This window comes from Bombyx mori, chromosome 5 (genome assembly GCF_030269925.1).
Source record: "Bombyx mori chromosome 5, ASM3026992v2".
Classification (NCBI taxonomy): domain Eukaryota; kingdom Metazoa; phylum Arthropoda; class Insecta; order Lepidoptera; family Bombycidae; genus Bombyx; species Bombyx mori.
Genome location: NC_085111.1, coordinates 10,886,979 through 11,000,181, shown reverse-complemented (window position 1 = coordinate 11,000,181; position 113,203 = coordinate 10,886,979). Strand labels below are relative to the sequence as shown.

Here is a 113,203-nt window from a genome sequence, read left to right as displayed (position 1 = left end):
ATCTGATGGTAAGCGGTTACCGTCGCTCATGGACCTCAGCAATGTCAAGGGCAGAGCCAGCTGCTTACCATTTAATTCTGCGAAGCACCTTTCTGTGAATAGATAAGACTAGTCCACAATACAAAGGGCCCATAGAGGCACGATGCAATGCGATTGTAGACTTGTTCAAAAAAGCTAAATGATCCCAAGGCTTGGTAATGATTGAATTAATCCACCGTGACTTCAGAAAACTACAGGACCTATGATAAAAGAGGCACTATGAAACAAGCAAAGGCTATTAGATTTTAAGATTCATTAGAGGCAGTGTGAATCTCAGTTGTACAAATGGTATGTTCATAAGTACTCTATCGCGTTTAGCATTTGTTTTTGCTTAGATAGGCAAATGGGAAGTTACTTATGCAGGCTCCCCGCGGCCACTGGAGCATATAAATGTAATAACGTGAAAGCCAACGCTCACATTGACACACGAGGTCAAAATAATCTTATTACATGACTATCCTTCCAATAAAAATAGATAGGATATTGAGATTTTCACGTAGCATACCCCGTACCCACCGTAAATTTATCTACTACCAATTTGGCAACTTTGATAAGGGTGACAGAGTATACAGTTGTCATGGCATACCTTATTTCCAACGTACCATGACTTCTTAAAATACGATATATTCACTATTTAATAATCTAGATAGATAATTAATAAATCGGGCTTAACTTGAGAGAAGGTAGAAAATATAACAAGAACGAAGGCACTGTCATCGAACAAAACGCGTATATCACCCAAGTTTCAGTACTTACTCGTGAAGTTTCAGGGACGTGTGTTTAACGACCACGATGCGTACCGGATGTCTTTAAATATTAATATGGTAAGGCTTATATTACATATAGGTACTAAGCTGCTTGAGTTTGTCGTTACCATGCTTACTCGACTTTGTCAAAGATATGATTATATTTATATTATATTTTATATATTTTGCTGGTGGTAGGACCTCTCGTGAGTCCGCACGGGTAATTTCCACCACCCTGCCTATTTCTGCCGTGAAGCAGTAATGTGTTTCGGTTTGAAGTGGGGCAGCCGTTGTAACTATACTGAGACTTTAGAACTTGTATCTCAAGGTGGGTGGCGCGTCTACGTTGTAGATGTCTATGGGCTCCAGTAACCACTTAACACCAGGTGGGCTGTGAGCTCGTCCACCCACTTAAGGAATAAAAAATAAAAAAGGCACACGGTATTTGTCTTTGATGTTAATTATTTCAGTGTCTATAGTCTTCATTACTTTACAATTAGTCATATTGTGTGGAAACTCTACATTTAAATGGGCTATAGACTTCAGAGCAAAACAATCAACCTCTTCACCATCATCATCATAATCATTCTCCCGCCCTTCTGCTAGTCACCTGGGCGCAAAAAGTTTTCTCCTTCCATACTCCTCTATCATATACCACTCAAACTTACAACAATCAACCTCTTCACCCAAAAATTAAATATGTCTTTTTATTTTTTTATTAGTGTTTGAAACACAGCTAGAGTTCTCTATAATAAATATGTATTAGATTATAATAATATACATTAAAGTCTTATGAGGATTCATAAGTTTTGAGAAAATGTACGAGGGATCGTTAAATTATATATTATAATATTTCTTTTAGATATACTCTATGTGTATATTGTTAATTATCAAGAAAATACAAGTCCACTTAAGACCCATATCATATAACTAGCTGTACCCGTCCGCTTCGCTGGGCATTTAAAATTAACATAATTATTTCTCACCCCCACAAAGATTCTCATCATTAACGCCCCCGCAAATGGTGTAGGGAGTCCAACACTCATATACCTTAAATATTAGCCTAACCATTAAGTACATGTATTTTCTACATGGATACTAAGTTTCAAATCAATCGGTTCAGTAGTTATAACGGAACATCCGTAAAAACCACTGTAGATTTATATATTAGTATAGATTCATAAATTCAAACTTCCCCCCTTATTTCCTCATTTCCCAGAGTAGTATTGATGAGACAGTACGATGAGTATTCTAGAGCTGGGTAGAAAGTGATGAATAGATGCTTTTAGCTCTATTACTTAGCTCGGGCGGTTAAGTAAACGCATGTTATGACAATATTAATGTCTACTGTCTAAGTGAGCGCTCATATGGTTCGCCTCAATCTTAATGAAAGGATGTTCTATGTTCGCGAGTCGCGCCTTCGAATTTTATCACTGAACTTCCAAGTTTTATGAGGCAGAGTCGCTTCGGGTTAGATTAAGTAAAGAGTACAGCGTGCGGCATACTTTACACCCTTCATAGTAAAATTTACGTAGCAAAACGATCTACATAGATAAAACGATTCATTTCTTTTGATGATTTTCTGGTTGTTTTTTTTTCTTCATAAAATCTTTTTGCTGAATTTTTGTTGATTTTAAATGAAATTTTATACACAAATGGTATAAATCATAAACAAACATAATACCCTGGACATTCTCTTCCAATCTATCATAGAGTGGTACAAATAGAAAGTATGGTAATTTCATTAGCAAAATACCGAATTCCATAAAGAAATAAAGGTGATTTTGAAGATTTTACTTTTCAATTGTTTATTAATGGACAAAGTTACTATTTACAAGTCCATCGTCGATAAGAAAGAGCTTATAAAACTTTTTACGACGTTCCTTCATTTGTTCGTCAAACAGAATAATGGCTTTAAATTTTAAAGAGCCCCGCTTTTATGAAGCAGACAGAGATAAGCGGGATTATAAAGGGAAAGTGGGGTGAAATTCTGATAAGAAATAATGGATCACAATGAAAATTCAAAAAACCTGTTAGATAATAATGTAATTGTTTATTATAGCGAAAGCATAAGGACGTTTCCAAATAAATGATCAAACACGGCTCGTACTAATGAAATAGGCTCGAAAGTAGGTACAATGTTTTCGGTGAAATTAAGTGAAGCTGGTAATATGTAACTGACGTTCCTGCTTTTAGTATAATCATATACCCCGTGACTAAAGATATGAATATTATCTTCGGTTTTCGCGGGTCGGGAAAATATTTAAAACTCTTTTTAAGGTTCAAGTGTTTTTTTTAATTGTCAGTAGAATAACTCCGACGCGTCAAATACTTTTCAGTTTTCGTGGTCACGAAAGACTGAGGTGTTATTCGTTGAAATATAAATATTGTGGTAACTGGCCAAATTAAGCCGTAAATCATCAAAAGACTGATGTCTGCCTGAAAAACGTTTCCTAAATCACTCTATGCAACTCATTGAGTTTATCCCATCATCTCCATTTTATTATCACACCACACGACACAACAGACTTCATGGCTACTACCTACAACCGATACGTTCACGTACCTTTTTTTCCTTTATTTTTCCTACCTATGCTTGAGTGGCCATTTAATCTTCACCCTAACGTGTAGGTGAGCTGACGGGGCTCAAACCGGGAGAGTTGCTAACACTGGCCCTAACAAGAACAGTGCTTCGCAGAATCTACCACCGGATCGGAAACGCGACCCACTGAAAAGATTCGGCGAGAAAGTCAGTGGGCTGTGTCTATGTGTTAATTCGCTCGTCGAGCCCTTCGTCGTAAGCGACGTGTTCGACGAGGACGGTGACCGGGTCAGGTCCCATCTACATGAACTTCCCATCATGGTACACCTAGTATTAATATGGTCACTAAGCGACAGCAATCAAATACACTATTTAGCCTACGAAGGCTAGTTCTACGATTAATCTATACATATAAATAAAATTGTAGTGTCTGTTTGTAATATTGAAATAGCCTCTTTTTACTACATGCATATGAATATATATACGGTACATATACCAAATCTAATATTTTTTACAAATTTTGTCTGTCTGTCTGCCTTCCTGTCTGTCTGTCTGTTTGTTCCGGCTAATCTCTGGAACGGCTGGACCGATTTTGACGGGACTTTCACTGATAGGTAGCTGATGATATAAGGAGTAACTTAGGCTTTACTTATATTAGACTAACTTCGCCCCACGGGTGCACCCGCGGTACGACAACAACCGCGGGAAACATCGCGGGACTCAGCTATCATAATTAATAAAATTTTATGTTTCCGAAGCGAAGCGAGGGCGGGTCGCTAGTGTATAATAGAAAGACTATATAGGCTCTTATGATATGGATCATGTCCTTCTTGACATAGCGCTACTTAATACTTCGTTATTATTATTATTATTATTTTGTTTAGCTGGGTGGACGAGCTCACAGCCCACCTAGTGTTAAATGGTTACTGGAGCCCATAGACATCTACAACGTAAATACTGCCACCCACCTTGAAATATGAGTTCTAAGATCTCAGTATAGTTACAAAGGCTGCCCTATCCTTCAAACCACAATGCATTACTGCTTCACGGCGGAAATAGGCATGGCGGTGTTACCTACCCGTGCGGACTCACAAGAGGTCCCACCAACAGTAATTACGCAAATTATAATTTTGTGGGTTTGATTTTTATTACACATGTTATGCCTTCACCGTGGAAGTCAATCAATGATGATGATGATTCAAACGTCGTAATCATGAATTCGACCTCTATTAGTCTACGTGGGTAGCTTTGGGAACCGTAGATCACGAGCTCCATCTGCTATTCTATGTGAATAATAACAAGGGAAAGGTGACTACAACTATACCAACTAACAAATAGGAACATACGAGTGCTTGGAGGCAGAAATAGGCAAGACGCTGGTAAGTGCACCAGTAAATATAACATTTACTAACAGCATTTGTCCTTCAATATTAAAGTAGACAGTCTTTTATAAAAATTATGCTAAAGTATTGAGAATGTATGTTTTACATGAAAAACAATAAATAAAATTATAAGTTTTCAGTAACAGATTTAATATAAGAAGATATTTCCAAGATACAAAAGACATAGATATGTTAACATTACGATAGAAGATTTGAAACAGTAGTTCAGTTTATTATCACATATTAAGTATACTTTTAGTTAACAGCTTTCTGCATAAAGATACAGTTTAAATTTTGTTTCAACAAGGCACTAATCTCAATTCTGACACACGAAATTGACAGTGTTGAAGTTTCCAAATCGAGTGATTTTTTTATGCCGGGGATCAAATTCAACAGGAGGTATTAATTTTTCTAATAAACTAAATAGCCAATACCTTCACGAACGAATTCTATTTTGAAGAATAAAATTATGTAACTATCAAATGCTTATTATTTTCCTATTTTACCTTGTGTCAGAAGTGAGCTTATTCGCCATTCGTAGTCTTATTATAAGAAGAGAAACAATGTATAGATTTTAATTTCAATTATTATTCCTTTGGCATTATATCTTATAATATTACTTACCAGACTTATGTCATACAAGGATTGGAAGATCTTTAAAATTGCAATTAAATCTCGAAATTCTAAATATTCTACGAGAATACCTTTTAGTGTTCAAATAATGAGATCATCTTCTAAATTATATTTTATTAACACTTAATCTCATCAATTTTCTTAATTATTCGTAAAATAAAATAGTGTCGAACTTATTCAATACTTAATGCTTTGGTTATCCAAAGCATTAAGTAATTATTCTCTTTTTACCTGAGCAATAATAAAGAAGTGTCGAATTGACTGTTCTTAGAGCAAGCGCGAATATCTGACCACTGCCGCAAGAGGTCAAAAACGTATTACATCAGTGTAACAAATGAGTGTAATGACCAAATCAGACCAAGATGACATTTATACCAAAGAAAACGGAAAAGGGCAAGTTATTTTAAGGCGCTGCAAATAAATGGGTTAGTACAAACTATACAATTGGAATCAACAGTTCACATGGAATAGGCACAATAAATTCAACATGCTTGTACTTTTCATTTATTTTATATAAATGTTGAAAGAATTCATTTTAATCTCCATGATTTTTTGTAACTCTTTTGTATTACTATGTTGTGTTTTAACTAGATGCTGTTGTCTCAGCTGAACGATATCTCCTTCATCAAAAGATTCAAACTGAGGCCTCAGCGGTGGGTCTTGTCTCTGATATTTCTCTTGTCCGTTGAATTACTGTCGTAGTCTGTTGAGTGGTGAGTGGTTACTATTTTCTTCTCGTGGTTATTCGTTATTCTCACCACTCAATAGACTACGTCAGTAGTGGTTACTATTTTCTTAGATGGCGACTAAGAAGATCCTACAATAGAGTTGGTTTGAAATACAGTAAATATCTGTGCAACCACAAATGATGTAATTATCCAATCGGGCTTTTCACACCTAGAATAGCTACAGACAAACCAAGAAGAGAGAGTTTATTTGATTTTTTTTTGCAAATGTAACTACAGCTCTAATCTGCTATAATATCTTATGTTCCACATAAAATACCTCAAGTTAAAGTACACCTAATATAGCTTTAATACGAATGATTAGAATATTCTCATTATATGTTTATGTAATATTTGGCCGAGGAAATTTCTAGTATTCCGCCTAGTGCCAGGTATGATGATATTAGGGGCAAACTAATCTTGCTAAATGATACGGAGTGCAGGGTTTGACTCCGTGTGTATTGAGTACTAGACCACGCGCGGGCGGTATCAAGTCAAGCCCGCTGATGTGTAGGCGATGAATGCATCCAACAAATCCTACCGTCGATAATCCCGTAAGCCTGCCGATTTAATTATTTACTTTAGTTTTTTGTATGATTTATTTCAAAAGGCTGATGTACATTTTTAAGACATTCAATGCTTTAAGGTTTTAGATACCAATTCACCCGATATACAAGATCAAAATACTCACTTAGTCACATTTTCAGGCGAGTAGCCAATATAGACGAACGGGTCAGTGTTTAGCGAGCTCATGCGGCCCTTAGCCGTGCCACTAGCTGACACTAAGCCCACCTTCAGTTCAGCATCTCTTTTATATCTTCTCGCCGATATGGTAGATCTTCCGTCCAATTTTAATCGTCCAGCATGTAAATCCAAATGTCCGCTGCCAACGTCAAAACGCAAAACTCCTTTCTTTCGGATATAACCCAGCCACAAATGGTCCCTTGTTCCGGAAGCACTCAGTAAGGCTCCCGTGTCACAAACAGCGGTCACCTCTGCCCATATATCGAAGTGATTTGCGGGCAATCGTATTCGAGCCGTCATTCTGGCGTTACCATCAAAAAGAGGCAATTCAAAAGACTCTTCAACCCTCCTATCAACGTATTCCTCATCATAAGTGTCATCTTCGATCTCGTTCGTTTCCGATTCGAAATCCACAAATGGAGCCCTCGATGATTTAACGCAGCAACTATGTGAAGTGTTTTTCGAATTAAATGAAACAGTGTAGATATTGTCTGCGAATGAAATTCCTTAAAGTTAAGAGTAAATTTTCAAAAACGATCTACTTCACACATATGTATAGCACTACTAGCGGTATCCGACTGGGGGAAGTATGTCGACACACGTCAATTCTGGTTCGGGGCTGTCAGGTTTGCCGCTATCACTCGTGTCTACGGAAGCGTCTGTGAGCTGCTGGGAAGTGCGCTTTACGTGCTCATACTCTAGCCTATCCTCAGGCTGTGAGGGAAATACTTTTATGAGCGTCGATCTACCGGAGCGGCTACCTCGCCTCACGTGAGGTGATTCGTCGCTGCAAGGTCCGAACGCTTGCACAACCACATCGGATTGTGTTCTACAAGCATGCGTCCGGAGATGGCAAGCCGAGAGGTACGTGCGATCGTCGCTGCCGCACACTGGGGGCTCTTCGGTAGCAGGACACTCTGCTGCACTGCAATCGCAAATCGCAAGCCCACTTCGCATCAAACAATGTGCACCAAAATAGCATGTCATGTGCTCGCAATTCGTAGCAGGTAATTGGGTTGATTCCGCTGTGAAAAATAAAACGTTGTTAATCTATTAGTGAAGATCTTTCTCCCAAATATAAAGGCTATAAAGATCAAACTCACGATCGAAGCAACCGTTCGGTCCTAAAGTGTGTTCGTGGTTGGAGCACACGGTACACTTCTGACCCTGTATGCCAGGTTTACAGACACACCGTCCCGTCATCTGCTCACAATCTTCACGAACCGATCCGAATGCAGAGCACCCACAGGCTGTAGCCAAATATCTATATATTAATACGTGAAGAAAAAGCTTTGTGCCCCTTTTTACGAAAATTGCGGGGACAGAGGCGTATTAAATCTCCCACACTTATCACTACATAGTATAAAACAAAGTCGCTTTCTCTGTCCCTATATCTGTCTGTCCCTATGTATGCTTAAATCTTTAAAACTACGCAGCGGATTTTGATGCGGTTTTTTTTAATAGATATAGTGATTGAAGAGGAAAGTTTATATGCATAATAAATTACAGTTTCCGAAGCGAAGCGAGGGCGAATCGCTAGTAGAGAATATAGAAGAGTGCAGAATGCTTAAAATTTATTTGAAATTTTACACAAAAAATACATTAAATCAATAAAAAAAAACATTATATACACTCCCATGTATTTGACACACACACGCATATTATTTTGTTTATTGTTTTAAAGTCTGTGGTCAAATTCAGAATAGAAAGATGTTGTTTGCATTTAATATTATTTATCTATAATGTAGCCTTGGCGAAATTTGTTATTATAGAGGACTATGATAGTTTTCGACAGTACACCCTTTATAATGTTCAAACTTATTCTTATAATAACTTATAATTTAAATTAATTATAATCGAATTTCGAGTACCGACCGACTACTAGTACGTATTAAACTATATAATATATATATATTTTTTTTTTTTTTTGCATAGATGGGTGGACGAGCTCACAGCCCACCTGGTGTTGAGTGGTTACTGGAGTCCATAGACACTTAAAACGTAAATGCGCCACTCACCTTGAGATATAAGTTCTAAGGTCTCAGTATAGTTAGTTACAACGGCTGCCACACCCTTCGAACCGAAACTGCTTCACGGCAGAAACAGGCGGAGTGGTGGTATCTACCCGAGCGGACTCACAAGAGGTCCTAACACCATTTTTGGTTTATTAAATAATCAATAAACTCACGTATACAACCGGCATGTCCCGTTCCGATCCTGGGCAGACCCCAGTACCCGGGCTCGCAGCGGTCGCACTTGAGTCCGCCCACGCCCGCCCGGCACGAGCACTGACCGCTCTCGTCGCACTGCTCCCTAACTGACCCAAGTCTATGACACCCACATTGCGAAGGACAGCCGGCCCCGCCGGGACCCCTTGCGGCAGTGACACCATCAGCGCAGCACCCGTGCCACGTGTCCTGGCAACCTTTCTTCTCGGTCACCCCTTTGTCTATCAAATGGATTTAAAATAAATTCACTTTAATTTGTAATACTCTGTCCCCTTTTTGTGACTTTAAATTAGAACAAAAGCGGGCTCACACTGCTTGTGTTGGTCTTAATCCACAATCACGCGGTCCGGTTATTGCAGCCATTATTTAATCAATCAAATCGGGTGCTAGACCAACGCAGATGTTTATTTCCAGATAGTGAGATACAACTGTATGTATATCAACTGTGTGTGCATGTGAAAAGTAATTAAAAATTAGAACAAATGTAAACTGTCCTAATTTTTAAAGAAGCATTACATGGCTAATTTATAATAAATACTGTGTAGATATATATTCGTTTCTACAATTTTCAACCACCATTCAGCAAATCATACATAACCTATAAAATGAACTAATATTGAGAATATTTATTAGTGTTTTTCCATGCCTGATACTGTGTACCGAATGATAAACAGCCGACGTCCCTCTAAGCACGTCATTTCGGATCCTTCCGATCCATAAACGATGCTTTTAGGTACCTCAAGCACCGGTCACGGTCCTCGTCGAACCCGTCGCTTGCGACGAAGGGCTCGACGAGTTAATTAACCCATAGACACAGCCCACTGAGCTTCTCGCTGGATCTTCTCAGTGGGTCAAGATTCCGGTCCGGTGGTAGATTCTGTGAAGCACTGCTCTTGCTAGGGCCAGTGTTAGCAATACTCCCGGTTTGAACCCCGTGAGCTCGCCTACACGCTAAGACGAAGCTGAAATAGCCTCTCAAGGCTATCAGCATAGGTAGGAAAAAAGGGAAAACCTAATAATCGTTTTTTTTTTGTTTTTAAATAATACTTACCTTTCCTACAACATCTAGCGGCTTTGGCAGTGTGGTGACAATAGCTGCCCATCGGACAATCTTTACGGTGTGGACCGCCACCGCAGTCGTAAGGACGACCTTCTTTGTCAGTGAGCGGTTCGTCATCCCCGCACGGTCTAAACTGAAAAGAACAAATAAACAACGTGAAGTCATCGTTGCCTAAAGGATAAGACGTCCGGTGCATTCGTATTGAGCGATGCACCGGTGTTCGAATCTCAGGCGGGTGCCAATTTTTCTAGTGAAATACGTACCTACTCAACAAAATGTTCACGATTGACTTCCACGGTAAAGGAATAACATCGTGTAATAAAAATCAACCCGCAAAATTATAATTTGCGTAATTACTGGTGGTAGGAACCCTTGTGAGTCCGCGCGGGTAGGTACCACCACCCTGCCTATTTAAGCAGTAATGCGTTTCGGTTGGAAGGGGGGGCAGCCGTTTTAACTATACTTGAGACCTAAGAACTTATATTTCAAAGTGGGTGGCGCATTTACGTCGTGGATGTCTATGGGCTCCAGTAACCACTTCACACCAGGTGCGCTGTTAGCTCGTCCACCCATCTAAGCAATAAAAAACAACACATTTTTAAGATACAAACTACAATATGGCCAAAGAAACTGTTAACGAAACAATTGTTATTCAACATGTTCTATTTATGATGAAAACAACACAGCCTTATGATTGGCCGTATGATTGGCAACCTCAGCAAGATATATTTAGTTTTATTTACATCAGCCTTTCCCAAAGTAGGCGATAACGCCTCTTTGTGGGCGCTGCAGGCCTAAAGGAGGGCGGTAAGACACCCAGAAAAAAAAAAAGGGGCGTTGTGTAGAGGCTTGGGAGGCGATTTGTGATTTCATCTAGGACTCTTAGACGCCGAATGAGCTATAGTGGTTTTTAAGTAGGTTAAAAAAGGGGGCGCTAAAAAATAATTTATTCTCAAAGTGAGCAGTAGACAAAATAAGTTTGGGAGCCCCTGATTTACATGAATATCATTAACAAATGATTGAACATTTTTAAACATACTTCTAGCCCTCGACAAAGTGCCAGGGGGCGTAATCTCAAGTCTTCTTGTCGCCGACACGCCTCAAGCTTCATGTGACACAAAGTGGGATACAATCTGAGATCGGAAGCGCACACCGGACTCGACGTGGAAGCCGCAGCAGCCGCCGCGCAATCGAAGAGACAAGCGCATCTAAATCACCAAACATAGAAATTAAACATGTGTACCTGGTTTCCAAATAGGAGAATAGATGCTGGCGTTTCTAGTCACGATAAATTGCATTCTATCTTATATGTAATTAGCAATAATCAGTAAAACGCGGCCGTTTTTCAATTGTATGTAAATTTATTGTAGTCACATACAAATTACAATTAGATTATAGATGTTATATTCAACTCATATAAGTTTTAATATGGGACGCAATCAACTTCTTATTTAACATATAACGGTCCAAGGACATTCGGTTTTAATTTTTTTTCATGAAATGTTTTTATTCGTGTCATAATGTGGAGAAATTTCGGCAGAGGTATTTTAATTTCGGAACTAAACAACAACTGATATTTGTTGACTTTTTTTCTACCTATGCTGATAACCTTGAGAGGCTATTTCAGCTTCACCCTAAGATGTAGGTGAGCTCACAGGGCTCAAGCCGGTAGTGTTGCTAACACTGGCCCTAGCAATTACCACCGGATCGGAAACCCGACCCACTGAGAAGATCAGGCGAGAAACTCAGTGGGCGTTGACTATTGGTTAGAGTACCCAATATATGTATTTACATCATAATATCTAAGTAATACCTAGGTTGGCCGTTGGAGTCGACGGCGCAAGTAGCTTCATAGGCACACTGTACTCGAGCGCATACAGCGTTACTCCCTCCTTCGTTGGCATTTTCCGTCGTATCTTCTGATCTGATCTCATTCGTTAACTCTGATAATGCCCCTGTTTTATTTAAACCTAAAACATATTATTTTAATACAGTATTTCCTAAACTCAAGATTTCATTAATAAAAAAAATGAACGTTTTTTTTCTTCATATAAAATCGCTAAAATAATTGTTGCGAAATAATACCATACTATTGACGAATATAAAAGAAGCAGTACGGTAGGTATCACCGCCGTGACTGTATCTGTTGTGACGTAGTCAGAAATTCTAGTTTGAAGAGCGGGCCAATTAAGTTTTCGATCTCACGTCTCGTGTTGTGATGCTCTAGTACCTTTACTGGTGGTAGGACCTCCTGAAAGGCCGCGCGGGTAGGTACCACCTCCCCGCCGCATTTCTGCCGTGATGCAGTAATGCGTTTCGGTTTTGACGGGTGGGGCAGCCGTGGTAACTATACTGAGACCTTAGAACTTATATCTCAAGGTGGGTAGCGCATTTACGTCAAAGATGTCTATGGGCTCCATTAACCACTTAACACCAGGTGGGCTGTGAGCTCGTCTACCCATCTAAGTAATAAAAAATAATAAATAAACTTACCAGCCGTAGTATTGTCGACTGAATCCGTGCACTCGCCGTAGTAAGCGACCCGGAGCTGGGGCTCGGCTCTCATTCTCGCTTCGCAGGCGGCCTTGAGGAGCGCACACTCGTGCGGGTAGGTACGTCCCGCGCTCGAGCACACCGGCTCGCGCGCCGAACCCGCGCACGGCGCCGCGCACGAGCACGCCCCGCGCCCGCACCACGTGCCAGACGGACACTGCACGCCCGTGCACGACTCTATCGCAACACGACGATATTATATTATTATACTAGGCTGCACTTAAAGTATCGGGAATGGAATATTTCCACTGTTCGTGTCATATTAAAATCTTTTTAATTGAAAACTCCTTGGTTTTAAAAATCGAATACCATTTATTTATTTAAAAAAGATTCTGGGTCTTGTCACGAGGTTTTGTCAAACTTGTTTAGTCGTTGAGAAAATGGAATTGACTCGAGAAAATTCATGAGCGATGATTTATTATGACTTTCGAAGTGGTTTAACACAAAAACAGTTTGTTGACCGGATGATTTCTGCATTTGGTGATGAAGCCCCATCCAAAACCACCATTTATCGCTGGTTTGCTGAGTTTCAACGTGGACGTGTCAAGCTCAGTGATGATCCCCGTCAAGGTCGTCCAAAAACTGCAGTCACCCAAGAAAACGTTGATGCTGTGCGTAAGCTGATTGAGGAAGATCGACATGTGACATACCGCGAAATTCAGGCAGCTTTAGACATTGGCATGAGTCAAATACAAATAATCTTGCATGAACAATTAGGTGTAAAAAAGTTGTTTTCCCGATGGATACCGCATTCGCTCTGTGAAGAGCAAAAAGCGGCTCGCGTTACTTGGTGCGTCAGAACTCTCGAAAGATTCCACGCAGGATCCTCAAATGCTGTATACAACATTGTATCAGGTGACGAATCCTGGATATACGCGTACGAACCCGAAACAAAAAACCAGTCACGAGTTTGGGTGTTCGAAAATGAGTTAAAGCCAACAAAAATTGTTCGTCCACGGAGTGTTGCAAAAAAAATGGTGGCCACGTTTGTCTCCAAACCGGCCATGTTACGACTATTCCTCTTGAGGGACAAAGAACGGTTAATGCAGAATGGTATGCTAGCATTTGTTTGCCACAGGTCGTTTCTGAACTCCGTAAAGAGAACTGCAACCGCCGCATCATCCTCCATCACGACAATGCGAGTTGTCAAACCGCGCACAGGACAAAAGAGTTTTTAGAGCAAGAAAACATAGAATTATTAGACCATCCGCCGTACAGCCCCGACCTAAGCCCTAATGATTTCCATACTTTCCCTAAAATAAAGAATAAATTGCGTGGACAGAGATTTTCATCACCTGAAGAAGCTGTGGACGCCTACAAAGCGGCCATTTTGGAGACCCCAACTTCCGAATGGAATGGTTGCTTCAATGATTGGTTCCATCCTATGGAAAAATGTGTCAAATTTCGCGGAGAATACTTCGAAAAGCAATAAATACATTTTTAAATAGTAATGTTGTGTCACTTCGTTAATTCCCGAAATTTTCAGTGCCGCCCTCGTACTATACTAATACACAAACACATGTTAATTTTCAAGTCTAGTTCATAACTGATTTAGTATATTATCAACAACACTCGAAGAGAATAAAGTTAATATTTTTATTTATTTTTTATTTATTTATTGCTTAGATGGGTGGACGAGCTCACTGCCCACCTGGTGTCAAGTGGTTACTGGAGCCCATAGACATTTACAACGTAAATGCGCCACCCACTTTGAGATATAAGTTCTAAGATCTCAGTATAGTTACAACGGCTGCCCTACCCTTCAAACCGAAACGCACTACTGCTTCACGGCAGAAATAGGCAGGGCGATGGTACTTACCCGTGCGGACTCACAAGAGGTCCTACCACCAGTAAAATAATCACATTATAGACATTTAACTAAAAAAATTTGGAATAATATTCCATTAAGGGTATAAAAATCATTAATCTTATTTTAATATTCATAAGAAATAAGTTAAATAATAAATTCAAGCACACATAATTGAAATAAATAGAACTATAGGCGCCGCCGTATTGGCCTTGGCTGCTCTGACGAGCGCCTTTCACTTTATCCCTACTCCGCGGCCGACCGTCAGCGACATGCAACACAGACGAAAAAGTTTGAGACAATGTAATAAAAGTTTCACTTTAAATGTAGTATAATATAATTACTGTTAGGTTTGCGTTTTATATCCTATAGATTTCTTTACGGGGATAAGTACGACGTAATGGTACAGTCGAAATAGATGAATATATTTTGGCTGTATGGTGGCGACTTAAAATAGCATCCCCCGATCTTTTCCCGAGGTTGTCGCAAATGCAACTAAAGGATTCACCGAAAAATAAAGAGCAACATTTTCCGAGAAGTATACCAGCGTACTGCGATTGCCATTCAATATCGTGTCTCAGTTTTTGCTTAGTCTTATAAACTCACATTACATCACGATGATGTAAGTTTAACTCTCATTTCAAGTACATTCAGATTAATTTATCAAATTTCAATAGGGTGTTACGATAGCATGATAATGTAGGATTTCCTTAAGAAAATTTTAAGGAAACTGTCATAATTTCGGTATTACAAAAAACCCTCAAACTCACCACACGAGCCCATGTGTTTAATGTGCAGTCTCCCCTTCTCTTTGCAAGCTATGTCCCGTAGAGCGCATACGCTGCTATAAGTTTTGTTATCGTTACCACAAATCTCTTCGGTCTCCTAAAAAAACAAAAATAGGGTAGGTAAGTCAAGCGATAAGCAGTATCTTGAAAATCAAGTTCAGGCGTTTAGGACCCAATAATTTATTTACTTCAGCCCACTTTTACATAATTTCATGCTTTCCAATTATTTTAAAAGTCATCGAAAACAAAAGAGCCCTTGGTCAACTTGATCATAAATAATGCTATTCGTGTTAATGCTACCTGTCAGGACACGATGGAGGATACCTAAATTTATAACTCTATTAAGCCAATTTCAGAGTCAAACACTATACGTTTATAAAAACAGAAATATTGTACTCACTGTTCCCTCTTCACAGTGTTTTGGACAAACGCAACTCGCTTCAGAGATGCCGTCGCTTTCACAGACCGCGTAATATTCACACTTCTTATTCTCGCAGCCGTCTGTAAAACAAAAAATCATTTATTAATACACTAATTGCTATTATAAAGAGAGTGAGCATGATGGTATCCCCTTAAATCGTACAACAACAAAAAATGCATAAGTAAAACTTCAATTTCTATTTTATTTTTGTGTTTTCCTATTTTTTTATTTGTAGATCTCGTCTTATTTCCTCCTAACATCAATTGCCCAGTCAATACAAAGACCATAACAAGCCAGGGTAATCTTATATCATCAGGTTGACGTCACTAGTTGTTAAAGGCCTACCATCAATGTACCTTGAAGAAGTATTTCAGGTGCCAATTCTCATCCAAAAGTAAATCATCACAAATTTCTTTAGATGGCTAATGCTCGAGGTACGGGATGAATATTTTAAATAAATACCACAAGATTTGGCACACTGTATCGACACCGCTAGTTCTAGGTAGGTAAAAGTAGGTATTCAACTATCATAGCATATCGCCGTCCACATTTCGAACCTGCATCCAAGTGATAAAAATATACATCTTAGGTATACAAGCTCATAGACAATACAAGGCTTCCTCAATAAAATTAAGTGTAGAACCTTCTAATCCTAATACGTAGGTACATTGTTATTATATTATTTGACAAATGTTGTAATACTCATAAGTGATTACATCAAAGAGGCAAAGTTAATATTTACATACATATATTACATAATATATTTAATATACTGGTGGTAGGACTTTTGTGAGTCCGCACGGTAGGCAGGTACCACCAACCGACCGATTACTGCCGTGAAGCAGTAATGCGTTTCGGTTTGAAGGGTGGGGCAGCCGTGGTAACTATACTTAGAACTTATATCTCAAAGTAGGTGGCGCATGTACGTTGTAGATGTCTATGGGCTCCAGTAACCACTTAACAACAGGTGGGCTGTGAGCTCGTCCACCCATCTAAGCAATAAAAAAATACGTACTGATAGGTATAATCCAAAGAATTCATTTTAAACTCACTGCAAGGTCCGTCGTACAAGACGTGCACGTCGCGTCTATGGCGACAAGCCTCTAGCTGCAGCTTGCACCGATTCCCGTAGGAGATGCCGTCAGAGCCGCAAACCGGTGCGAACTCGTTGGAGCAGCGTGGACACTGACACACGCCGCGCCCGCCCGACGCCACGCACTCGCCACCGTGGGGACACACGCGATCGGCACACACACCGTTAGAACCTAACACGAAATATAGATGAAAAGGAATCAACAAAAAAAACACTATAGACGTACCTAGCATGATATTTAAAAAAACATCCAATTAATTTCATTTCAATAAACATTTCCTTTCTAGAACTGTTCACTGATAAAGCTTTCTAGATGTACCTCAGCTCAAATTTGATACTTTACGAAGTCGTCGTGGCCTAAAGGATAAGACGTCCGGTGCATCAGTGTGAAGCGATGTACCGGTGTTCGAATCACAGGCGGGTACCACTTTTTCTAATGAAATACGTACTTAACACATGTTCACGATTGACTTCCACGGTGAAAGAATAACATCGTGTAATAAAAATCAAAGCCGAAAAAATTATAATTTGCGTAAATACTGGTGGTAGGACCTCTTGTGAGTCCGCACGTGTAGGTACCATCGCCCTGCCTATTTCTGCCGTTGTAACTCTACTGAGACCTTAGAACTCATATTTCAAGGTGAGTGGCAGCGTTTACGTTGTAAATGTCTATGGGTTCCGGTAATCCAGCCCACCTAGGGCTGTGAGCTCGTCCACTCATCTATGCAATTAAAATTTATAATAAAAACTTTACCACAAGCTCCGGCGTGCAGGACCCTCAGTTCTCTGCCAAGAAGACATGCAGCCCGTCGGAGTTCGCACTCACTGTCGTGGGTTCTAGAGTCAGAGCCGCATACAGGGCGCAGAACTGGTTCACAGGACGGCGGACACGCACACACCGCTCCTCCGCCTTCTACGCGGCACTCTGCACCGTGACGACACTCCACTTCGGCACACGGATTCACTCCTAAAATAAAAGAAGACTGAAAGCGTAAGCTAGAGATCTTATCGAGAATTTAAGTAATTCCCATCTAAATAAATCGACGTGTTATTAGCTCAAACTTATACCTCCATCACGTCTTACTAAGCTTATGGCCTTGAGAGGCCATTTCAGCATAACCCTAACAAGTAGGTGAGCTCACGGGGCTCAAACCTGACGACGTTGCTAACACTAAGCCTAGCGAAAGTAGTGCTTCGCAGAATCTACCACCGGATCGGAAACGCGACCCACCGAGAAGATCCGGCGAGAAACTCTGTGTGCAAGTGTGCTGTTTCTGTGGGTTAATTTACTCGCCGTGCTCTTCGTCGCAAGCGACGGGTTCGACGAGAACGATGACCGGGTCATGTCCAGTAGCCAAACCGTTATGACAATGGAACTGTTCCTATTTACTGAGTTTTCTTTCTTTTTTATTGCCTAAATGGGTGGACGAGCGCACGGCCTACCTGTATTAAGCGGTTATTGGAGCCCATAGTCGTCGACAACGTAAATGTCGCCACCCACCTTAAGATATGAGTTCCAAATCTCAGCTTTATAATACAACTGAGTACAGCAGCTTCCCTACCTTTCAAACAGAAACGCGTTACTACTTCTCAGTACACATCGCAACAAACTGAGAATTTCGGTAATTTTAAATTCGAATATTGTTGTTAACTGTACTAAGTTAAAGCTTTGACAATTTGTGGTTCCTAAAGTCGTTCCAACATGCATACTTAGGCACATCTCATACATTTAACGCTACTATCGTTCTCCTTACCGGAACTGCACTGTCCCTTGAATATAATTTTTAGCTGTTTCCTAGCACGACAACTTTCACGGTGCATTTGGCATTCGTTGGAGTAGGTTTTCCCGTCCGATGCACAGACCGGTGAAAATTCTAGGGGGCAGGGCTCTGCGCACCGGCACGAAGGAGCCCTACGCTCATCTAGCTGGCACACCTCTGGGTCAGGGCAAGTTACTCCGGCACAAGGATCTAAAACATGTTAAAATTGATCGCGGAACCTAATAATATCCGGGTGATATTCGAAACATTCCCACGTGTAGATACTAAAACATCATTAGCAATGCCAGAGGCACACAAAACTGCTGCCTAATCTATAGTAATATTATAAAGCTGAAGAGTTTGTTTGTGTGAACGCGCTAACCTCAGGAACTACTAGTCCGATTTGAAAAATTATTTCAGTGTTATGTAGTCCATTTATCGAAGGCTATATAACATCACGCTAAGACCAATACAAGCGGAGCACCAATAAAGAATGTTTCAAATTCGAGGCTATTTTTACTTTTTGAGAACTTCCGCTGCGTGCGCTGCAGAAACGATTAAAGTTTCGCTAAAATAATGTATGACAGAATTGTTCCCTTTAAAAGATCTAAATAAAGTCCGCGACAGCATATGTCTATATGTTAAGGTTGGCTCACTATAACGTTTTTTATGCTAACCAAATTTGTTCTAAAATAAAGCATTATTTGTGAAGTATTCCACGCGGAAGAAGTCGCAGGCAAAAGCTAGTAAATACTATATAGTAATTACATTACTCACCACACTTTCCGTAATATTTGAAAGTGATGTTTGTATTGGATTCGCAAGCAGCTCTGCGCATCTCACATTCACCGGAGTAGTCTCGAGCGTCACTTGCGCAGAGCGAACGTGATCCTTCGTGATCGCCGTAGCTTGGACAAGTTGTCGGACACTCGCAATCGTAAGAACGACCATCCGCTGTGGGTCGGCATAACGCTCCCGGCCCGCAAGCTACTCCAAGACACGGATTAGGCACGTCTAAAAGAATGACATCTAATTAAATTTTGTCACTGCCAAATAAACATACTAACACACTACGAATAAATAGACTTATTATTTATTCGTAGCTAACACTACAATCACATTAAAAGGAATTAAAACACAAACTTTTACTGGTCGCATCGCTAGTATAACGTACTGTAAGCTTGCACGAGTAGGTTCTACCAAGCTGTCTATTTAGTCCGCCAAACAGTCATGAGTTGTATAAGTTGAGTGAGTTATGAGTTATATAAATATGATAGCTATCCCATTCTTCGAACCAACGATGGGACAGCTGTCATGCAATACATTTGAAACTTAATGTCTCGAAGTGGATGGCCGCATTCACATGGTTATATCTATATGTATACATTTATATTACTAATATTTAAGCAAAATAAAAGACTTTTGATGTATATTCGAACAGAATTTTACTATTGTTATCAACCTCATTTCCTGTGCTGAGTAAGGCCTGCTTACGTACAAATGAAGAGCTGTAAAGGGGCAACTGTCCTTAATGTCCCTACAACAGGCAATTCGACACTAGCTACAGAGTTCAGGATCGGAGCAGAGCGGACGTGACAATGTAGTCTACCGCCCATCCTGAGACAATATTGAAATAACGGTATCGTACCGAAATGCGTAACCGCATCACATACGCAAATTGGCAATGGCATATATTATCATTGCTGTCAAACCAAAATTTGCTATGTGCAAAAACTCTATTTTGAATTAACGAGTAAAAACATTTCCGTATAAAATTTTATATGAAGGTGAATTTTTAAGAACTATATCAAATGAAAGCTATAGATAAATATGAAAGCTATAGACACATTGCAGTTTTTTTTATACGGTAGATAGGGCTGTGAACTATACGAAAAGGTCAAAAAGTAAAAATCTCAAAAAGTGAACATAGCAGATTTTGGTTTGACAACGACGATAATGCCATTCATTCTATTGGACTGAAAATATGTAGGTATCACGATGAACTCACCACTTGGAAAAAGATAGCAGGTACGAGCAGCTCCAATCAACGTGAGAAACAAAAGGATGTGGCAAGTAAACATCATCCAGCCAGCGAGCTGCATTCGCGCTCCTCTTCTTCCACCATCACACATCCTATTTACTTGTTACACCATTGCGTACCGAGAATGTGTATAAAAATTAATATTGGAAAGTTAACTGTTGCGACCTATGTTAAATCTCTGGGAAAAATATTAAATAACGACCCAAACCCTTAAAAAGGATTATGGGCAAAAACGGATAAAAAATGGATTTTACCAACTGTATTATAATCAATCAAATTTGTCTAAAAATGTGTATGTGTGTTTATGTTATGTTTTAATATATTATATTTATTAACAAAAAAAAAGTGTATTCCGTATATTTGCAATACCTAACATAGCTTATAAATATACTAGAATTTGAAATTTCACATTACTCAAAACTAACGTTAACATGACTTGATTACAATAGAAGAATACAATGTCCCAGAATAAAATACAGATCAATACTTAACAACTTTGAAACGTTCGAATTATTTACTTTTAATCATAAACGTGACACGTTAGGCGCTTTAAAACTTACCATCTTCCCTTATTATTTTAGTAATTAAACAACCAACCGAAGACTACGCTTGAAAATTCATTGGTACTCAACGATTCAATAAAAACATTATTTAGCTCTAATAAACTTTAATAAAACCCAATGTAGCACCCCCGAGAACCGAGGAGGCTGGGGAGCAACTGAGTAATGGAAAATTGAATGAACTCCTTTGGACATGCGCGAGGCGATCCAAGTATGTAATAAAAAGCAGGTACGATCCGGATTAGGAACATAATTGCGTCAGCTGCGCAGGTTCTTAAATTTTATTTGGAAGACAAATAAAGCGATTTCGTTCAATGAATGAATTTTAATTCAATGAATTTTACAATACAATCTTAAGATACAATCTTTAATAATACAATCTTAAGATTTCCTAAATTTTAATTTTCACTTGGCATTTTTCATTTAGGTTACGACCTACCTGGTGTTAAGTGGTTACTGGAGCCCATTTACATCACCTTCAGACAATAGATCGAAGTTTTAATTGTATTGTATAATGGCTGCCTCGCTTTTCTAGTCGGAATGTATGACTGTAGACATGAAATAGGCAGGATGGTAGTATCTTACCCATGCTGGCTCTCTTAGACAGCCTACCAATAGTTAATATTCTAATTATTCTCAATCTCTAAATATTCTCGAAACTATCCCTTAAATTATATTAAGTAACTTTTTATGTTTTAAAATTACTTAATAGATGCTCAGGCCTCTAAAACGCAGACATAATATACGAACAGGGCCGGTTGTCTTAAAAGACCAACTGGGCACATCCAAATAAATGTTTCTATATTTCTGTTTTTATTCAAAGACTTAAGTTATTTACAAAAAGAAACTAGGGTTACGACTCTTGTTTCACGTTTATAATCGGTAGTTATCTATGTTCATTTTATTTGTTCGCATTCCAAATTACAATGCATTTAATGAAGGTTGAAAGAAGATAGCCCACTGAGTTTCTCGCCGGATCTTCTCAGTGGGTCGCTTTTCCGATCCGGTGGTAGATTCTGCGAAGCACTGCTCTTGCTAGGGTCAGTGTTAGCAACACTCCGGTTTGAGTCTCGTGAGCTCACCTACACGTCAGGGTGAAACTGAAATAGCCTCTCAAAGCTATCAGCATAGGTAGGAAAAAAGAAAGAAAGAAGGTAATAACGCATAGGTTACAACCACTTTTTGATTTCTATAAAAGTCTACTTTGAAATTGAGACCACAACCAAAGCAGGGGTAGTTACAGCCAGTCGATACAACCTTAACAACATTAATTACAAGGATTCCGATAATGTCCCCACGATTAACTTTATACAATTGTTCCTCTTTGGATCGAGAGTATTAAATTTCATAGTGAATAAACTTCCCGCCCGCAGCTTCGCCCTTATTTACTAGTCTATACCACGTTCGAAGTCGTCGTGGCCTAAAGGATAAGACGTCCGGTGCATTAGTCTTGAAGCGATGCAACGGTGTTCGAATCCCGCAGGCGGGTACCAATTTTTCTAATGAAATACGTACTCGACAAATGTTCACGATTCACTTCCACGGTGAAGGAGCAACATCGTGTAATAAAAATCAAACCCGCATAATTATAATTTGCGTAATTACTGGTGGTAAGACCACTTGTGAGTCCGCGCGGATAGGTACCACCGCCCTGCCTATTTCTGCCGTGAAGCAGTAATGCGTTTCGATTTGAAGGGTGGGGCAGCCGTTGTAACTACTGAGACTTTAGAACTTGTATCTCAAGGTGGGTGGCGCGTCTACGTTGTAGATGTCTATGGGCTCCAGTAACCACTTAACACCAGGTGGGCTGTGAGCTCGTCCACCCATCTAAGCAATAAAAAAAAAAAAAAAGTGAGTAGATTCTAAGCAGTGGGATGTAAGGCAATCCACATTCTTTCCTGAGGCTTATTATACTAATACCATACCAAATTTCTTCAAAATCGGTCAATACGAAATTTGTGTTCTACCGCAATCAACAGGTTTCAAAAATGGTCTATTATTTATGATGACGGAGAGTATTCTGCGATTCCTCTTTACAAGCTTGAAACTGATCTCCAATGATGGAAAAATACTTTTTTAATCGCCAAACTCAATCTGAGTATTAGCACCCAAAAGGGGATTGCCCACTCTCCATAGTGTGCTAGGCCCAAGATGGACATCAAATATTACTATAAAAATGTACTGATTCAAATTCTTAAATGTATTGGATATCTAAAAAATATATTGAAATTGACGCCACTATTATAAAAAATATAATAAAAATAAAAACTCGTTTTGAGGTTAATTTTCTATATAAATAAGTGTCGGATTGTGAGATACTTCAAGAACTTTTCTTTTCTTAATGTTTAAGATGTTCCTAATGTATTTTTATCCAATAGGGTATAAAAACACACTTAATTCTTTAAATATCTATATTTTCTTCATCTTGATACACAATTAGTATCATCTAAAAATAGCAAAGGAGAGCATATACACGGTTTTAAATCTCGGTCAGGGTAAAACCACAATTCACACAATGTTTTTTAGTCGTAGTATGAAACGTTATTGATAAAAGTAAAATAAATCGAAGAAAAATCAAAACACATCCATTTTGTACGCAAGCACAACACCACAAGCAGCAAGTAGGGATGTAAACCGGTTCGAAGAAAACCGGAGAAAAACCGGTTTTTATACATACCGATAAATACCGGTTTTTATTTAAGAATACCGGTTTTTTACACTTTACATTCACAGTTCACACCAGTGCTACCAGATCAAATAGACAAGCTACAAATATAAAAAAACCGTGTTTCAGAATCAAATTACCGTGCATTACTTTTAAAAACTACAGTGCAATAACCACAATATGGTTGGTATACTTTTAGCGTACGAAATGAGGACCGTGACCCAAATATCCACATATCTGCACCCAACACTCAGAAATGGCTTTCGCCAACCAGAGCACATGTTGTCTGCAAAAGAGATGGTGTATCGTGAACTGGGGAATCTTCTTGAAGAATTTTCAACTCTCGCTTTATCATCGGAACAGCCAGAAAAAACCACAAACAATTTTAAAAATCCTGGTATTCTGGATTTTTTGCATTCGCGAAAACGGGGTATTCCGAACACTACGGCGGCCGCAGTGAATATAGTGCGAATGTATATTGAGACTGAAGCCGCCACGGTAAACCACACCGAAATTGCTGGCACGTGCTAACATCCAGAAGGCTTTTGAATGACGCAGTAGACCAACTATGCCTCTTGCATCAAAATTTTGATTTAATACAATAGTATTAAATCAAAAATAAAAAACTTTTTATTATTGGATAATATATATGATCATTAAAAGCCCTAATAAAATATGCTCACCCAATTAATTGTATGAAGAAAACTCTTCGTTTGTACGTAAATTTGTTTTATTTAGAGATTATTTAGCCTTTATGGAAAAAACCTAAAAATACCTAAAAAACCGGTTTTTTGAGAAAAAAACCGGTAATAAGCCGGAGCCAGAAATTGTAATCGGTTCACATCGCTAATATATATGATCATTAAAAGCCTATATAAAATATGCTCACCCAATTAATTGTATGAAGAAACCTCTTCGTTTGTACGTAAATTTGTTTTATTTAGTGATTATTTAGCCTTATTGGAAAAAACCTAAAAATACCTAAAAAAACCGGTTTTTTGAGAAAAAAACCGGTAATAAACCGGAGCCAGAAATTGTAATCGGTTCACATCGCTAGCAGCAAGCGAAGTATCAGTCAGTCAGATTAAATTCAGTGTTGTCAGTATAAAGAAAAATAATTACATGAAATTCATATATCGATTATTTTTTTAAATAACCGATAATTGATTTATATCTTAATCTTTTTTTTACGAGTACACATTATTTTTTATGTTTTTGTTTTAGTTGTACATGTTTAAATAACAATACTAGTAAAGTTTTTTTTATTGCTTAGATGGGTGGGCGAGCTCACAGCCACCCTGGTGTTGCTAAGTGGTTACTCGAGCCCACATACATCTACAACGTAAATGCGCCACCCACCTTGAGATATAAGTTCTAAGGTCTCAAGTATAGTTACAAGTTAAAGTCCAATGGGTATGTCTTCGATGTTATTTTATGTGCATAAAATCCATTAAAATCGTTTGATTAATGATAATACTTAGAATGATTTATTTATATACTCAAAATATTTACTTCATACGTAAAAGGTTTTGAAGCTGGCAATATTTTTCCCGCAAAAATAAAAATCCTTGTTTTTTCAATAGAGTTACTTTTTTTAAACTACTTATTGTAAACTATAGTGGCGCTTATTTGCAAGAAAGTAAATGCATATTTATTTATGACAAAATTAATGCACTAAGTATTTTTTCTATAATCTATTGTCCGCTTTGGGCCTAAAATGGGCCATCCCCTTTGGTTTCTTGTCGATGAAAACAACTTCAGCTTGATTTTAAATGACCTTTACTATGCAGTCTAAACTATACACACAGGTAGCATAACCCATAAAAACCGAGTCACGTGTAACGTGCAATCGATATGAAAGCTAAAATTAAAAATGACGCGACACCTGCCTTCTATAGATTCCTTGTATTTCAACGGGAAATCCCTTTAAACAGGTAACCAAGATTTAAGAACTAGGTACGTAGGTTACGCAGAAAATCAAGTCATAAGACTGCAATTATTCGGCCCTATGAAAATAACTTGTACCTAGGATTGTCATGTCTCCACAAACGATTCCCTCCCTGGACGAAATATTAACATAATGAATTATTGTTGTGCTTGGTGTTGCGCTAACGATCGATAACATTTTAATTTCCAAAGAATTGTGCGCCATGAATTGACGCGTTTGCGTTAACAAGTAGCCAGTATATCAACGCAATTGAATCTCCATTGTCCCAATTGAGTCTGAAATTCTCGCAATGGCATGCATGGTGGGCGGTGGCCACTAAGCTCATCTCATCTGCTTTATCACCTCAGTTACCAAAATAAAAAAGAACATTTCACAAACCATTGGCCAAAGTTCCACTATTTTTAATGTTTCGGTTAATCATTTCATAAAACAAAATAACTATGTATATGCCAAAAACTATAATCGTTAAATACACAAATAAGACATCCTGACATACTCACATTGTGGGACAAGATAGAATCGATATATTTGCATACATACCCAGGCATTTTAAATTGATTTTCTTAAGGACTAGGAAGAGGTTAGGATAGGTTTTACGAAATATAGTTTCAACTTTAATAATTTCTTTATTTGCTTATCAATTATGGTTTTATACCATTCAATACACTTTCACTCCATTCCATTTATTTATCCGAGAATAACTTTACATAATATAAAAATAGGACTGTTCGAATCCATAGCAGGACTCAGAAATGCAAATATAATGAGAAATTAGTTTACAAATACGTACACTTCTGTACATTGCCAGAAATGCAATGAAAAAAGATTATGTGCCTCTTTGTTTAAGCTATACACATTATTGATTGCACATGATTGTATTACATGCATTCCTAGAAACAATTACTAACTTTGTACATTTTATTATCAACTATGCATATCACCTGTCTGTCAAATCAATTACTCAATTATAATGATAACACAGTATTGAATAAATAAAAAACAGACCACACAAAATACTTAAACCGTAAAATTGGCGACACATTAGAAATTAATTTAAAATTATTGGTAATTGTCTAAAATATGTACAAAAACAATCGACTGATACGACAATAAATAAATTTACTGTACAGTCTCACATAAACACTATTTATTTATTTATTAATCAGTTCTGAACCAGCGCTTCGCTTATCACATAGATAAAAAACACAGCACATGTCACTTACACTTTAAGCAACGGCTAAACCGATGTCCAAAGAAATAACTACGGACTATTTACATATATTATTTACAAATTATCGGCAAATAACGCACTATCCTCATGTTGGTGGTGCGCGTCTATCGTAATCTCTTCTATAAACTTCACGCTCGTACTCCCGATCATCGTAGCCATATTCAGGCTGTGAATATCCTCTCCAGTCGTCTGCGTAAGGCCTCACAGGCGGAAAACCCATACCACTAGCCATGGTTGTTGTGCTATCATAATAGCCACCGTATGGACCTGCCATGCCACTGAATCCATACCTACTGAAAATTTACGTTTTTTAATATGGAGAAGTTATATTAGAACTACATGTTATATGACAACAACTACTACTTTATAAATACTATTTATTTATATAATAAGTTCTTGTAATGTTTTTTCTAATTTAATGAGTTCCCAATATTTCAGGACGATCATAGGCGCTTGCGTGTTAAAATATATGAGAATTAACTAAAATTAAAAATTGTGGTAATTTTCTGTTTAATAGCACTATAATATAGAAAACTATGTAAGTTTGAAACAGTTTTTCCTTTACACAACATCTATCGGTGTTTAGTTTTAGTAACATCAATGGGCTCATCAACACACAATAGAAATTATAGGCCTGGTATTATAGGTTGGGATATGGTTTGGTGGGAGAGTTAAGTGTTAAATAAAGTACAGATATTACTACTACAAAGAGGAAGTAATGCATAGTTGTAGCAGATTTCGCAGCAAAAAGAGTATTATTTACCTTCTTTTATCGTGTTGTCTCTGATTGCGGTCTCCGCGGTACTGTCGGGGCCCGGGATAGGGCGGCGGGGTCCAGGCGGGGTGTGCAGGGTGCGAGGGGTGCTCGACGTGCGCGTGCTGTGCCACATAAGGCCGAGCCCGCGGCCCCCCCGCGCCGCCGCTGTCCCGCCGTGTCCGCGAACGGTCTCGGTCCCTTTCGCGATCTCGATCGCGTTCTCGGTCACGATCCCTGTCCCTTTCTCGATCACGATCCCTCTCTCGTTCCGACCGACTCCGTTCTCTGTACATCAAATCGTCTTGCTTCAAGTCCCCATCTTTATACTTGCGATCCTTGTCTCTGCGTTTAGTTCTGCAGGGTTGCAAGCGATATGGTGTGAGCATAGTGATGGAAATGTAAGTGAACCAACACACCAATACTTATGCATGAGAAGCTTGCACCGAAATAATAGCGTGAAATTTAAATTGCCAATTGAAATACATAAGTAAAATGTTACCTCAATTTAAGCTCCAGGCAACAAATTAATAATTAAATTAAATAATAATCAGCTAAAGAAAATTCTGTCTATGTTCAGATAAACAGTGTAATAACAAAACACACACAAAGCAGTATAAATTTACTGATTATATAAAAATACAAATGTACAAACATTAAGTTTCTTCTTTTCTTTAAATGACAAAGAATGCTCTCATAGTAATTTTTGAAATTTCAGTTGAATTATTTAATTGTATCTAAATTTCTTATCAGGTATATTTTATTATTAATCTATTTCTGGATTTCCCGTTACAATGAAAAAGCAGGTGAAATTGATCACAGAAAATCATTTCATGAATAGGTTAATGCAGAGTAGTCAATCAACAACATACCTTTCGTGGCGTTTATTATCATTGGGTTCTGGGTCACATTCTCCATCTTCTAGTTTTCTCTTGACCCCTGATGTATGCTGGTTTTTATCGTGCTTATCAGTTTTCTCCTTTTCTAGCTTCATTTTCTTTTCTTTTTTATCATTTGTATCACTTTTTTGCTTTGAATTTGAATTTTTCTTGAATGATTTTAAATGGTTTATGGAGTTATGATTATTACGATTATTTGTCTGAAATAAAACAATTATATTTGAAGTTTACTTTTTATCATTAGGTTATGCATTAATTTTTTTAATTCCATTACTTACCTTGACATTTTCTTTATGCTTCCCATCTTTTTGCTTTGAAGCTTCATTTTTCTTTAGGCCATACTTGTACAACTTGTACAACTGCTTTGCATCAAAGTTAGTGAATTTTGAAACGAAGTACCAGAGATTACTTCTCCATTCTACTTTTTGAGAATCTGGATATGCTTCAACACACAAATCTATTTGAGTACCTATCTGGGTGAGGCAGGCCCTGGTTCTTGACACTTGTTCAGTTTCCGATAAAGATTGGTCTGGATTGTCGAGAGCCTTTAGAGCCTTTTTAACTGGTCTCATTTTTTCTTTGCACTAGAAATTAGAAATGAATATAATACACATACTTACTCATTGATTTACATTAATAGTTTTATATCCTGATTTTATTACCTCTTCAAAAACTGATGGATCTAAATCTCCTAAGACTTCCAAGGCCCTTGGTTCATTGTTGGCAGTAAAATGCATGGGACCTGGTATTCCTTCATTTCCTCTTTGTCGTGGTTTCTTCCGTCCTTTAGATTTGTCACCCTTGCGGTCTTCGTCTTTTTTACGTTTTTTGTCTTTTTCTTTCTTATCGTTAGAAGTTTCATCATGTGTAGAAACTTCTTCAATTTTTAATTTACCCTACAATAGAATATGAAAAATCAGTTATAACGGTAATTAGTTTTTGCATCAATTAATTTATCGACATTTACCTTTTCAGTTTTATCATTTTTAACACCTTTAGTTTTTTTATCTTCAGCTGAGCTACCGTCATCTTCGACAATATCTTTGGTGACCGGTTCTTTATTTGCCCTCTTCGGTCGAGGTTTTTTCATTTTTTGTTTTCCATTCTTTTGATCCAGTAACTTTTTAATAAGCTTTAATAAGTACTCTGCTCGCGACTGTAGGTGTTTTGCTTGAGGTTTTTTATCCTCATTCGTTAATATTTTATCTCCTATTTCGAAAGAAGAATCCATTTTTATTGCTTCCCATGATCCCAGACCATATTGGTATATTCCTGCTAGTAATTTTGAATCGTCCGAGACATTCCACTCAACATCAAAATTCGCTGGTCTCGTCCTAAAATAAAAGGCAGTTTATATCTGAATTCCGTTTTCATACATTAATCTAATTTGCCATAAATGTAATTTGTTAAATACAATGGCTATTTAATAAAATATGCATACCTAAAATCTAGTTGCCACTTGAGACGTTCTTCTTTAGTTTGTGGCAGAAAGTCATCCAAAGCTGCCAACTCATCTTGACATGCAGCTAGGGTTTTCGCATTTACAGGTACTCCTCCGAGTTTAAATGTCTTCCTGTTGTTTTTACGGCCTTCATTTTGTTCACCTATAAAACAAAAATGCAAACCATTATCGTAGAAAGTAGAACATTTCTTAACGTATTTAATAGTAATTATGTGAATAAATTCTGAAGAGGATCAAATCTTAAAAAATCACAATAATTACGAGATTTTTTTTTGGTTAGTTACCTATAATAATAATGGGCAGAGTTGGAAGTTTTTTTTTATTGCTCGTAGACGAGTGGACGAGCTCACGGGCCACCCGTTGTTAAGCTGGTGCCAGAACCCATACACATCAACAACATAAATACCGCCACCCACTCAAACCGAAACGAATCACTGCATCAGAGCAGAAATGGGCAGGACGATGGTACACACCCGCACGGGCCCACAAAAAACCCCACCACCAAAAGTGTGAAAAAGAAATGTATTTTAATTACTCCTTTTTTTTCGTATTTAACACTATGTATATCTAAAGGTAACACTTAGGTCTACACTTAAAGTAAGAAAAGGTGAATATGCTAAATCAAAATCAACTTTTTAATCTATACATTTTTTTAACATTTAGTAATTAATTAATCGCTAAAAATAACACAGGGAAAGATACCATGAAGTATTTAACAATTATCTCCAAAGAACGTAATATCTATTATACCTTATATCCCTTTATAAATGAAGACAAATAAATATGTTCTAAGTCTCAATTTGTGACTTACTTGGTTCTGCTGTCTCACTAAGTACAGCTTTACATCTTTCCTGCAGTATTTCACCCAGTCTTTTTAGCTCAGCTAATGGTTTTTCTTGTAATTCGGCATCACACGCTATACTGTCGAGATGCTTCAGTGGCGCGGAAAATTTCTTATAGCTTTTCACAAAACGTCTTATCTGTAAATATTTTTAATTATTATTAAATTTTCATGTAAAATGACAGATAAGAATTATTCTATTCTGGTTATTGTACAATTTAACTATATTTGGCCAAATACAGGCTCTTGGCCTATCTGTTAAGAGGTTGTCCAAAGCCCAACTGCAATACAAAACGAATGCCGCCAGACATTTTGAAATTTGAAGTGAAAGTGTCAGTCAGAAATATTCTAATACTACCAATCCTAAGCTCCGTACTGGAACGCATGAGTAATTTATGTAACCTGCGCAATACTCTCTAATTAAGAGTAAACGCATTAAGTCCTTTCGTGTTTTAAAAAAAAACAATAGTATGCTCTAATTAGCCAATGCCAAAACAAACTCAAAACTCGTATGGTATTTGAATCACTTTTACTACATTTATCGCTGTTTTTTGTCAACCAAATAACTAAATATACTACAAAAAAATAGTACAGATAGACATTGGCTCTCACCTCTTGATCTGTGAAGCCTTTGATTTTCTCCCGATGTGAAGCAGGAGGACGACCTCTTTTTCTCGGTCGATCATCATCAGCACTGGCTTCACCATCAGATGCATCGCTTTCAGCCTCACCGTCACCATCAACACCATCGCCATCGCCACCATCACCAGAACGACCGCGACGTCTTCTACCACCTTAGCAAATATTTTTAAATTAAATTCTCTGGAAATATAGCTCTGGAAATATAGCAATCACTATCACAAATTTAAATATAACCTCTAATATTACAAAATGCAGCTAAAGACAAGAGTCAAGCAGATTCGTTTGTTGCAAAAATAAATTAATTGATCACCATCAGCATTATTTTGTAGTTGATTTTTTCTTCGAGGTGGCAAATAAATATCTTCCATTTCTTTTAATTTTTCTGCTTCTGCTATTGTTTTCCGAACATTTTCAGGGATGATGTCATCCTAAATTTAAAAAATCAAAATAAATAAAAAATATTTTGCTTCACTTGTTAGAATTTAACTACCAAAACTACTTACCCAGTCTTTAGGTTCTTCATCAGCATTATCTTTCTTCAGTTCATTGACAGCTTTCTCTTCATCAAAAGTAAAACTAGCCACCTTAAAAGCTGACAGTAACTCATCACCCACCATTGCAGGACCTTCATCCCGGGTTTCAGCCCTTTGCAAAATTTCATCAATGTCACACTGTAAAAAATTACATGCTTGATATACTATGTTTGATTCATGTGGGAAAATATACCATATCCATTAGCTCATTTTAGTACTTACAACTGGGTCTTCATCATTTTCTTCATCATCTTTAAAAAGCTCTTCAGCACCAAATTTTAAAATAGCATTTAAATCTTCTTTATTGAATGGATTATTGGCTGTGGTCCCTGAAGCATCCCGTTTGTTCAGCACAGTTTTTCCAGTAGTATCCATTCTTTGAATTACCAGGTGGTCTAAAACCATTTTTCTTTTTGCTCTCTCTACAATATCTTCTTCAACAGACCTTGCAGTCACTAACCTATAAATATTAACCTGCAATTTTTATGAGTGTCAAATTACTTAAAAAAAGTGATGCTTGTGGATAGCTAACTCATTCATTTATTATTTCTAAAGAAGGCGGCAGTAGTAATATTTGTTGCTTTTCTGTTCAAGTTACAATATATTCAGTCACACATCTTATAAGTCACAGAACATACCTGATTTTTTTGACCAATACGATGTGCTCGTGCTTGTGCTTGCAAATCATTTTGAGGATTCCAGTCTGAGTCAAATATTATCACAGTATCTGCAGTGGCAAGGTTAATACCTAACCCACCAGCACGAGTAGACAACAAAAAACAGAAGTCTTGCGAACCTTCAGCGTTAAAATGATCAAGTGCTTGTTTTCTCAATTCACCTTTAATGCTTCCATCAAGACGTTGAAAAGGAAAATGTCTCCTTTGTAAATATTCTGCTAAAATGTCTAACATTCGGACCATTTGAGAAAAGATTAAAACCCTATGACCAGTCTCCTTTAACCTGCACAGCAGTTTATCTAGCAAAAGTAATTTTCCTGAGCCCCTAAGAAGTTTCTGCAAAAAAATACTTTTGTTTTAAAGTTAAATCAATAAAAACAACAAACAGGGCAGAGGAATCATTTACCAAATTCACTGACCTCAACAGCATCCGAAGTAGCAAGAGAAGCTCTAGACTCGAAATCTTCTGGCTTTGTCAATAATGCATGGTTGCAACATTTTTTTAGTTCAATAACAATATTGATAAATGTGTTAATTGAACCTTTTACGCCTTTTCTAAGTGCACTATAGTTTTTTGTTAATATCCATTTGTAGTATTGTTTTTGTATAGATGTCATTTCCACCCTTAATATTTGTTCCACTTTGGCAGGTAATGATTTTTCTACATCTTTTTTCTGCCTCCTTAATATAAACGGTTCTAACTGTTTGTGTAATTTTTCGTATCCTTTGGTAGCAGCATCTTCATGATCTTTTTCAAAGTCTTCCCAAGACTCAAACCTGCAAATTTAAGATATATTTAGTTTGATGTGAAATGCTTACTTAAAAATGTATGTCTTTCGTCATTTTTATTTTATTTCACACACTGCATATTATGTATCTACATAATTATATCTCATTAATACTCACTTGTAAGGCATTATAAAATGTAAAAGGGCCCACAATTCTTTCAGTGAGTTTTGTAAAGGTGTACCAGTAACTAATAATCTATGATTGGTATCAAATTCTTTTAAGGCCTTATATAGTAGAGAGTCATCGTTTTTTAACCTATGAGCCTCATCTACAAGCAAGCAAGCCCAACTAAAAGACCTTAAAAACTGTCTGTCTTTTAACAAAATCTCATATGTGGTTAATATTGCGTTAAATTTCAGTCTTTTTGAGCTAGAAAAGCTCCACTCAAACTGCCTAATCTGAAAAGGAAATGAGTAAATTATAATTAGTTATCTATTAAAAAAATTAACTGAAACTATAAATGACTATGACATGTACTTACTATATCTCTGCTACTAACATCACCAATATAAGTAACAACATTAATGTCGGGTGCCCACTGCTGAAATTCCCTTTGCCAGGCAGTCATTGTACTCAGAGGCACTACACAAAGAAATGGTCCATACAGATGTTGCGACTTGAAGAGATAGTATAAAAAACAAATTGTCTGAAATCAAATTGAATAACATTAATTACTTTTATAATTATTATTTAAAAAAAAAAAAAAAACTGAGTTACAATAACCAAATATAATACCTGTATCGTTTTGCCTAGGCCCATTTCATCTGCTAAAATTACTGAATTGTCTTTACACCATGAGTGAATTAACCAATTCAATCCATCCATTTGATAATCTCTCAAGTGGTAACTCTGCAATAATCAAATTGTTCCGATACATAAAGCATACATTTTAATCAGGTTTAATCAAGTAATAATTCAAGTGCATTAAGTAAAATATAACATTCCGCGATACGATTCTTTTTTACAGTGAACAAATATCAAAACCGAATCCAAATTGAAAATTTCAATATGATTTCTCTGTAGACTTAAAAAGTACTATTTTTAATTTAACGCCACCTTGTGGTAACTAACCCGATAACAAGAGTCTTCCAGTTTTTAGCATTGATCAATAGATGGCGTAGCAATGAGATGACAGTAATTTCAAAATGGCGTTCTATGAATTCGTTTGTGTTAACAAGATGGCGGATGTCTGATGAGATTGGACATTGAGGAATGAATGGAATGATGTTCGAAATTCTAAATTTTACGTACTAAAAATTCTGTTTTAATAATAGAATGTATTCCAAATACGTATGTATTTTAAGCGTTTTACCAATTTGAAAACAACTAATCGAGTATTAATGTAGGATTTTAACAATCTTCATCAAATTAGGATTAAAATATTTTATTCTACTTACTGAATCTTTTCCCACGTATTCAGGTTGTTCTTTTATCTGATGAAACTTGGGTCGCCTTTTCAATACAGGGCAATGCCTAGATGGAGTACTTTTAGCAGCTTCTCGACTTTTAAAGTGCTCCACCTCAACAGGCCATCTTTTCTCTATTAAAACTGCATCTTCCCATGTTGCATCAGCATATGGAAGAGATTCCCATTTGCAAAAATATTCATGAGCAGTTCCACCACCTTCTAGCTCACGATTTTGTTCAGCTGTACAGTGAAAAAGAACTTTTGTTTAGTTCAAATAAATTCAAAATAAAGTTTAAAGAAAAACTGTAAATTTCTTACCTATTATCCTTTCAACGTTATTGTAGGTTTTAACTAATTCTTGCTGTAGTTCAGACTGACACTCATAGTAATCTATATCCTCAGGTCCAGCTTGCTGTCTCCACCATGAGATTTCTACTTCTTTCTTAATAAAGTTTTCCAGTTTCTTTAAGCCTTTAACTTTTTGATCATTAATTGTCTTTTCAGATTCCCATGTGTTGTGAATATGTGACCATCCTTTCCACTTTATCAGGTATTGAGGTTCAGTAGAGTCTTCATCATTAGGGTCACAACCTTCATTAGGGTCTCCATGTTCTTCTATATAATAAATGGTGGTCACATTGCCAGTGACTGCACAATGAGAAGAAGATATTAGCTAAAATTTAACATTATATTTGCACCAAAATGCAAATTAAAATAAAAAGCATAAATACTAAAACTTAGGTGAAATTATAAATTGTGCTATTCATTTACATATTATATCATACACATTTATATTATTGAAGTACCTCCTTTTTTCCCTCGTCGCATTCCCAGAACTCGTTCTATTGTCTCACTATGATCCTCAGGTTCTGGCTCAGCTTCACCATCTCCTTCCACACCTTCCACCTCCAAAAGATCAGAAGAATCAGTTTGTTCATCACTTGCTTCTTTATAACTAACTGCTGCGCCTGTACGTCTTGTTGTTGTTCGACTAGACAAATATCTCACATGTATTCTGAATGCAATACTAACATAAACTTAAGGTCTGGAGTTAATTCACAATAAGAACACGTTTTTATTGGCTAGACACTTTTTTGAAATTCTTTCCATTTTTATATAATAGAATTGATCAACATAATTTCAAAATTATATATTTACCTCTTGCTTTCATCATCTGTACCCTCTGAACTCTCTTCTTCGTCACTAGAATACCTTCTTCTCCTACTCGGTTTCTTTTTCCTCAGAGGTAGACTTCTTTGGCCAGGTCTCTTTGATGGTGGTGGTGGAGAGCCCCCTATTTCACTGTCACTTTCTGATGTATCAGAATTCCATGAGTTGCTACAATGGAAAACAATGTTATTTTAGGTATTAATCAATAAATCAATGGCATTTTAACTCATCTAGGACTTTTTGAATAATTTACTATTCACAGTTATATTATGTATTATATTATAGTACCTATATTCTGAAAGCATTTACCTTTTTTTTCTACTTTTCCGACTGTGAGTTCTGGACTTTTTGAATAATTTACTATTCACAGTTATATTATGTATTATATTATAGTACCTATATTCTGAAAGCATTTACCTTTTTTTTCTACTTTTCCGACTGTGAGTTCTATCTCTTTCACTAGAATCACTATCTGCTAATTTTAATCTATCTGGCTCTTTTCTTGGCCGTGCTGATCTTCTGATTCCATATATATCTGGATTTTCTTCCCAAAGATCAGATTTTACTTTGCTATGGCTATTTCTAGATCTAGACTTTGGTGCTGAGTCTTCATCAGAACTATTTTTATCAGTATGATGGTCAGATTTTGATGAATTCGCATTATCATAGTTATGTGATGTTTTGCTATCATCACTATGATGTGAACCCCCTACACCAGATTTTTCTGATGCAGATCTGTGTGATCCTGAACCTGAGGAACTAGAGCCACTTTCACTGTAAATAAAAAAATAAACAATTACATAAGTTGACAATTTTTTTACAAATACTGGAGTTATGATATTTTAATAAGCAAGCATAATAAGATTTTATTTTATTTTGTTTATTTCCTTTTGAAAACAAAACAAATTCAACATTAATAATTGAAGAAATGCTTATATCTCCTAGCATGACTTGGGTAATTACAATTTTAATATAAAAAAAATCCAATTTAAAAAAAAATGTTTTATCAACTACTTAGATGCTTGTTTCAAGAGTATTGAATATGTAGATGAAGCCTTTCCAATCAAGAAAAGGCATATTGGTTCATTGCTTAATTTTTTTTTATTGCTTTATTAATAGCTATAAAATGATTATGGGAATAATATGACAATAATTACAAAGTGATTGGCTAACCCAAATTCCTTTTTGGGGTATTTTGCATTAAGTTCATGGATTATTTTTATTCATTAGACATTACTGCCACCATCAATATAAGTTTGTAGAAGAAACCAAGATTTATTTACCAAAGATGGATTACAATATGTTTAAATGAAGTTGAAATCTTCATCACCCAGATATTATTGGTAATGATATTGATTTTTACACTTCGAATTTGAATCATAGAATTTTAAATGAATAGTTTTATTTATAGTTGTTAATAGTTGTATTTAATTTAATAATTATAAGAAAAACAACTTGAACAGCTTTTGAACTGGTTCAATATATCAAGGCACCAAACAGCAAGAGACTGAGATTAGTTACTGGAACATATCACATGACTCGAGATAAATATTTTACACTCATATACTTCATATATATCTATCATATTATTGACTTTTATATTAAACTACTCTGAATATATGTTAAAATATTGAGATATTATGTATATAAATGACCATTATAGTAATTTCTAAATACCACTGAATTTCTCTATATACCACTGTAAGAACAGAAACAAAATACATCCACTATATTGATCAATTATAAATTTATTAGGAATAATATAATAACCACAACATAAACATTAAACTATATCATTAAGCATGATCAATAAGCTCAAATGTTGTAAACATCTAAATTATTCATTGGAAAACATTATTCATTGCAGTGCCAAAGCTTTGGCCATGTCTTTAAATAATTAATTTTCATGCCACTATTATTTTTATTTCAGCACTGTTAACTGTCTTCGTCTTCAGTATATTTACCTGACACCTGGTATTTGATTATTTAATAGTAGAGAACTTACCTTTCGCTTCCAGAGCCTGATTCGCTGGAGTCACTTTTATCTCCTTTTTCACTTGTGGAATCACTTTCAGATTCATTTATGGAACCCTTCTGTAACAAAAACACATTTTTATTTAATTGTCAGCATCTATAAAGAAATAAAATATATGTATAACACCAATTCCAGTTTTCTAACCATTTTTTTATAAAATGTAAGGCACTTTTGTGCATAGCCATAGTAGGAAATAATGGAAAAATCAGTATCGTATCTTTTAAAACTATACATCAATTCATTGAATATGTTCTAAAGTTTAAAAGAAATAATTATAAATCAATGAAAAGAGCAGATCATCAAGATTAAGATTGGAAAGCTTGAATTTCAATGAATGTTTTTGATTTGATGTACAAGCCGATGCAATATTTCAGTAAGTGAGGTTATGTTCAGGAATGTTTTTATACATCTTTAAAGTTTCCCTTAGGAAAAAATATACAGTATTTTTTAGAAGAACTTCCAAATCAAATTATCCAGACCACTGAAGAGAAGCACAAACAAAGTTCAATTGTTTATTATTATTATTTATATATTTCACTATTTTTTTCAAAAATACAACACAAAAATTGTTTTATTCACTGATAAGTGCCTTGCATAAACAAACAGTTGTAAAATAGACATTATTGAAATTATGCTAATGTTTGGTATAATAGTCATAGAATGATGTATGACTACTCCTGTAAAACAAACTAGACCGATTTTCAAAGCAAAATTGCTAAAATGGGTCCTTAACCAAATTAAATTTCACTGGTCTCTAATGAAAGATTACGTAACAAAGAATCAGTCAAAACCTTTTCTTGCGTGGGACAATAACATTTTAATACATAAAACCTCGTAAATATATTGTAAACAATCTTAAAAACCCAAAAATACAGTACTACGTCTTAAATTTTTCCTTTATTTCAGGGCCACACCCTAGCCTTCCAGAACTTTCTACACGATTTTAAACCCAAAAATAATAACTTAATAAACATAAACACTAAAGCTGTAAACAATAAAGCTTAAAAATCACTTACCAGGTGCATTTTGGTGATTATTTAAGAAATTCACTGTTACTCGTATAATATTGGCTCAAAACCGATTTTCTTAAAACATTTCATTGAAAAAAATCTTATTAATATACTGAACAAATAAATTTTAATCATATTTTCATGAAAGAGTGAAAAATTGAACAAAATCATTTGGCTGCAAAATCTTGTGAAGCGACGCCATTTTGTCGACGAGTAAGTTCTGATGACTACAAGAATGAAATAACTTTAATTTTGGTAATATTCGTTAACAAATTGAAGTAAAGAAAGAGAATAACCACAAAAAATAAAAAATGAAACTTTGAGCCGTCAAGAACACCAATCCTATACGAGAAACGAAACGAGCACCGCGCACTGCCAGTGAAACTCGAACGCTGCAGCCATATTGCCATCTTCGAGCAACTTGGCAAAATTTTATTAGTGTTGTGCACATAATGCGATCCTTATTTAGTATTTTTGGTATTCTCATCAAATACCTATTGCTGTGTAACGTCAAAACGTATTTTTTTAGTTAAGTTCTTAAAACATTTAGTTTTAGATTAGAACTTTTATAGATCAAAGAAGCAACAGAAATGGAATAAAAGCGATTAACCAAAATTTCGTTTGATAATGATTGCAATTACTGTGCTTTTGTGGAAAATTTAATAGAATAATCTTTCTTTAGAATACAAATAGAAAAATCTTAAATAATATTGTGGATCTTTGAAAATCGTTTTCTTTGGCAACACAATCTGGTTTACTGCCGTTTCATTTTTACTTAACACTTATTTTCGTTTACCATGGTACAATACAAAAATCACATGCTTGACAATGGTGACAAAGATATTTTTTAAATTTTAAGATATTCACCACTAGAAACTGATTAACAGTTCAAATTAACAATACATTGTAACTTAAAGTTAAAAGCTTATACGTCATAATTTTTATGTTTTGTGTAAAATATGATGTTAGATTAATAGGCTGGAAAAATTCTAGGAAGGACTACAGAATAGCTTAGAAAAAACTAGTATTTAGTGTTTATGATAGTACTAGGTTGCTGCTTTAGTCGCATCAAAATTATTTCGAACAACACTATTACAATGTTGCCAATGTCAAACGTCAAAGCGAATGGTGAAAATCGTAATTTCCGGTGTACTTTTTTTTAAGGGATTTTATGACCTGGTAACTAAGACCTTTAGGTCGTCTTATTTCTATTTTAATGATACGTAACTTTTTTAAATGAAAATGATATTATGAAATGAAATGAAGTTGATTATGATAAAACATGGCATGAAGTGAAATGAAAACGAAATGAAATGACATGAGATGAGATGATATAGGATGAAGTATAATCTCAGTAAAATGGTGGTCATTTACTGAGACTTTTTCAGTGGACTTTTTGGAAGATCCCGAGAGTTACGTTCAGTGGCTTTGTTTTATTTTGCACTTTCACAGATATTAAACAGTTAATAAACCACCGCTATTACACATTTAAATTTGAAGAAACACTAACTAAACAAAATATAACAAATCACACAACTTCACTCCTCGCGTTCCCGCCAAAAGTCCCGGTGTACTTTTATTTGATACTAACATAGAGATAGTATTTTGTAAGAACTTATTGACTCCATGAATACTAATCTTTAGCACAGGTAGCCAAAAGTTTTTTTTTTCTGTTGATTTACTAAAATATTACTTCATTGAAAAACTATGCATAAAATCTATGTTGTTGATCAGTTAAGAGGTTGACTGTTCGTTCACGTTTGTTTTTTTGAATGTCATTGTGTTTAAAATATTCAAAGACATAATAATATAAAGATAGGTTTATTTTGTCCATTATGACTTATCAAGAAAAACTACTACTATCGTTTTGAAGAGCTTTTTTATGGGATTTTATGACCTGGTAACTAAGACCTTTAGGTCGGCTTATATTAATTTTAGTGAAAACTTTGTTTTTTTTTTGAAGAACTTTTTTTATAAAGGGATTTTATGACCAGGTAACTAAGGCCTGTAGGCCATGTCTTATTTTAATTTATATTCTTATTTTTATGAAAAATTATAATATGGGGTGAAATGAAATGAAATGAAAATGATTAATTTGAGACCTTAATCAACTGGGATGTAATTAAATGAAGTGAGATGAGATGATATGGGATGAAATGTAATCTCAGTAAAATGGTGATCATTTACTGAGATTTTTTTTCAGTGGACTTTTTGGAGGATCCCGAGAAGTTGCGTCCAACGGCTTTGTTTCGTTTTCCCACATTTGTGCACTTTCACAGATATTAAACAGTTATTAAACCACCGTTATTACACATTTAAATCTGAAGAAACACTAAATAGACAAAATAAAACAAATCACACAACTTCACTCCTCGCGTTCCCGCCAAAAAGTCCCGAAGAACGTCTTAACCACACTATTGCATAATACACTTACATTATTGTACTGTTTTATAGATAATAAACAGTAGTATCTATGAAGGTTCACAAGTGTGGGGAAATGAAAAATAAACAATATTACATAGGTACCAAACCTGGCTTCTTCCGGAAGGCCCATTAAAGACTAAATATAAATTAATTTCAGAATAAATTTCAGCCAATCTACTGGGATATTTGATTTTGTAAAACTTTATCTCAATTGATTGCAATTTCAAATAAATTAACTTAAATTATTTTGCTCCATTTAATTTTTAAGTTATCATAATAATATAATAAAAAAATGTACCTACAATAAAATGATTGAAGAACAAATTCGACGTTGACAACAAAACAATTGCATGACTCCGATTGCCATACTGGAAAAAGAGTTCATTTGCCTGTTTAGAGCAATTTAAAATGGACTTACTGGAAATAGATTAACTTTATCAACAAAAACTAGTATGTCCGTCCCTTTTAATTATTATTTTCTTCTTAATGTTTAAATTATTAATTATTATCAAAAAAATATTTTTATTTTATTGATTCAATCAATGAATGACAGATCTCACTGTTTAGCTGGTGTAATGTGCTAATGAAAACTCGTAGACATCCGTGAATGCTATTGACACATGAGGTCGAAGCCTCAATTGGATTGTTTTAACGGTAGGAAAAATAGCTTTGATTCAGAAACAGCTAAGATATTGGTACCTTTTTTTAAACACTGGGGACTCTATTTAATTTTACCCCCCCTCAACCATTACCACAGGTACCAATGTACCTGTGGTATTGGCACAGTAGCGGCAATTGATACGAGTTAACTGTTCAAACCATTTTCATACAGAGTTTAAACTTAAAACTTTAGTTTCAAATGACATACCGGATCTGAAAATATAAGTATATTTGTATTCAGCATATTAAAGAAATACTGTTTCCAGTACCTGGATGTTTTTTTATTTATTCAGTTCATGAGCGAATCTTTTACAACCTCGAAATGTCAAAATCAGTAATAAAAAAAACACAATTGGATTATTTATGACAATTTATTTGTTTCGTAAAGGTTTTAATAAAATATTATGATACTATACACAATTGTAGATTCTAGTGTTATTATAACTAAAAATATTATTGACATAGGGACAACATTAATATACATTACACCTCTGGTTTAGTTTTGATTGAAATTAGTTTAGTGAGAGACAAAGACAATATGCCAAGTGCGGCACTTCCGCCGCATGCGTACGTGAGCACCCCTCGATAATATTGAGGACAATCCACAACATCATCGCATTTACTGTAAAATAATAAACAACACATTAATTACTGATGTTCTGGACCATCTAGTGCGAATTCTCTACGTGAGCGACTGGAGGTTTTAGTCAGTTCGACTCTGACATGCCCCGCCTTCCACCCCAGTGGAGGGCGGAAGTCCGGCGATTTCCTCCTGACCAAAAAAAAATAATAAGGCCACAATCACCTTTAAACCAACTTAGCTGTATGTTGCCTCATTATTTATTAACGTGTCCTAAGTTCTGTGTGCTTAGTGCGAGTTTTTTAACGTTCTCGACAGCGTAAAAGTTAACCCAATTTTGTATGCAGTTGGAACAGCGCCCCTAGCGGCAAACGTAGGCAAACGATCCTATATCGAGTTAGCTTTTACGCTATCGAGATCGTTAAAAAACTCGCACTAAGCACACAGAGCACAGTGCATGTTTATTAAATATTTTTTTTATAAATGACGGTAGCTACTGTCTTTTAAAATATAATATTTACGCCATGACATGAACAAAATTAGATTTATAATTTCAACTTTTATTAGGTACGTACTAGTTCTGAATAGCGACGACAGCTATACCCGTAACAAGTTTGTCTGCAAATGTCACTATAGAATAGATGGCAGCACTTTGGTGTGAGTGCGGCCCTATGAGATCTGCTGTGACACATAGGCTGGAGACGAGCGTGATTGAGCTTCCTGCCCCTAAAATCATCACATAACCATAAATGAAATCAATCCGTTGCTTAGTGCATAAAACCACTAAAATGCATGTAACAATTGTGTAGTTTTTTTAAGCTGTATGTCATGTAATTAATAACTACTGTTAATTGTTACTGAATATAAAAAAACATTATTACAATCCATTTAATGCTATTATAATTCATTATGTTAAAGGTACAGTGTTTCTTATAAATATAATTATAAAATACTCCTGTGACCGTTAATCATAAAATAATTTCTGCATCAAAATTATTTTTACGGCACCATGTGAAAGCCGCTGACCACCATACCAGATGACGTTGAATTCGTAGCTGTATTGTAACTGTAATTGTAACAAAACCCACTGAATTTCTCGTCCGATCTTCTCAGTCAGTCGCAATTCCGATCCGGTGGTAGATTCAACGAAGCATTGCTCTTGCTAGTCAGTGTTGAAAATTCTCCGTGAATTCACCTAAAATTTCTTGAGCAGGTAGCTGGAATAGCCTTACCAGCGCTTAGGTGGAAAAAAAACCAGGAAAGTTGGGTAGTGCTATTCTTTCTTTTTTTCGGGCCGGGGCCGACCCTCCTATGAAGTCCCCGCGCTTAGGGGCGCGCGGGGTATGTGGGACTGGTCCGCGACTACACACACTAAACGACTCCCCTGCACTCTTCGCCCAAGCGTCCGATCCCCTCCGAGGTCAGAACCCGGATGAGGTAAGGAGGTTACCGTGGTCAACACTACAACCAGACGGTGCAGCTCATCCCAAGGACGCCTGGCCGACGCAGCCTTCGAGGCGAATGGAAGGCTCTGAAACGTCAGCCGTCTCGGTACGGCAGCCCGTCAGGCCGCCCAGATGGTGCCGCTAGTGTCCCATAATACACCGCTGGACCAGAACCAGCCTGCCGGGTGTAGTGCTATTCTAGGTTAAGAGTTTTTAAAGTAAGCGCCATCTACTGTATTACGCTAAAACTATACACATTTCACGTCTATGGTTCTTCTTTTGTTCTTTCATTTTGTTAATAGATGGCACTGTACAAAAAAATTGCAGTTCTATTTTAATTACATTTAATTTCTATTTAGCTAGTATTCGCCCAAAAACCAATATTCCATCATCACCATGGACATCACAAGATTGAGATTAATTTCATGTATTACATTTTCAATTTTGTTTAATTAATGACATTTTGAAAAAAAAACCTGACTACTACTTTCCATAATTTTCAAATTAAAATTTTCAACTCTGAAGCTCGTCAATAGACACCTAAGATAAAAAAATAACATACCGCATTGCAAGCCAGTCGGGTCACTGTTCGCATGGAAACCATCGAATGCGACAAAGGGTTCATCATGAAAATTAACCGAGAGACACAGCCCACTGAGTTTCTCGCCGGATCTTCTCACTGCGTCGCGATTCCGATCCGGTGGTAGATTCAGTGAAGTATTTGCTCTTGCTAGGGTTAGTGTTATAAAATTCGCGAGCCTGAGCCCTAGCTCGCCTACACGTTTGATGAAGCTAGTATAACCCCTCTACGGTAGGCAGCGGTTTGACTACGTCCCTGGCATTGCTGGCGTTCATGAGCAACGATAATCACTTATCACCAGGTGAGCCGTATGCTAGTCTGCCTGCTCGGGCAATAAAAAAATAGCATAGGAAAAAACATAAAGAAAATCGTTTGACAAACAAAGCAGAAAATCGCACTTAAATTTTTTATCTTTGCCTATTTAAAATAATTATATCTGAAAATTAAGTTTTTTATATTTATTAAAAATTATATTTACTCACCAATGAGTGTTGCGACCATGTAGATTTGAACTATGCTCGCTTCCGGATCTATGGCTAATGCAATCCACAGGCAGCTTCCTAAGCTTAAGCAACTCCCAATGAAATACACCACCTGATTTTATAGAGATTTTTTATCGGTATCGAGCCTCATTACATGATAAAGCAACCTACAATTTTTACACTTAACGTGAATTATTCGATCAGTGTGACACATAAATTCATAATAGCCAATTTTAAATTACGTCACGTAAAGTAGGTATATCAAGTATATCTAGTAATAAAATTATTGCACAACAGGCATGCATGCGGCTTCGCAAAGTTTTGTTGTCGTCGTCACTGAATTGATTATGTAAGCGACCGATAGTCACTGACACCATTTTAAAAAGAATCTAACCTGGTTGCCAAAACTGTTAATCTTGCTCTTGAGTAGTAGCGAGAAAAAGAACGATGAAATGTAAAGCACAAGAGGTACACTCGCAACTAGCTCTGATCCTGCACTCGGGTTCACAGATAAACGTTCCTCCAAGAACAATGGCACGTACACAAGACTCAATGCCCAATACAGACGAGAAAATACATATCTGAAAAACAAATTAACTACTGTTAATATTCATCTAAAAACAACATAGGTGCAAAAAATGAATTTATGTATATTTAAAAATTTATTCATGATTCCGGTATACTTAATCAAACTGGAAAGATTGTTAAAGATCAAATTGAAAATGAAAAACGATGCGCGAGCGAAGTTAGAAAAATTCCATTGTGATATATTACTATAAATAATACATCACAATGGGCTTTATGTTAAGGAACACCTACATTTATTACATCCAGAATTACATACCCTCCGAAAAATAATAGGTTGAGGAAAAAGTTACTCTCACAGACACTGCACTTATAGGTCCATAAACATCGCAATTTTTTTTCACGTCTTGCGTGGTAAGTTTATCTTTTTTGTAGTAAAATTTTAAAATGTATCGAATTTATTCATTATATTTACTCATCTTGACAGTACGAAAAATAAATAAAAATCACACATATTCCCAATTTGAATTTGGAATTATCTTCTTTAAAATTTAAACTTTTAATGATACCAAAACCAGCCAGATACAAATAGTATAGCCAAAGAGAATTTCTTACAAGTTCATACATACTATAATGTACTATAATGACTTTTCCCTCAACCTATTATAAAATTCACCTAATTCAATTCAGTGTTTCAAATCGGTTACGTATATGTAAATGTGTTATAAATTAGGAAATAATTTTACTTACGCTATATACAAAATTTATGTAATCATACTTACAATAAACTGGTCTGATATAACAACGGCATTCGCAGGAAGTACATAATTTTAGATTTAGCGGGTAATTTCGCTGCTTCGTTGTCTTGGTGGACGAAAGTTCCATTACCGTTCTGGACAACGGGTGCTCCTTTGCCAGATTTATCTTCTCTTCGAAGTTTGAAAAATAAATGAAAGGCCATGAAAGATATTACTCCCAAACCAGAAATTATCAAGGAGACGTCCTGAAAAAATATCATACTTAAGACAATTTAATCTTAGGTGAGACAATAAAAAATATACATTGAAGTAAAAACTGCTGTTCAATTCCTGCGCTTGTATGAAAAATGAAATAGAGCGCAATAAAAGGGAATGTGATTTTTTCTGAAGCTATAATCAATTGGATAGCAATAAAAAGTTGGAGTGACCAAGTGTCCGAGTGTCTGGACATGAGATTGAGCCACGCACTGCACTTTGCCACTGACCGACAAAAGCGGCTACAAATTACAAAAAAAGGTCACAGGCGGGCGCATCACGATGCTCAGCAATGAGCGATTGACTGAAGGAGAAGGAGGAATAAATTGGAATGAAATCAACGAAATGACCCAGTAACATGTTAGGATTTATAGAAACGTCAGTGAACTTTTTTGTAATAGATTTTTGCTTCTGCGTTTCTTCTAGAAGTCCTAACACTGTTTAATGACATTGTTTATTATTGGCTCGCTAGAACTTCACTTAGTGAATCTTTAATATTAATACAAGTACTATGTAAATTCAACAAAAATGCAATTTCCAAATTGCATTTTCAAGGTGTGTGGCCAATTGACGTTGTAGACGTCTATGGGCTCCAGTAGCCACTTAACATCAGGTGGGCTGTGAGCTGGTTCTCACATCTAAGCAATAAAAATAAAACCCTCAAAAATAGCTGTTCATGTGGACAGCTCCTTGGCTCTGGCATTGCTGAGATCCACAAGCAAGATCCACTGCTTCAGGTGAGACGTACGCATACGTCTATTTACAAAGGCAACAAAAAAATCAAATTTTATTCCTCACCCGAAATTTGTAATCATCTGTTTGGCTGATGAATGTACTGTAGGTTGTTGCCCTCAAAACAACCCAAGTTATCAGGTAAACAGTGAGACTCGACATCACAGAAGCCATATACCTGAAAGAAAAATTCGATCGTTTCACTTAATCCGGTAAGGTACTTAAAAAAAACATGATATCATGTGATCTCGAATATTATACAAAATGTTAAAGATAACAACAGTCATTAATGTGACGTTACAGCTTAAGTTAATGCCCGACAGATAGATCTATTTAATAATGGCAGTTTTGAAAGAATTTGTATCATTTTCATTACTATTTATTAAATACGTTAATATTAAAAAATAATAATTATGAAAAATATGTATAAAAGCATAAAAATATAAAAAAAACATTTTCCTAATAGAAATTTAGCAGTCGAACTTATCCCTGCAGTTGGAACCACTGGGTTCACGCAGAGATAATTTTTACAACATACCTTCCAAATCTGGAATGACCCCACGGTATCTCTAGCGCAGTACCTATATCATTCTATATCCTTTTTCAAGCGGGGCTTAAAAACATTCTTTTCAAATATGTACCGGCTTGTTTCTGCCCCTAATATAGGCCAATGGGTGATGGTGACCACTTAAAATACATATTTTTTTCTTTTTTTTTTCATACCTAGGATGATGGTCTAGAGAGACCATATCAGTGTAACCTTAATTAATAGGTGAGCTCACGGAACTCAAACCTGACGATGTTGCTAACACGAACCCTGGCAAGAGCCGTGCTTCGCAGAATCTACTACCGGATCGGAAACGCACTGAGAAGATCCGGCGAGAAACTCAGTGGGCTGTGTCTGTAGGTTAATTTCACGGAATAGATAAATAAGGGTACCTTATTTATCTATTCCGTGGTTAATTTACTCGCCGACTCGTTCGTCGTAAGCGACGGATTCGACGAGAACGATGACCGGCTAAAATAATGTATATTAATTCGTGCACGGCACTAAAATTAAACAAACTTGAAAACGAGATGAAATCAAAGCATGTACATACCTAATAGAAGTCAATTCGGCACGAACTTGAAGGTTGTCGGTGATTGACGGAATCATAGCCAGATGTGAGATTTGTACCACGGCCCAACCAATTTGGAAAAATATAATTAGGACCGCATAATATAGTGGCATCCACCAGTACAAATACTGTGTGTTTTCATTAAACCAGCAACCCCAACATCTAATGAACAGCAACGGGAATGTCGCTGTTACTAAAATGCATCCTGGAAACGTAATTAAAATAAAAAAATTGCGAGAAATTTGTAGTCTAGTCACAATAAAATAATTATATTACAAACGTTTTCTTTTTATAAGAACTGAATTTAAAAGTAATATACATACAAGTAATATATATTTAATAGTAATATACATATAACCCAACATCTTCATGCTGGGTTAAAAGCCAATTTCACCATGAACTAGATTGATAGCAAAAACGATAGTAAATATTGTGTTTAATATAACTTTTGCAGGCGACTAATATCCAAATTAACTTAGATCTGTGTTATGAAGCACTAGGTATTCACTGCTCGAAAGCAAATTAATAAGAAATCGCTAATAAAAGTTTTTGAAACTGTGATTGATATCTCAAATCCCAAAAAAATTATGAAAGAAAAAGGCACACCTTGGTTTGAAAACATTCTTACAAAAGTTTGAAATCCGCGTACCATACTTTTTAGTTTAAAAAGTAAAGTAAGGAAAATTAGGCTATGCCCACGTTTGGTTTGTTTTATTTCATTTTACTTATAAAATGAAGTTGCTTTGTGCTGTCATGATAATCGCCTTATCGTTGCCGCCGCTGACTGCTCCCCGACTCCTGCTCACGCAGGAGCCAGTCACGCCCTACACACGTCCTTACGGATCCATCAGAGTCAATAACTCTTGAATTAGACGCCTTGACAAATAAAGTAATATCTCACATTCACTTAAAACTTCTCAATCTTTCTCGAATGTCAAAGAACCACCGAATCAAAAAGGCGATTAAGACTAAAAGGTCTCTTTATTAGAAAGTACTGTCTACCTGAACAATTGTTTCTTCAAATCTTTAGTTAAAGAGACACGCACACAGATCTAAATAGTAACTACTATTTTGGGTTTTTTGTTTCAATTAAATAATTTTTCTTATTTATTGATATATTTAAACACGTTCAAAAGAAATAAAGCGCCGTAGAATTAGGATACATACGCCACATTTATTATTACTTAAGTCAGATTTTTCGCGCAGTGAAAATAAGATCGTATATTAGAGGCACACGTATTTCAAGAATTGTTAACGATAGTGGTAGAGTCATGTTTGTCTAAGACATGGGGGTACGGCTGAGGCCTCTAGATCTACTTACTTTATCTATCAGCCGGTAGTAGGAGTATTCTCAGCTTCTCAGGCACTACAATTTTGATACTACCGTACGCCTCAACATGTGTTTTTTTTCTACCAATCCTGATAGCCTTGAGTGGCTATTTCAGCTTCACCCTAACGTGTGTAGGTGAGCTCACGGGGCTCAAACCGGAGTGTTGCTAACACGGACCCTAGCAAGAACAGCGCTTCGCAGAATCTACCACGGGATCGGAAACGCGACCCACTGAGAAGATCCGGCGAGAAACTCAGTGGGCTGTGTCTATGGGTTAATTCGATCGTCGAGCCCTTCGTCGCAAGCGACGGGTTCGACGAGGACTGTGACCAGAGGTTAACAAATGGTCTATCTCCCTATGTTGTTGTAATAATAGCTACCTTTTGCAGTTAGCATCTCTTCGTTACTGAAGATCAGTCGTTAGGTTGGAGTATTGAGGCTTATTATTCGAGATATGGAATAATGACCCCTAACCCTAACTTAATAACTTGAACCTACCCTATTCTACTCGTACCTCACCATCCATTATAATTATGAAAAAAAAATATCTTTTTTTTCCATTAAATAAAAGGTAGTTCGTAACATACATAATGGGATTCCTATTGTAGGTACTTGACTTTACCTTTCTAGTTACTTACCAGTCAAATGCCATGCCTTCTTAGTTCCGTATTTATCAGCCAAAACTCCCACAACAGGGGTTGCAAGTGCATCTACAACTTGTCCTGAAACAAAATGTGGTGTGGGTTACAAACTTAAAGTAGCTTCGACCTCCTACCATAATGTAGATGGCGGAATAGACTCCCGTAACTTGCCAGCTCGTTCGCCTATCAACGCATTAAAAAAACAACAAAATGTTCGACTTAAAGTAATGATACGAAATATATTCGCCCTATTGTCGGTGTGTTTCACGAATTGGCACTTTTTTATTTATTTATTTGAAATCGAATGCGCCGAGCTTTTACAACAGTTTGCTATTATTTATACATTATATGCATGCATGCCAGTAATATTATAAATGTGAAAGTTTGTAACAATGTATGGATATCTGTTAGTTACTCTTTCACGCAAAAAGTACTTCATGGATTTTTATGAAACTTTACAATAATATAGCTTACACATCAGAATAAGCCATAGGCTATAATTTATAAAGATACACCGTGAATTACCCAAAGTATAACGATACATATCAAGTGGGTAGGAAAAAAATCTGCGAGCTATTCTGGCGTGCGCCGTAAATACTGTTCGATTTAGACACATTTGGTAGTCACAAATTGATCCTTATATGAAAATAAATATTTTTATCGCATCTGGTATTTAAAGTAGATAATCTTTGTCTTTACACTACACTACATTATTTGGACAAATATTTGAATAGTTATGACTATAAATAACTAAGTGCACGATATTGTGAAAGATGAAGAGAGAAAATTCAATAAGAAATTACAGCGCCCGAAGCGAGGCGAGGACGGGTCGCTAGTATATACCTAAATAATAATAAAACTGGATTCTTAGAACTATTCTTATTCTACATAATCAATTGTATTTGTTATAATAAAACTAGATGGATATAGAAGTCATGAAATTACTGATGATTTAGAAAGTATTAAATTCAAAAACATTTAATTCTTCTTCTTCTCAGTCGGGCATTCTTGTCAGAGTGGTATACATCGTCAACGCAACTGACGATGTGTGTAATTATTTACAAATCGACGTCCCTAATTTGCACCCATTTTACGAGGTCCTTGAGGGAGTCCAGGTGGGTGGGTTCTCAGTGAGCTGAGCCTGGAGCTCGAATAGAAAGAAATAATCAAAAACCTCAATAATTATATTAATTATAAGAAGCAGATACGTTACTAACAGTTTACGAGTATAAAGGTAAAGTAAAGAAAGAATAAAGGTAATAAAGAAAAGTGTATATGGTGAGTGGGAATGTGTTTTTTGACGTGAATGTAATTACCTGAGACAATGACTTACATTGAACACTGAATTACATTGTACAACATACGTCAATTAAACTATTGATAAACTATGTAGAAATTGGGTTTGCACGCTTTGTACAATCAATCTTTAAATTTTCGCATAATATATTTTTGTGGGCCACCAGATAACACGTATTCATTTTTCGCTTTTGTTTAAAACTAAAAATAATTATTATTCATGGTTTTGAATTTAATTTGGTATGTGTGTATGTTGTTTGTATGTACTGCATTTCGAGCTGTGCTAAATTTGTAACAATTGAATAAATAAATTTACTTGAAAATTACCTCACATTATGTTGGTAGCATTTGTTTATAAAAAAAAACCGCGAATTTATCATTATTAAACCTTCAGCACCCGTTATTGTTGCGAAATATAAAATTTACAAATGTTAAGCTTACATTTTCTTTTTCTTAAAATGTTTCAATATCCTATAGTTTTTGCGTGTGTTTACTTTGCTTACGCTTATCTCATAGCCCACTCGGTGTTAACTGGTACGTAATCGATGCTTATAGATGTCACAACGTCAATGCTGTCACCAACCTTGAGATATGAGTTTGAAGCCTTAATTCTATTACCTATATATAACGGCTGCTCCACCTTTTCAGCCGTCACTCATGTCTGTTTAGATTGTATGTTAGTTTGTGTTCTATGGCGTTTATGCTTCGTTTATCCGACTAAGTTGAAGAAACTATTTACAGTTGTAGTAGGAATTTTTTTTTGAAATTTACTGGTCGACTTGTGAGTCTACGCGGGTAGGTACCACCACCCTGCCGTGAAGCAGTAATGCGTTTCGGTTTGAAAGGTGGGGCAGCCGTTGTAACTATACGTGAGACCTTAGAACTTATATCTGAAGGTGGGTGGCGCATTTACGTTACGGATATCTATGGGCTCCAGTAACCACTTAACACCAGGTGGGCTGTGAGCTCGTCCAACCATCTAAGCAATAAAAAATAAAAAAAATAAAAAATTTCAGGTATGGTTTCTGGCATAATATCAAATGATACACACAATCGGAACAATGGGTGTATTTGATTTATAATTTATTTAGCGTTTGTCACACCGAAGCGTGGGCGGGATTCACTAATACTAGACACAGAACATAAATAGACGTATTTAGATTGCAGTTACACATTTGCTAAATGTACATTGTCAATGATAATGTGCTATATCGTTGTAAAGGTTATCATAGCCTCGACCATTTTATGTAAAATATCGTATAGTAAACAATGATTGTTGGTTAATTTCCAGTTCGACACGATCTTTTTTATCAGTTTAAAACACGTGAGTAATCGTATTTAATAAGCGTTTTACTCATTACACTAGTTTGCGATAATACAATGATTTACGGAATAAATTCCAAGATTGTTATATTGCATAGATTTGATTACGAATAATCTATATATTAATAAGTGAAGCAAAAACTTTATACCCCTTTTTACGAAAATTGCGCCCACGGAGGAGTATGAAATTTCCCACACTTATAGAGAATATAGAGAGGAAGTGTAGAATGCTATTTTCTTTTTATAATTATGCCCAAAAATACATTAAATCAATAAAGGAAACATGACATAGACTACCATGTATTTTACACACACACACACACACACACACACACACACGCATATATACTCTTCGTTTATTGTCAAACTTTTGTTATTGTTTAAAATCTGTGATCAAATAGAGAATAGATTAATATTGTTTGTCTTTAATATTATTTGTCTTTAATGTAGTCTTAGCGAAATCTGTGATTATAGGGAGTAAAATAATAGTCTTTGACAATAGAACCATAATAATGTTCAAACTTATAATTTTAATTAATTATAGTCGAATTTCGACTACCGGGGGACTACTAACTAGTAATAAATAGATGGGTGTAAAATTTGAAAGATAAAGTAAGATTTAATTATTTTTTTGGGAGCACTTGCCCTACCTGACGTAGATTGGATTGGATACTGCAACGGGAATGGTGACTACATGATTTATGGGTACTTCTAAAACTTAAAAAAAAAACGAAAAATAAACAATAAAGCATAAAAGTATAATAGTTATAGTGGTAATGTTTAAGTAATTTTTTTCTGAAAATTAATTAACTTTACCTAGAAGCAGCATAGCTCCAGCTACGACAGCTCTCATGTCCAGGACTGCTTGAAAGAAAAGCAGCATGTATGAGAACCACATCGCAGCGCAGAGGTCGTTGTAAACATGCCCTAGTCCGTAAAGCACGTTCTGACTGACACGCCACCATCTTCTCTTGTACGATGCACTGGAAGCAAATTATCGATTAAACTAGTCGAATTAATGACAGTATTGAAGGCTATTAATTTAATTTAATTTTAATTTATTAAATTAACGACAGTATTGCGAAAAGTCATGTAATAAATATACATACAATGATCGATATCAAAATATCGGATATATGTTTTACAGATTCGCGAGGGTTCGCGATAATTTATTTTCTTCTTCTGAGGTCTCGATGAGATAAACGAAGGTTTCTGTCGATAAGCTCCCAGTCTATTCGATGTTAAGTTGTTACAGGAGCCCATTGATGCGACAATATGAATCTCCATTCGTCCATGAGGACAAAGCTTCATAAGTAATGTCAATAAAATTAATATTTGTTATTTTGAAAAGTGACCTAAATGTAAATATGCATTTATGAGGACTGAGGAATTAGTTCGCTTCGTATTCAGGCCCTTCAAGTTCGACGAGAACTTTCGTCACATTTCAAAATAACAAATAATCATTTTATTGGCATTGCTTATGAAACTTCAACCTCATGTCCAAATATGAATGGAGATTCATATTGTCGGATCAATGGGCTCCGGCAACAACTTAGCTACGAATGGTCTGAGAGTTTGCCGGCTTAATCGACTCAGTTTCCTGCTGGAGAAGTGGGTCGCGATTCCGTTGCGGTAATAGATTCAGCGAAGCACTGCTCTTGGTAGGGCAGTTGTTAGCAAATTCTTTCAGGCTGAGCCCCATGAGCCCGCCCACCTGTCACGATAAAGCCAGCTATTCGAAGCTACGCGCAGATAGGTACACAAAGAAAAGAAAAAGAGGAAGTTAAGCTTGTACATTTTACTTGTGCTTTAAATTTTAATGTAAATTACGCAATATATAACCGAACATGTAATTGATTTTCGAAATTATAAATATAATATAACAAAAATGGTGCTATACTGATTCTATAGCTTAGTCACATCACATTTATGCTTTTATTTAGGATAAATATTTAGCATATGCGTTTGCAAAAATTACGAATGCTTCAGGCACATTCAGGGCGGGTGGGGAATACTTTGATATACATTTGTGTAACATGCAAAATCTAAAACAGACTAAGATCAATTCACGTCTCTCAGTCTTAATGTCGACCGACGGACGCTACGCATTGCTTGTTGATTGTTACCTGTTGTACAGAGTAAACTCTGTTTTTCTTTCCAATTCTTAGGTAGTGAACCAACATTTCGAAACAATGGTAAATTCACGTGTACTTGAATGCACTTGTAAAGACCTACTTTGATAAAAAATTAAGCTGGACATGATTTGACGTGACTAATTTCTAAAAGGTGAACCTTTTGAACAGAAACACATAAGACATATTTACAGAGATTATAATGATCGATCGTCTTTTAGCAGGCTTCTGTTCAATTAACTCGGTTATCTTAAATTGGATAAATAGGAAACAGCATAGTTTGCACTTGATTAGATAATCGAAACTCATCAGAAAACATTACGGAAATTACCTCGAATCAACTTCATTATCTACGACGATTTCTTCTTGAATATCACAGGTTGTTCCATTAACATCCGTCGCTCCATATTTTCCACTCATTTTCTATTTACATACACACTCGTCGATCAAAATTAAAAGGAGGTAAAAAAAAGAAAATTCTTGGTTAAAACTACTTGTGTCGCGCGTGGAGCTCTACTGTGTATTTTTTAAATACATTATTAACTTTACATTTGTGTCAACAAACACGTATTATTTTCATGAATACAAGTTGTAATAGAAACGCAACAATGAACGAAGGCGGCGCGTGTGCCAAGTACGGAGATCTTTACATGTATGAGTACCAATGAACTCTATCCCGCCGGTCACCTCAAAATTGGATGACAATTTGCTTGTTACATTATAACTTCAATTCTAAAAGGATAATCGTCTCAATCTCTTTGTTATTAGTGCTTCTTTTGACATCCAGATGTGTATACTTCAATTTAATAAGGAGATTCTGAATTCAAACTACTTTTTCATGCTCATGATCATGAATTCGTTTGCCATTTCCTCGAAAGTGATTTTGGTGTTGCTTAATTAATCTTCTTTTTTTCTAAGAAGAGTTTCTTTAAGGTATGTTTTTAAACATGTAATATAATATTTATTGTATTAGCTAAAAACGTCTAATTCATCAACAAATTGTATTATTGTCATATACGTATAAAAACGTCTGCACAAAAGTTTATTTCATTCATAAATAATATGTTTATTTTTAAAGTTTACTCGTAAGAATAAAATAAATTATAACATGATACATGAACAACAACAACGAATGTATGTAAATAATTTAAATAATTAGTCTAAATTTTTGTATAATATATAGATTTCATAGTTGTCATTCGAGGCCTTTTCAATGGAGTTATTGTTATATAACATATAAAATGTTATAAGCTAAGTGTTGGGATATAAAATTATTTATGATGTTTAAGTACAAACTTGCTCCGCGGCTTCACCTTCATTAAATTTGTAATTCAGAAATAATGAAACCAGTTAAATTTTTTCATGACAATGAGGCCGATTTGTAGATTCAGTGCTTCGTAAAATCTCGAAACCAGAAATCAACCACTAAAACCAGAAACCAAACTGTCGCAGTTGTTTACGATGCCGCCTAGTCATGTCGTTTATGATGGAAAAAGTATCATTACCATTAATCTAGGTTATAAACTACCTTAGATCAAAACATAATCCAAAGCCGCTTAGCCATTTTTGCGTGATTGAATAAAAACAACGGTCACATTTGTAAGCTTAGTAAAGATAGAATACGTAACATATATAGGTTTACAAATTTCTTCCGTTTTGTAGGAACATGTAGTAAAATAAAACCCGTAAATTTAATAAATATATGTAACTAGCGGACCCGGCAGACTTCGTAGTGCCTCAATCGGTGAACAAAAGACCTAATCTTTTGTATAAAATAAACTTAAAACAAACAAAAGGAATCCGTCCGACATGGAACAAATCAAAGGAAAAACAAAGTTGTTATTTTAATTTAATTCCGAGAATTTTCATATTTATCTACCTTTTAAACCTTCTCTGGACTTCCACAAATAATTCAAGACCAAAATTAGCCAAATCGGTCCAGCCGTTCTCGAATTCTAGCAAAACTAACGAACAGCAATTCATTTTTATATACATATATAGAAGATAGAAGATAGAAGATATATTACTGATGATCAAGTGACTCGATCGGTACCATCGTTTTGTCTATTTCGATTTGAACGAATAGTAATTATGGTACTGCAGTGACAATCCGACCTTATCTCTGAATATTTTATGTTCATTGGCTTCAGCAGGTTCTTAACATAAAATGAGCTGTGATCTCGACCGCCCAATTGAGTCAATAATAGTTCATTTCCTTCTCAAAGCTATTTTTATTTTTTTACTAACATCACTGTTATTCGAAGTTATTGGTTAAGTACAAAGTCCGTGATACCCAGATACGTTATAGATGGATGAATTGACTTAGTGGCTTCCGTGGATATTAGGTTACATACTAACCCGCCGCTTGTGCACGCTTCATTGATTTTGACTGGTCGAGTAGTGACCCTAATATATAGACGAACGTACATACATGCATACTACATACATATAATAATATGCTTGAAATATAATAATAGCATTTTATTTATAAATCAAAAAGTTGTATTTATTCATATTCCTAGAAAACGTTCGAAGTTTAATTTCAGAGTTAATATTCTCATGTGAACTTTTCGACTGGAAATATTTTTCGCTCCCAGACGAATAAGACGTTTTTACTAATTTAAAATGAATATTTTGAATTTAATATATCTAAATTAACATGCTACTTTATAGCAGCTACGTTCGCTTGTCCCTCTTCTACGAGTTCCAGCATACTCGTATAATATATCATAGAGCTTAAATCTCTAACGAATGTTTTTGGAATTTCATTGAAGTTTTTTGCATATATAGGTAATACACATAAATTAGTTATAGTTAAGCAACTCAAGCACTCAACAAAAATATTTACGGGCGTCGGCCACTAGATGGCTTCGCTTCGATTAATTTTTAAATGCTTTAACTTTAACAACATATAAATGTGTAAGTTCACGTCATCTAAAGAAAAAACATTTTGTCAAATCAAATGACGAATTTAAAAAAAAATGTTCTTCAGTAACCTTTCTAAAAACAGTAAAGCGTAATTCGAAAGGTAAAATAATCGATATGTGTGTCCAGATGTTTCAACGTCGTCCACTCGATTCACTCGGTACTGAACTGCCCATCAATTCTGCCCGCCAATTGTATTTTTTTTTGTATTTAATGTTTCGCATTGTTTTTTTTTGTTGGTGTACAATAAAGCTTATTTATCTATTCCGTGCAATAAATAATACTCTCTATCTCTCTCTCTCTCTCTCTCGCTCTCTCTTTCTCTCTCTTAAAGCTAATAAAACGAGCTGAACTACGAAAGTGATTGCTGTAATATTTTACAGGAATTAGTTCCAACTTTTATCTACGTAAGAACACAATGTTAAGAATACAAAAACTTATTGTCTCCCGATTTATCGGTTGAGAAAAAGTATTAAGATTTTCAGAGTATGGTAAATCTTTTCAGTTTTCAAGGCTACGCGTCGTGATTACGTCGACCTTGTGTGGTTTTGTTTTTTATCGCGTTTCAAGCGTTATCTTTTTGAACGAGTGTAGCCTAAGAAAACCCATAAATTAAAAGATTTTATGCTCTATATGGTTAGTATTATCGAACAGTCACGTAGATTTATGTTTCACGTTAGAATTTTAGCATTTTCTAAAGAAATTCTTCGTAATGGTCATTAATCACATTGTGTAATTAAAATCACATTAATAAATTAAGGTTATTATTGCTAATGGTGAAGTTTAGTATATTATGAGTCCGCAATGGTCATTATCACCATATTGCCTAATTCTACAGCGAGGCAAGTCTTAGACATAATTTAAATTATTATTATTATGACTCAGTCGTCCGTGATCATGAATACTATAAAATATATAAATTATAAAAGTAGCTTTAATTAGGATAGGTGTTATCAATAATTCAAATGAGTCTTGTTGCTTCGACTTGATATGCACAAGGTCGGAGGGAGAATTCACGTTTCCATATATATTATTATTATTTTTGTACTTAACGGTAGGCAGTGGCTTGGATCTGCCCTTTGCATTGCTGACGTCTATGGGTCCCAGTAACCACTCACTATATATATATTTAAATAAATACTTATTATCATTAAAAACCCAGACAAAGAGCAAAAAAACTTGTTCATCGTAAGAATGTTTTGCCCGATGCGTGAATCCAGATAGATTCTGCGCAGCATTGCTCTTGCTAGGGCCAGTGTTAGCAACACTCCCGGTTAGAGCACCGTGAGCTGACTTACATGTTAGGGTGAAGCTGAAATAGCCTCTCAAGGCTATCAGCGTAGGTAAGAAGAAAAAAACTCCTCAACTTTTCATAATGGGCGTTTTCTGAATATTATACGAGTACTAGCGTACTGTGATACCAAGTCAGATAGCGCCGCTAATTATTCGGAGTACTAATTATATCTCTACGGCTAGAAACTTCAAACTAGTTAGCACGCTTGCTTTGTCGTATAAATAGGCACGACGCCGGCGGAGCAAAATCTCCAGAGGCTCTAGGGGGTTACAAATTAGGAAAATATGTGCTAAAGTTGGTATTATGACAGTAGATAAGTAGTAGTAGCTTCATAAGACCTTGGCTACATGACGGTGCCCCTAGACATTACTATTGCATTCTTCTAGCATTAACTCTTGTAGGAAGTACACTATTGTATTCTCGTAAAATATATAAATTTTATATTATTACTATTTACCATATAACTTAGCGTTGGCTTGTGTCAATCTCATAGAATAGTAGCAAGTAGAATGCAATATTACCGAGGAACGTGGTTCTGTCTTATTATTCATAGATTATCATCGCTAAGATCCTGTAACCTCATATTACGTCATTTGATCACATATTGCGTAGAACAAGATTAAATATCCTTATAAAATGTATAATAATACATTAGATTATTATCATATAATGCTGCAACAAAAGTGTATCTGTACATCAAGTGTCTAACACTCTGACTCTACACTCACACTACACAAGACTCTAACGCTCTGAATTGAAATATAGTAATATGTTTTTTTTTCGTTTAAATGTTTAATTTGGACGTACACGTATAGAAATTGGTAGTAAAACTATATATGTATGTGTAGTTTAAAAATAAATAAAAAAACAAGCGTAAATAGCAAACCGAACTAACATTTAATTTCATGCTCACTTCGTCCTGTTGATGCGTATCAGGATATTAGAGCGAAGTTATAAAACTATTGTGTTATCACCGGTCCCAGTTATTTTATATCTGCATGAGGTTTTGTATCAATAAACGTTAATAGTTCCATCAAAATCATTTCAATAACTTTTCGAACAACACAAAAATACAAATAAAAACGGAGGTTTAGAGACATACCTAAAGAGTAGGTACCTAAACAACAGTTTATTGTCGTGTTCCTTTATTTGCCAATATACCAATTCCTTCGATTTGCAGATTTTAAATTTAAATTTTAATAATAAAAATGAACTGTATTTCTGATTTAAAATAGAATTGGTTAAAAACGATAAACGCGAGTAAAACCATGGTAGTTATCTAGTAGCTTTGTTTGAGCGCCAAAATTATTATCAATGCATTTTTTATTACATTTCCGACGAAGGCCAAGGAGTCGTTGACCCATCGATACTGATTGCCATTTGAATACTACCATCGCACCGTGAAAACATGATTTCAATCATTCGAATATATATAAAGTTCAAAATAATTCGTTACGATTTAAATTTCTTGCAAAGTGACGCGTTAATTAAAGTAAATGTACTCACTCCTTATAATATTACTTTTTAGTGTAATTATCTCTGTTACGGTGTAAACTTGATACGGTCAAAGCTGAAAACTTCACAGATATTTTGCCGGTAATAATGTGAAACCGGTGTTTAAATACACATACATACATTAAAAAAGCGTTATGCCAAAATATCCAAGAAACTAAAAATATCTAAAAACTCACCAAAGTTTACGAAATTAATTCCGTATTCATCACTATATCCGTGTTAAATCACATTAAAATTACAACAAAGCTCGTACTAAATAAAATAAGGTATTTAAAAAACATATGCTAAAAATAACATTAATGAGACGCACCAAAAACACAAGTATTATAAACAATTAGCTAATTAAGGCGGGTTGTTTGGCATAAAGCTACTGAGACGTTGGGCTCAAAAAAAAATCCCATTATTATAGAGAATTAATATTAACCATGAGAACTTACTCGTATATTAACGCACTTTTATCATGATTCCAAGAATTACTTAAGCTTAAAACGTCCAGAGAACCCATATTATAAGCATGAGATGCTCATCTAAGAACAGCCGAAACTAAAATGGCAAGATTTATTAAAACAAGTAATACGACTCTCGTTTTCTATGATGCCCAAATTTAATAATTGTCAAGTTCTTAGGAACAACCGGCCTTAGCTATTCGAGAACTGGTTTCCGAATGAAAATCTCTTACCGTAAAAAACATCCAAATACCTGGTCATTTCACATTAGTGTCCAAGGTACCAGTTTGTCGATTTGTCATTAATTGGTTCAATTATTATGCTTCATTGTTACGTAAGTTATGATGTCCTATTGATAGACATCGATAGTGAGTCTATAGGTAGTAAGAATATCGATAACTTTTTTACCACCAATAAATGGGCAATTTAATATGTACCTACCAATGCCACCTTAACGCGGACGAGTACTTTACTAAATAAAATAGTACGTACTTTTCAAAATAAAATAGCTTTGTAGTATGGCAATATGCCAGTCTAGATGTTGGTCGCTTTATAATACCCTACTCTTGTGAGTGAAAATTCTGAGAATTGGAGACAGGAATATTAATAGAAAGTTCAATTCCCGAGAATTTGCACCTGAAGTAGATGTCATCAGACGGGAGAATGAGATAAGGCTGGTGCTGCGTCCTTTTTGGACAAGAGTAGCTGCTGATAGAAAGAAGGAAGTAGGAGGAAAGAAGCAGAAAGCTTAGGCCGCTAGGCACACTAAGTTAGGGGACCTTGTACTAACTGTCAATTATTATTTATGTAACTTAAAGCTGTCATTCGAACATAAAAGCTATTATATTTTTTACAAAGGTAGTATTTTATATGGTTAAAGTATATTATTGAAGATACAGAATATGTATAACCTATTCGATTGCCCCATCCTGTAGTACATATTTTAGATAGTTGTTCGTCATGATAATAATAATTACAATAATTATTATAGTAATTATTATTATGTTTAAAGCATGTTCACGAATTATTTTCAGCATGAATGTTTAGTATCATAATATTATAATATATATGAAAACCGCAAAAACTAAAATTTGCGTAATTACTGGTGGTAAGTAGGGCGTTTTATGACCCTGTAAAGTCCCACCCCCTTGCCTATTTCTGCGGCGAACCAGTAATGAGTTTTAATTTGAAGGGTGAGGAAGTCAGGAAGGTTTGAATTCGTCGTGGCCTAAAGGATAAGACGTCCGGTGCATTCGTATCGAGCGATGCACTGGTGTTCGAATCTCGCTGGCGGGTACCAATTTTTCTAATGAAATACGTACTCAACAAATGTTCACGATTGACTTCCACGGTGAAGGAATAACATCGTGCAATAAAAATCAAACCCGTAAAATTATAATTTGCGTAATTACTGGTGGTAGGACCTCTTGTGAGTCCGCACGGGTAGGTACCACCGCCCCGCCTATTTCTGCCGTGAAGCAGTAATGCGTTTCGGTTTGAAGGGTGGGGCAGCCGTTGTGACTATACTGAGACCTTAGAACTATATCTCAAGGTGTGTGGCGCATTTACATTGTAGATGTCTATGGGCTCCAGTAACCACTTAACACCAGGTGGGCTGTGAGCTCGCCCACACATCTAAGCAATAAAAAAAAAAAAAAGCCGTTGTACAATAAAACTGTATAAAAATAGAGCTCGTATCTCAAGATGGGTGGCGGCATTTACGTTGTCGATATCTATGTATTCCAGTAACCACAAAACACCAGGTCTAATCAATAAAAAAAAAAATACGTAAGTTTTGTAACATTTATTTTTGTAGATTTGTATTTTATTAAATGTATTTTTTCCATTAAAATACTACTCAGAACTCATCACTGCGTATTGTCCGAGGCGCACTTACCTACTCACCCGGTTTTGAAATAAATTCCGTACTATGGACTCGTTATGTACTTAAATTATTCATAATTTAATCGTTATAACCTACTTATACCTTGGAACTATATTTAAAGTACAGGTTTTTCAACTAATTTTAATAAAAAACTACGGCAGACGAATTCTTAATGCTTAGGTTTTTTTTAATTTTTTTTATTGTATGTATGGATGGACGAGCTCACAGCCCACCTGGTGTTAAGTGGTTACTGGCGCCCATAGACATCTACAACGTAAACGCGCCACCCACCTCGAGATATAACTTCTAAGGTCTCAGTATAGTTACAACGGCTCCCCACCCTTCGAACCGAAACGCATTACTGCTTCACGGCGGAAAATAGGCAGGGTGGTGGTATCTACCCGTACGGACTCACAAGAGGTCCTACCACCAGTGATTACGCAAATTATAATTTTGCGGGTTTGGTTTTTATTACACGATGTTATTCCTTCACCGTGGAAGTCAATCGTGAACATTTGTTGAGTACGTATCTCATTAGAAAAATTGGTACCCACCTGCGGGATTCGAACACCGGTGCATTGCTACATACGAATGCACCGGACGTTTTATCCTTTAGGCCACGACGACTTCAGATTGATAGATCGAGATATTATTATCGACGGTAATCTAATAAGTACCTATATAGTGTATTTGTGTGTGTTCGTTCCTAATAAAACTTTTAGAAAATCTGCAGATTGGCCTAGCGGGTGAGGTTTCGCAGTTGTCGAAGTGAAATGAAAGATCGATCAGCAAAGCGGCCAACTTTGACTAGGAATTTCATGCTCTTAAAAACAACTACGTTGTACGGCTTGGTGCGGCATATTTTTTAATAATTATTATTAATAAGAAATTTATTTCCGATGTTTCGAATACATTAAAATTTTCATTTTCGGTTATAAACTTTTCACGCTGATGTAAATTCAGAGTTTTTTGAAGTTGTAAGTTAATGGTAGGACCCACGGTGTACTCATTTCAAGTTATGTGATTATGTCGTTGTTGAAATTCCGCAAGTAGAGACAAATATGTTTATAATTGAATACATCTTCAACATTTGTGCAGGAACGATTTCTACGGTGAAAGAATAATGTCGTGTAATTAAATTAAAATCTCGAAAGAAATTAATTTTCGTAAATGCTAGTTGTAGAACATAGATAGTGTCATTTTTAGATGGAGTATGTACCTATAGGTGCTGCGAAGCAATTTCATTTTAGCCATTATATAACATATTTTAATTGATACTTTGAAATCGTGTCTGAAGGTAGCGACATTCAGCTTGTGATGTCCTTCAGCAACTACTTAATGCGGAGTGAGCTACTTCATCAAACGAGATAGCAAAAAAAATCTTCATCCATATATTGTGAACACACAAAATTGCGACATACTATCAATGAAATAATTAATATCATCCGAAGTTTAGAAGCATGGTAGTTTTTTTTTTTTTTATTTATTTATTGCCATTGTAGGCAGACGAGCATACGGCCCACCTGATGGTGAGTGGTTACCGTCGCCCATGGACTTCAGCAATGCCAAGGGCAGAGCCAAGCCGCTGCCTACCGCTCCACTAGCACTACTCGATTCATAGACATTGACTTACGGGCGGATCTAATAGAATTTTCTTTTTAGTAAAAAATAAAGAAAACACAAACGCTTTTTGCTTTATAGAATTATTTATTTTTAAACGCCATCTATAGAAAGTTTTCAAGTTGATGTTTGGCTACTGATAAAATAAATTTCAAGTTGAGGATAAAACTAATTAGGACGCTAGATGGCAGAGCAAACATTTTATTTACATTAAGATAGATGACACTACTTGTCTTTTATTCGGTTATTCTAAAGATTTTTTATTTCCAAATGTACTCTTGGAGCTTTTCTCTCAATATTAATTTTAAACTAATCCAAAGATGAAAGGCTACTTAGTTTAAGCGACATTTTTGCAATTTTATAGGACAGTCATTTAATGTTTAAAATTTTGGAAAACATTTCATCAGAAAAAAAAAGTTCAGCTATTTCTATGAAGTAAACTTAACTAAAGTTCAAATAAAAACATCGAAATAGAAACATCGAACCATGGAGTTAATAAGTACCTACAACCATCGAACATAGATATTAGATAATACACATAAATTAGTTATAGATAAGCAACTAGAGCACTCAACAAAAATGCTTACGTCGTCGGCTACTAGATGGCTTCGCCTCAATTAGTTTCTCATTTCTCCTGTAGATGGCAGTAGCATATCAACTATCCTATATTTTATTTTTAATTCGAGGATTTTGTAAATTTTCAGAAACACAAATTGATAAAATTCAATCAATTTGTCTACAACAAATAACGACTTGTGTGATTTTTTTATTTTTATATTTTCTGTGTTTGGTTACACAATAATTAAATACCTTAACTATAACAACATATAAGTTTAGGGGCATCCGCTACAAGATGTCGCTAGTTTCCATGCAAAAAATATTTGTGTTAAAGAATCGCAGTTTCAGGGCTCTGATTAGGAAATGACGCTCAGCGTCCAATGAGGTTAGAGAAACGCGTCACCTCACCTTTACCTTGGTTAAGCTTTGTGTCATCCGAGACTCGGATGCGGTTTTACGGGCGGTCTCAGTCGGCTCAACTCCAGCACGCCCCGCCTACCGCTCTCTTAAGCAATGTACATATAAGTGTGTTTTATAAAAACATACAATTGGTTCGAGTTTATCGTGTACGAGAGTGGTAACACAAGTTTAATGTTCCAAGAAAACCTTCGTCACTGCACTTATTGATAATGCAAATAATCGTACTTATTTTTTTTATTTTTTTTTTATTGCTAGATGGGTGGACGAGCTCACAGCCCACCTGGTGTTAAGTGGTTACTGAAGCCCATATACATCTACGACGTAAATGCGCCACCCACCTTGAGATATAAGTTCTAAGGTCTCGGTATAGTTACAACGGCTGCCCCACCCTACAAATCGAAATGCATTACTGCTTCACGGCGGAAATAGGCAAGGCGGTGGTACCTACCCGTGCGGACTCACAAGAGATCCTACCACCAGTAACTTGTTTCATATAGTACCCACGATAACACGTTACTTATCGACTTGTAGCAAAAACCTAATAAGCGTCTAAGTTATGGTAAACGACACAGGCATTAACGATCTCATGGCTCACCTAGTTTTAAATGGGTATCGGCCCATAGACATTACAAAGTAAAAAACGGCATCGCCCTCGAGAGATGTGAGCTAAATCTCAATGACCAAAGTCACACAGAGACTGACATTGCGCCTGTCAGTTACAAGTACAAGTGCTGATTGAAGTCTTTAGTGAGTCAAGACTGAGCTTTAATATTGCATCAGTGTCGTGAGTAACCCACGTGGTGAAGTGCCGCAACTCCGGAAGCCCTTGGTCATGAGTGTCGATGATCCGATCATTGGCCGCGGTTGATTGGGGCGGCGTGATGAGATAGCGAGGGTGCGTGACTGTGGCCACTTCGATAAAGCGGCACGACACGAGAACCCTCTCATCGTGGCCGCCGGTAACTACATTCCCGATCCGATCCAAAAAAAAAGTGACTGTGGATAACAAAGAGTGGTGTTTCGGCTCCAATGGACCAATTGCAATACTGGGTTGCTGTTAGAAAACTATTATTGTGACTTGTGTTGAACTGCGTCAGAGCTAAAGATGCAACGCTGATGGTGTCAAGTGGTGGCAGTGGTTCTGAGCGGGTCACCAGTTTGACAGTTTGAAGCGACAACCTCGAAGTAAGGAAGAAGATGATTGCTTCCGAGTCAGTTTTTTTCTGTAGATCGACATTCCGAATGTTGTTCATTAGAACTCGCGTGTATTAGACTAAGATTGTAAATGTTGATAGCGCGACTTAAGGCTATTAAACACTTATCTTCTATTATATGTGTAATAATTTAGCTACCGCTACTTTATCATTTGCGTTGTAAATTATTTTATTGCCATTGATTGCAGTGACGGCGCATTGCTCATGTGGTGTTTGGTGGTTAAAAGACGCCGTAGACACAAGAGCGAGGCTGCCGCCAGCAACATGACACATAAAGTATTTTATATAAGCTTACTCAAGCCGGAACAGATAATGTTCTGGTCTAGTAATATATAAGATAATTAGCGGACCCGACAGACGTGGTCCTGCAAAAATTTACTCAAGTCGATCCAGCTGTTTAGTTGTAGCATAGATAAATAACCTATATACCGACTGCAGTGCCATTTGTCGGGTTGATTTGTGAATATAAACCATCCAGGGTTCCACTCAAACGCATACAAAAAAAATCATTCAAATCGGTCAGCCGTTTAGGAGGAGCTCAATGACAAACACACGCACAGAAGAAATATATGAGTATAAATAAAGATGGTGTTAACTAGTGCAGGCTCGCAGCCTCCCTCGTCAACTCCACAACAATCATTCATATGTTCTGTTAATAATAGTTCAACGTTAAGCAATTAAAATAATAATGTATTTACATTGTCAGAACAGGTTCTATATGCGATTGTCTGAGTGGGAGCGACGTGTTCTAGTTATTATTGTTCATACACTATCCGACAATGTCCTCGATGAATTACTGATGTTTATTTCGTAATACAAATCGAACAATGTCACATAAATTTTAGATTAAACGGAATTTATAAACAACCTGGTGTTAATTATTTTGATCGTTCATTACGGAACGTTGTAGCTGCAACGAGTCAATTAGCACGTTACCCGTTTTAATTATTTATGGAATGCGTTTGTTTACAATATCTATCTATCTATAAACGATCCTAAATAATGACCTAGCTATTTCTATCGGAACTATTAAATAAAATAAATAAAAAATAAATATTTATTAACGATCACGCCACATTAACTGGTCCCGTGCTAAGTTCGTAAAGAACTTGTGTTACAGGTACCAGATAACGGAAATAAATGTAAGATTTTTATTATACACATACATATGTATATTTAATATACATCCATAACCCTGGAAAAGACATTTTTTTATATTTATAACACAAATATCTTCCCTTGGCGGGATTCGAACCCGCGACCCCCTTGTGTAGTGACCATGTCACTTACCACTACACCAGACAGCCGTTAAACGCCGTATTGAAACGCTGTCACGCTGTGACTTCGGCTAAATATATGAAACACTTGTTTGTTGGAACGATAACTATCGTATGTGACGATACTAAAAGCTGGCTTCAATTAAATGACAGAATTCTACAGTCTTATTTAAAATACGCGATTATTAGAGAACAAAATCAAATACGGGACGCGGAGTATTGTCGGTCGATGATAGGAGCATCTACTTTGATATATATGATTACGAAATCTAGCTTGTATGTAAGAAAGTCTGTTACTCCGATCCAAGTGTTTCCGGGCGCATAATTGCTTCACGCCAGAAATAAGCATTTGAATATTATCGATAAAATCTCCCAATTTTAGGCGGTACGATCGATCCTTAGTAATTACAAAACAAATAGGGATTTTTTTTATTATTATTCAAGATTGTTCCATCATTATGGAAATCGTTAATATGAAAAAAAGCCGTAGGTACATAAACGCTTCACTTGTAAGGAGTAAACGAGACAATTCTAGAGCTTTTTTTATCATTCACGATCTTCATTTCTAAATGAATAAGAACTATCAAAAGGTAACTTTTTCAAGTCAAAACTCATAAATTAATTTCTGATGAAACTTAATATACCTAGTGTCCTCAAATTTTGAATAGAAATACCCAATTGGTCTATAGTGGTGCGTGTCTAAGCATATATGTTACGATATTAAACAAACGAAGGACCGAGACGTGGGAGGCGGTGATAACAATTTGATTATTCTGCTCCCTTCGGTATTAGGTTGTGCAGCGTTTTAAGGTAATCTCGGCTAACGATTGTTAGAAGACCCTTCGCTAAAACAATATCGCACCCTATGATTTAAAAGGAAATTACAAATTGATGCTCACCCACCGTACAACGAAATAAATAAAACGTAGTTTTATTATTGCGGCACTATTTGAAAATGTATGTAGACGAATACCGAAACATCGGTGGTGCTCGTAAAACTCGATGGTGAAGTATGAAATGTAGGTCATAATCCAAGGGAGGCAATATCGTCAAGGGCCCTATTGCCGAATGTGGCGCGATCCCGTGCAGAAAAGCTATAGAAACAGGATTAAAACCAAATTTTATGTTTATTTTTAGTGGAGGCCAGGCCCGGTGCGCGGTAGGTCTATAAACTCGTTTAGGATACGTCAATATTTCATTTCATACGCGCGGGAGATGACCAGATGCTCCGAGATGGCAGTAAAATATAATTATACACGAAGGTATCATTTGATTTTACTATCGGAGTTTTAATATTTTATTTCAATTTATGTTTATGCAGTGGCAGGTACCTGATATCTAAAATAATAACACAAGTTTACAGTTAATACATTAAACTATCTTAGAAGTTTCATAAAATAAAATTTCGACCAAACTGCAACTTCATTTTCGTGTCTAGAGAGCTCACTGCATGATGGAAGAAGTCAAAATGGTGAACGACCAATTACGCAGTTTTAAAACCAATTACTGCTCCCTATATTATTTTAAGACGCACAACAGCGTTATATTAAGCAACATTTTAAAAAACATCTTTTTGTAAGCCATACTCCACCACTCCATATGGCTTACAAAAAGATGTTTTTTTCATAAATATCCTTTTTTATTGCCTTTGTAGGCAGACGAGCATACGGCCCATCTGATGGTGAGTGGTTACTATCGCTCATGGACGTCAGCAATACCAGGGGCAGAGCCAAGCCGCTGCCTACAGTTTAATACTCTCAACGAGCCTCGTTTGAAGGAGAAAATGTCATAGCGCTCGGGAAACACCGTAGAGAGAAGTTAATTTCAAAGCCGGATGTTACGTGGCAAAAAAGATGTCTGGAAGCGCACTGTGGATGAACGCAATGGTTCTAGGTAGTATGGATGAACTCTAGTCCGGTGGCGGGCGATGCGATGGCAAAAACGAGATAATGGAATCATTTGAGAACCAATACTTTTAATCATGTATGTGGTAATCATGTAGTAACATGATTGAATAGTTAAGAACTAAAATTAAGCTTCGTGAGTAACCCCAGAATACAAATCATAAAAAGCATAAGTTAATTCATTCTTAACCATTCAAAAGCTTCATTGCCTGTCTCTAGTAATAGACCAGCTAGACACAGCTACATTAAGCTTAATACTGAAATGAATACATTTGCTTATATCAACAATCACATTAATGTACATACATAGTACTGTCTATAATCTTCTAACGACTTTTTTTTTGAGTTGGTTTCTATGACAGACCGGTATACGGTCTACCTATTTACCAATAGTCAAGGGAGTGAACAATGCAAAGGGCATAGCCAAGTCGTTGAGGAATCTCCTCAAACTTCGTCTAAAAATACATTACATCGTGCTCAGAAATAACCGTGCGCTATAGATTATTTGTGAGCCGCATGGTACGCGGCAAAAACGGACTCTGAAAACGAATATAATAGTTCAAGGAAGCCGGGAGGAAATTTGCTTTGTTGGCCGGCTATTAAACGTTATTCCGTTGCCACTAGGGCTCAGACTTCTCACAAGATAGATCGGGTCATTCTGATATCTTTGGACTCGTGTAGCTCTTTATAACATAACGTGGCCATGAAGACATCTGACCATCTATGCTAACAAATTAATTTTCCTCTTAATACTCTTGTAGCGTGCAACATTCGGTCGTACTCGGGCGTCATCGGGCACGATCGGAGTTCCCGAACGCGCAGGTGTCCCGTGACGTCATACAACAAGATTCGCGCGCGTCGATTTAATTTGAATGTAAAAACGTAATTTTAGTTTTAATTTATATCTTCTAGTGCCTAGCGTTGTTTACTCTTTTTAGTTTATATTATAATATTGTACACATCGATATATCACATATCGATGATTGTACACATTATAGAAATGGTTGAAATTGTGTGTGTTGTCTTTTGAATATTCGGAGTGAAAATATCCCGCGAATACGAACAACAAAATTAATAAACCACGCTCTTAGTATTCGAATGGTTTAACCATGTCCTTTGTTGAGCCACATGGCATTCATTATGTGGTGTCTGAGGGTCACAGTAACGAGTAAAGCCCGGGTGGAACGTCAATTTCTCGTCTGACCATATATTGCTGTTTTTTATTGTGCCACAGTTTTTATAATTATCACTTTTGGTTCTTTACCAGTAAAAATGGTGTAATATAGAAATAGGCATGTACATATTATATTGTTTTTGTATTGGGATTCGAATTCCAATAAGATATTGACAATGGCTATTTTAGTAGAAGTTCATTTAGTTCAATCATAAAAAAATTGAATGTACCTGTAAACGAATTCAAAGTAAACTAACCAATGTAAGTGAAAAAGAAACCGTACAAAATAACAGAACGAGTTTCTATTTTACAGTCAATGCGAAAAATCACATTGGTACATTGAAATCAAATTGCGCAGAAAATTTATACCCGTGTCGAAAATTTTCAAGTCCTTGATTATACTTTACAATCTTCGTGCACATAAAGCGCTGTAATATTCTAGCAGACGGGTTGTGAATTTTTCATCTTCTGTTACACGGTTCACTGGACCCGAGATCTTGGGAGTTGTGAGCTTTGATCTTGAGAACCGACAGCAAGAAAGAAGGTTTAATTGTTTCATGATTTTTAGGTATTTAGGAAATATTTTAATGTGAAACTCATTATTTTTTTACGGAAGAAAATTATTTATTGATTTTTACGAAATTACTCTGTTCTACTGAACTGAAATAAATGAAAGAATAGTTACAGTAAAAATTACTTTTATGGTTATATCCCACATTTGGTAGGCAGCGGCTTGGCTCTGCCCCTGGCATTGCTGAAGTCCATGGGCGACGGTAACCACTCACCATCAGGTTGGCCGTATGCACGCCTGCCTACAAAGGCAATAAAAAAAAATGTATATTTTAATTACATCATTACCGACTCCTCGAATAGTTTAGGTTTCGTGGTCACGGACGACTTATGTGTTATTGATATTAAGCATTAATAATATAACGTTATATTAATAACACGTTATATTTATACGCCTTAGATAAATATTGTTAAAATAAATGTATAAAGAAAAAATAAGCCGTGAAAGTAGTTTTAATTATGTTTACGGCTCACGAATGTTGTTAAATGGTCACCGGAGCCCATAGACATCACCCACGTCAACGCCGCCACCCATCCGAGACATGAGTTCTAAGTATCCGTTTTACACTAACGGCCGTCCCGCCCTTCAAACCGAAACGCATTACTGCTTCACACCAGAAATAAGAAGGGTGGTACCCACCCGTGCGGACTCACAAAACGTTCTACCACTAATAATCACGCAAATTATAATTTGCGGGTTTGGTTTTTATTACACGACGTTATTCCCTCACCGTCGTAATCAATCGTGAACATTTGTTAAGTGGGTACACGTATTTCATTAAAACAAATTGGTATCTACCTACGGATTCGAACACAGTCGCATCGTTCGATACGAATGTACTGGACGTCCTATAGTTTAGGCCACAATCACTTCAAAATAACGATGACTTCTGTTCAAATACCCGAGTACCTACTAACAATAAAGTTTTGGCTCAATTTATCATGAAAGTTGAAATCAATAGGTTTACCGCCATAAATGGACACGTTCATGACACACAAGGTAATAAGTGATTTCCAAGGTCAAGAGTATAGTGACGGACACGCGTTTAGGATCTAACTCAAAGTCTAGCATGTACTAGAATAACGGCTATACTATAAACTCGAAAATCCCTATAGAAAGACTATAAACGTATTATTAAATTTTAGAAAGAAACTATTAACGAATGTCACCATCAATCATCATGTTACGCCACGTCACATCTCGTCACGGCGGCAGGCGGTGCGGCGTCGGTATGGTTGTACACACTGCTCTTGCTGGTACTAGTGTTAGCAAATTCTCTCAGGTTGAGCCCGTGAGCTCATCTACCCGTCCTTGCGTAACTGGAATAGCACCTTAGGCTACTAGTGAATAGGTATCGAAAAACGTACCCCTATCATTACTGAGGTCTACCAAAGACGGTAGCCATTCACCATTAGGTGGGTCGTATGCTCGTCTAACTATAAGGCTAAAGAAAAAAAACTTGAAATTTAGTGTTGACTTAATAGTTGAAAGCTACACATAACTAAATCGGCTTGCGATATTTTCAAAATGAAACAGATAATGCAGTTTAGTTACTCGATGATTAGCAATATTGTTTATGAATTATTACTGTAAAACTGAGACTTAAAACCCAGGTCTCAAGTCTACTAGCGGCATTTACGTTTTCTATGGGCTCCGGTAACCACTTAACACTTAATGGGCCGTGAGCTCGCCAAACCACCGAAGCAATAAATAAATAATAATGGATACATTGAGTAAGTACTCAACGTAGACGAAATTGTCTTAGATTTAAACTTTCGACACAGTATCTTATATCAGACGTCTAATCTTCAGTCTTAAATTTAATTACGTACCTGTCTTTGCGGCTAAGAAATAAAATTCCTTCTTAATTTTCTTGATAGCGAGTGCGCCCCTTATCTCTCCTTTCCACTTGAAGTAATTTCCCACGACAAGAACATGAGTTTGTTTGATTAAATCTTAAATTAAATTGAAACTAAAAATGCTCAGAAACGTTGGCGAATGAATATTTTATTTTATGATTTTGTGTGACATTTTAATGAAAACAAGGACCTACTTATATGAACTGCAAGTATTTATACTATAAAATAAAAGATATTTTAAACAATGATAATATTGTAAAATTGTACGTTCGTAAACTGAAGATGTATCTTTTCAAAATTGAAAAAGCACATATTTCATTGCACATGTTATCATTGGTCGTTCACATTACCTAAATGGCCGTGTTTAGGATATGGCCTAGGTCTGACGACTTACCGTGAATCGTCCCGCAACCACGTCCGAAGGTCCTGGTCGAGGATGAGTATTGCCGACAGAATCAGTTCATCTATCCTTCACATGTAGTCATAGGTCACTGTCACTATTTTCCAGTTTTTTATATGAAAGGGGGAACTTTAGATACTAATTAAATATTATGCGCGTGCCGATGCGGCTACAGCGGCTTCGCGTGACAAACTCTGTTTTTTTTTCTTTGCCGCACTAACAGGCAGGCCAGTGGTGGCGCTAGTGTCGCGCCGAAGAACCATTTCCCACGGAAATGGTGCATTCCGATACACACAATATGTCGCAGACCCAGTACAAGAAAAATAAGAAATGAATAATACATATAAACCAAATTGTGTCGCGTTACGTACTCAGAGAATAAAAAATAAGAAAAGAAATTATTCACAATAAAAATAAAAATAATAAAATAAATATGTATTTTAGAACAAACTGTTACGGGACGGAACATGCCGCTCACCTTAAAAGCACGTAGTTGCTTTTAACATTCAAAAGTTAAAACTAATATCGAAAGAACGTAAAGCTTAAAAAACTTACTCGAAACTAATAAATTCTAAAAACTAATCATTAATGATTTGAACTACTCCAAGGGAAGAGGACATATTTTAACCACTGGTCGTTTTTTTAAGTAAAATTTACAGTTGAAAAATCGAAAGATTAGTGCGGTGACACGGTATTTTTCGATATGTCTGTTTGATTTATTTGATTACTTGAAGCGTTATTCTAAAAACGTAAATGTCTTTTCTGAAAGTGTTTTATGTTTAAAACAAATTTCGAAGTCGTCGTGGCCTAAAGGATAAGACGTTCAGTACCTTCGTATCTTGCGATGCTACTGTGTTCGAATCCCGCAGGCAAGTACCAATTTTTCTAATAAAATATGTACTTAACAAATGTTCACGACCGACTTCGACGGTGAAGGAATAACATTGTGTAATAAAAATCAAACCCGCAAAATTATAATTTGTGTAAATACTAGCGGTAGGACGTCTTGTGGGTCCGCACGGGTAGGTACCATCGCCCTGCCCATTTCTGCCGTGAAGCAGTAATGCGTTTCGGTTTGAATGGTGGGTCAGCCGTTGTAATGTAAAAACTGAGACCTTAGAACTCATATCTCAAGGTAGGTGGCGACATTTATGTTGTAGATATCTATGGGCCCCAGTAACCACTTAACATCAGGTGAAGCGTAAGCTCTTCAACCCACCTAGGCAATAATGAAATCGAAAAAATCCATTTTAAAATATTTATATCGTAGTAGTGAACAAAATTGTGATACATAAGAATTTTTGTTACATTAAATTACAAGGTGGAATAAACATAAGGTATATCCTACTTGAGATACACAATAATTTCCTATTTATTCTAATCTTAACGCGAGCAGAAACACAGTACACTATAGTATATATTCTTTATTTAATTGCTTGTTCATGCTCTATCAACTAGTACATGTAGCGTTACCACCTATTTCGGTTTGAATACATACATCCTAGATAAACATTATGGAGGACACGCTCTGAACTCAAAGTGTCTTGCAAAAATCTAGTAGATAGCATTTTTAAATTAGACAGAAGTGCATTTCAATGAAGCAGCTCGGCAGGTGCATAGGGCCGCATTCCCGAGCACTAGAAAAACTTGCTTCACAGTCAAGCGGGATCAAGTTACTGTACCGATAAGATACAAATATATTATTGATTCAATAACTATTTCACTATCTGGATTAATAGAGCTGAGAAACACGAAACGATTCAACTGGCCATAAATCTTATAACAATTATCTGCATTATATCAAATTGTTTTGTGATAGTCGGTAGTGGTCGTTGATGATAACGGCTCAGACCAGAAGATAGAGTTTTATCTAGGTGGTGATCTTTATGGCCTTTTTTCTTTAGAGGGTTGGATGAGCTCATTACCAAATTGCTCTAATGCGCTTACGGCCTTCTTACTATAAGGTGACTACCGAAGCCGGTATATATCACAAGCTGAATCCAGCTAGGTCGAGACTCGGAGTCGAAGATTCTCTTTATATCATAACGGCTGTCTCTCTCTTCAAAGTGGAACACATGATTGCTTAATGAGCGGTATAGTAACGTGTCAATTCAACCGTGCGTACTCATTCCACAAAACCCCACCACCAGAAATTGACAATCACTGCATACTGATATTACAGTCGTACAGTATATTATAGTTGAATCCTTTGGCCACTTAGTACAAACCCACGGGAATAGATAAGGTACTGCCATAGTTGGCCATTACCATTTCACACAAGCGCGTCTCATAGGGTTTATAATAATGAGCGACTGGCTATCAGTGTCAGCCCAGTAGGCTAGTTTTGGACTAGCAGGATAACCGCAAATAGCAGCAGGCGGCCGAAGGTAATAACTGACGTGGCTGACCATTTCACCCCTCATGATCTTGGGGTTCTTTTCCAGGCGATGCTTGAGGGAAAAGTGTAAGGGAGTCAATCGTTTAGTTTGTAGCTTAAACCACTACTTCCCATCTTAGGTGATTCCCGCCTCATCAGGGGGAAGTTCCACATATCCCGAGGATCTCCGAAGTGATTTAGCCCTGGACCAAAAAAACCATTACCACAGAGCCAAAAGTAATTGATTAAGTAATATTAAACGTAATAGACCAACCTTCACTTCCAGCCTTCATCATCGATAAAAATGAGTGACATCGACAAGATTTGGTTATATAAAAATTTAATTTCGGTTGGTTGCTGTAAAGTCGTTTACTAATGCAATAACATTTGTTGCGAAATTACACGATAATTCGATAGTAAAACACACAGTTAGCAGTCCCAATTAAACTAACGCCATGGCAGAATGAAATGTTATTATGCTAATAGAGTATGAACCGGCCCAATACATGGTGGAGGACGCAGAGACCTAATTAGCTCAGGCGAACAGTCAATTTGATCTGCCCAGCTTAATATCATCAAGCCTCATCGTGGTAATATAATATTATGTAAAGTGCTTTGATGTGACACTATCACATAAAATGTATTTTAGGGAACGCGAACTAGAGTCTGATTAGGTACATCTAAATTATAATATACTAGTATCGATTATAAAATCTGCCTTGTTCATTCACAGTCCAGTTGTGATTACGGTAATCAATGGCTCAGGGCTATGCATCTAGTCCTCAAACACCTGCCCCAAAGTGCTCCGAGAACACAAGACGAACTACTTTGATACAAACCCTTTATATCCCCAACTCGCAGACAACTGACAATTGGAAGTAGGGTAACGGCCGTCTGGTAAGTGACATGGTTACTACACAAGGGGTTCGCGGTTTCGAAACCCGCCAAGGGACGATACTTGTATGATAAATATAAAATGTCTTTTCCAGGGTTATGGATGTATATTAAATTTATGTATGTGTATAATAAAAATCTTACATTTATTTCCGTTATCTGGTACCTGTAACACAAGCTCTTTACGAACTTGGCATGGGACCAGTTAACGTGACGTGATTGTTAGTAAATATTTATTTATTTATCTATTGTAGATGGACATCTAGTTTCTATGACAGTTCACGTGACAATAGAGTGCCGTTAAATTGGGGTATATTGCATGCAAGCTATACATACCCACATCCTCTAAATCTTCGAGCTTATTGGTAAGAGAGCGAGCATAGACCCTTGCCTCACAGGATTCTTTTAGACGTCACCTAATCTCAGGAGCTCTGAGAACTCTAATTCTTATAACAACTTGATATATATGTATGTGAAACGGAATTCTCGAATTCCCTCGGGTGGATCGGGGAAGAATCCATTTGTCTCATCCCTTCGCCCAGGTCAGCCTCTGTGATGTGTCAAGTTGTGTTCCACATTTATGTATATTAGCGTATTTCTTAGTTTTAGTATACCTACATTTAGTTTTCCGACTAAAACTGGCTGTAACCATGGAGCTTCTAGAAATCTGGTTGATTCGTTTATAATAAAGTCATTAATCGTAACTTCGAATTGAAATGTATTAAAATCATGTTTAATACATTGTGTTATAAAACCTTAGCAACGTTCAACGCTATATAGTAAATTCGTTACGTGCAGAAAACCAGACGGCGACACCCATGTTATGATTGCGTATTGCGTTAGTGAAAGTTCTTTTTTCGTCCGTTGTCTGCGTTTATAACTCATGTAGCCTAAGGACATTGCCACCATTACCAAACTGTTAATGCACTACGCTATGTCTGTAAGTTGAAAATAAATAATAGTTTAAAAAAACAAAAAAAATACGCTTTTATAGAAAATCCAACTACAAAATAGAAAATAAATTTTAATAACTTTGAATTAAAATAGTATAAGAAAAAATTATTTTATTGAAAAAAAAGCGTGGGGTGCTTTTCGGGATATTATCAAAATAGCCTTTCCACTCATATCTGTTCATAAAATATTTATAGCTACTGATACCATGCACCCCACGCTTTTTTTACAATAAAATCATTTTTTTTATACTATTTTTAATTCAAATTTACTAAAATTTATTTTCTTTAATTTTAGTTGGATTTTCTATAAAAGAGTATTTTTTTGTTTTTTTTAAACTATTTTTTTTTTATTTTTCATTATTTAATTATTTTTTTTTTTTCATTTTTTAGTTGAAATTCAATTTTGAATTGTCATCGGTCCCTATTAAGTATGCCAAATTTTGAGTTAATCCGACGTTTTAAAGGGGGTCAAAGTCATGTTCAAAGTTTCCGTTACATACTAACATACATACGTCTGAGGCTAATAAAAGCGTATTAAAATGTACACATTGTTCAAAGGAACTGTTTAATTTATATCAGAAAATTACTCAGATACACAACAACAATACAAAAATTGTTTACTAGCTGTTACTATTGTAAGATTATTATTTCATGGTAGACAGACGAACTTATGGCCCACCTTATGGTGAGCAGTCACCTTCGCTCACAATGAATGTCACCGACTATAACAACACGGCCAATCCGCTGCATACCGCTAAATCAAACATTATTTGAGCTATTTTAAAATTTTATTAGTATTTCTTGTATGGTGAATAATCAATAAGCAGTATTTCAATAGTGCATGTACAATAACAGTAATTGTGTAATCGTTATTAATGATATTGTAATAAGTAAATTGGTAACATTCGTGAAAAATATTACATTTCATACGCGTTTGAATCTTGGCCACGTTAAAATCCCTAAATTACCGGAATCACTGTACCAACCTCATATCTCGTACGATTAAGCGTTGGGGCCAGCAGAACGTTGAGTATAAATTAGTGAGTATGGCGCGGCCATCGCACTTTCATTAGCGAAATTATTTGCTAATTTGTACCGAACACGACCGCAGTACCTAGCAAGGGGTAAAGGGGGGCCTAATCTACTTCATTACACGGCCTTTAGTGATAATTAACACGGACTCCGCCGCAACTGGTACAATTTCACACGTTCGCAAATTTAGGTTACAATCTTCCGGTACAAGTGCATGATATATGATCAGACGTTTTCATTGTTAGTTTGATATCTATATCTATATATTAATACGTGAAGCAAAAACTTTGTATCACTTTTTACGAAATTTGCGCGGGCGGAGGAGTATGAAATTTTCCACACTTATAGAGAATATAGAGAAGAAGTGCACAATGCTAATATTTTTTTTAAATAATGCTTAAAAGATACATTAAATCAATAAAAAAAACATTACACACACTACATACCGTGTATTTGACGCACACACGCATCATCATCATCATCATCATCATCTCAGCCTGTCCATTGTCCACTGCTGAACATAGGCCTCTCCAAATGATCTCCAGTGCGGCCGGTCCGTTGCCACCTGCATCCAACGTGACCCAGCGGTTCTTACCAGGTCGTCGGTCCATCTCGTAGGTGGCCGTCCCACACACTTGCATACTATTTATTGTCAAACTTTTGTTCTTGACGTCTGTTGTCAAATTGAGAATAGAATATGGTTTGTTTTTGTTAATATTTTTTATAGTGTAGTCTTGGCGAAATTTGTGATTATAGAAGTATAAAATACTAGCGACCCGCCCTCGCTTCGCTTCGGAAACATTAAAACACACATGAAACAAACAAAAAAAAAAAGTAGCCTATGTTCATCAGGGACAATGTCGGCTTCTAATGGAAAAAGAATTTTTCAAATCGGTCCAGTAGTTTCGGAGCCTATTCGAAACAAACAAACAAACAAATCTTTCCTCTTTATAATATTAGTATAGATTTATAATATTAGTATAGACAATCATAATAGTGTACAAACATACAATTCCAATTACTTATAGTCGTTTAATACGCGATAGCTATCTTTGTAATTAAAGGTCCGTTTTATTTGTTATTAGTACATATCAAAAATTCGACATTTTTAATTGAACTTCAATTAAGTTTACCGTATTCGAATAGCTGAACAAGTTTTTTCGTTATGATATTTTTTTCCAAATTTTAAACTTTTAATGGTTCTCGTGTAAAGTTGCAATAGTGGCGCCTAAATGAAATAGACTTACATCTATCTATATAAAAATGAATTGCTGTTCGTTAGTCTCGCTAAAACTCGAGACCGGCTGGACCGATTTGGCTAATTTTATTGTTGAATTATTTGTGGAAGACCAGAGAAGGTTTAAAAGGTAGATAAATATGAAAATGCTCGGAATTAAAGAAAAATAACAATTTTACCTTTGATGTGTTCTCCGTCAGACGGATTCCTTTTGTTTGTTTTAAGTTTATTTTATACATAAGTTTATATACTTTTATTTATCGATTGAGGTACTACGAAGTCTGCCGAGTCAACTAGTCACAAATAAGAAAATGCAGAGACAGCTGAACATTTTCTTCGAAATCTCTGTTGCAGTGTCTAACGAACAACCACACAAAGGTATCACGATTATCGGCTCACTATTGATTTTTGTTATTCTTTATAAAACGATAATTGCCTCTGAACCGATCTCGCATTAAAACGTTAACTTCTAAACAAACGCACGTGCTTGCTTTGTCGGTTGTAACTTTGTAACCCCTTCTGTCGTTTAAAAAAAATCTAAGATAAATAGGTTACATTTAAAAATAGTTTTGTTATTGCTATACATTGATGAACGTGTACACGACCCATCTGATGTTAAGTGTGTCTCATGCGTCATAATGTGAATGAAGCCATGAGACATGAACTCGAAGTTTAAATTATCTTGTCTGTGTTGTCTTATAATGACTGTCCCAATTTTCAAACCGGTACCTGTGACTTCTACGCGGCCGCAATTGGCAGAATGGTGGTATCTACTCGTGCGGGATTTAAGTATAATAAAGTATTTATATTAAATAGACTAGAAATCGAACAGTATGAAATCGTTTTGAATTCGTCGTAGTTTAAGAGATAGACGCCCAGTGCATTCTTATTGAGGAATCCTAATATCCCGGTGATCGAATCCCGCAGGCAGGTACAAATTTTTCTAATAAAAAATGTACAAACGTTCACGAACGACTTCCACCGAGAGAAAGAGTAATAAAATGAAACCCGCAAAAATTATAATTTACGTAATTACTGGTGGTAGAGCGTTTTATGACTCCACAAGGTCCCACATCCTTGCCTATTTCTGCCGTGAAGCAGTAATGTGTTTCGGTTTGAAGGCGAGAGCAGCCGTTGTACTGTAAAACTAAGACTTTGAACTCATGCTCGTCATGAACTCGTCCAACCAACTAAGCAATAACATTATACCTACTTCCTAAATTTTATTGCATACATTAACTTTGCATTGGGAGTAAATAATCAAGCTCACACCGTATTCGATATAATTTTATTTTGAAACTCACTTTTGTAGCCTTGTTCAACACCTGGCATTTCTTTTCCTTTGCATAACCTGACATTAAGCCATCATTGAACTGACTCGAGGACTGTAATCGTATAAACGAACAACAGCATGGCGTTGCGTTATTTTATTTATTGCCACAAATTTAACACGCCTTCGAATCATCTAGGCTATAAAACAAATTTCTACGAGAGAATAAAACGGATCTAAGTTCATATTATTGCTATTTATATAAGTTACTAGCTGTACCCATCCGCTTCGCTGGGCATTTCAAATTAACATTATTATTTCTCACCCCACCAAAAATTCCTGATCATTAACGCCCCCGCAACTGCTGTAGGGAGTCCAACATTGATATAAATATTAACCTATCCATTAAGTACATGTATTTTCTAAATGGATACCAAGTTTCAAGTCAATCGGATGCATGGTTCAGTAGTTATAACGGAACATCCGTGAAAACCACTTTAGTATAGATTAATACGTTAAGAATAACAGTGTTGTGATACTGTAGAAGAATACGAAGGGAACCTATGTTATTCAGTGCCTCCTTTCTCCAGTACAAATGTTTCTCCAATTATAATGTTCTATTGTAAATGTCATGGTCACGCTAAAATGTCATCATTGACATTCTTTTATAACCTACTAGTAAATCCCGCTGTGGTGTGACTATTGTTAAATGTACGAAATACATCTGCTGTAATTACACGCGCACCACCTATTGTTGGTGGTAAGCACGTTCCCTGAATTGCCAACAACTTTTAGAATGACATTATCAACTTAGATAAACGATTCTATGCGTTATGGAAGTAAACACAAGTATGTATTCAAAAACATTTTTTACACAGGGTGTGTTTTTTTTGCACTTGTAGACCACGGCCCACCTGATGGTGAGTGGTTACCGTCGCCCATGGACTTCAGCAATGCCGAGGACAGAGCCAAGCTGCTGCCTACCGAAGCCAAGCCGCTGCCTACCGAGCTATTGTATAGCTTTTAACGCGAGCTTTGAGCGCGGCGACTGAATCAAGAAATTCCGTAACGAAAATAAAACCTTACACCCCCACTCCATGTAGCTCGCGTTCAACACATTCACACGTTTTTTATTTTTTTATTTTTTTATTGCTTAGATGGGTGGACGAGCTCACAGCCCACCTGGTGTTCAGTGGTTACTGGAGCCCATAGACATCCACAACGTAAATGCGCCACCCACCTTGAGATATAAGTTCTAAGGTCTCAGTATAGTTACAACGGCTGCCGCACCCTTTAAACCGAAACGCATTACTGCTTCACGGCAGAAATAGGCAGGTTGGTGGTACCCACCCGCGCGGACTCACAAGAGGTCCTACCACCAGTAATTATGCAAATTATAATTTTGCGGGTTTCATATTTATTACACTATGTTATTCCTTCACCGTGGAAGTCAATCGTGAACATTTGTTGAGTACGTATTTCATTAAGAAAATTGGTACCCGCCTGAGATTCGAACATCGGTGCATCGCTTAACACGAATGCACCGGACGTCTTATCCGTTAGGCCACGACGACTACAAAAACGTTGCGCTTATGTAGTGTTTGTGAATAAGCGCGCGGCGTGAGGTCGCACTGCATGCGCATCATGAAAAGTCTGCACATCTCTCTCTCGCGCGGTCTAGCTTATGTGTGTGAAGAAGAGGACAGTTAATGTTTTGCTTTTGTTAATGCTTATAAATATAGTGTGGTCTTATTTTATTATTGTTTTAATATAAATTATTATTGTCTAATTATAATTGCATAAGCTGATAAAAAATGCTATGCAATAGCTTTACCGCGGCAGTCTCTGAGTGCCACACGTGTTTTTTATTGAAATATTTTGATTCTGATTAGAAATATTGTGTAGATGTCATAATTCGAAACCCAGCTGTAATCGTAAGCCATTAAATCTATTTCAGATACTTTCGCCATGGTACTTACATATTTTTCCAATCATTACGTCACGCTATCCAATCAACAAAATAGTATCTCTGTTACATTGCGAAACTTAATTGTTTTAATTACTCTTGGCTTAATCTTAGCTATGACGAACTGAACAATATCCGTGATTTTTTAACTGCATCTTGCAGTTGACTTAAAATTGCTGATATTGTTCACGGAGATTAGTTATTAACAAGTAAGTTTGTACTGCGTTTTCAATTGCAATTAAAATGTAGATAATGAAAGTTGTTCAATTTTCTCCGAAAAAAAGTAGGTCGTCTTATGCTTTTTTCCGAAAATGTAGTATTTCTTCGGTAATCAAAACAAATCGCTCCATTATTGTGCTGCGATTTGAAGAAAGCAGAAACCAATAAAGCGTTCTTGCTCATTAATGAGTAAAATGTCTCTTACGAGAGATGAGGCGAGCCTTGAGAGGTCTCGTTTCAAATATAACGACTATGTTGGAAATCACCTTTTTTAATACGCTTTTATTAGCTTCATACGTATGTATGTAACGGCATCTTTGAACACGATTTTGATCCCCTTCAAAACGTCGGATTCACTCAAAATTTGGCATACTTATTAAGGACCGATGACAATTCAATATTTTAAACAGTTTGATCCTTTATCCTTACTAGGATAATCAGGATTAGCGATTTTGTTGTTTCATGAGACCCGGAGGGTCTGTGTCAAGACCAAGAAGGGAAACTACCAGGCGCGCCGAACACCTATTTCTCGGATAAGTTACCGACTGATTCAGATGAATTTTTTTAAAAATTGAAAAAAAAGAATTCAAAAAATTGAAATTCAACTAAAAAATGAAAAATAAATAATAGATTAAAAAAATACGCTGATTTTATTGTAAAAAAAGCGTGGGGTGCTTTTCAGGATATTATCAAAATAACCCTTCTACTCATATCTGTTCATAAAATATTTATAACTATTGATACCATGCACCCCACGCTTTTTTTACAATAAAACCATTTTTCTTGTACTATTTTTAATACAAATTTATTAAATTTTATTTTCAATTTTTTAAGTGGATTTTCTATATAAGCATATGTTTTTAGTTTTATTGAACTATTATTTATTTAATAAGTACGCACGTAACACTTACAAAAAACATTTTTATAAACTATTTCACTATAAAGGAACAGCATCGTGTTATGAACAAAAACCTGTATTTGATATAAATGTACGTATTTGCTGAGTATATACTACCGTCCTGCCTATTTCAAAGGTAAAGCAATCAAGAGTTACGTTTCACCCGATAGATTATACAATACAAATGAGGGTTTGAACTCAAGATTTTCACGATCTGATGGCTATGAAGTCGATAACCACTGAACACCACGTGAGTCATAAGCTCGTCTGCACATTTAAACGAAGAAAAATGTAATTCAAAACACCTTCGCATTAAAAAAGTTTTTTTTTATTATTGCTTAGATGGATGGACGAGCTCACAGCCCACCTGATGTTAAGTGGTTACTGGAGCCCATAGACATCTACAACGTAAATGCGCCACCCGCCTTGAGATATAAGTTCTAAGGTCTCAGTGTAATTACAACGGCTACCCCACCCTTCGAACCGAAACGCATTACCGCTTCACGGCAGAAATAGGCGGGGTGGTGGTACCTACCCGTGCGGACTCCCAAAAGATCCTACCACCAGTAAATATTGGTGGAAAACCAGTGGAAATTAGTCGAGTCACTAATGTTTTTTCCTATCCACAGCTATATTTGACCAGAGCTATTCGATTACTGCGATTCCGAAATAAATATTTGGAAATCTGAACGCCATTTTTTATAAAACTAAAATTGGTTTTAAATACTAAAGCCATTGAATATCGCTGATGTCAAATTGTACTCAGTTCTAATGTATTTTGACTGATGACGATGATAATAACACAGCGTAAGATCATAATAACTAGGTTTAAGATCTCTTGATCTCAAAAATTCAGCACACACAGTACAACAACACAGCTTACACACAGTTTGCAATACAGTATAGGACTCGAAAAAAGCAAAATAACTACATGAATCTTTATTTAAGCCATTTTTGTAAGAACTAGGTCCGATCTTATGAGGTCGAAATTTGTTGTGTACAGACATATTTCTTAAAACTTTATTCTATAAATATAAGTTAAGTTCTGTACAAAAACTGCGAATATTGTTAGGGTTAATTAATCACACCTTGCTTAAACACAATTATTTTATCATAGATTTCTTAGTTGACCCACAGACATATTTATTCCATTTTATTAATTTTTTTCAGTTTGTATTCTATTAAGTGGAACTTAACAAAATGCTAAAATTCGCTATTTTTCTTTGCACCACATAATTCAAGTTTCTGTTTCACCTAGTTTCTTTTTAAATTTATCTTCAACATTATTTAATTTTATGCAATGCCAGTGGTGATTTCATAAGTAATTTTAGTGCAGTGATGCATACGTAATTATGCATTAAAATACTGATTATAATTCAGTTTAAAGTTTCATCTTGATTTTATTTAAATCACAATAATGTTTTATGGTTATATACTTTTCTATTTCAATCATATGTTTCGACTTGAAGACATGGACTAATTACCTTTTCCCATCTTTAAACTATAATGGTAAAATATATTGCACGCCAGTATGAATACCATACCAGGTAGGTTACCATACCAAGTACCATACTTCTATTCCTGTAATTACGTATTATTTAACTTAAAACAAAATCACTGAGGTTATCTATACGTCTTGTTAACAAAAACGAATCTATATTTCATTGATCCCCTCGAAAAGCTTGCCGTATATAGATATGAATTGATTCTCAAGTGGATAATTTATATAGATACAATCTCATCACAAAATCGGTTACTGTTAGTGCTACCGAGCCGCAACTGAGCTCCCGACAATCAATTTGTAACGGCCTGTAATAGAAAGCTGCCCGATTGTTAATCTAATCAAGTAATGTAAAAAGAACAGGCTTGTTTCGAAAGTGCGACTTGATTGTCGATTTAGCACGTCGTTGCTTGTTTTTCTTAATTGCCGTAATCAGGAAAGTAAACAAGAATTAAACTTGTTTCGTATGTTTTTATTGTTTAGTTGTTGTGAGTTGGAAAGTATTTATATTTTCACCGTACATCTTATCATTTAGGCCATAAAGACTTTTAAGTCGACGTGGCCTAACGGATAAGACGTCAAGGAATAACATCGTGTAATAAAAATGAAACCCGCAAAATTATAATTTGCGTAATTACTGGTGGTAGGACTTCTTGTGAGTCCGCGCGGGTGGGTACCACCACCCTGCCTATTTCTGCCGTAAAGCAGTAATGCGTTTCGGTTTGAAGGGTGGGGCAGCCGCTGTAACTATACTTGAGACCTTAGAACTTATATCTCAAGGTGGGTGGCGCATTTACATTGTGGATGTCTATGGGCTCCAGTAACCACTTAACACCATCCAACCATCTAAGCAATAAAAAATAAAAAACTTCATAATACAAATATAATGTATTTTGAATAAATTGTGAATCGTACGTAGTTCTATCGTGACTTAAACAATAATAGTTAGGTTTGAGCATAAATAGCTTCTGAAACTTAATTTCACAAAAATACTTAAATCGGGGTGTGAGTGTTGCTACATAATGGCTCAACAAATAATACCAAATTGAACTTTTCTAATTAAGGGTTCATTTATTTTCGAGTATAATGGGTTCGGAGTCAACATTCGGTTAAAAATAGGATTTTTTAATTAGGCAATTAAAAAAAACGAAACGAGCCGCGCCCATTGAAACGCTGCATGGCTTAGTAGCGCGTAATGTTGCTCGCAAATATAAAGCAACCCTTCCTTAATCTTACCAACCAACTAAATTTATTTACTCTTATAATATATTGCTTTGAAATTTTTTTTTTATTTTGAATTAAAATCTACAACACATTTCAAATTATTACTCAAATCTGATCTAACTACAAAAGATTACATCTCGAATGAAATTACGCTAAATTCGAGTAATCTTTCATTGTAATAAATTGTTACTGATCTAGTATTAGTCGTTCGCGCAATTAACAGTAAGTCACGTACCAATGGAAATTGGTGTTAGAAAATAATCCCTTTAGAATGAACCGTGTTTAGATTGTTCCATTATAATCTTTGTAATTCTCTTGTGTGTGATATACGAGTATCACGACTCATATAACCATGCCTATGCTTGTGGATTGTAGAAGCAATCAACGCTCCGGCCTAGGCTAAGTACGGGGGAGTTCACTTCAATTAATATAGGGGATATTGGCTCAAAGTACGTCCCTATCTAAGGTATTATGTGTGGTTTTATGATATATGTTAAGCAAACCTGAGTAATTTGTTAACCAAAAATGTATTAGGAGCAAAGATGATACAAGTTGGAAAAGAAGTGTTATTAATACTAGAGGTCCCGCAGTAGTCGAAATTCGACTATAATTAATTGGAATTGTAAGTTTGTACACTATTATGATTGTATGTTATACTTCTATAATCCTAAATTTCGCCAAGACTACACCATCTATACTAATATTATAAAGAGGAAAGATTTGTTTGTTTGTTTGTTTCGAATAGGCTCCGAAACTACTGGACCGATTTGAAAAATTCTTTTTCCATTAGAAGCCGACATTGTCCCTGATGAACATAGGCTACTTTTTTTAAAAAAAAAATTATTTTATTTTTTTGGTTTCATGTGTGTTTTAATGTTTCCGAAGCGAAGCGAGGGCGGGTCGCTAGTAGATTATACACTTAATATATTTGAGACTACACTATAAAAAATATTAACAAAGACAAACAATATTTAATTTATTCTCAATTTGACAACAGATGTCAAGAACAAAAGTTTGACAATTAATATTATGCATGCGTGTGTGCGTCAAATACACGCTATGTAGTGTGTGTAATGTTTTCTTTATTGATTTAATGTATCTTTTATGCATTATTTTAAAAAAATATTGGCATTTTGCACTTCTTCTCTATACTCTCTATAAGTGTGGAAAATTTCATACTCCTCCGTCAGCGCAATTTTCGTAAAAGGGATACAAAGTTTTTGCTTCACGTATTAATATATAGACAAGTCACGTCATTACACTTGTTTATATATAATGGTATCGTACTTACGGTATGTATGTAAATGACACATTGTGTGTGTCGGTTGAATGTTGAATCAGCCGTTGCATTGGCGCGGTGCAGTTTACAATCAGTCGCATTGACGCGTGTCGCCGTATGTCTGCCGGCCGCGTCATGCCGCCCGTCTCGCCAATATTTTTCATCCCCTGACATGCGATCAATTACGAGTACTTCGAACGCTTTCCGATATACTTTATAAGGGAAAAACATATGCAATAGTTCTTGAGAATTATAATTAATGTAACCGATTAATCGACAGTTTATTGGTTGCATCAGAAATACAATCAAAAACTTAGCTTATTTGTAATTGGGTTAGCAATGAATAACCATTTGACATATGGGAAATTGGAAATTGAAAAAAAAAGGTGATGTTTGTAGACATTCGTTTTACAAAATATCAACAGTTCAAGTTAATTTTACGATTTGTAATACGGAAAATACATTTTAACCGAACGGCAATATCAGGAAATAGCTATCATTTAACATTCTAGTAATCACAAAGACACAAATGGTCAAGCATTCACCAGCTACCCGCAATATGTAGGCCGGCTAATGTTAATGAATAGCCGAAAGATTACTCGCTTGCAAAATGTAATGGGTGTCATTCTAGCGGCAAGTAACGAGGTTACCGAGTTCCCCGGAGTCGCGATCTCGTCGTGACTCTGGACGCCGTCGGGAACGTTCCCGGCCGAATTATCTCACAAAATGGACGATATAAATTATCTGTAATGGGCTTTATTGCTGTAAAATATTGTGTTTGAATCAAATTATCCTCAAAGTTATTGAAAATTAACAGATATACGATCTATTGGTTCTGCGAACAGATTTTCCGATTGTAACAAAGTCAGAAAATCGAAAATGGAAAGCAATCGCCAAATTGTGGATGCGATAAAATAGCTTTTATCGTAGATTTTACGATTCTTTTCGCACTATCCCAGCTATAAACGAGGAATCAGATGGTGTGAAAGACCGCGGGTGGCATAACGAAAATAACTGTATTTACTTTAACCCATATTATAACTTGAACTTTCTATTGCCCTTTGGCAAACGATAAACTGATTTGATGTTTGTGATTTAGAATTTTCCCTTGTATTTAATTTCGTGATTATATAAAATAATTGTTAGCTTTTTTTATCAATCTTGATGGTTTTGCTTTTCGTAGAATAATGGAAAACAAATACTAATACTAACTAAAAATACTAATACTAACTAAACTAAAATACTAACTAAAATAAACAAAAAAAACTAAATACTAAGTTTATTCAGCGCAAACAGCTCACTGCATGAGGAAATATTTTCTATGGATCTTTATAAAACCACACAAAAATACGTCTTGTAAGATTAATGAATTGAACAAAGCGTCTCTTTGACCAAAAAGGTGGAAGGCCATAAAATATGGAGCTTTTGAAGTGTTCCGCCTGGACGATCGCTATCGAGAGCTTTACTATAAAACATGTTCCCGGCGTCCGGGGATGGCAGGGAATTATCCGACTCCACTTCATTCCCAGACCGAATTTTTAGAGAAAACGGTAACGGCAACTACGTACTTTGATGATACTAGAGCCGTATTATTAAATAGCAGGCGTACACGAAATATGAATATTAGCATTTATACACATGCATTTATACACATGCATTTATACACATGCATTTAGATCTAAGAACAAAGGATTTTTTAAGTGAAACGACAGTGAATGTTCACAACGAAATCGTTTTACGTTTTCATTTTAAAGTTCTCTTTGAAATGCAACAAAGAAAATTCAAAGAACTTTTACATAACAAAAACATGCAAGGGCTTTTACACAGAGCTAGTTAAACGTTGTTATAATTTGGGAGTAAATTATTAAATATCTGCACGAAGATTGTAAGTTTAAAAGTTACGGCAGGCAAACAAGGGACGGCGGTTCGATCCACGGCAAATGGAAATCTAATTAATGGGAGTGGAAACTTGCCTGGTGACGATGGACCGTTTCTCAATAATCGACTCTCACGACTATGGAAATTTAGTTAGAGCCCCTTCCAGACAACGATTTTGAACAATATGTGAGTTTAAATAAAATAGTGAAATCACAAATATTAAAACATTCCTTACAATGACAATTTTCGTTGTTTAATTGTAGGTTGAAAAATTGCAGTTGGTATGAATTGATTACAAGGGCCAATAGACGTTGTAATCTGAATGCTTGAGATATGAGATTCAGTTCTTAATTATGTATAAGGTATGAATAATATTTAAAAAGAATGCAAAATTAAATCATCGAGGAATTTAAATTTCTCTGCTACTTTTAATACAATCTAGTATTTTATGATAGAAATCTTCGAAAATACGAATACTCTAAAAATACAATTTAAATATTGGTTTTAAAAAGAAATGTCCGTTTGAATTGGAATTTTATTATGTTGTTCATGTTTGTGACAACTTATTAGAATGTTGTCGTCATTTGGAACCTTAGTCCTCGCGTAATTTAAATAGCTCCTAGGCTGCAAATATAGGCCGGAAAAAATAATTTGTAAATTGGAATACGCGATGGAACCCTTAGTATTTTCCTAACTAAGAAACAATTAGGCTTGTCAAAGCCTACGTTAGCATTAGTCCCTGTAAATCTTAAGTTTTGGCATTTTAATATTAGCTATTTAACTCTCGAATCTAACGATTAGGCCAAATATTTATTTATTTATTACATTCTTTGTAAAAAATCAAATTGAAAACCAAATCGGGACGGAATGAAATGAAGTTAATTTATATATGGATTTATTGGAAGACCTCGAGAAGCTACGTCTAACGATTTTGTGCACTTTCACGCATGTTAAATGGTTAATAAGCCACCTTTATAACAGGTTTAAGCTCTAATAAACACTAAATAAAAAAAAAACTAAAACAATTCGCATAACTTTTCTCCCCGTTTTCCCGCCAAAAAGTTTAACCTCACTTTTTAACAAAAATGCTGCCAGAACTAAATACTAATGTAGCCGAATATTTTATTGGTAAGTATATATTTTTAATTTAGTATTTAAATCGACTAACTGTCTTATTGATGAAATTTCTGTAAACATCGTATTCGTAAAAAATAACTATGAATAGTAATGAACTATGAATGAGCAATGGTTGTCTTTAGGAGTTTTGAAATTGTTTTATCGATTAATATTAGCTGTTAATATTCAAAATATTTGTAATTCTTTGTTTTAGCAATGTTCACCTTGTCCAAGCTCACACGTGAGTTCAAGCTCATTGTGAATAATAATCGGTACCAACGCTAACATAAGTATGTTAGATTTTATGATTTTTTATTGATTAGATTATTTTTTTTAGAAATGTCGCCGCTTACATTGATTGAAACGCGGAGTAAAACTATCGATGTAGTCGTAATGACTGCTATCAAATCCAAAAAATTCAGAGCGCATGATTGCTGCCCTCAAAACTAGCCAAGTAGGTGGTAACTACCCGTGTTTCCTAAAGTCGTCGTGGCCTAAAGGATAAGACGTCCGGTGCATTCGTGTTGTAGCGATGCAACGATGTTCGAATCCCGCAGGCGGGTACCAATTTTTCTAATGAAATACGTACTCTACAATTGTTCACGATTGACTTCCACAGTAAAGGAATAACATCGTGTAATAGAAACTAAACCCGCAAAATTATAATTTGCGTAATTACCGGTGGTAGGACCTCTTGTGAGTCCGCACGGGTAGGTACCACCGCCCCGCCTATTTCTGCCGTGAAGCAGTAATGCGTTTCGGTTTGAAAGGTGGGGTAGCCGTTGTAACTATACTGAGACCTTAGAACTTATATCTCAAGGTGTGTGGCGCATTTACGTTGTAGATGTCTATGGGTTCCAGTAACCACTAAACACCAGGTGGGCTGTGAGCTCGTCCACACATCTAGGCAATAAAAAAATAATAAAAAAAAGTTATTTTAATGTATAAAATTTGATATTTTTATCTTATGGTAATTTAATATCTGAATTTTAAAATAAATGTTTATAACAAAAAAAAATAATCAAATAATGGATCAGGTAATTGAAACACCAAAAGAATAAACAGAAAAGTCCCTTCTTATGGAATGTTGGTATTGATATTTGAGATTAAACCGAAGGTGGGTTGACACAAGGCAAGTGGCCGGTCGTAAAACTCATGCCAAATCCCTATCCAGCATGATAAGAGTTACTTACTGCATCGATCCCACAAAATGTGGGATAAAGTCAAAAAGAAGAAGGTGGTAACTACCCGTGCCGTCTTAAAACATGTTCTACCAAAAGTAATTATGCAAATTTAGAAACTTTATGTATTTGTTTCTGACCTGATGTCTCTTCGTTGTTAGGCGCATAATTATTTATCAATAGTCGATAAATTCGGACGCGCGGATCGCAACTATCAGACCACGGTCGTTGATAAAAATACAATTTTGCTATAGGTAAGTGTTTGACGAAAAACCATTTGTTTTGTTAAAATTGTTCAACAACATTACTGATTTTCAATATCAACCAGATAGAAAGAATAAGTCTAATCAATATTAAGAACTACTATCGTAAAAAAATAATTTCCTGTATATTTTATTCTGATTTAATAATTACATTCGGAAAGCCCTAGAGAGCAGTCCCGTTATAAATCCTGTCTAAGTTTCCTCAATAATCCCGATACCAGCGCTATCAATCACAGTACGTAGTAAAAACATGCGTACTTAAGAATCAATGGTCCGCTATCCATCAATTTCCTCAATTTACCATGAGAACAGTGTCAAAGCATGTAAGCGAGTTTGAAACCGGCTCGGGGATAAAAAATAATAAGATAACGCTCGACACCTACACGAACTTGTAAACTAATCTACATAATTGCTTATCTGCTCATTTGAAACTTTTGAGTGTCAAGTGTTTCCTAAAAGTGATAGGAGATTTTGTACTGACGTAGCGTAGATCTGTCACCAACAAGTAAAAATCGTCGGTCTTTTATCTTGATACGTTTCACGCTTTAAATATTTCATGCTTTAAATAAGATCAGTTCCAAATTGTTTTTTTTTTCACAATTTAATTGCGTTTATTTGCGAGTCAATAAAACGGAACGTATCTTCGAACCTCCTTCGAATATAAACTCGTTCGAACAATTTATCAGTAAAAAAACCCTATAAAATCGTGGTAAAAATACACTATCAATGTTATTAAAGTTCACTTTACCATTCGGCACGTCGTAAAGACAGATGCGAGAAACAGTTTTCAGATAACGGCCAAGTTTCTAACTTTTCACATTTCCTTCTCGACGGGTACTGGTAATCTCGACGTTGTCGTGTGTTGTGAATTTCTTAACAATTTATCCTGTACGTAATAGCTTTAAATGGCGCCACAAAATGTCATCGTCTCTAACTATTCATTCCCTGTTTAATGTTATAATTACCACACTCATTACTTACTGTAAAAGCTATTTATTTTGCATAATGGTGTTTGTGTGAGCGCAACAATGGTCGGTCGCAATGCGGCGTGGTGGAAATATGGCGGACTCGGCCCGTTGCCTCCGAATCGCCAAACTTGACCACGTTACTGCTTTGTATGCTTGTTCTGGCTTCAGACGCTTTTCAGCCGTTTATTTATGTTGCCTGACGCTTGAAACTTTCGCATTATTCTATTTTAGCAATTTTTTTAAAATTCAGCTGTTTGAAGGACAAGAACGGCTTCTTAAATCAGTTTCTATAAATTAATTAAAATAAATTTTATTCTGCTAGATAGATCGGCCGTAACTCAGAGAAACGTAAACCTCATTGTCGCGATTCATCTTGTGACTTGAGATTGAAGTCAAAATTGTATAATTTTTTTTTACCACATATATGAGTGGATAAGCTCACGGTTTACCAGGTTGGTCTTAAGTGGTTAGCGCAGCCCATAGATATCAACAACGTAAATTCCGCCCCACTCGCCTTGAGACATGAGTTCTAATTCTCAGTTTAATAGTATAACGGCTGTTCAAACCGAAACTCATTACTGCTTCACGGCAGAAATAGGTAGGGCGGTGTTATCTACCCGTGCGTACTACTAGTGGTGGGGCGTCATTCTCATGAAGACATCAGTAGTTACACAAACCGTAATTATTGTTTGATTTTTATTACACGATGTAATTCCTTCAACGTAGAAATCATTCGTGAACATCAGAAAAATTGGACGGCCTGCGGGACTCGAACACCAGCATAGGCGCATTACTTAATACGAATGTACCGGGCGTCTTATCCTTTAGACCACGACGACTTCGATATGTATTGTAATCAGGTCACGAGAAGGTCAGCTTCTCTTGAAACCAGGTGGCATGAATGTTTCGCAAACAAAATTCGCACCCCTGAGATTTCATAACACGCTTTACATAAGCAGCAATTACATACATTTATAAATTTCGGAGATATTTTATGGGATTTTATTTCTTCAAGGCGAAACTGAATTTAATTAAGTTAAAGGAAACGTATAATAACCTAGTTTTGTGTGATGTGAAGTGAAATGAATGTAAAATTATAAAAAAAACATCCGATAATTTCATAAAATTTGCATGTAAAAACACAGTGCTTAGCCTTCCAGAATTCAATAAAAGACTTAAAGATGTCGCAAAATAAAAGGAAAACCCAATCGAATTTGTATATGATAACCCAATGCTTCAATGTTAAGCCCATAGTAAGTTATTACGGTTGATGACTCGTAGGTTTACTAACCTCTATACTCTTTGAATTAAATCTGAACAAGTAACATTAGACATAAAGTGATTGGAATAGAAATGTGAATATCGGTTTTCGTGTCACGCAAGATTAATGGATTCTTTATTGAGGAAGTTAAAATTTCGCTTAGTGATCAAATAGACTTATTAACTAATCATTTCTACGATTTCAAGATGAGAATAGTGATTTAGTAGTGGAATAGGTTCATTTTAACAATTCTAATATGCAAGCACGGCCTCTGCAATATATTCATTTGCGAAGCATCAGAGCTAGCTGTAAGATCTCTCCTGAAATCTCTCAGGCAGTCCCCCGGATAAAACTGTAAAGTCCTTCGGGCCAAGAGCCATACCAAGCAGAGTTCCAAAAAACGCCTAGTCAAGCTACTGTTCCTACATATGTGTCCGTAGGGGAAATACTTTATGAATCTAATTCTTTAATTATTAACCCCTACATTTACATCTTGAGTGCTAGTGAAGAACCAACATCCTATCTATTGCTTCTGTCGAGCAATCACGTGTTCGGATTTGAAGTGTGAGATTAAAATGGCACAAGATCTATTACACGCCTCAATTGAGGACAAAGGCCGTGCGTTCCTATCTTCATGAGAGATGGTATGACATTATAGCCTGAGCTTTACTTGTATTGTTATTGAGATCACTGAATTAGAATAATATTGATGGATTTATTTTACTATACTGAGACCTTAGAACTTATATCTCAAGGTGGGTGGCGCATTTACGTTGTAGATGTCTATGGGCTCCAGTAACCACTTAACACCAGGTGGGCTGTGAGCTCGTCCACCCATCTAAGCAAAAAAAAAATTTTTACATCAATAGTATAGTCCGTATTTTATAAGTAAAACGTATACTTGTACTGTTGTATTGCTTACTATTATACGTAGAATAGTAAACAGAATTATGATAAAGTCAGTAATCAATTTAATTTCAAGGTATTTATTTATACTAAGAAAATACAATAAAAATAAATCGAACACGATTAAAAAAAAGGAATCGAATAAAAATCTTGATGTTTATTTTGACGATTTGGGTGTTTTTACTAAACCAATTTGTTTTACTAAACCAATTTGAAAACCAAAAAACCAAAAGCGTAATTTTAGTTGCACGTTGATTAGTTTTGTTGATTAATATTCTGTCAATGTGTATATTGTTTTTACAGTGAGGAAGCAATGAATCGTTTATTGTACCTACATAATATAATATAATCATAAGTACTAGCTACCGACATGCCTAAATGATTTTAGTAATGTTAGGTCACCTACGTGATGTCCTTAACATCTACGCATTTCCTACACCGCTTATAAAGCACAAGGACTGAATACAAAAGGGTCATTGGTACATCAATGGATTTCGTACCCATAAATAACTATTGACTAATTAATATTCACGTAACTACCGCTCACAATCTATGTTCGACGAATTGCATATGAATTTTGTATGGATTTGTAGTATCATGCATTTTATAGTGTTACTCCTGCGAGGAATACGGCCCATTGTCTTGAATCGTATGCAGAGTACAACTACATACATATGTATTTATGTGCAAAAGTCGTTGTTATAGTGCATACGGCGTGCTATAAAGATTATTGAAGACTTAGAACATATTTAATGCTAGTACGGCGTAACGTTAGCCCATATGAGTAGATAATTTTGTATTTGTGACGTGAACAAACAATAATAATAAAATAGCGTCTTTAGTTATATAGATCTTCGAATTATTTTTGCGAGTTCTTTTTGATTTTTTAAATATAGGCATGTGGTGGCCTCGCGGTCTACCTCGATTCGAGTGGTGGTCACAAGGTGAACGCTGCTGTTCGGCTTGGGGCATGAGGTCGAAGTTATAATTATGTACTCATCAATTATGAAATCCATCGTTGCGAAGGTGATGATGATGATGATGAAGGCAGACATATTGATACCGATACGCCCAGCTATACAACCTCGGAAAAGATCTCAAAAGAATCTGCCAGATAAGGACGTATTATATTAAATATTCAACAATATTATACTGTAAACTGTATACTGTAAAGTATATCTGTTTATACAAATTGACAATACAAGTATTTTTTAGTTTAAACAAATATTGTCATAAAAAACACGAAACAGATTTAAGAAATCCAATTTCCAGCCTTATGAAAGGGGCTGAAGCTGAAAAGTATAACTTACTCTACTCAGTTTAAATCGTTTCCTTAAAAATATAATTTTACATACATAGTCAGTCACATTTTACTTAGGTCTTCAGGATAATAGTATACTACCAAACTTAAATAAAAACTAGTACTTAAATTACCATTTATGAAAAGAAGTTGAGATTTTAAATTTTTTTAGAAAATATAGATCTTTTTAAAAAACTGTTTTAAATAGGTATCCTTTAAATTTGTATTTTCAAATAATGAATAGAAAATGCCTTTTAAGGTGTTGATATAAAGAAAGTGAGGCCGTAGCTTCAGAAAAAAAACTTTAACTTGTAACTTGTGATATTTTACACCTTTAAACATAAATTATACACATATTTGAGCCTTTAAACCTTCTATCAATGGCACCCGTTCATTTAATAAATTATGTATTTCTATTTTTTCTACGAACTAAGTAGTAAAATATACGTGAAAAAAGATTGAATCTTACACACCCCATTGAATTCTTAAAAGTGTTAAAGTCTGCCTGCCTAAAAGTGACTACTTAAATGCTCTCAGTTAAAATTAGGTGGGTGTTTTGAGGTTATCCATAAAATAATAACAAAACTGACATAGAGTCATACATAAAACAAACAAAGTTCGAATTATTTAATTAAATATATTGGTAAATAAATATTATTATTTATTAAAAGTTACTTTTCTGTTATGAAGTAGCCCATTCCCCAAAATGGTTTTACAAAGAAAAAAGAAATTAACGATGCTCATTATCGCGTGTCAGCTGCTTTTAATAGTAGGAAGTAGTGTTCAGTATATAAATATTCGTGCATTTTTTTCGCATTCTTTATGTGCAATAATTCACTCAAACCAGTTTTCGTCTTCGGAAACGTTGCCGATTCAACTTGAAAAGGTTTTTTTTACTTATCTTTTTTTATTTTTTTATTTCATCTTTATTGCTTAGATGGATGGACGAGCTCACAGACCACCTGTTGTTAAGTGGTTACTAGAGCCCATAGACATCTACGACGTATATCAAGTATAATTACAACGGCTGCCCCACCCTTCAAACCGAAGCGCATTACTGCTTCACGGCAGAAATAGGCAGGGTGGTGGTACCTAGCCGCGCGGACTCACAAGAGGTCCTACTACCAGTAAACGTAATCAATCTACGTACCATCGTAAATTGTAATCGTAAAATACCAATCTACCTAAACGACTATGTAAAACGGTACTAGCTAAGTTTCTAAGATGGTTTAAAGTTGATTATCTTAATCTTTAATATTTCGTAAGCGCCGATATCTGTAGCACACCACATGAACAGCTGAAATTATCTCAGGATTTTCTCGTCATTAGTCCCTAGAGTATGATTACGAAGGTAAAATTACTCATCGGAGAAATGACACAGATAAAATAATTCACTAACGGTCCGTGAAAACTAACATTCTAGAGACATTGACGACGGTATCGTCATTGGTGTGCTCATGAGATAATGAGACCTAGTTTAGTTGATTCACACAAATTGAAGATACTTACTGCGTCTATTTGTTTGACCTAGTAATTTGAACTTGAAAATTGTGTCGTGTCGAGATTATATAGCTTAGTGCATTCGTGACTCGAGATTACAAACAAAAGACTGCGCGATAAATTTAAGATATATAAATGAGTCATTATAAGTAAGCAATGAACGTTGTCTTGCGAGAAATATTCATAGCCATTAGGTACATCTACGTCAATTTGCATCAAATAAATGTTCTTTCAGTATACTATTTATGAACCGAAGAAAATTTATCATTATTCCATTTAAGAGCTCCCGTATAAATTTTCTGTGTTACCCATAGGACCTGGACTAGTCAATATAAATATAGGCACAAATGCAGTATAAAAAGACCCCTACCTTTAGGCGTTCATAGTGTTCACTTGCTAAACTTAATACTAGTACGTATTGTGAAGTTCATATTTCGACCCCAAGTGCGATTTAATTGTTGTTAAAATTCGGTAAATGATTATTAAAAAAAATAATCAATAACTACTCACAATATCACCGGTCTACATTTTACGGGAACTATTGTATTTAATTATTCATAGGCACATATGTACTTTTATAATAAGAATGTCTACGATTCGCGAAACCTAAACAAAATACTAGTTATGATTTGATCTATACTTTTAAACTCAAAAAGATTCAGTTAACATTTATTTTACAAACTGTTCAGGGTTCTAAATTAACTAGTCAAGAACATACAAAATGTGTCTCAGTGCTATGCAAACAAATCTTCGTGGTTGCTGGTAGTGAAATTTCGCAGGGAGCCAGCGAATTAATTATGCAACCGATAAACAAGTTGTACCTCGGTTCCCTGGACATCCATGTTAATTAGCTTTGTTACTGGTGCGCTAAGCTTCACTGCTTTCAAATTATCTTCCCAGGCTTTAAAACGACTTCGAATTTCATAAATGCTGAATACATTAATGTCTAACTTGGATTCAGATTGTTTACGGATTATTCGAGAAACTTTGTTTCACGGCCTGAAATTTAGGGAGTAGAATGCATTTCATAAATATTTTCTACAGAAGTTCCTCGAAGCGTTTGAGAATGTTAGTGAAAGGATTAGTGTAAGCACATATAGCAAAATAGGCAAACCTATTTCTCCCAAAAATAATAATCATACGCTCCATTTTGTAATATGGCGCATTCATTATATGTGCGTAAACTCCATATGAGAAGTCTAATCCATGAAGCTAAGTGGGTGGCGTCATTGATGCTGAGATGTTTATGGACTCCGGTATTCAAGTGGGCCGAGAACGCATATACATAAATAAAAAAGTTTATTAATTTAAATTTTCAATCAAACATAAGCCTTTAAAATCGTACAGTAGTTTCAGATTTGTTATTGAAACCAAAAATACAGGAACCAATTTCGTTTATTTGCTACCGGTCGGATATTTACTACCTTTTATTTCTACAAATATTTACGAGTTGTTATTTTAAAGTTTGTTTCGTTTTTATCAACATCGTTTAAAAATTGTCGAAAAAACTTTTTTGTAAAAAAAACACTACTGGGAATAGGATCTTTTTTCAATAAAATGTATATTTTATTATAGAATGATTATAGAATGAAACTGAATAAAATGAATAAAACGGGTTGAAAAAAACAATAGGTACCATAATTTTTGGATGAGATAAAATGAAATAACATCTGAATAAAATGGTGGAAATTTACAGAGAGTTAAATAAATGTACTTTACGGAAGTACCTGAGAAACCACATCCAGCGATTTTGTTTTATTTTCCTACACTCGAATTTTCACAGATACTAAATGGTTTGTGATTACTCATTTAAATCTAAAGAAATATTGAATTAAAAAAATAAAACAATTCACATAATTTTACAATTGCATTCCAGCCAGTAAAAAACGGAGAGTAGGAAATTACTGGATTATAGAGATAGAAAAAAAAATAGACGTTCTTTTAAAAATTTGTCACAATTTATTGACAGTTTAAATCTAGAACATTCAGTTCCCAATTATATTCTGTGAAAATGTAGCAGCTACTAGGGATTTAAAAGAAGTATAATTTTGTTGAATCGTTATTTATTGATAATGGTAAATGGATGCGGAACATTCAGCTAGTAAGAATTTCAATTTTATCTGTCCTTCCAAAATGTGCTTCTTTTGTATTCATTCTACTGTTTTTAATAGCATACATACATATATGTAGCATACATACATACATATATGTACACGAGGCTAAATTTTAAATGTATCAAATCCTTAACAACAGATTCCTTAAATCAAACTCTATTTAACATATCAAAGTAAAATACTTGTAAGTTTTAATAGAATCTCTAGGGGACAGCTAACTTTTAGAGTTAAACCTCATAACAATATCTATAGAGGGTATTTAAAGTACGCAACTGGCTTTACACATTCTTTAACGTTTAGTCTATATTGTACAGGACATAAAAGTTAATACATATTAACTAATGTAGATAGTAGCCTTATTAAAAAAGATGTACATCAAAGAAGTCTATTATTTATTAGCGTTCAATGATCAGGCAACAAAAATGAGCTCCTCAACACAATGCTTTGGCGTATTTTAAAATATGAATGGCATTTCCGTAAGTGCTTGAAAACTAAGTGTCTAGTCAATGGACAAAAACATATTTTTTTAAAGAGACTCGCATTCAACAGTCCTCGTTTTGTTTCTAATTAACTAGTTTATGTTGTACTCATATGGCAGCTAAACTAATACAAGACTTTCAATATTGCTCTTGTGCATCGTCACAAAATTTCATCAAACCGGGAACAACGTTCAAGTACGAACTACAGATCTAGCTTTCTTAGTTGTACCATTCTAATGCCTATAGAATTGAACTCGTGGCCACAGTGGATAAACTTGTTAGATTTGTTTAATTAGATACCCAGCCGTCTACGTGCTTTGATTAAATTAACGTGAGTCCGTTATATCAACTCCACTGAGACTCTGTTGGATTGTACATATCACGTTATTGTTTTCCGATAAATATGTTTTTTTGTATTACCCAACAAAATTAAACTTTATCAATTGTTACTTATGCAATATTTTTAAAATCTGAATTTTATGATAATTTACGTTGTATTCTTTATTAATCATTCTTATTTTTAAATTTTTTTAAACAAGTAATTCTGACTAAATAAAACAGAAAACCAAAAAATTATTAACGACTTATTTTAATCCGTGGTGACTAGCTTGTGAATTTTTTTAAATAAATATATGTATTTATAAATCGGCAAACGAGTCGGAGAACGTTTATTCTACAGGGCGAACGGCTCTGCCCAGCTTTGACTGTGACATACGATTGAAGATGAAGATGAATAGTGGTTTTCATTGTCAGTAGTCAATCATAAAGGAACTTTTATGCCATTTTTCAAAACATTCGCTCGTGCGTTAACGACGATTTCTTTCCATTTTATTCGAACAATTATCTGATAAGGCACCCTCGATTCCCTTAGCCGGTTTTATTATTCAATTTCCCTGTCATAGATTTCCAAATTCATATTTAATGTCGTTTGACCTAAGCTGTAACTGGTGTACAGTAAAGGTTAAGTATAAGCTAGATGGATAAACGAGCTTACAATGCACTGGATGTTAAGCGATCACGGAAGCTCAAGAACAGAGGAGCGTGTATTTCGTCATCAACCTTTAAACACCTGGTCGATGTTTCAATCGTATACCATAGTATAACGCCTATCTCGCTCGTCAAACCGGAACCTATGACTGCTTCACGGCTGAAAATAGACAGGAAAGTCGTATCAAACTGCGCGCGCTCACAATAAGCAAATTTAAAAACAGTGCAAGCTCATTTAACTTTCAGTCAAGTGCTCAAAATGTGGATGTAATCATAGTCGGGGGCGAAAATGAAAATAGAATAGACAGACGTGTACTACATATCACTTACATTATAGTTCAAAATTATGAATCAGTATTCATCGAAATCAATCAAAATGAAAATGTAATATTAAGTATGTAAAAAGAGTTTTATTGAAGATTTTTTAACAGGAATACGTCTTACGGTATTTGATAATAAAAGATGGTGCTCTATAAAACGTTTGTCTACAAACTTTGTGTAATTTATTAGTTCATTGAGAGACTCTCAGAAGTCATTGTATTCGAGGAAATGCAAAACGTAATGCGAGTCGTTTATTAGTGGTCTCTTGTTTTCCCATTTCTTCCGTATAATGCGATGTCTATCAAGGGATTAGGAGGATTTATGTATGCCATTCTTGCCTGAGGATATTCACTGAAATGGAATATGAAAGAAAAAAATACTAAAAAAACACTGAAGTAGGTTTTTTGTGTCCAAAGTTTATAGGCGATGTTCCTTGAAACATAATAGCCTCGAAAGCTAAGTTATGCATTTAATAGTCTCTCAATCATATCTATAAACAGTTAATATAGTTTTACTTATATAATCGTAGTTATATCTTATTAGCTATTTTTACTTAACTCATATAAAATCGACAAACAATCTTGTACACCCGAGGTATTCTAAGTGATTGCTATTTTAAAAAATGAGTTAAATAATATTCCGTTATTATTAGATTCGTGTAGAATGGCATTACATGTAGAGTGTTCGTTTTGCGAGTCGTGTGAGTTGTACATTAATGTGGGCGTAAAGTATGAATTATGGAGTAATGCTGCTCAACGTTTTCCGGTCGCACTATGTTCCCGCATAACATGAGGTACGTAGCTTTTCATGTTGTTAAGATTGTCGGTTAATAGGATGAGAAAGAATTGAAACATTTTTTACGAGCTCACAGAAGAATTACCATTACCTGTTTCGGTAAGATTATCTGAGTTGAGTTTTCTAAAATTTTTCGGAACGCAGAAATTCTAACATGGCATTTTTTGGAGTTGCATTTGATTTTTTGGTTTATCGAATAGAATTATTGCTATGCAATAATATCAGTGGAAACTGTAGCTCAGTCGCAATACGACTAAGTCACTGTTCAAAAATCGAAGGTATAAATTTTTTCAAGGTACTTAAAACTACGTTTTCGGGATGACTTCTATAATTAAGAAATAAAATTATTATCGTGGGATAAAAATCAAGCCCGCACAAAATTGTGAATGTGGTGGTGGGACGTCTTGATAGCTCGTGCGATTAGGTGTCACTCCACTACCCTGTGTTTTTCTGTCGCAATGCGCTCCGATTTGAAGGGTAGGATATCCATTATACTGTATGACGTATGGACTGGTGCTTTTACAAATGGTAACATCGCGACGCTGACGCTGACGTCATCATCATCATCATTATCATTGCCTTCTATAGTAACAGTAATTAAAACTTACTTTTTCAAACAATTCATTTTAATCAAATTGAAGTGTACAACGATAACCACAGACAACTCCATGCCATTTGGCTGCTCGAGTCGCAATGTATTGAGCGACAATAGTCACTCGTATTTACAGTATGTAAAAGAAGTTGTAGAACAGTGGGAATAGTTTATTCATTATTTTTTCTGATTACCGCATAAAAAATTGTTAACATGCGTTAGACTTATAACAATTAACCAAGAATTTTAACATTGCAAAAACAGTTAACTCTAACCAATCTTAGTTAACTAAATAGCTGCGTTACGCCGATATGTATAATTGAGGCTTTCCATGCCAGTCATGTCTCAAGGTGGACGGTGGGATTCTCGTAGTGATTTCTATCACTTAAAACTAGGTAGCTGGATCGTAAACTAATAAAACCTTCTACGATAACATGATATTTATTGTTAAATACATTTAACGCAAAGATGTATCACAATAAACAACAGCATAAGAGATAAGCTAACATTTGTCAAGTGCGATCATAATGATAGAAGAATAAAAACAAGGACAATGACAGAACGAATGTGGGTTCAAGCGTGGGCAATGCGGAGGCGTTGTACTACTTATACTATATTCACACGCGCCACTCAACTAAAATAAGGGCACACATCCTCACCTGAGAACTGATCAAGTTCGAAGCCTTTCAATAAATTTACTACAACTTTTCAATGTTTTATTACTACTGGGTAACGGATAATACTGAACAAGGCACAAATATTGTATTTCAGGAATAGATATTACCAATGAAGTTACAACTAGATTGGCTACAAAGAGGGTGTTCATTAATGCTGCCATTGGAAGAACAGACTGCCACGCTCATCCCCGAGGAACATATTAAGAAGTAGTTACTGTAGCCCATATACATCTACAACGTAAATGCGCCACCCACCTTGAGATATAAGTTCTAAGACTTCAGTATAGTTACAACAGCTCCCCACCCTTCAAGATCATTACTGCTTCACAGCAGAAATAGACAGGGCGGCGGTATCTACCCGTGCGGACTCACAAGAGGTCCTACCACCAGTAATTACGCAAATTATAATTTTGCGGATTTGATTTTTACTACACGATGTTATTCCCTCACCATGGTAGTCAATCGTGAACATTTGTTAAGTACGTATTTCATTACAAAAGTTGGTACCCGCCTGCCGGATTCGAACACCGTTGTATCGCTAGATACGAATGCACCGGACGTCTTTTAGGCCACGACGACAGGTCCCTTTACGGTGGTGATATTTAGACTTTTTTAAATGATAACTGTTGATCAAAAAAGGTAAGAGCTCACATAACGCCTGTTAGATTTCGGCCTAAGAATAGATTTGGCAGCAGCATGCTACTGGTTAGGAGCCGTTTTGTTTGCCCGCACCAGCAAGCACAGCCATCTTGCTTATTTCTACCGCGAAATAATTATGCGTTCCAGTTGGAGTCGAAAAGCTTTGATTTGCTAAAATGAAGACTTCTATCTCATGTTTCAAAGTGGATTGTGGTGTTCACATTGTGATGTCAATGCGTTTCAATAACTCGGCATCAGGTGGGTTAAGCTCATCCTTTATTATCCAATAAAATAAAGAAGAGGATCGTTCGGAATGTCGATAATCCGTGTCTGTCGAACCATTTGGACTTCCGGGTTCGTTTATTTTCCACAGTGTGATCTCCGAGGAATTGTTGAGATCCTCTACGAACCATACCACCCGTCATCGAAGTACAATCAGTTTGAAATTTACTATTCTATATTTTGAAAAGAAAAAGAAACGAAAAAACAATAACATCAGAAAACACAATCAGACATAAAGTCGTTAATACAACGCGAGTATAAAGGTTGAATAGTCCCGTTTCATTATTATAACCTACACAAAATTCAATACCAATGTTACATTGAACGTAAAACTTTCACTTGCGAGCGTAACCGATTCATGACATACGAACGCGTTACTTTCTACGTATTCCCGGGCCACTCAAATTTTAGGTGCAGTAAAACAAATATTTACTCACCATTTCTTCAATGTCCTCAGCAGCTGCATGTCATATTTCGTCAGTTATAATTGACTATCTGAAAGAAATATTTCATTAGTTGTTGACCGATAAATTAACATATTTGTGACTCTTTTCACATACTTACAATGCAACATAACGATTTGTTTAGACAATTTAGTGAAATATAACTATTTACATAATGTAAAATACGAATGAAATATGTTTACCTGAATACTCTTCAAGTTACTTGTAAAGTGAATGAATCACGCTTGTTACGGCGTTTAGGTTAATTTCGGTTCAGACTCGATAGAGCCAGTTTCCCAGAACGTGGCGACACGAACGGAAGTTAGTCCACTGACTCACTCTGCCTTCGTTACAGCAGTTTTATTGTTTTAAAAGTGACTTCTGACGACGAAAGTCGACGAGAAATTTCTAAGTTTTTTTGCACAAAAAGAACAGAATATTATGCCGGGGCGCTATCTACAAGAATTTCAAACAACTTAACGTGTAAACTGTAAAGCGATAACGTAACTTTCGTATCGACGTTTCTAGATTAATATTGTTTCAAATTATCACGAATTGCATATTATTTTCTTTTATAAATTAACATTTGAAATAATAATAATAATATATAATAATAATATAATAAATAAATAAATATTTAATAACAATCACGCCACGTTAACTGGTCCCGTGCTAAGTTCGTAAAGAACTTGTGTTACAGGTACCAGATAACGGAAATAAATGTAAGATTTTTATTATACACGTACATATATTTAATATACATCCATAACCCTGGAAAAGACATTTATATTTATCATACAAATACCTTCCCTTGGCGGGATTCGAACCTGCGACCACCTTGTGTAGTGACCATGTCACTTACCACTACACCAGACGGCCGTTGCCGAAATATGTAACTAATGAATAAAAGACGTACAGTGTATGTTTTAAGAAGGCTAGACTTGTAGTATTTTTGAAGCACTAAAATTTATAAATTATTCTACAATCTTCTTCTTCTGAGTTGATCTGTTCATTGCTGATTTCGTGTCTGGTTTAAAATGTTGACCACTTGACACGCTATGCCTCCCCACGTCTTCCTGTCCTCGGCGGTCTTTATAGCCTCAGTAATTGGCAGGCCGGTGAACGTCTTTACTAGATCAGACTAAGGGTAGGTGAGCGTCCGCGTGATCTTCTCCTGTCAACCTGACCAACTACCATCAACTTCTCTAAATTATCGGGGTCTCTACGAGCGATGTGACCGAACTACGTCATTCTAAAATAACAGTATTTATTTCGGAGAAAAACATCAACTACTTTAATTTTCTCATAACTATTGTTTTAACGATGTACCGAACTGAAGCGTTTCTAATTCGATGAAATTCTAATTTATTTGTATAGGTTTGACAAAGGGCAGATCCCTCAACCGTACTAATTGCAGTACAACCCAAAACCAAGTGAAGCAGAACGTTTCTCATAGGCGCTCCACGAGACTGGTCACACAGCAAAAACTTATCAAGAAAATACACTTTAGTTTAAATAAATCTTTTTTTTTTATGGTTGAATATTTACTGGTGGCCCGGAGGCCTTTCCAGTTTCATCAGGGTGAGCAAAGTCTCAGCCTAAAATAAATCATTTTTCGAATAATATTCATATTATTACTTACATATTTACTGTTTATATGGCAAGTGCTCTTTGCAAGCCCACTCGGATCGTGATCACTATTCTATCTATTTCGGCAACGATGTAGGCGCTATTCTTCGATGGATAGAATAATCGGGACTTTTGTTTAATGCTTAGGTAGGTGGACGAGCTCACAGCCCACCTGATGTTAAGTGGTTACTGGAGCCCATAGACGTCTACAACGTAAATGCGCCACCCACCTCGAGATATAAGTTCTAAGGTCTCGGTATAGTTACGACGGCTACCCCACCCTTCGAACCGAAACGCATTACTGCTTCACGGCGGAAATAGGCGGGGTGGTGGTACCTACCCGTGCGGACTCCCAAGAGGTCCTACCACCAGTGATTACGCAAATTATAATTTTGCGGGTTTGATTTTTATTACACGATGTTATTCCTTCACCGTGGAAGTTAATCGTGAACATTTGTTGAGTACGTATTTCATTAGAAAAATTGGTACCCGCCTGCGGGATTCGAACACCGGTGCATCGCTTCATACGAATGCACCGGACGTCTTATCCTTTAGGCCACGACGACTTCGAAAGGTCTCAAGTATAGTTACAACGGCTGCCCCACCCTTCAAGCCGAAACACATTACTGCTTCACGGCAGAAATAGGCAGGGTGGTGGTACCTACCCGCGCGGACTCACAAGAGGTTCTACCACCAGTAGTATGGATATACCAGTAGTATCCTACCAGCAGTTTAATGTAATGGAGACAAGTCGAATTTCAATCATTGATCACACTATAGTATTATGAATTCTTCAATCTAATCAATTATTCTTTTAGCCGTCATCATCTGTAATGTGAGAACATTTTAAAAAATTATTAACGACTTATTTTAATCCGTGGTGACTAGCTTGTGAATTTTTTTAAATAAATATATGTATTTATAAATCGGCAAACGAGTCGGAGAACGTTTATTCTACAGGGCGAACGGCTCTGCCCAGCTTTGACTGTGACATACGATTGAAGATGAAGATGAATAGTGGTTTTCATTGTCAGTAGTCAATCATAAAGGAACTTTTATGCCATTTTTCAAAACATTCGCTCGTGCGTTAACGACGATTTCTTTCCATTTTATTCGAACAATTATCTGATAAGGCACCCTCGATTCCCTTAGCCGGTTTTATTATTCAATTTCCCTGTCATAGATTTCCAAATTCATATTTAATGTCGTTTGACCTAAGCTGTAACTGGTGTACAGTAAAGGTTAAGTATAAGCTAGATGGATAAACGAGCTTACAATGCACTGGATGTTAAGCGATCACGGAAGCTCAAGAACAGAGGAGCGTGTATTTCGTCATCAACCTTTAAACACCTGGTCGATGTTTCAATCGTATACCATAGTATAACGCCTATCTCGCTCGTCAAACCGGAACCTATGACTGCTTCACGGCTGAAAATAGACAGGAAAGTCGTATCAAACTGCGCGCGCTCACAATAAGCAAATTTAAAAACAGTGCAAGCTCATTTAACTTTCAGTCAAGTGCTCAAAATGTGGATGTAATCATAGTCGGGGGCGAAAATGAAAATAGAATAGACAGACGTGTACTACATATCACTTACATTATAGTTCAAAATTATGAATCAGTATTCATCGAAATCAATCAAAATGAAAATGTAATATTAAGTATGTAAAAAGAGTTTTATTGAAGATTTTTTAACAGGAATACGTCTTACGGTATTTGATAATAAAAGATGGTGCTCTATAAAACGTTTGTCTACAAACTTTGTGTAATTTATTAGTTCATTGAGAGACTCTCAGAAGTCATTGTATTCGAGGAAATGCAAAACGTAATGCGAGTCGTTTATTAGTGGTCTCTTGTTTTCCCATTTCTTCCGTATAATGCGATGTCTATCAAGGGATTAGGAGGATTTATGTATGCCATTCTTGCCTGAGGATATTCACTGAAATGGAATATGAAAGAAAAAAATACTAAAAAAACACTGAAGTAGGTTTTTTGTGTCCAAAGTTTATAGGCGATGTTCCTTGAAACATAATAGCCTCGAAAGCTAAGTTATGCATTTAATAGTCTCTCAATCATATCTATAAACAGTTAATATAGTTTTACTTATATAATCGTAGTTATATCTTATTAGCTATTTTTACTTAACTCATATAAAATCGACAAACAATCTTGTACACCCGAGGTATTCTAAGTGATTGCTATTTTAAAAAATGAGTTAAATAATATTCCGTTATTATTAGATTCGTGTAGAATGGCATTACATGTAGAGTGTTCGTTTTGCGAGTCGTGTGAGTTGTACATTAATGTGGGCGTAAAGTATGAATTATGGAGTAATGCTGCTCAACGTTTTCCGGTCGCACTATGTTCCCGCATAACATGAGGTACGTAGCTTTTCATGTTGTTAAGATTGTCGGTTAATAGGATGAGAAAGAATTGAAACATTTTTTACGAGCTCACAGAAGAATTACCATTACCTGTTTCGGTAAGATTATCTGAGTTGAGTTTTCTAAAATTTTTCGGAACGCAGAAATTCTAACATGGCATTTTTTGGAGTTGCATTTGATTTTTTGGTTTATCGAATAGAATTATTGCTATGCAATAATATCAGTGGAAACTGTAGCTCAGTCGCAATACGACTAAGTCACTGTTCAAAAATCGAAGGTATAAATTTTTTCAAGGTACTTAAAACTACGTTTTCGGGATGACTTCTATAATTAAGAAATAAAATTATTATCGTGGGATAAAAATCAAGCCCGCACAAAATTGTGAATGTGGTGGTGGGACGTCTTGATAGCTCGTGCGATTAGGTGTCACTCCACTACCCTGTGTTTTTCTGTCGCAATGCGCTCCGATTTGAAGGGTAGGATATCCATTATACTGTATGACGTATGGACTGGTGCTTTTACAAATGGTAACATCGCGACGCTGACGCTGACGTCATCATCATCATCATTATCATTGCCTTCTATAGTAACAGTAATTAAAACTTACTTTTTCAAACAATTCATTTTAATCAAATTGAAGTGTACAACGATAACCACAGACAACTCCATGCCATTTGGCTGCTCGAGTCGCAATGTATTGAGCGACAATAGTCACTCGTATTTACAGTATGTAAAAGAAGTTGTAGAACAGTGGGAATAGTTTATTCATTATTTTTTCTGATTACCGCATAAAAAATTGTTAACATGCGTTAGACTTATAACAATTAACCAAGAATTTTAACATTGCAAAAACAGTTAACTCTAACCAATCTTAGTTAACTAAATAGCTGCGTTACGCCGATATGTATAATTGAGGCTTTCCATGCCAGTCATGTCTCAAGGTGGACGGTGGGATTCTCGTAGTGATTTCTATCACTTAAAACTAGGTAGCTGGATCGTAAACTAATAAAACCTTCTACGATAACATGATATTTATTGTTAAATACATTTAACGCAAAGATGTATCACAATAAACAACAGCATAAGAGATAAGCTAACATTTGTCAAGTGCGATCATAATGATAGAAGAATAAAAACAAGGACAATGACAGAACGAATGTGGGTTCAAGCGTGGGCAATGCGGAGGCGTTGTACTACTTATACTATATTCACACGCGCCACTCAACTAAAATAAGGGCACACATCCTCACCTGAGAACTGATCAAGTTCGAAGCCTTTCAATAAATTTACTACAACTTTTCAATGTTTTATTACTACTGGGTAACGGATAATACTGAACAAGGCACAAATATTGTATTTCAGGAATAGATATTACCAATGAAGTTACAACTAGATTGGCTACAAAGAGGGTGTTCATTAATGCTGCCATTGGAAGAACAGACTGCCACGCTCATCCCCGAGGAACATATTAAGAAGTAGTTACTGTAGCCCATATACATCTACAACGTAAATGCGCCACCCACCTTGAGATATAAGTTCTAAGACTTCAGTATAGTTACAACAGCTCCCCACCCTTCAAGATCATTACTGCTTCACAGCAGAAATAGACAGGGCGGCGGTATCTACCCGTGCGGACTCACAAGAGGTCCTACCACCAGTAATTACGCAAATTATAATTTTGCGGATTTGATTTTTACTACACGATGTTATTCCCTCACCATGGTAGTCAATCGTGAACATTTGTTAAGTACGTATTTCATTACAAAAGTTGGTACCCGCCTGCCGGATTCGAACACCGTTGTATCGCTAGATACGAATGCACCGGACGTCTTTTAGGCCACGACGACAGGTCCCTTTACGGTGGTGATATTTAGACTTTTTTAAATGATAACTGTTGATCAAAAAAGGTAAGAGCTCACATAACGCCTGTTAGATTTCGGCCTAAGAATAGATTTGGCAGCAGCATGCTACTGGTTAGGAGCCGTTTTGTTTGCCCGCACCAGCAAGCACAGCCATCTTGCTTATTTCTACCGCGAAATAATTATGCGTTCCAGTTGGAGTCGAAAAGCTTTGATTTGCTAAAATGAAGACTTCTATCTCATGTTTCA

The 113,203-nt window shown here is 35.8% G+C and overlaps 3 protein-coding genes and 1 long non-coding RNA gene across 13 annotated transcripts; 1 reads left to right on the top strand and 3 right to left on the bottom strand.

Moving 5' to 3' along the window:
* Positions 1 to 4,835: 4,835 nt before the first annotated feature.
* On the bottom strand, positions 4,836 to 23,747 carry LOC101739084 (agrin). 4 transcript variants are annotated; one of them, XM_062668713.1, is made up of 16 exons: positions 20,530 to 23,747; positions 19,299 to 19,535; positions 18,516 to 18,731; positions 17,516 to 17,728; positions 16,721 to 16,933; positions 15,648 to 15,748; positions 15,230 to 15,344; positions 12,593 to 12,829; positions 11,913 to 12,069; positions 11,139 to 11,307; positions 10,091 to 10,232; positions 9,000 to 9,260; positions 7,915 to 8,061; positions 7,573 to 7,836; positions 6,759 to 7,302; positions 4,836 to 6,627 (listed from the first exon to the last, which is right to left on the bottom strand). In XM_062668713.1, exons 1-16 carry the CDS (start codon positions 20,651 to 20,653, stop codon positions 6,471 to 6,473), a joined length of 3,297 nt encoding a protein of 1,098 aa, XP_062524697.1. In that variant the 5' UTR covers positions 20,654 to 23,747; the 3' UTR covers positions 4,836 to 6,470. The 4 variants fall into 4 exon arrangements, with proteins under 4 accessions (XP_062524697.1, XP_062524694.1, XP_021206293.1 ...); XM_062668710.1 differs by having other exon boundaries at positions 4,836 to 7,836; positions 20,530 to 20,661; positions 21,123 to 23,746; XM_021350618.3 differs by having other exon boundaries at positions 4,836 to 7,836; positions 20,530 to 20,654; positions 21,123 to 23,746.
* Positions 23,748 to 25,518: 1,771 nt separating this feature from the next.
* Positions 25,519 to 27,516, top strand: LOC119628508 (uncharacterized). Its single transcript, XR_005244680.2, has 2 exons — positions 25,519 to 25,721; positions 27,405 to 27,516. It is a non-coding gene; the product is annotated as an uncharacterized LOC119628508 (long non-coding RNA).
* CHD1 (Chromodomain-helicase-DNA-binding protein) lies at positions 26,342 to 39,623 on the bottom strand. Of its 7 annotated transcripts, none has more exons than XM_038010787.2 (24): positions 39,193 to 39,623; positions 38,147 to 38,235; positions 36,559 to 36,915; positions 36,130 to 36,309; positions 35,778 to 35,962; positions 35,290 to 35,619; positions 34,961 to 35,211; positions 34,299 to 34,412; positions 34,045 to 34,209; positions 33,681 to 33,961; positions 33,194 to 33,551; positions 32,736 to 33,110; positions 32,320 to 32,571; positions 32,068 to 32,235; positions 31,875 to 31,992; positions 31,535 to 31,716; positions 30,893 to 31,061; positions 30,061 to 30,223; positions 29,587 to 29,953; positions 29,282 to 29,515; positions 28,898 to 29,203; positions 28,593 to 28,819; positions 27,730 to 28,077; positions 26,342 to 27,259 (listed from the first exon to the last, which is right to left on the bottom strand). In XM_038010787.2, exons 1-24 carry the CDS (start codon positions 39,199 to 39,201, stop codon positions 27,052 to 27,054), a joined length of 5,436 nt encoding a protein of 1,811 aa, XP_037866715.1. In that variant the 5' UTR covers positions 39,202 to 39,623; the 3' UTR covers positions 26,342 to 27,051.
* A 3,047-nt stretch (positions 39,624 to 42,670) lies between these two features.
* On the bottom strand, positions 42,671 to 56,123 carry Bm-re (major facilitator superfamily domain-containing protein 12-like). The gene is given in 10 exon segments (NM_001279499.1): positions 42,671 to 42,892; positions 43,426 to 43,576; positions 45,358 to 45,469; positions 45,752 to 45,938; positions 46,665 to 46,885; positions 47,694 to 47,805; positions 48,728 to 48,950; positions 50,714 to 50,797; positions 54,152 to 54,318; positions 55,799 to 56,123. Coding segments are annotated over 10 exon segments (1,485 nt in total). The 5' UTR covers positions 55,888 to 56,123; the 3' UTR covers positions 42,671 to 42,753.
* Positions 56,124 to 113,203: the final 57,080 nt, after the last annotated feature.

Bases quoted from the DNA above. Each gene is read 5' to 3' on its own strand.
- LOC101739084 (XM_062668713.1), bottom strand. From the start codon at position 20,653: ATGTGTGATGGTGGAAGAAGAGGAGCGCGAATGCAGCTCGCTGGCTGG. The intron at 15,749-16,720 runs GTGAGTTTAAAA...TTTGTTTTACAG, and splicing joins CTTGTACGACGGACCTTGCA to ACGGCTGCGAGAATAAGAAG. The intron at 7,303-7,572 runs GTAGCCGCTCCG...TTTCATTCGCAG, and splicing joins ATCACCTCACGTGAGGCGAG to ACAATATCTACACTGTTTCA.
- CHD1 (XM_038010787.2), bottom strand. The intron at 35,212-35,289 runs GTAAGAAATTTA...TTCACTGTACAG, and splicing joins TAACGTTGAAAGGATAATAG to CTGAACAAAATCGTGAGCTA. The intron at 29,954-30,060 runs GTATGCATATTT...CTTTTATTTTAG, and splicing joins AAGTGGCAACTAGATTTTAG to GACGAGACCAGCGAATTTTG.